This window comes from Camelina sativa, chromosome 5 (assembly GCF_030686135.1).
Source record: "Camelina sativa cultivar CO46 ecotype springtype chromosome 5, ASM3068613v1".
Classification (NCBI taxonomy): Eukaryota; Viridiplantae; Streptophyta; class Magnoliopsida; order Brassicales; family Brassicaceae; genus Camelina; species Camelina sativa.
In genome coordinates this window covers 33,527,963-33,672,141 of record NC_141884.1, presented here as the reverse complement: position 1 = coordinate 33,672,141, position 144,179 = coordinate 33,527,963, and the positions used below count along the sequence as shown (strand labels likewise).

Below are 144,179 nucleotides of genomic sequence, written 5' to 3'. Positions count from 1 at the left end.
TAAGTGAGTTTGTATACAATCACTTTATGTTTATTTCATGATCATAATCATTCTAATTATTAACTATGGAACAATTATAAGTTAGTCTCATATTTTATAACTACAATGATTATGATTATGATCATGAAATAAACATATATAAAATGATTGAATACAAACACTTACCTCCCCTTGAAGACCTTGGGTCAGCCGATAGTGTAGAAATTCGAGAGTGGGTTGGCCACAACAATGGCTTCGTCCACCGACTAAATCCCACACTATTGCAACTCTTTCTTAGTAAAGTTCATCTATGAAATAGAGCTCTTGAATGTTAGTTGAAATGTTGAAACTCTACAGTGTAGGGGTAGGAAATTTTTTGACGTAATCTCGCATATCATATTTTTTATCAGAAATTATGTTAATTTTTTCACGCCTCTTTAACGAAGAAAATGAATGACAAAAGTATCTTGTTTATGAATTTTGACATCTCCTTTTTATGTACACAACTTATTTTGGTAGACTTTATAATTTTAATAAATGGTTACAAATAGGGTATACATAGGTTATAGATTAATCCATATATTAATTGGTTACTAGTTGATAGTTCATATATTAATGGTAACAAATAAAACCTTAATTGTAACCGAAAATTTTAAACGGGGATATTCCAAATTGATTGTTCAGATATTCTAAACTTTATTTTCGGAAGATCATGTTGTTTCCAAAGATCTACAATCACAATATTACCAATTTATTTTCCTGAGATTTTATTGATAGATCACAACATTAACCAAATTATTAAAAGGGATAAAAATATACTCTCAATCATAAAAAGAAAGTACACAACTTTTTTTGTATAATAAAACGGAAGTATACAACTTTTTTGTAGAATATATAATTTTTATAAGTTGGTTACAAAATAGCTAATTTATTAAATATAGGTTGGTTACAAAAGAAAAGTTATAGATGAAGTCCGTGGGCTATATGAAATTACGAATACACTTAAGAATATTTCAAGAATCCTCTTAAAGATAATATTCCAATGATTTATACAGTTTCCAAAAAAAATCTTGATTATTACATATATTGTTACACCATATATAGTGTTCAGCATAAAAATATATTGTTAGGCGTAAAAAGGAATAAAATCTTGGCAATTAGTCACACTTCATCGTGATTTCAGAGATTTTATTGTGGATTTCAAAATAAAATCTGACCTAACACCCTTCCAATCTTTTAATATAAATCAATGTCTTTAAAACCGGATCAGAAAGTGAACCGAAAATCTTTCGGGTCATTGGGTCAACAAATCAGACTGATTGAATTACGAGTCAATTAGTTTATTAGTTTGATTACATTTTTTTATCAACCATTGGGCCCATTGGACTCGATCCCGAGTGTGATGATGCCTTCTACAAATAGACTTACCTCCTACCACTGCACTAAGATCACTTCACAGTTTGATTACATTTTATGAATATAACATCTACTTTTCTATAAATATATGAACAAAACATAGTTAAGTACTAAACAACTAAAATTAAACTTTTAAATGATTAGATAAAATAACTAACTGATTTCTTTTATAAATAACAACATTTATTTTTAATTTGGTTTGAGTTTAAAGTGTGACCAAAATAAAATATTTTAATTTAAGACCGACAACCCGATCCGAACCATCGGTTCAATCACCGGTTCACGAGTTTTAGCGGGTTTTCTGGTTTTTTGCGGGTTATATTTGTTAGATTTTTAGAGATTACCCGGACCGGAATACCTATCGGGTTGTGGTTGGATCGAACCGACCGGCCGGTCCGGTCATGGTTAAAAAACATTGATATAAATCATTCAAATCTCCATTCACCAAAATACATCTCTCATATTCATACAAAAAAAAATAATAATAACAATCGTTTCTCAGTTTACAATGCTAAACCGTCTTATAAATTATATTTTATTTTAAAATTATAATACAGATAAAAGTAATTTCAACCCGTGCTCTACCACGGGTCCAAATCTAGTACTCTAATAAAACCCCATTTCACACATATCTCTTTCTAAGTGGTAGCCCTGGGCAAAAAACACTGTATCCGTTTATCCGAACCGGAACCGACCTGAAATAACCAATTCGGTTCGGGTTCGGTTATTGCCAAAATAACCGATGGATAATTATTTCTTATATCCATGAGTATCGGGTCGGGTCCGGTTATTACCCGAGAACCGAATGGGTACCCGAGAACCCGAGAAAACTGGAATCCCTAAATAATACTCTCAATCTTTAGTTGTTCTTTTCTTCGTTTAATAGTTTCTTCCCAAACCTTCACCTATGTGATGAATCATCACTCATCTGCTTTTGATTTTTGTCTTTCTCGAATCAATTCAGCCTGGTTTCCGTACGAGTCGTACATCTTTGTCATCTCTTATAATCTTATATATCAGTGTCTACCCTAATTCAGAAAACTGGAATCCCTAAATAATCTCTCCTCCTCACTGCCGTCTGCGTTGTCGAGAAACCAATATTCAGAGGTATGTTTTCGATCTGTTTCATTTCTCTCTTAATCGATTATTTGTTTAACTATTGTTATCACTTATCACTTCTTCGGGTGTTTTGTTAATCTTAAATTTAGATTTGTAACCTTTGCCTTTGCTGTTCGAGGTTTTAAAAAAAAAGATTTGTAAGCTCGGGTGTTTTGTTTATGATGTTCGGTCTAGCCTGTAATCTGCATTTAGCACTAGTGGGAGGATATTGAACCCACAAAGAAGCTGCTTAACCCACTACATGATTGAAGTCTTGATGTGCACAGAGCAATGGATGAAATGTGAGATTCATGTCAATGAAAAAGGAGTGATAACAATCCAACAATTGCTTGCGGATGTGGAGTTGCAAGATGAGCTCATGCGAGGTAATTATATCTTCTATTAAACTCTTTTAACTCAAATGTGCTTTTTACTTTCTGTTTCTGAAAATTGATCTTTTGTTTTGTTGTGTTATGTAGAGTTTGATCCTGAGTTCAACTTGCAAGGACTGTAGAGTACTAGAGTAAGTTTGATGTCTCTTACTCTCTTTGATGAAACACTTTCGATCTCTCATCTCTTTGATGAATTTTAAGTTTGAATGTTAAGTTTGATGTCTGTTTTGTTATGTAGAGTATGAAATGAATTCAACTCGCAAGGAGCCAAGCCAAGGAGGCAAGGACGGTTACGGTTTCAAGTAGCATTCAAGTTTCAAGTTTGATCTTTGTCTCTTTGATAGTTTGATGGAACTTTAGTGTGTGATGTCTCAAGTTTTTCTGTTTTTGTTTGTCTTGCTCTTGTTGTCTGAACTTTGATGTCTCTTGTTTGGTGTTTGATGTCTTATTGTCTTTGAACTTTGCTCATCTCTTTAGACTTTGAACTCTTGTTGTTAGGAAACAAGTTTGAACTTTGAACTATGATGTCTCAAGTTTATGTTTTCATTTTTGGGTATTTTTCTACATTCGGATACAAATGGATCCATTTTACCCGAACCAAAAATTGAATTTCAAGTTTCGGTTCTGATTTGGTTCCAAAAATTGTAGAACCGAACCGATCCGGAACCGAGAGGAACCGAACCGAGATCCGAACCGAATCTTAATGGTTCTTAAATGGATAAAAAATTTATGTAACCGAAAGAACCGGACCCGATCGGTTCCTACTCAGATCCGACCCGTGGACCCGAATGCCCAAGGCTACTAAGTGGTTTATAAAATAACTTAAAATATAATGGTATATCTAAATTATATTAAAATTATAATATTATATTAGATGAGATACCTTTGGAAAGTATCTCACCAATGAAGATACCCTCAGTTTCCTTATAAAATATTTAAAATGCTACTTACACAAAGAAAACTGGTCAAGACACGCAATTTCTGAGAATGTTTGTGCAAAACTCCTTTAAAAAGTCAACGATATATGTATGTACAGCTTTTATAATTTGTTTTATAAAATTATATTGCATCTCAATTCTCAAATTTTATTATTCAACGAGTCTAAATTTTGTCAGCCATTAAATTTGCCAAATTGATAATACAAAAAAATTAAACGGACAATATTACTACTAGTACGTTACGTGATTTTAGTATTTTACACATTTTCTGAAATATCTTTTAACAAAACTTGTACATCCTCTTGTAATATGCTTTCCCGTATTTGGTCGCCTTGCGGTGTCATCTCGATCACTCTGTCTCTAGCCTTCGCCGCCTAAAACCCAAATCAAAACAAGATTCAAAACTCTAGAAAAGAAACTAAAGAAAAAAAGATAATCAATAAGACAGGAATAAACCAAAAATATACCTCTTGTTCCCAATTGGTAAAAAAAGTAACAAGAGCAAGAAAAATAGTTTGTAGAGTAGAGCCTATCAATATACCGATCCAAAGTCCTTTCCCTCTCAATTTCACAACGAAACACAAGATTGAACCCACCGGATCCCAACCAGATAATACGACCCGATGTTTGCATAAGCTCCTATATGTTGCCACCCTGTTCCCCTAGCAACACCTGAAGAAGAAAGAATATTTAGGGTTTCTCATAACAGAAACATTTAGCTTTCTTGATGGTCAAGTAACATATGCAAATGTTCTGTTCTGTACATTCTACTGTATACAGACTTTCGATTTGATGTGAGTTGTTTACCTGAGAGTACGGCGAGGAAGCTGTCAACACCAATGGATAGGCAGAGAAAGGGTGTGATCTGAGTTACATTGTCAGCGACTTCACTCTCGTTGCTGAATATATAAGCCCAATTTCTTCTGTAGATGTATAGAGTGATGCTTACTATCGCTGCATCAATAACGCCGAGAAAAATCGCAGAATTAGCTGCCGCTCGAGCTGCCTTTGGATGTCCAGATCCTAGCTTGTTTGAGACATGTGTGCTATTATAAGAAAAAATATTGTTTCTAAGGAATTTTCCAAGAACAAAAAAAAAAAAATTCTTATGATCAATTTGGAAATCGATAAAACCTCGCGGCCGCTCCTATTGCATTCACCAGAGCGTAATGGAGCGACGTCATTGTTAGGCTGTTCAAAGAATAAAGACTGGACGCCCAAAAGGTTGTTTGAATAAGTTAGAATTTTAAAAAAGTGATATATGTGCATTACCATATGGATAGCACCGATGTTTCGAGCTTTGAGTTCGGTAAGAGTCCAGACATCAGTATAAGAAGTTCAAAAGACCACCATTCTAGGCTTTATTTACACCCAACATAAGAGAAAAAAAAAAAATCAGAGTTAGGAGTCCATAGAAGATCAAAGATCATGAATCCCCCAATAAAGAACAAAACCAAGAAGCTTTATAGTGTTAAGAGGGGTTTTATTACCAAGTCATCATAGCAGAAGGTATCGCGAGGGTGATGAACTGCTTCATGCTCAAAAAGATTTCTTGTGCTTGAAGATTCATAGTTTCACGATACAGAGCAGATTGTCTCATGAAAACCCAAAGCAAAATTACGTTGAACCAATACGAAACTCCTATGGACAAGGCGGCACCAATGATTCCAAACCTCAGTTTATAGACAAGAAGCCAACAAAAGGGAATGTGAAAACATAGAGCTCCAAGAGAACTCAAGAAGAGAGGAAGAACCAATCCTTGTGACTGAAAAAACCGAGTCATAGATTGAAGGACAGAGTATCCGAATAAAGCTGGTATGAGCCAGATTGAGTATCTACAAGCTAATTGAGAGATGAGCGGATCTTGATGAAAAAGCTCCAAGAGTTTGTCCATGAAAACCCACAAAAGTGAGATTGGGAAACAGAACAAGAGAAGACATAGCATTGAGCTGTAAGTGTATGCACTGATTTTCCTAAATTGCTCTGCTCCAAAAGCTTGACCACATAGTGTCTCTAACGCACCTGCCAATCCAAACTAACCATCTAAGTCAGCAGGTAGGTCCAATAAAAATAGTAGTCCTAGTTAAGAAATGAAAAAGTTATACACTCCCATAGCTTTAAAATTAATGTGTAAATTTGTCTTAAAATGTACATTCTTCACAACACCTTTTAAAGAAACAAAACGTTTGGTGGTCCTAAAGATATAATCATTATATAAACAAAAAAAAAAGTATAAGTAAAAAACATTTGGTAATCTTTTGTTTAGTCCAAGGACCAGGTCTAGAAGTTAGACAAATGAGAAAGAGAGAGGAGGATTTTACAACGAGGCTGAAGCCGGTGACATTAGTAAGAGAACTTGCGATGGCAACGGCAGAGAGAGAGAGGACGTCGAAGTGACCAGCCATAACAATGGAGATAACTTGAAGGAGGTACTTAGAAACAGCCACAGCCACCATTGGAGCAGCCATGGAGCTAACCTTCTTCATCATCTCTGTTGAGAAATAGTAAGTCGTCTGATCTTCTTCTAGCTCTACTCTAGGCACCATCGAGAAACCCTTTGCCATGATCAAAACTACTTTTGAGAGAATCAATAAACTTTTGATGGATCAAAATGAAAAACTTGGGGAAAGATAGAACTCGTCGTTGACCATGCCCATGTGAAATTAACTAAACGACGACGCAGAGACAGACGTGGTCGCAATAAAAAATAAAGTTATATGTCGGATTGTTCTTTTTTATATAACTTTTTAAGATTAAAATCGTTGACTAGATATGTGATGTAGAGAATTTATAATATTTATGAAGCTGGTGGACCTGACAGAAGCTTTTGGTATTTCCGGACAGAATCTGATTTATAATCTACCAGGTTTTTAAGGATTCACATAATGATAATCTAACAGGTTAAAGCTAATAATAATGGTATTTTCATAGTGATAATGGAAAAAGAACAATTTTTGGGTTCACTCACTCCTAAGGTGAACCCTTTTGTTCACTTCTCATTATTTTAGCCAATGAGAATCTGACATATCATAATGCATTTAAGAATCTATTCATTCATCTTCATATAAAATAAGGAAACAAAATCTGTAAAATTAAAAACTTAAACCGTTTATTTATATATCCAAACCGATATATAATTTCATTCTAATTGAAAAATTTAAACCCTAACCATCTCATTTGTAAACCCAAACCGACATATAATTTCATTTTAATTGTAAAATCTAAACCCTAACCATCTCATTTGTAAATCCAAATCGACATATAATTTCATTCTAATTATAAAATCTAAACTCTAACCATCTCATTTGTAAACCCAAACCGATATATAATTTCATTCTAATTGTAAAATCTAAACCCTAACCACTTTATTTGTAAACACAAACCGACATATCATTTCATTTTAATTGTAAAATCTAAACCCTAACCACTTCACTTGTAAACCCAAACCGACATATAATTTTGTAAGAATTGTAAAATCTAAACCCTAATCATCTTATTTGTAAACCCAAACCGATACATCATTTCATTCTAATTGTAAAATCTAAACCAAGCTAATATTTAACTTTCCTTAAAAAAATTATACAGAATTTGTTTCCTTAATCTGTTTTGCTTTTTAATTTAATTTTGATTTATTCTTTTAAATAAAATAATATATAGAAGATTCTGATTGGTTGAAAAGGAAGAAGTGAACAAGAAAGTTCACCCTAGGAGTGAACCTAAGTATAAAGTCAGTGGAGAAAACTCACCAATCGCATATTTGGTAACATAATTAACTCTTATGTTGCATGGAAACTCTTTTTAAGGTCTGTTTTCCGTTTCTGAAACGTTTTGGAAACGGAAACTCGCGGAAATATTGAAACAAGTCACGAAAACATGGGTTCTAAAAATTTTTGTTTGGAAATACGATGGAAACTCTGTTTCCATTTTGGAAATACGATGGAAACTCTGTTTCCATTTTGGAAACACGACGAAAACTCTTTTTTAGCTTAGAAACTTAATAAATAAAATAATTTAAAAATATATATTCATAATACATATAAATATGTAATATTATTAGTGATTTAATTCAACTATTTAATATTTATATTTTGAATTTGTGTTGTTTCAAAATATTTCTTTTGATATAGGTTTTAATATCTGGTGTTTTATAATGTATATACATATATATCAAATATATATATACATACGTTTCCAAAACATTTCAATTTCTTAATTTTAGAAAAAAACCGTTTCTTGTTTCCGAAATATTTCGCTTCCACGTATCTGTTTCCGTTTCCATGCAACCTAGTTAACTCTTATAAATTGTTTGGTGCACCCTGAAAGAACCTTGCTCGTTTCAATCAGCGGTATAGGGATCGTGATTGAAATCGTTTTTCTTTTCATCTTTTACGTTTTTTTTTCTGTGATTGCTAGCAACGTCAGATCGTAATATCATCTGTTTTAAAAGTTTAAGCCGTGTTTGTGGCTACACTACCAATCAACGGACAATAAGCGTTGGGATCATATGTTTCATTTTCAATGCTATGATATCAATTTTCCGAATAAGATGACCATTTTCGTGGTCCAATTATATTGAGGAAGTCATAGAATATTTTAACAATAATGTCACAATATTTAAGAAAATAAACAAACGACAACTAGTCTAGCACTCACTCTGATTTTTTTTTTTTCTTCTTTCTGTCCAAGAGAACCCATTGGATCCTCACAAAGACAAGGTCCATGTCCAAGCCAAATCACCCTGTTTGATTCAACACAAAGAGACAAATGTTCAATGGTCGAAACAGAGCAAGGTCTATACAGAGAAGACAACATTGGTTCCTCTCCACAACAAATTCAAGCTTCTAGAATCCTCGTATGGTGATGACTCATCAATTACAGCTGTCGATTAAGATATAGGTTTACTTTTCATAGGATTCTAGATTGCTCTGCATTATATATAAAAGAACTTGTAAAAACCTAAAAAGGTAATCAATCAAAGTATCAGTTTTTCACAAAATCTCTCCGCCGTTTCTAAGTTCTTTCATGCTATCAGAACCTTTGTAAACCCTTACAGGTGAAACAATTACCTCCACCTATCCGTTTCACGACAACGTTCATAATACGATCTCCCTAGGATTGAACTCCGTTGAAAGGCTGCTGATAAGTGATTAGTGATGAGACTCGATGGTGAAGTTACGTGAACAAGATTGCAGGTGGATTTGGAGATGATCGAGTGATGGATAATGATACGATGGAGATAGATATTTAGGTGGTTGTATGGGGTGAAATAAAGTGAAAAGTTTCTGAATCACAAAGTGTATAGAAACCCAGAAATCAAGAACGCATTCAAGAATTTCGAATTGAGAGAAAAAGTTTAACAATACTTATTCAACATACTTCTTCGCTAAAGAACAAAGAGGCGTAGCTATTGGGTTTTATAATCAACCCTAGGCTCGACACTCCAAACAACAGGAAGTTCAAAATAAAACAACAAGACATTTTTAAGGAAAAAAAGAAAACAGCAAAACGTCAGGTACTTGTAGTAGTACATAAGTCTGGTGACTTAGTACAAAAGTCTGGTGACTTAATACAGAAGTCTGGTGACTTAGTACATTATTTCCCATTGGCAATAACTTCTAGATAACTCGACGTAGTGATCCATTTGCCTCATTAAAAACCATACTGAGAAAACCCATTGGGACAAAACTCAGCTATGGGAAAAATAGTACAAACTTCACACCTAAGTTACCTAGTTATCATTACCGGGTGGAGTCTTCAAGGTGGATATGTTGAAGACTTTGATCCTCAGTAGGTTGAATGACCCGTCAACTATGAGTGAATGAGCTTCCTTGGCCATCTCCTTAGCTCTTGAACGAGTGATCCTTCCCACCATCTCCGGTTTCTCTGCAGCCTCTGGCTCCTTGCTTGCCACAATCATATCATCCTCCTCCTCTTCAAAAGGATTTGTCCTCAAATCGGGATCAGCATAGTAAGGAAGCAAGTTAGAAACATTGAATGTTGATGATATGGTATACTTACCTTGAAGATCAATCTGGTATGCGTTATCATTGATCCTCTTGATGACTTCAAATGGACCATCAGCTCGTGGTAGAAGCTTGCTCTTCCTCTCTTCTGGGAACCTATCCTTGCGTAAGTGAATCCACACTAAGTCTCCTTCTTCGAAAACGAGCTCCTTTCTCCCCTTGTTCGCATGCTTCTCGTATTGCTTGGTCCTTTTCTCTATGTTCTCCTTAGCTTTAGCATGTATCCTCCTCACTTGTTCAGCCTTTTCTTTGCCATCAAAGCTACACTTCACACTTAAAGGTAAAGGAATCAAGTCTAGAGGTGATTATGGATTGAACCCATAGACAATTTCAAAAGGAGAAAATAGGGTAGCAGAATGCTTAGCGTGATTGTATGCAAACTCAACATGTGGTAGACATTCTTCCCATGATTTGAGATTGCTTCTCACTAAGGTCCTGAGGAGTGTAGATAGCGTCCTGTTCACCACTTCGGTTTGCCCATCTGTTTGCGGGTGACATGTGGTTGAGAATGATAGCTTGGTTCCTAGCTTAGCCCATAACGTCCTCCAGAAGTGTCCTAGAAACTTTGTATCTCGGTCTTAGACAATTACTTGAGGCATTCCATGTAGGCGTACTACTTCCCTGAAAAACAAGTTAGCTACAATAACAGCATCGTCCGTCTTTTGACTTGCAATGAAGTGAGCCATCTTGCTAAACCTGTCAACCACAACAAAAATCGAATCTCTACCATTTCTGGTTCGAGGTAAGCCAAGAACAAAATCCATAGAAATATGAGTCCAAGGTTGAGAAGGGATAGGTAGAGGAGTGTACAAGCCGTGGGGCTGTACCTTACCCTTCGCCATTTTGCAGATATGACACCTAGAACAAACCTTCTCAACGTCTTTCTTCATTTGAGGCCAATAGAAGTGTTCTTGCAGTCCAAGTAGAGTCTTTGACACTCCGAAATGTCCAGCTAATCCACCTCTGTGAGCTTCTCTGATCAGCAGCTCTCTCATTGATCCTCTTGGTATGCACAATCGATCCTTAAAGAACAGATATCCATCCTGCCTATAATAGTTTTCAAAAGCAAACTAATGGCATTTGCCATAGCTCTCAGCAAAATCGATGTCAGTCTCATAAAGTCCTACTATTTTATCAAAACCTTCTAGCTTAGAAGACGAAGTAGAAATGAGAGTGTACCTCCTTGATAATGCATCTGCGACTACATTATCTTTACCTTTCTTGTACTTAACCGTGTAGGGAAAAGTCTCTATGAATTCCATCCATCTGGCATGTCTCTTGTTGAGCTTCTGTTGTCCTTTGAGATGCTTCAGGGACTCATGATCAGTGTGAATAACGAACTCCTTGGGCCACAGGTAATGCTGCCACGTTTGAAGAGCCCAAACCAAGGCGTACAGCTCCTTGTCATATGTAGGATAGTTCAACGTCGATCCTCCTAGCTTCTCACTGAAGTAAGCTACTGGTTTCCTATCCTGCATCAAAACAGCACCTATACCCACTCCGGAGGCATCACATTCAATCTCAAAAGTTTTCATAAATTCAGGAAGTAAAAGAATAGGGGCAGTGATAAGCTTCTCTTTTAAGGTTGAAAACGCCTTCTCTTGTGCTTCTTTCCATCTGAATCCTACATCCTTCTTAACAACTTCTGTAAGTGGCGCTATAATGGTACTGAAGTCTTGGACAAATCGCCTGTAAAATCCTGCTAATCCATGAAAGCTCCTGACTTCTGCTACGTTTTTGGGTGTTGGCCACTCCTTAATAGCCTTGACCTTCTCATCGTCCACTCTAACTCCTTCTGCACTGACACCAAAGCCTAGAAAAACAACCTCAGTAGTACAGAATAAACATTTAGAAAAATTAGCAAAGAGGGTTTGAGAATGAAGAACATTTAGAACTTGGCGGATGTGTTCTAAGTGTTCTTCTAGACCTTTGCTGTAGATGAGAATGTCATCGAAGTACACAACCACGAAGATGCCTATGAAAGGTCTGAGAGCATGATTCATTAAACGCATGAAGGTGCTAGGAGCATTGGTGAGACCAAACGGCATGACTAGCCATTCATAGAGCCCTTGCTTGGTCTTGAAAGCTGTTTTCCATTTATCTCCTTCCTTCATTCTGATCTGATGATAACCACTCTTCAAATCGATCTTTGAGAAGATTGTTGACCCACATAACTCGTCCAGCATGTCATCTAATCTCGGAATCGGATGTCTGTACTTCACTGTGATATTGTTAATAGCTCTGCAGTCAACACACATCCTCCATGAACCATCTTTCTTGGGTACAACCAAAACTGGTACTGCACATGGACTGAGACTCTCTCTGATGTGTCCCTTGCTCATCAGCTCTTCTACTTGCTTCCGAAGCTCTTTAGTTTCTACCGGATTGGTTCTGTAAGCTGGTATGTTCGGTAGAGCTGAACCTGGTACCAAATCGATCTGATGCTCTATCCCACGTATTGGAGGTAAGCCTGGAGGTATCTCTTCTGGAAGCACATCCTTGTACTCCTCTATAATCTCTATCATCTCGTGTGGAAGCTCTTCTGCTGATTTAGTACTGGTGAGTGTCTCCTTATACACAAACATGAATGTGGTCATTTCTGGATCAAATAGCTTGTTGAACTCGCTGTGATTGATGTACAGGCTGTGAGACACTTTCTATGTATCCTTGTGGGTCATGTGAAGCTAGTCCTTGTAGATTTCGCTGGGTGTAAGTGGTAGAAGAGTGACCTTGCGTCCTTTGAACTCAAATGACTGCTTGTTGGTGTAGCCATCATGAAGCACTCTTCTGTCGAACTGCCATGGTCTTCCCAACAGAATATGACTTGACTTCATTGGAATCACATCACATATCAGCTCATCCTCATACTTCCCAATCGTTAGTTTCACTATCACTTGCTGCGAAACTGTTAAAGCTCCTTTGTTGTTCAATCACTGTAGCTGATAAGGTCTTGGATGTGAAGTGGTCTTGAGATTAAGCTTCTGTACCATCTCTTCACTAGCTCCATTAGTACAGCTTCCACCATCAACGATCAAGGTGCAGACCTTGTCTTGAACCATACACCGTGTGTGAAATAGGTTCTCACGCTGTCCTCTATCATCTGGATGAATCTGAACACTTAAAGCTCTGCGTGCTACCAACATCTCTCCCATGACTGCTGGCTCACCTTCTTCACCGAATTCAGACTCTGGTTCACTCTCTGAACTGTCTACTGGCACAATCTCTCCTCCTTCTTGAAGAAGAAACATCTTCTTGTTAGGACAGTCTCTGGAATAATGCCCCATTCCTTGGCATTTGAAACACCTGATATGACTTGTAGAGGTGCTACTCTTAGGCTTGAAATCGATCTTAACTTCCTCTTTGACTATGGCTGTCGCGGGTTTGCTATCCTTGGTGAAGGCGGGTTTACTGAACTCTCTTGGCTTGGACATGTTAGGCGTAAATGTTGCCCTCACTCCCTTTCTCTTGATCTGTGACTCAATTAACTCTGCCTTATGTACCCTTTCTTGAACATCCTCATAGTTCTGCAGCTCTACCTTGTCTTGAATCTCTCTGTTTAAACCTCCAAGAAATCTAGACATAACCATGTCTTCACTTTCTCTTAGATCAGCCCTGATCATAAGCGTTTCCAGCTCTTGATAGTAGTCTCTAACAGACTTAGTACCTTGAATGAGACGCCTAAGCTTGTTAAGAGTCTCTCTCTGGTAGTGTGTAGGCACAAACTTCTTTCTCATCTGCGTGACTAACTGTTCCCATGTAGTGATAGCAGGTTCTCTCTGTCGATGTCGAGTAAGTCCCAGCTGCTCCCACCACAACAAAGCATAGCCATTGAATTCGGATATGGCTATCTTCACCTTGTTCAACTCATAAGTACCTTGAACCTGAAAGTTAGATTCCATCTTCCTTTCCCAATCTAGATAAGTCTCTGGATCATTGGTACCATGAAAAGAAGGATACTGAATTTTGAGGTGCTTCAGCTGCTGCCTCAAAGGATCATAATCCCTGCCAGGATCTCTGTTTCTGTTTCTCATCATTGTCTCTTGACTATGATCTGAAACTTCTTCTTCTTCGGAATACTCTCTATCTGATTCAATGTATATTCATTCGATGCCCAGCTACTTCATCAGCTCATCGTGGACGTATGTGATCTCTGCCAGTTATGTGTTGCTCTCTGTCTGTACCTTGAGTGTTTCTTCTCTGATTGAAACAAGTTTCTCTCCCCCCAGTAGGTGACTTAACTGTTCTGATCCGTGTGTGTTTGGAAGAAGTTCCCACGTGAGCCTTTCCTTTAGCTAAACGAAGGGCTTCATTAGGGCTAGGTGGTTCTGTAGAACTTTGATCTGAAGCGCTAGATGCTTGAGCTATGTCTTTGATCTGCTTCTCAAACTTGTTACTAAGCTGCTCCATCTGTTGTTGAAACTGAGTAGACATTGTCTTATTTGCTTCTGCAATTTGCTTGGACATGGCTTTGTTCAAAGCTTCCATAGCTTCTGGAGAAAGCTCCATTGTACCTGCAAATTAAAGAAGAAACTCGCAGTAAAATGTTCCTTGAATGAGAGGAACGAAAATAAACTCTAAGACTCTAAATTTTAGAAAACAAGTGACACACGACTAAAGACCTAATGTCGAGCAACACTACAAGAAAAATTCGATCAATACCATACCCTATAACAACAAACTTCGAAATAATGAGACCCTACTGCAATCAAATCTCGAAAACAACACTGAAACTAACTCCTAACTCACAGAACTCAATCTAAATACCAAAGATCAACTAAACAAACCCTAAAACGAAACAAACGAAATAAATCAAAATAACAAAAACGAGATTTAGGGTTTAGAATCGCTTAGCCTTTGGCACAGAGTTGGCTCTGATACCACATAATACGATCTCCCTAGGATTGAACTCCGTTGAAAGGCTGCTGATAAGCGATTAGTGATGAGACTCGATGGTGAAGTTGCATGAACGAGATTGCAGGTGGATTTGGAGATGATCGAGTGATGGAACAATGATATGATGGAGATAGATATTTAGGTGGTTGTATGGGGTGAAATAAAGTGAAGAGTTTCTGAATCACAAAGTGTATAGAAACCTAGAAATCAAGAACGCATTCAAGAATTTCGAATTGAGAGAAAAAGTTTAACAATACTTGTTCAACATACTTCTTCGCTAAAGAACAAAGAGGCGTAGCTATTGGGTTTTATAATCAACCCTAGGCTCGACATTCCAAACAACAGGAAGTTCAAAATAAAACAACAAGACGTTTTTAATGAAAAAAGAAAACAGCAAAACGTCAGGTACTTGTAGTAGTACAGAAGTCTGGTGACATAGTACAAAAGTCTGGTGACTTAATATAGAAGTCTGGTGACTTAGTACATTATTTCCCATTGGCAATGAAACAACCCTTCCCGTTTTTTTTTTTTTTAATACCTTAATTTACTAGTGGTCCCATACCCACTAACATCCTAACATCAATCAATAACCAATAACATCAATCAAATAAAGAGATAACCAACAACTAACATCCTACAATGTTCCTTTGACTTAATCTAGCAACCTAACAACAGCTAGACCACAATCAATCAAGTCTCTAGAACACCCCTTCATCATCGCCTTGATTCCACGATCACACTTTGCCTTTACCTGCACATCACAAACAACAATTGAGATGCGTAAGTATTATCATAAATACTTAGTGAGGCCGTCCTCCCATCTACTGGGTTATACACACAAGCATATGAGACTCCCAAGTCAACAAACAACAATAACACAATCAACATATCAAACCAGGAAAATAAGACTCGGCAGGTACTAGTGTCGACCGATGCTACAGGAACTGGTGTCGACCGATGCCGGAATGGTGACGATCGATGCTACTCGAGACGGTGCCGATCGATGCTCCACAAAAGTGGTATCGATCGACGCCTCTTCTGCAGTCACGATCTGCGCGAAACTCAGCGACGAACTCCGATCTCAATCAACACAGATTCGACTCCAAACACGTCTAATCATCTCGGAATTCACTAGAAATCACAAATACAATGTACCCAAGCAAGCAAACACCACAAATAACAAGGAATCACACAAAACAAGGGAGATCTCATGCTTAGATCAACCATGGTCAAGCACTCACCTCAAGAACAAGAAGTTTGGATTGAGAAACGTGGAAAACAACACCTCCAGAAGCTTCCCCTTCGATTCCAGCAACAGCTAACACTCCTACAGCCTCAGATCTCTCCAAAATCACCAAGAACAAGCCCAGAAATCCCAGAAAAGTTTTTCTCTCTTTTCTCTCTTTCTTTTCCTCTCAAAAACGGCGAGAACCACAAATAATACGACCTAGGGTCGTTTTCCCCCTTTTACACACGATTAGGGTTTTAAATCAAACCAAACCGAACCAATTCGGTAATTAAATCAAACCCGACCAAACCGGAAAACATGGTGTCGATCGATGCCACCAAGGGTGTCGATCGACACCCACACCAAAAATACACAAATTGGTTCGCGGGCGTTACAGGCAATGACTCCTAGATAACTCGACGTAGTGATCCATTTGCCTCATTAAAAACCATACTGAGAAAACCCATTTGGACAAAACTCAGCTATGGGAAAAAGAGTACAAACTTCACACCTAAGTTACCTAGTTATCATTACCGGGTGAAGTCTTCAAGGTGGATATGTTGAAGATTTGGATCCTCGGTAGGTTGAATGACCTGTCAACTATGAGTGAATGAGCTTCCTTGGCCATCTCCTTAGCTCTTGAACGAGTGATCCTTCCCACCATCTCCGGTTTCTCTGCAGCCTCTGACTCCTTACTTGCCACAATCATATCAGTTCATGTCACCAGCGCTGTCACACTAAAGCTGAATGACAACAACTCTCTCTTGTGGAAGACTTAGTTCGAACCTCTCTTGTCCAGCCAAAAGCTTATCGGCTTTGTCAATGGTGCCGTCAATGCACCACCTCAGACTCGTCTCGTTGTCAATGGCGAAGTCACCAGTGAAGTCTCTAATCCTCAGTACGAGTCTTGGTTCTATACTGACCAGCTGGTCCGTTCTTGGTTGTTTGGTACGCTGTCTGAAGAATTCCTATGCCATGTCCACAGTCTCACCACATCTCGCGAGATCTGGATGTGTTTCTCAGAAAACTTCAACAAAAACAGTATCACTCGTGAGTTCTCTCTTCGTCGCAGTCTTCAACTCTTGTCCAAGAAAGATAAGTCCCTTTCCACATACTACCGTGAGTTCAAGTGAGTGTGTGATTCCTTAAGTTCCATTGGAAAGCCTGTCGATGAATCAATGAAGATCTTTGGTTTCCTTAACGTGTTAGGCAGAGAATATGATCCCATCGCAATGGTGATACAACGCTCCTTGAGTAAGCTCCCAGCTCCTACCTTCAATGATGTCATTACAGAGGTTCAAGGCTTTGACACTAAGTTGCAGTCGTGTGACGATACTGTCTCTGTCACACCTCACATGGCCTTTGCGTCCGAACAAACAAACTCTGCTCCACACTTTGATCCAAGTCAGAGATGTCGAGGTCGCTTTGGTCAGAATAGAGGAAGAGGAGGCTATTCAAGTCGCGGTCGAGGTTTTCCGCAGCATCAGACCTCATCGCAGCCTCAGGGTCAGAGACCAGTATGTCAGATATGTGGACGTGTTGGTCACACGACTATCAAATGCTACAATAGGTTTAACAACAACTACCAGAGTGAAGTCACTACTCAAGCATTCTCCTCTCTGCGTGTCTCTGATGAAAGTGATAAAGAATGGCATCCAGATTCTGGTGCTACTGCTCACGTTACACCATCAGTCTCTGGTCTCCAAGAAGCAAAAGCTTATGAAGGGAATGATACAGTAATGGTTGGGGATGGAGCCTACCTCCCAATCACTCACATTGGATCCAGCACCATCTCGTCTGCTAAAGGTACCATTCCGTTAAACGAAGTGTTAGTATGCTCTGATATGAAAAAGTCCCTTTTATTTGTGTCATAACTATGCGACGATTATCTTTGTGGTGTGTTCTTTCACTCTAATAATGTGTATATAATCGACTTGACAACTCAGAGAGTGGTGTCAAAGGGTCCTCTTAAAGAAAGTCTCTATGTGTTGCAGAATCAAGAGTTTGTGGTGTTCTATTCAAATAGGCAGTGTGGAGCAGACTTGGATATGTGGCATCATCGCTTAGGACACACAAACTCCAGGATTCTATAGCAGCTTCAAGCAAGCAAGGAAATACAAGTTAATAAGAGCAGAATTACACCCATTTATGAGCCTTGCCAGATGGGGAAGAGTACTAAGTTGCAGTTTTTTTTCTTCTGATTCTAGAGCTTTAAAACCCTTAGATCGGATTCATTGTGATCTTTGGGGACCATCACCAATTGTATCGAACCAAGGATTCAAATATTATGTGATTTTTGTTGATGATCATACCAGATTCTCTTGGTTCTTTCCATTGTGTTTCAAGTCAGAGTTTGTGTCAGTTTTTACTGCTTTTCAAAAATTGGTCGAGAATCAGCTGAATGCAAAGATTAAAATTTTTCAAAGTGATGGAGGAGGAGAGTTTACTAGCAATGTATTTAAGAAACATTTAGAAGAGAATGGCATTCAACATCACATCTCATGCCCCTACACTCCACAACAAAATGGAGTTGCAGAGAGAAAACATAGACAGTTGGTAGAGCTTCGGTTATCTATGATGTTCCATAGTCACATTCCACTGAAATTTTGGATTGAAATATCTTCAGTGCCAACTATCTTGTCAATCTTCTACCATCCTCATTCCTAAACAAAAAAAAAATCCATATAAAACTTTGTTTCAGCAAAAAGTGGACTACTCATCTCTTCGTGTATTTGGTTCTGCTTTCTATCCGTGTTTGCGACCTCTGGCTCACAACAAATTTGATCCATGATCGCTACAATGTGTCTTCTTGGGTTACAACAATCATTAAAAGGGATATCGTTGCATTTATCCACCCACAGGAAAAGTTTATATCTCTCGACATGTTATATTCGATGAGAATCAGTTTCCATTCAAGGAGAAGTACCAATCCTTGTCTACACATTATCAGACACCTTTACTTCAGGCTTGGCAACACTCTGAAGTCATATCTCAGTCAGAGACTGCACCATTCCTACAACTATTGCCTCGAGTTCCTGCAGCTAATATTCTGGTTCAACATCAGACACAACAAATTCAAGACATGGAAGCTAGTATAATAGACAATGGTACTGGTTCTGACACGCAAGAAGAAAGTGATGAAGAAAATGCAGAACCTGCTCCGGTACCTGCAGAACCTGGTCTGGTAACTGATAACCTCCACTCTATGACCACAAGGTCGAAAGCAGGCATTCATAAACCAAACACTCGGTATGTTTTACTTGCTCCTAAACAAACAAATGACGAGCCAAAAAGCATTGTAACAGCAATGAAACATCCGGGTGGAATGGAGCTGTAATGGATGAGATTGGACGAATACACATGTTGAACACATGGTCACTGATACCTCCCACTGAAGATATGAATATATTATCATCCAAATGGGTCTTCAAGACGAAGTACAAGCCTGATGGAACTGTAGATAAACTCAAAGCTAGGGTTGGTGCCAAAGGATTCAATCAAGAGAAAGGTCTTGACTATCTTGAGACGTTTAGTCCAGTTGTTCGGACAACAACAATAAGGCTGGTCTTAGATACTGCAGTCAACAACGATTTGCCTATCAAGCAATTAGACGTCTCCAACGCATTCCTTCATAATGAGCTACAAGAGCCAGTCTACATGTATCAACCATCTGGATTTATTGAACCAGAAAAACCAAATCATGTCTGTCAACTTACAAAAACTCTCTACGGCCTAAAACAGGCACCAAGGACATGGTTTGACACTTTTAGTAACTTTATGATTGATTTTAGCTTTGAGTGCATCACATTTGATCTGTCATTGTTTGTCTGCAATCAAAACAACAAGACATTGGTGTTACTTTTATACGTTGATGACATTCTTCTTACTAGCAATGAAAAAATCAATCTACTGGAGCAGCTTCTCAAAGCCTTGAACAATCGTTTCTTAATGAAAGATCTAGGCCCTCCATGTTATTTTCTTGGGATAAAGTTTGAAGATTACAAAAATGGATTGTTCATGCATCAAAAAGCCTACGCCTCAAACATTCTTCATCAGGCAGGCATAAGAGTCTGTAATCCAATGCCGACTCCTTTACCACAACAACTTGAAAAGCTTGATGTCACTCTGTTTGCTGAACCAACATACTTTCAGAGTTTAGCAGGGAAACTCCAATACTTGACAATAACCAGACTAGATCTTCAGTACATGGTGAATTTCATATGTCAGAGGATGCACGCTCCAACAAATTCAGACTTCACGCTTCTCAAAAGGATACTCAGGTATGTAAAAGGCACTCTCAACTTTGGCATGCCAAATCAAAAGCACAACAATCCCTCTTTGTCAGCCTTTTTTTATAGCGATTATGCTGGCAGCAAAGATACTAGAAGGTCTACAACTGGTTTCTACATTTTATTGGGATACACCTTGGTCTCCTGGTCTGCAAAAAGACAAAAAAAAACAGTCTCTATGATGTGAGCACCGGTCGACTCGCGGTACGGACAGAAAGTCGCGTCTTTGGGTCGCTCAGTGTAGCGGCAACTTTCCTCGGACCAAACGATGGCGAACGGTTGTCGAGGTTAAACGAACGACGCAAACGAGTTTTAGTGAAGAACAAACGAGTGGAACGCGAGATCGAACGTTGGTCTCAACTTCGGGCGTACGGACGGTCCGATGCGGTAGCGGTTCGGAACGGCCGTCGAGAACGGGAAGCGGCTAGCAAACCAAGTGTTGGTTTTGCTAGGAGAAATGGAAGCGAGGGTGGATTGAATGACGACACACGAGTGTTGGCTCTACTCGTGATACGTCCGGACTAGAGGATTACGAACCCGGTTCGTGAATCGACTAGGGTTTCTCGATAGTTAGTCCCGGACTATGGCTAAAGAGAGAAGTGAAACAAGAAACAAAGAATCGCTCTTTGGGAAATTATATTCATTCAAGTCTGTGTTTTACAAAGGAAGAGAGGGTTTAAATAGTGTGAGGGTTTAGAGGGGACTAGGGACACGCAGACTCGCTATGGTCCGCACACGTTTGCCCTTGACGTGTTTCCTTTGATGGAGAACACGTCGCTCTCTAAGTGGTTTAAACAGGACCACACACGTCACACTACTCTAACGTTACAAAAGAAAGTTCTAGACAAAGTTCAAAAACGCATAGCTTAAGTACAAAGATAACACGTCCTTAGGCTTTGACGCGGGAACCACGTCATTGGCTTCAAAACGCGGAGGTTTGCGTTAGGACTCGTTGCCTCATTAAAACCTTCTCCGGTAAACCTCGTGGGACAAACCCGGAGTAAGCAAAAAGAGTACGGGTCATGATCCTAACGACTTGGTCGCCTTCATCCTTGGGTAAAGATGAAGGCCGTGCGAACGGTTTCCACTTGAATAGCTTTGGCCGGGTCATCTTCTTGAACAAAGGCTTGTACGAACCGGTTGATCTTCTGTCCTGCGGCTTTAGACGAGCTCTTTGATTGCGTAGTAGCTCCCGGAGTGATCCTTGGTGCATTGGCCTGATGTTGTCCCGCGGGTGATGCAAGTGTCTTTGGTCGCGTCCTGGGCGTTCTGGTCCGGTAAGAGCGTTTCTGGCCGCGTGTCCGGTCTCTTGCTCACATCACTCTAACTCCTCAACAGAGTTAGAGTATAGAGCCTTATAGGTTGTAGCTCGTGAGCTTACCTGAATCTCCTATCTGTTGCGTGATATTGGTATCTCTCATTACCATTCTACTAGAGTTTTCTGTGACAACCTATCTGCAGTTTACCTATCTGACCATAGCTGCCTCGTGAAGCCTTCCCCGTTCATAGATTTTCCGCTACATGCATCAAATCAACTATTTATAAGTTAGTTTCATATTTTATAACTAGTTTAGACTTTAGAGTTTAAAATCCCAACCTTCAAAACACAAGTGTTTGTATTCAATCATTTTATGTTTATTTCATGATCATAATCATTCTAGTTATAAATTATGGAACATTTAGAAATTAGTCTCATATTTTATAACTACAATGATTATGATCATGATATAAACATAAAATGATCAAATACAAACACTTACCTCCCATTTCACAACAATGACTTCGTCCACCGAGACCGAGGCACCGACTACCACACTATTGCAACTCTTGCTTAGTAAAGTTCATCTATTAAATATAACTTTTGAGTGTTAGTTGAAAGGTTGAGACTTTAAAGTGTAAGGGTAGGAAAATTTTGACATAGTCGCAGATCGTACATCTTTATCATAATTACGTTAACTTTTTCACACCTCTTTAACGATGAGAATAAATGACAAGAGCATCTTATATAAGAATTTTGACGTACTCTAATAAGACCCCATTTCACACATATCTCTTTTAATTGGTTTTAACTTTTTACAATAACTTAAAATGTAATGGCATATCTAAATTATATTAAAATTATAACGTTAACTTTTTTCACACCTCTTTAACGTTTTCTCAACCAATTGGGTTGCTCAACCAATTTCTCTCTTAAAAATAAATGAAAAATAAAAAAATTGGCCCATTTAGCTGAGAATCGTTCCTCTGAGAAAGAGCGGAAGTACCTCTAAAGAAACGATATGTAGCAAATTTTGGTTGGATACTGATTAAATATAAAAGACAATTTTTTTTCGTCATTTTCTTCTTTCTTTTCCTGAGTAACTCTCTTTCCTCTCTCAATAAAACGGTGAAACCAGATTCAATCGATTCATTTTATTCGATTGAATCGATTGTTTTTTCCGGCATAAACACGTGAGATAACTATGGCGACCAATGAACCCGAGCACGAGCACAGAGACGAGGAAGATGCAGGAGCTAACACCGGAGCTCAGATTGCTCAAGTCCAATCGGTAGGCTTGAGGTGGTTCCTGTCACTACCGGCGAGGAAGATGTCACTACCTCTTTTTCACACCTCTTTGGAAAGTGTCCTAATAAAATATTTAAAATGCTATTTACACAAAGAAGACTGGGGAAAAAGTTTCATAACAACAAGAGCCAAAAAGATCAAAACTGGTCAACAAAGGCATTTTCTGAGAATGTTTGTGCAAAACTCCTTTTAGAAGTCAACGATATATGTATACTAGAAAGTAGCCCACGCGATGCGTGGGTTATGTATGCATTATTAATTTGAAATAAAAGATGAAGTTTCTATTCAATTCTATATGAAATGTACATGTAATTGTTACTATATATTGAAAATTAATTTTTATAATATTATCGTTTAACTACAATATTTTTATAGATATTTGTTATATGATGCTTCATAAAAGAATCATTTTGATAGAAAAAAAAGTTAAAGTACACACAGTAATCAGTATTGTTGAAAATATTTAAACAATTTGTTACTATAATAATATGACCATTGTTTTAGTTACCGCAAAATCAATTTAATTTGGTATTTTCGTTAAGTAATTAAGATAAATTATATTTATTTACACTTTTTTTTTTGAAAAAACTGATAAGTAGTCTAAAAATAAAATTGTAAAACCTTACTATATAATTACTTTGATAGATAATCTAATGTTGTTCTATATATTAATTTTACTTTCATAATCTAAAAGTAATATTTAACAACAAATAATTTTAAAAGAAATACGTTCTCTTATAATCCATTTTAAATAATATCCTTATATATATATACAAAGTAACTAAAAAATTTTAAACCCTAAACTCCAAATACTAAACATACTAAACATTATCTCTCAATCATTCTTGAATTAATTTGCCTCAACTTTTTATGTTTTGTGAATGATTTCATAAATAAAACATTTAACTTTTATAGATTTTATACTATGGAGTATTGATGTACTATTTTTTCCATTGCTTGCTTTTTTTACAATTCACTTTACCTCTGTATAATAAACTTTTAAAATTTGGCGGGAAATTTTTTTGGCGGGAAAATATTTTCGATTTTGATGACTGTACATTCTTGCTGTCACTCAAAAAAGGGTAATTTGGTCATTTTGTATGTAAAGAGGGGTAGTTTTAAAAATGGTCAACATGAAGGGGTATTTTTAAAAAGAGATATGGAAAAAGGGGCATTTTTGAGAATGCCCCTATAATATATATATATTTTATTTTTATGATTTGAGGTTTTTGAAAACAAAAAGAACATAATTAAACAATTGCTTTTTTGTGTCTTTAATCAAAATAAAAAATGATCCAAAAAACAAAACATATTCAACTGGACCTTAAATATAAAAATAAAATATAATTTTGAAAATATCATTTCACTAAATTCTCTAAAGATGAAACCATTAGTATGAAATCTAGCACTATAAATTAAATTGATGAGTGAAAACCAAAAAAAAATATAAGTTATCTTTGGGATTTTAAAAATTATTGAGATTGAAGAATTCATATAATTTTATAAGAAAATTAATTTAGTTTGTCACTTAAAAAGTAATATTTTTTATTTTGAAATATTATGTGTAAGTGTTGAGTTTATATCAACAAACAACCAAATCATGTGAATTTTGATTCAGCCACTTGGTATTCCTTTTATTTTAGGTTATAAAAAATTAAAATATTTATTTATAATTAACTCTATTTAACTTAAATGTAACTCCTATCTAATAATTGTACATTAATTCATTCCTCCTACTAACTTATTATCTTTCAAGAGAAATTATTTTTTGTTAAATTTTAATATTTTTTATTTATTTTGGTTGGCTAAACTTATATCCATATTTTGGTTGGCTAAATTAATATATTTCTCATGTAAAATTATTGTTTATAATATATTTCTCATTTCAAAGTTTAAAGCAATATACTCCCTCTGTTTCACAAAGAGTGTCATTTTGACACATTTCACACAAATTAAGAAAAGTTTGAATTATACTTATTTGCCCCTATTTATTAAGTGATTAATGGTCAAAATTCAATGAAAATAGCTTTGGGTTTAGGGGTAAAAAAGAAAATTTAGCATTAAAACACTCATTGGAAATGTAAAATGACATTCTTTGTGAAACAAGAAATTTTCTCCAGAATGACACTCTTTGTGAAACAGAGGGAGTATCATATATATAAAAGTAAGGTTTTGGTCTCTCCTTATTGGTTGATTTTCATTTAATGTTTTCTATTTTTTTTTATTTTTTTATTTGCTTTCTAATTGCTTTAAATAATATTTAAGATCCAATAAACACAATAAATTTAACTCACACATTAAAATAAAATTATAACTGAAAATAAAATAAATTATGCATTAATCATATTCTACCACTCAATTTTATTCAAACACAATAAATTACTATTGCAACTCCATAGTTCTAAATGTAACTTCCATAATTTCTTATCATATAAATAAGCATTCTCTCAATCTATCATTCTCTCATATTGACATTCTTTTACTATCTCATTTTCACATTCTCTCATTCTCTTCTACAATACCTCAAATCATTTTTCATTTTTTTTTGTTATTTTTGATTTTTTATTTTTGTTGTATGGGTTGTAAAAAAAAAATGAAATATCATTGTAAATTGTTAATGCTAAATTTTAATATAGAGACTACATGATATATATTTTACATTGTTCTTATTTTAAAAGATTTATCTCCTTTATCTAATTTGGATTATTATCTTATAAATAGTCATTCTCTCTTCCTCTTCCACCAATATCAAATGTTGTTATATCTCATATGTGTTGTAAGAGTTTGATTCTATATTTTAATTTAGAAAGTATTATATATATATATATATATATATAGATATTACATTGTTCTATTTTTTAAAGATTCATCTCCATTATCTAATTTGGATTACCATCTTATAGTAAACATTCTCTCCTCCTCTCCCACCAATTTCAAATGTTGTTATATCTCATATGTGTTGTAACTTGTAAGAGTTTGATTCTATATTTTAATGTAGAAAGTATTATATATATTTAACATTGTTTTCAATTTTTATTTTATTTATATAAAAAAATATTTCTTTTATATTTCTTGCCTTTCTAATCTATTCATATTTATTTTTAAAATTTGCATAGTTAAATTTAAATTCACATATGTAGTTTTAACAAAACAATCAACTTTATTTGAGAATTAGATGTTCCTATTCATTTTTAAACGATCAATGTGTAACATATAAGCATTTTGTCTTACAATCACAAGTTCCATTTCCATTGCTTAACTCCATGGTTAAACTATAATATATGTTGTCCTATTTGTAGGAATAACAACATACTTATTTATTTAAAAGAGCAGATGATTAAACGAAATAAACATTTCTCCAAATTTTATAATTCAATCAGTGAGTGTACTTATTACTTTGAAAAACTTTTACATTGAAGTTCATAAAATCATATAAGAAAACTAAAATACTATATCACTTCAAATTTGGAAGGAAACACTTGGTATTCCTTTTTAAAAAAGTCAAGACACATATAAAAATTTATTAATATTTAACTCACTTTAAAGACATTAAAGGTCATTTAACTCAAAAATAACTTCTATCCAATAATTTCATACATTCCTCCCACAAAAAAAAATATATATATATGTTCAAGAATGTATTTAAATATTACATAATTTTTTAGTTAGCTAAATTTATAGTCACATATATACAATATATATACATAAGAATTTATATTACTTATTAACATCATAATTCGACCCATTATTTGCTTAACTCAATATTGGTTTCAAAGCCAACTAAAGAAAAACAGAAACGATCTTATTGATAGTAGACCAAAACATGGGCATACAAACATAATCACTTACACGGAAGATATTTTTAAAAAATAACTTATTATTGCAACATCAACGTATGAAGGGTTTACATAAGCAGTTAATTAGAAAATCTATAATACAATAAATGTATTGGAAACAATATCATTCAATGATTATTGATAAGATTGGATCCTCAAAAGCAAGAAACAACATCTTCATAATTCATAAAAAATAAACGCCACAATTATACACATCTGAACGAAATGGTATAAACATATAGTGTATAAATAAAAGTGATGGCAAAGTCCGTATATGTCTAATTAAAACGAAATAATACAAAAAAGAAATCGAAAAAGACAAAAAAAAACAAGAAATGTCAACTACACCACAACCCACGCGTTGCGTGGGGAAGCACCTAGTGGATATTTAAGGTTCAGCTAAAGTCTTGTCAAGATACAAGAAAGTAGATTCTTAAAAAAAATGATTAAGTAAATTTTAATCTAAATTCCTTTATTTACTTTTTAATAAAAATTTACCCTTGGTTTTTATATATGTAGACATTATTTTAACTTTCCTGAGAATTAGTTAAACGTCTTTATTTTAGGTTTATGTGTTTGTTTTAACATCTTATCGAGATTGGAGCCAGACCAGTTCTGGAGGACAAGCAGACTAAACAACCTTAGACCTCAAATTTATATTATGTTTTAAAGCCATCAAATAATATGTATATTATAATAGTCACAATATATTTTCCTCACTAAAATCTACTCCATCCATTTCTTATTAATCTATTTTCTAGAGAAAAACAAATGTTGCACAAAAAAATAATTTTTAGGTTTTCTAGATATTTTTAATAAGTAATTAATGAAAAATTGTAAATTTCAAAAAAAAAAAGAACTGAATGTTATTGGTTGAAATTCATTAATCACAAAAAATAATGTAAGTATGTTTTTTTAATATGTTTGAAAATCCTAAAATATGGATTAACTTGGAACAGAGGGAGTATTGTCTAATATAACCATTTAATACAGTCCCATATAATTTTAAACATTTTAAATGATGGGAAGTGTTTTTAGTCAAGTGCTTACAGTACCACCTCTGCAACCGATCCCACAGGAGGTCGATTCCACTAAGTCGTGTTATCTCTCTTAGTAGGGACTGGGTATGAATCAGGCCTTGTCGATTATATATTGACAAAAAAAAGGTCCAATGGAAAGAAGGCTGGAATATGATTTGTGGCAACATTTTCATTTTGTTGGATGAAAGGGATTTTGTTTCATATTACAATATTGGCCAGATTGTGGAGAATCACTATCCATGAAGATGGAGGCATATCAAATCTCCTTCAAACGTTTGGACCGAGCAAAATAAAAGTTTATTATACAGAGGTAAAGTGAATTGTAAAAAAAGCAAGCAATGGAAAAAATAGTACATCAATACTCCATAGTATAAAATCTATAAAAGTTAAATGTTTTATTTATGAAATCATTCACAAAACATAAAAAGTTGAGGCAAATTAATTCAAGAATGATTGAGAGATAATGTTTAGTATGTTTAGTATTTGGAGTTTAGGGTTTAAAATTTTTTAGTTACTTTGTATATATATATAAGGATATTATTTAAAATGGATTATAAGAGAACGTATTTCTTTTAAAATTATTTGTTGTTAAATATTACTTTTAGATTATGAAAGTAAAATTAATATATAGAACAACATTAGATTATCTATCAAAGTAATTATATAGTAAGGTTTTACAATTTTATTTTTAGACTACTTATCAGTTTTTTCAAAAAAAAAAGTGTAAATAAATATAATTTATCTTAATTACTTAACGAAAATACCAAATTAAATTGATTTTGCGGTAACTAAAACAATGGTCATATTATTATAGTAACAAATTGTTTAAATATTTTCAACAATACTGATTACTGTGTGTACTTTAACTTTTTTTCTATCAAAATGATTCTTTTATGAAGCATCATATAACAAATATCTATAAAAATATTGTAGTTAAACGATAATATTATAAAAATTAATTTTCAATATATAGTAACAATTACATGTACATTTCATATAGAATTGAATAGAAACTTCATCTTTTATTTCAAATTAATAATGCATACATAACCCACGCATCGCGTGGGCTACTTTCTAGTATACATATATCGTTGACTTCTAAAAGGAGTTTTGCACAAACATTCTCAGAAAATGCCTTTGTTGACCAGTTTTGATCTTTTTGGCTCTTGTTGTTATGAAACTTTTTCCCCAGTCTTCTTTGTGTAAATAGCATTTTAAATATTTTATTAGGACACTTTCCAAAGAGGTGTGAAAAAGAGGTAGTGACATCTTCCTCGCCGGTAGTGACAGGAACCACCTCAAGCCTACCGATTGGACTTGAGCAATCTGAGCTCCGGTGTTAGCTCCTGCATCTTCCTCGTCTCTGTGCTCGTGCTCGGGTTCATTGGTCGCCATAGTTATCTCACGTGTTTATGCCGGAAAAAACAATCGATTCAATCGAATAAAATGAATCGATTGAATCTGGTTTCACCGTTTTATTGAGAGAGGAAAGAGAGTTACTCAGGAAAAGAAAGAAGAAAATGACGAAAAAAAATTGTCTTTTATATTTAATCAGTATCCAACCAAAATTTGCTACATATCGTTTCTTTAGAGGTACTTCCGCTCTTTCTCAGAGTAACGATTCTCAGCTAAATGGGCCAATTTTTTTATTTTTCATTTATTTTTAAGAGAGAAATTGGTTGAGCAACCCAATTGGTTGAGAAAACGTTAAAGAGGTGTGAAAAAAGTTAACGTTATAATTTTAATATAATTTAGATATGCCATTACATTTTAAGTTATTGTAAAAAGTTAAAACCAATTAAAAGAGATATGTGTGAAATGGGGTCTTATTAGAGTACGTCAAAATTCTTATATAAGATGCTCTTGTCATTTATTCTCATCGTTAAAGAGGTGTGAAAAAGTTAACGTAATTATGATAAAGATGTACGATCTGCGACTATGTCAAAATTTTCCTACCCTTACACTTTAAAGTCTCAACCTTTCAACTAACACTCAAAAGTTATATTTAATAGATGAACTTTACTAAGCAAGAGTTGCAATAGTGTGGTAGTCGGTGCCTCGGTCTCGGTGGACGAAGTCATTGTTGTGAAATGGGAGGTAAGTGTTTGTATTTGATCATTTTATGTTTATATCATGATCATAATCATTGTAGTTATAAAATATGAGACTAATTTCTAAATGTTCCATAATTTATAACTAGAATGATTATGATCATGAAATAAACATAAAATGATTGAATACAAACACTTGTGTTTTGAAGGTTTTAAATTTTAAAAGCATTTACAAGGTGTTTAAAAACCTTTTAAAGCCCTTTTAAAAATCTTATAAAAACTTTTACAAGGTTTTTAAAAACATTGTAAAAGCGTTTAGAAGGTGTTTAAAAACCTTTTAAAAATCCTTTTAAAAACCAATTGAACACCTTTTAAAAACCTTTTAAAAACCTTTTAAAAACCTTTTAAAAATCTTGTAAAAACGTTTACAAGTTGTTTAAAAAACCTTTTAAAACTCTTTAAAAAATATTGTAAAAGCTTTTACAAGGTGTTTATAAGGCTTTTATAAGGTAAAAACCTTATAAAACCTTTTAAAAACCTTGTAAATTTTTTTTGGCGGGAAAAATTTTGGCGAGAAATTTTTTTTTTCGAAATTTTTTATCAAAATTTTTTTGACAAAAAAAATTTTGGCGGGAAAATTTTTTCGAAAAATTTTTGGCGGGAAAATATGTCGGAAAATTTTTGGCGGGAAAATTTTGTTTTTCTTTTTATTGAATAAAATAATTTTCATATAAGGGTAAAATGGTCATTAAAAATTAAAAGAGGACATAAATAAAAATGGCCAGAAAAGAGGGTATTTTTGAAAAGGGGTATATCAAAAGGGGCATTTTTAACAAATTCTCTATATTATATTGAACTCTGCAGATTTATCAGTTGGATCAGAAAACAAAATATTCTTTATTGATAAATGGATAATTATATTGATCTTTAAATATTATATTGATTTTTATAAATTATTAAAAATGATACATGAATATGTGATAACCAGAGACATAATAGATAATTACATATGGATCATTTCAACTTTATGATCTTATTGTGTGGTGAATATTGTAAGGAAGTATGAAAATAATGATTTATAAGATGTTAATATAAAATAGAAAATGGAGATAAACATTTTAAAAGATTAAAATAAATATATAAGATATACATATCATACAAACTCTAAAACTAAGCTTTTACAATGATATTTGATTTGATTTTTTATAACCCATACAACAACAATAACAAAAAAAATACAAAACAAAACAAAAAAAGAGATTTGAGAGTAGTGGAAGAAGATGAGAGAATGAAAGAGTGATAGATATCATTAAATGTGAAAATTAATTGTTTTTAAATTTGTGTATTAATATAATTTTTTTTTGTTTCTTGTTTTTAAATTTGTGTATTAAATTAGATTGGAATATGGTAAGTTCAATCATATATAGAATGAGCCGATTTTATGATTTTGGATTTTCGATTTTGGTTCTTTATATGGGAATTTATGATTTACCGTTTCTTTAGGTTTAAGGAGTGTAATAAAGAGGAAGACGTGGGGTTTAAAGAGGATCGTGGAGGTAATTTGGATTTTGATATGATGGACCAAAACGTAAGGATAGATCTCATAGCAGTTAATATTATTTCCGTTTGAAACTCATTTAAGGCAGTAAATGTAGAAACAAATTTAATATCAATCTTAAATATATGATTTTGTGTGAATTTCAATTATATGGGATTTGATAATTTCGGCTAACATAGCATTTAAGGGGATGGAGGATGAAAACGTAAGGAGAGAAAACAATGATTCTGTGTTTAAGGAATGAAAGGAGACGAATGAAAGGCAATTTAAAGCAATGATTTTGTGTTAATTTCAGCATTTAAGGAGATGGTCGATGAAACCGTAAGGAGAGAAATCGAAGGTAATCAATTTAAAGGCAATTTAAAGCGCAATTTAAAGCTATGATTTTGTGTTAATTTCAGCATTTAAGGAGATGGTCGATGATAACGTTAGGAGAGAAATCGAAGGTAATTAATTTAAAATCTCATTTAATAACAATCGACCAATAAGGATAGAGTAGAACTGTACTTTTATATATATGATTGATTCCATTCCATGGCTTCTATATAATATAGTTTTAATATTTGAGAGTAAATTTGAGTATAAGTATTTAAGTAAATGTCTGATAGATGTTACTCTTAGGTTCAAAATATTTTATTAACAGTTACAAATTTGGAAATTAGGGTATTTGGTGTCATAACAGTTATATTTTCCTAACTTTACATAACACAGCGATATTTGGCAGCGTATATTTTTGACACATGTCCTCACTTCTCAATTATTAATTTATTTTTCTCAAAACTACATACATTATTTTTCATATTCACTATATTTAAATGATATTTCTGTCCTAAAAATATATTGACATTTATATATGTAATATCCTTTTAGTCATTATATATAGATATCATTTATCAATATCTTACATAATTACCATAGCATTAAAATTTTGCAAATAAAAAAGAATTATTAATATTATAATTTTGGAAAAAATAAATTTCCAATTATTAATGATTTAATATTAGTATCATAATTTCAGAAAAATATAATGTGATGGTTATTAAACTCTTTACTAATTTCAAGCTATAATAATATTATAATATTATAATAATTATTTGTTGACAAAAAAATTAGAATATTTGCTTCACATTTTTGTGTCAAAAGATCAAATCAATTTATCCTAATATAATTTAAAGATATAAAACAACATGATATTTTATCTTTCTTTAATAGTAATCATTAATACAATTTATTGCATATTAATTCTTTAAAATGTAACTCCAATGATATTTGAAAATTATTTAAAACAAATCTTTCATCATATGAATACACTTTAATGTATTAACTGTAATACAATTTGTGTTTTAATATTTGTTAATATTTTATTAACAGTTACTCTCTTTAATGCATGGTAAAAGCAATTTGTAACCCACTACATGATATTAAATATTAAATTTTAATATATTTTCCATATAAGGAATAATCAAACTTAATGATTTAATTAATACTATTTTAAATATGTCACTTACAGTTTTCTAATGAAATAAATAGATAGAAAATCAAGAAAGTCAACATATATGAAAATCTTCTTATATATATGATTTGAACATGAGAACAATTCTGAAATGCTCTTGACAAGATCGATTTTATGTTGATATGTGTATTGATATGAAAGAAGAAGCTATTGTTGTGTAATTTATCATAATTTAATAGGATTTTAGAGGAAGTATGGAACTGACTAACTTTATTGTCTACTCAATGAAAGAAAATATTATATGATTTTAAAACGTGTGAAAATTAAGGTTTATAAAATTACATTAAGGCTTAATCATAATCATGTATTTAAACTATTTCATTTCTCATCCAAGATATGATTTTTATTATGATATTTTCTTTTATTATAAAATAGTGTATTTTTTTACTTTAAGGATGAAGGACAAATTAAATAAAATGTAAGAAAAATGTTTAAAATGGATGTATCAAATATCAGTTATTTATTAGTAAATGTTATTGAATATTACATTTCTTATCATATACATAATATGAGATTTTATTATAAAATAATTTGATTTTGTTTGACAAAAAAATTTAAGATATAAAAGTGGATTTAAAAATATATGTCAATTGTACCAACATTAGGAAGAGAACTATGACTATTTGGAATTGAAAATGATATAAATTTGTTAAATAATAAAATAGAAATAAAGGATGATAGGTGTCGGTAAAAGAGAATGCCAAATGTTGCAGTGTGAGTAAAAGTTAGAAAAAACCTTCTCTTATTATATAAGATATACTAGAAGTCATTCCGTGCTACGCACGGATTTAGCTTATATTGTTTTTGAATTTTAGTAATTTAGATATTATAGTTCTTTTATTTGTTTACTCAGCAATTGTTATTTTAATGATTTTTAAAATATACTGATCATTTCAATATTTTTTGGGTTCTTTTGTTTAGTGTTACTTAAATTTTCCTTTTATATGTAGTATTAGAGTATTTCAACATGTAGAGAAATTTTTGGTTACATAGTAGTGTGTTTATGGTTTTTTCTCTCTTTAGACTTTCAAGACATATTAAGCATTCTCCATCTTTTTATTTTCTTTCTTGCGTTTGCACAAATTATATTACCACTGACATCTACAAAAACATGAAAATTTTGGAAAATAACTTACATGAATACAATCTAAATATGAAATTTAGGTAAACAACAATGAACTTAATAAAAATATATTTTACCAGCTAATTTTTGGTGAGGTAAAAAATGCAATCACATCCCTCAATATAATTTATTCTTTATACATTCTAATACAAATTAAATTTTTTTTTACGAAATTTTAATAATGAAAATGAATCCAAGTAAATAAAGTTATAAAAAATTACTCTAAGTTTTGGTGTAGTATAAAAATGCAATAGTTTTGTAGAAAGTTACCCACGGGATGCGTGGGTTATAAAATCAAATATTTTGTATATAAAATAAAATTTTGTTAAATTATATATGAATCGTTTATGATATTATTTATATATGCCTTGAAAAGAATTTAAATACATACATTTATCAGTTTATAGTTATGAAGTGTGTTAAAAAAGGACAATTTTCACAAATTGCATAAAAATAAGTTTTGGTTTTAAATTTAGCAAATCATTTCTAAATTCTAAAAATACTAAAATAGCATCATGCTTTTAATCTTATATATTTAAATACTAAACCATATCTCTTCAAAATTATACCCTAAATGTAAAATATAAAATATAGATAACCATTGGAAATAGTGTAAGCTTTTTCGGCATAATGACGGATGGAGTAAGGATTACAGGAAAATAGACATGAGGTATGATTGGCAACTCAAACAATACCAATGCGATATAAAAGTAGTTTTGCTTTTGTACATGTTAATCTACTATAATTTATACCACTTCTAATGATTGACATATGTCTATGATGAAAGTATTAAGGTTACAATATGTGTATATATATTAAATATTTTACAATAGGTCTCTGTAATGTTTTTTCGTGTAATGCGAAAGGATGTTGTAAAGTTTGGGAAGTGATTCCAAAGAGGCATAAAGAAATATGTGATCTTTTGACTATTTCTATATGTATTACACGGTAAAATTAGGCTCAATCTTTTTATCAATATGCAAAGTAAAATATTTTTTTTTGTAATGGAGATAAAGAACTTTTAAAAATGAAAAACAAAGCAAATTTACAAAACATAAACTTAGAAATATATTGTAGTTGAATATCAGAGGACTTAAGAGGAGAAATCTAAGGGACTTACAACTATAATATTATGATTGAATGTTCAAAGCCAAAGATATTGTGCTTTAGGAGTCAAGGATTAGGCTCATCTTCATCACTTAAGACTTCCAACTATAGTTAGAAAGTTAAAAATCACATTACAAAACAATGCAAAAACTTTAAATCATGACTATCATAAAACATAATCCTTTGAAAGAGGCTAATAAATATTGACAAGACTATGATATCAACAAGAAAAACATTGACATGGCTTTATAAACGATTTCTTCAAATAGTCCTAGAGAAATTAATATGTTAATCATCATACTGCAAGACATCATGTTTTTAAAAAAAAACTTCATAAGAAATAATATTTTTAAAAAAATACCATGGGAAATGATGGGAAAAGGAATTTCACTGACACATTATTCTGAGTAGTCACATTCATGGCAATAAATACAGTTATAAAGCATATTAATTGTAATTAATTTGGTCATATGCATTATTTCAACATGAACAGTTTGAACAAAAGAAAATGTCCACCCATAATGTCATAAAGGTAATTGATTGAGAGAAGTAAATGTAAATCTAAAGAAACTGAACAAATAAATTGTCCCAAATTAAAAAAATGTGTGTAGACAATTTAGTTTTAGATTAGCAATAATGTGTCTTTTTATTTCATTAAAATTGAAAAAAATGACACATGTTAAAAAAAATACAGGAATGCCAAATGACAATTTCTCACAACTCTACTTTATTATAGTTTAATATATAGTAAATATTGACATGTGAAACCGATAAAAATAGTAAAGTAATAAAGTTCCAGTTGCGATCAAAAAATAAGTAAAAATTTTATGAATCGTAAAAACAAAATAGATTAATAGATTAATTTTTCTTTAACAAAAGTAAACTATAGAGATTTTTGCTATGAAATAATACTAAATTAAAAAAACCAAAATTAATTAAAGATTTGGTAGAGAAAGATAAATCTGAATACTTCTATATAATAAATAATGTGATTTTTAACCAATTAGGTCATCAAAGAGGAATAAAGCAGATGATAGAATTGATGATGATGTAAGAAATGAGGGACAACCAACCATAAGTAAAGCATTAATACATTGTCGGATTATGTAGTTGATGCTTCGAAATGATGCCAAGTTCGTAGAAGCAGAGAGGCATGGAAAAGAAATAAAATATATTTAACTTTTTTAATTAGTCATGTTGGCTAGGGAACAGGCCTATTTTTTTTGTTTCTTTGGTTTCTTTGCTCCATAGTTTTGAATTAAAATTGAAATGAGTTTATATCTTGTTGGCTAGGGAATTGAGATGGATCTATTTAAGTTTCTTATATAATAAGAGAAGGTTTTTCTCAACTTCTCATAATAACATGACATCTGGCTTAATATATAACTGACACATGTCCTTCCATTATTCTTATTCTTAAAAGCTATTATCTTTATGTTTTAATATTGGGCCTAACCAAACAAAACCAAATACAGGCCCACCAAATAAATCGACAGCTCTTACAAACGAACTTGTACTCACCTTCTCCACCATCGTTCCCAGCAACTATCACCTCCAATGTACCTTCTCTATCGAGCCTTTGTTGTTTTTTCTCGGTGTATACGCCACTGGTCTCCATCCTTCGCTGTAAGCTCTTTGGTCAGCTTCCCCGTGAAGATCTCTTAGATTCCATCGTAGTCATATTTATTGGATAATTAAATTTGGTCTATGATGAAAGTATTAAGGTTACAATATGTGTATATATATTAAATATTTTACAATAGGTCTCTGTAATGTTTTTTCGTGTAATGCGAAAGGATGTTGTAAAGTTTGGGAAGTGATTCCAAAGAGGCATAAAGAAATATGTGATCTTTTGACTATTTCTATATGTATTACACGGTAAAATTAGGCTCAATCTTTTTATCAATATGCAAAGTAAAATATTTTTTTTTGTAATGGGGATAAAGAACTTTTAAAAATGAAAAACAAAGCAAATTTACAAAACATAAACTTAGAAATATATTGTAGTTGAATATCAGAGGACTTAAGAGGAGAAATCTAAGGGACTTACAACTATGTTAAGCAATAAAGGAATCTAAATTATGTTAGATTGTAGATGTTTACATGTTCTCAAAATTCTCTTATAAATTCATAAATTTCTCTGGCACGCCAAGCGCGTACCTCTTCGCACCATGTTTTGTTTGTAAACAATTTTCCACCCAATTGGCTCGTTTGAGCTGATCTTTTATTGACAAAAACAAAATTCATAAATTTCTGACTCAAATTTAAATTTCTGGGTTTCTATTATTGGGTTTAGTTTCTGGCCTTTAATCTTATATAATCTAATGGTGGGATATTTTATGTAAGTAATTTGATAATTGCTTACTCATTTATTTCCCATTAGATATTACCAATTAGTTTTCCATAATATTAGAATTCAATCCGTTTTCCATAAAATTAAATTTCAGTCCCTAATTACTTTCATTTTAAGAGAATTTTTTCAGTCATGATTATTTAATTTCAGTCATTAGGTTCCTATGAAGAATTTTATTATTTTTATATATCTTTCCATATTTCAATACGTATTCTTGAATAATTTTAATTGTTTTGTTGCAGATTATCATTTTTGTTGTTTGCATTAAAACTACATCAGAAAAATATAATGTGAGAATGTTTGACAAATTTACTTATTCATTAAAGTGTTTATGTATGTATTTCCTAATCTCCATGGAACATATTACTGTAAAATTATAAATTTTAAAATGCTATATAATATGGTTATATAGTAGATAGGTTATAAAATGACATGTTGAAATTAATAAAATATCATTAAATTTGTGCTAATACGGGTTAAATCCTTATTTTATTATTTATCAATAATATTATGATTGAATGTTCAAAGCCAAAGATATTGTGCTTTAGGAGTCAAGGATTAGGCTCATCTTCATCACTTAAGACTTCCAACTATAGTTAGAAAGTTAAAAATCACATTACAAAACAATGCAAAAACTTTAAATCATGACTATCATAAAACATAATCCTTTGAAAGAGGCTAATAAATATTGACAAGACTATGATATCAACAAGAAAAACATTGACATGGCTTTATAAACGATTTCTTCAAATAGTCCTAGAGAAATTAATATGTTAATCATCATACTGCAAGACATCATGTTTTTAAAAAAAAACTTCATAAGAAATAATATTTTTAAAAAAATACCATGGGAAATGATGGGAAAAGGAATTTCACTGACACATTATTCTGAGTAGTCACATTCATGGCAATAAATACAGTTATAAAGCATATTAATTGTAATTAATTTGGTCATATGCATTATTTCAACATGAACAGTTTGAACAAAAGAAAATGTCCACCCATAATGTCATAAAGGTAATTGATTGAGAGAAGTAAATGTAAATCTAAAGAAACTGAACAAATAAATTGTCCCAAATTAAAAAAATGTGTGTAGACAATTTAGTTTTAGATTAGCAATAATGTGTCTTTTTATTTCATTAAAATTGAAAAAAATGACACATGTTAAAAAAAATACAGGAATGCCAAATGACAATTTCTCACAACTCTACTTTATTATAGTTTAATATATAGTAAATATTGACATGTGAAACCGATAAAAATAGTAAAGTAATAAAGTTCCAGTTGCGATCAAAAAATAAGTAAAAATTTTATGAATCGTAAAAACAAAATAGATTAATAGATTAATTTTTCTTTAACAAAAGTAAACTATAGAGATTTTTGCTATGAAATAATACTAAATTAAAAAAACCAAAATTAATTAAAGATTTGGTAGAGAAAGATAAATCTGAATACTTCTATATAATAAATAATGTGATTTTTAACCAATTAGGTCATCAAAGAGGAATAAAGCAGATGATAGAATTGATGATGATGTAAGAAATGAGGGACAACCAACCATAAGTAAAGCATTAATACATTGTCGGATTATGTAGTTGATGCTTCGAAATGATGCCAAGTTCGTAGAAGCAGAGAGGCATGGAAAAGAAATAAAATATATTTAACTTTTTTAATTAGTCATGTTGGCTAGGGAACAGGCCTATTTTTTTTGTTTCTTTGGTTTCTTTGCTCCATAGTTTTGAATTAAAATTGAAATGAGTTTATATCTTGTTGGCTAGGGAATTGAGATGGATCTATTTAAGTTTCTTTAACCCAATGTTTTGAATTAAATTGAAAATGAGGACATGTGTCAGATATATAAGAAGCCAAGTGTCATGTTATTAGAAGAAGTTGAGAAAAACCTTCTCATATTATATAAGATATAGCTTCTATAATTTGTTTTATAGAATTATACTGCATCTCCATTCTCAAATTTTATTATTCTACGAATCCAAAATTTTTAAGTGCTATCAACAGCCGTTAGATTTGCCAAATTGATAACACACAAAAATTAACCGGACAATATTACTACTAGTACGTTACGTGAAATATCTTATTAACCGGACACATTTTCTGAAATATCTTTTAACAAAACTTGTACATCCTCTTTTAATATGGTTTCCCTCACTTGTGGTGTCATCTCGATCACTCTGTCTCTTGCCTTCGCTGCCTAAAACCCAAATCAAAACAAGGTTTAAAACACTATAGTAAAACAAGAAACGAAAAAAGATAATCAATATATAAGGCAAAAAAGAGAAAAGATATACCTCTTGTTCCCAATTGGTAAACAAAGTGACAAGAGCAAGAACAATAGTTTGTAGAGTAGAGCCAATCAATATACCGATCCAAAGTCCTTTCCCTCTCAATTTCACAACGAAACACAAGATTGAACCCACAGGGATCCCGACCAGATAATACGATCCTATGTTTGCATACGCTCCTATATGTTGCCACCCTGTTCCTCTAGCAACACCTGAAGAAGCAAGAATATTTAGGGTTTCTCATAACAGATAAATTTAGCTTTCTTTCTTGATCGCCAAGTAACATCTGCAAAGGTCGATCTATACATTAATCTACTGTATTCTTCTGTATACAGACTTACGTGTGATGTGAATCGTTTACCTGAGAGTACGGCGAGGAAGCTGTCAACACCAATGGATAGGCAGAGAAAGGGTGTGATCTGAGTTACATAGTCCGCGACTTCACTCTCGTTGCTGAATATATAAGCCCAATTTCTTCTGTAGATGTACAGAGTGATGCTTACTATGGCTGCGTCAATAACACCGAGAAAAATCGCAGAATTAGCTGCGGCTCGAGCTGCTTTTGGATGTCCAGATCCTAACTTGTTTGAGACATGTGTGCTATTATTATATATATAAAAAAAACATTGGTTAAAAGAAGTTTCCAAGAAAAAGAAAAAAATAAAGATTCTTATGAACAATGGGAATATATACAAACCTAGCAGCTGCTCCTATTGCATTCACCAAAACGTAATGCAGCGACGACATTGTTAGACTGTTCAAAGAAAAAAGACTGAACGATCAAAAGGTTAAGAAGGCTAATGTTACAATTTTTAGAAAGTGATATATGTGCATTACCATATGGATAGCACCGATGTTTCTAGCTTTGAGTTTGGTAAGAGTCCAGACATCAGTATAAGAAGCTCAAACGACCACCATTCTAGGCTTTACTTACATACAACATAAGAGAAAAAAATCAGAGTTAGGAGTCCATAGAAGATCAAAGATCATGAATCCCCCAATAAAGAACAAAACCAAGAAGCTTTATAGTGTTAAGAGGGGTTTTATTACCAAGTCATCATAGCAGAAGGTATCGCGAGGGTGATGAACTGCTTCATGCTCAAAAAGATTTCTTGTGCTTGAAGATTCATAGTTTCACGATACAGAGCAGATTGTCTCATGAAAACCCAAAGCAAAATTACGTTGAACCAATACGAAACTCCTATGGACAAGGCGGCACCAATGATTCCAAACCTCAGTTTATAGACAAGAAGCCAACAAAAGGGAATGTGAAAACATAGAGCTCCAAGAGAACTCAAGAAGAGAGGAAGAACCAATCCTTGTGACTGGAAAAACCGAGTCATAGATTGAAGGACAGAGTATCCGAATAAAGCCGGGATGAGCCAGATCGAGTATCTACAAGCTAACTGAGAGATGAGAGGATCTTGATGGAAAAGCTCCAAGAGTTTGTCCATGAAAACCCACAAAAGTGAGACTGGGAAACAGAACAAGAGAAGACATATCATTGAGCTGTAAGTGTATGCACTGATTTTCCTATATTGCTCTGCTCCAAAGGCTTGACCACATAGTGTCTCTAACGCACCTGCCAATCCAAACTAACCATCTAAGTCAGCAGGTAGGTCCAATAAAAATAGTAGTCATAGTTAAGAAAATAAAAATAGTTTATACACTCCCATAGTTTGAAAAGTGTGTAACTTTTTTTTTTGGGTAAACGAAAAAGTGTGTAAATTTGTTTTAAAATTCATTATTCACAACACCTTTTAAAGAAACAAAAACATTTGGTGGTCCTAAAGATAAAACCATTATAAAAATAAGATAAAAAGTTAAGTAAGTAAAAAAAAATTGGTGATCTTAATCTTTTTGTTTTTTGACCAGGGTTGTCCTATGGAGAAGTTATACAAATGAGAAAGAGAGAGGAGTAGGACTTTACGACGAGGCTGAAGCCGGTGACATTAGTAAGAGAACTTGCGATGGCCACGGCTGAGAGAGAGAGAACGTCTAAGTGACCAGCCATAACAATAGAGATAACTTGAAGGAGGTACTGAGAAGCAGCCACAGCCACCATTGGAGCAGCCATGGAGCTAACCTTCTTCATCATCTCTGTTGACATATAATAAGTCGTCTGATCTTCTTCTAGCTCTTCTCTAGGCACCAACGAGAAGCCCTTTTCCATGATCACAAACTATTTTTGAGAGAATCAATAAACTTTGGATGGATCAAAATGAAAAACTTGGGGAAAGATAAAGAACTCGTCGCTGACCATGTCCATGTGAAATTAATTAAACAACGACGCAGAGACAGACGTGGTCGCAATAAAAATAGAGTTATATGACGATGATATTCCCGACGAAGTTAATACAAAAACGTTGACCGATTGTTTTTTTTTTCTTAATAACCTTTTTAGATTAAAAACGTTGACTAGATGTGATGTAGAGAATTTATAATATTTATGAAGCTGGTGGACCTGACAGAAGCTAATGGTATTTTCGGACAGAATCTGATATATAATCTAACAGGTTTTAAGCTAATGGTATTTTCATAGTGACAGTGAAAAAAAAGTCAATGGCGAAAACTCACCAATCCCATATTTGGCAACGTAATTAACTCTCATAAATTGTTTGGTTCACCCTATGGTGCACCCTGACAGAATCCTGCTCGTTACAATCCTGCTCGTTCACCCTATGGTTCGTGATTGAGATCGTTTTCGTTTTCATCTTTTACGTTGTTTTTTTTTGGTGATCGTTAGCAACATCAGATCGCAATATCATCTGTTTTAAAAGTTCAAGCCGTGTTTGTGGCTACACTACCAATCAACGGACAATAAGCGTTGCGATCATATGTTGCATTTTCAATGCTATGATAACAATTTTCCGAATAAGATGACAATTTTCGTGGTCCAAATATATTGAGGAAGTCATAGAATCTTTTAACAATAATGTCACAATATCTAAGAAAATAAACAAACGTTAACCACTCTAGCACTCTCTCTGATTCTTTTTTCTTCCTTCCATCTAGCCTAAGAATTATGGAGTTTATGGCATTTGTTTTGTTAGTTTAGGAGAAAACTTAATTAGAGGAGTAATTAATTCTGACTAAAGCAAATAGCTTTGTACAAAATATAAAATAAATCTGGGTAAGAAAATATTAGGCCCAAGCCCATCTGATGACCCAATCTTACCCATCCGCCCAAGCCTGGCATGACTTGCAGCGGGCGTCTGGTTTTAAGCAACTCTTCTCTCCTACTCTACTTGCACAAATATATCGTCAAAAGGCCACAACTCTCGGATATGAAACCTTACCTTATATATTAGTGGAATACTTTATTCTATTTTCTTTTTTTTTGAATTATTAAAAGGTTCCGGGCCTAGGTCCGTATATCATCTCAGGCCAAGGACCAGAGTTTATATGGTCTCCTCCCAAACACCGTCCCTCGAACCGGCGACCTCTAGACTTTGCCAGAGAGTCTTTACCAATTGAGCTATCGACGCTTGGTGAGTACTTTATTCTATGGGACAAGAACAATTTTGTTTATAATATATGCCCTACTTTATACATTCATTTCTCATTCAGAAAAATGTTAATATTGACATTTGAGTACATTATAATTTATAAGTTAGTGTTTGTAGATATGAGTCCAACACTCTCATCATCTAGTCATTCTATTATCTTTTTCTTGGTAAATGTCCTACGAAACATATCAAATATTGAGTTTTTTTTTAGAAAATAGACTTATTATCCGACTCTAACTGAAATATCCCGGTTTGAAATAAGACCAAAAAACCATCACTTAAACGGGGCGTATTAAAAATCCAATATTAGAAATTTGACTTCACTAAAAAATAATATAAAATAACATAGGTCAATTCATTTACTGTCAATTAAATTTGATTTGAACAAAAAACCATAAATATTGAACTAATAAAAGACATAATTGTAAGTTTGTAACACATTAAATCAGTTGTGTAGTGTCTGATCTTGACACAGCCGGGCCCGTATAGCTCATTTGTTCGAAGCTCTGTGACTCTTACGTCCATGAAATCTGAACCAATACAAACTGGATTTGAACATGGACTGATGCGCGGCTGGATTCATTTCTGATTTCACAGTGAAACCTCCTTGTAATGATTTTGCAAGTCATATTCAATTTTGTTTCTTGGAATGATATTTATTAATGTATATTGGATCATTTCACCGTCCTATGGAATATGCTTCCACGTGTTTGTACCATTACAGACTTACAGTCACCTACTCACCTTGACTCTTATGAGCATCTCACTTACCTAATCTCTCTTGTCGGAGAAACATGAAACTTTTTTTTCTTTTTTCCCGGAGAAAGTAATAAATTTGCTTTTTGATTTCTTTATTTATTTGTGGGAAAATTATAAATAAAGGATCTTTTTCCAAAAATTTGGCCATCTATATAGGATTTTGGATATAAAAATAGCTAATTATACTCTTAGTTATATTTTCAGATAAAATTTGTTGTTTTTTTGTCTCCTGAAATTTTAAAATCAGTAAAAATCGAAATAAGGAAAATTGAGAAAATAAATCTAGTGGACCTAATTTTTTGTAATGGGTCTTAAGAAAATAATGAAATTGTAACTTTGTCTCGACAAATTAAGAAAACAAAAGGGATCGAGAAATTGAGAAAAAACCCTTCAAAATATTCACCCTTTTTTACCATTGAATCTTCCAACTTTAAACAGCAGCATCACCAAGATTAGCATCAGTACGCTTTTCTAATACATCATTAGTCAGCTTAGGTGAATTCCTTGAAATAATACCTACTGATTTTCCCACATCAACTTCCACATTACAACCATCGCTACCATCAGCTGGGAACTTATTCAGATCGAACTGGACTTTACTCCTATCACCATTAACTACTCTTTTGAATGTAACAAACAACCGAATCATGTTTATCTTTTCAGATATGCAAGAAAAAATTTCATACCTCTATCATTTGTCAATACAACAGGAGGACAATCAACTTTAACCTCTGTGGGTAGATAATTGAATTCCACATCAAACATACTTTGCTCTATTTCATAGTCTTCTGAAACCATAAACTTCAACTCTTCATCAACTCTTCAAGAGATGTAGTGGGTTGCAAAGTCAGTAATCTAGCACGTTCTTCATCATCAATAAATCTCCACTCCTTCTTGGCATCCAGTGTCCATACACCACAAGTAACATAGATTTGCATCATAAACAGGTAAGTGAAAGCTTTTGTGGAAGGTGGAAGAGATGGTGACCGATCACGTTAAGGTATAATGTCGATTTTTCTTAATTTGTTTATCTTCTAAATAATTTAGAATACGCATTCTAAAATGTATTAGAACAAATCTAAATAATTACGAAATCTTAACTATAAATTAAGGGGGGTGTATTCAACTTGACATTTTAAGTAATTTGTGTGAAATTTACAAATTCTATGTTATTCAATCATGGATTTTAAAAAGTCTATTAAAATTCACTGTTATTGAACTGATGATTTAAAAATCTACTTTAAAATCCACTGTTATTCAAAACAGTTTTGTGGATTAGGATTTTAATAATTTTTAGGATTCTGGAGGATTTTGGAGGATTTGTTTAGTTAAAAATACAGAAATCCAAATCTCATGGTTTTAGGTGGGATTTGAAAGAATTTTACAGAAAATCATATGAACTTCCCTAAAATCTATCAAAATTCTAAATTTTCTAAATCCCATCAAATTCTCTAAAATCATGGTTTGAATACACCCCCCTAAGAATATTTAAAAAATATTTAAAAATATTCACTTTCCTTATTTAAATTATTTTCTTTCTATTTTTAGGGTATTCTAAGGTTTACAGATTACAAATTCTAAAAATTTCTATGATATATCTTCTACTTGTTTTAGTATATAGGGTAAAACGTAGAAAACGAATTCTGAATTGATGTAGAATGAAGAAAAACGTAGAATATATATTCTTAATTTTGTAGAACATACAAAATTCAGGTTCTGAAATTTTTAGAACAAATATTCCGTCTAAACTTTGTAGAACATTTACAAACTGTAGAATGAACAATCTAAATGTTTCAGAAAGAGAAAAAATCGTAGAAAGTCTATTCTAAACAATTTAGACCATAAATCAGCAATTTACAAACTGATTTTTAACAGCCAAAACATTTTTTTTTCAATTTTTTTTTTTCACAATTGTATACTAACATGGGTTTTCTGTTTGTTTATTGGTTCAAACTCCTAAAAATTTTACTATTTCTATTAGTAGGGGTATTTTCGTCACAATTGACAATCTTCAAAAAAAAGTGTAGATGACCAAATTTTTAGAAAAAAATCCTTTATTTATAATTTTCCCTTTATTTGTTATATACTTTCAAGGCAACTACTATTCTTGGGTTCAGATTTTTTTTGGCCGACTTGAACAAGTGGTATTACTATAGAAGATTGACGCTTGGACCAATAAGCTCTGATTACTACTCTCCTTAATTAATTTATCTATTACAGTATAGACCAAATCTCATTAGCTAGATATCTTATGAATGTGTATAATTTTTCTCTCAAAATAAAAAAAAAACTAAATTACAATCATGCCTCATTAAGTTCCATACATTTTTTTAAACAAATCCAAAACCCGTTGAAGATTATTAAACAAACTCACACAAAAAAAGGCAATCAAAATCACATCGTTTGTATCTCTTTCAATTAAGGAGTGAGTCATGTCTCAAATCTTTCTCGTCACCTATTCTCTCCCTAGCCTTGATTGCCTGCAAAAATTTTCACAAAAATTGTAGGAACAAATATTAGCTCGAGAAATCGGACGAAAGATTAGAAACAAAAACCGAAGCGAGTTACGTGGTTGCAATCACCTCTTTGCTCCAATTGGTGAAACCAATAACAAGAAACAGGATTAGAGTTTGTAATGTTGATCCTGTGACTAAACCAGCCCAAAGTCCTTTCCCATTGAAGTGAAGATGGAAACATAAAAGAAGTCCAACGGGAATACCAATAACATAATAAGAGGTTATGTTCACATAAGCCCCAATTTTTTGCCACCCTGTTCCTCTCACAATCCCTGAACAAAACAATACATTTATATATACGGTTCACGGTCACGAAAATTGAAAAAAGAACTCGGGTTACGAAAGCATAGATGATGGTTAAAGAAATGCTAACCGGAAAGGACGGTCAAGAAGCTGTCCATGAGGATTGAGATACAAAGAATGGGAGTGATATCAGTCACATAACTAATTACTTCATCCACATTGCTATATGCATAAGGCCACACACTGCGAGACATGAAGAGACTAGAGCTCACAACAACTGACTCAACAGCTGCAATTACGATCGCAGCTGCAGCAGAATCACGAGCCCCTCGTGGATTCCCAGCTCCTAGCTCATTCGCCACATTGGTACTAAATCAACAACAACAAAAATGAAAAATAAATTATTTGAAAAAATGAAATAATATGAAAATTTAGATTTAGAAGTATAAAAAGTAAAAACAAACCTTGCTGCATCACCAATTCCATTTACCAAATTGTAGTGCAATGAAGACGTCGTAAGGCTGCTCAATACCAAAAAATCAAAACTTAGAAAATGAAACAAAAACAAAAAGTAATAACAGAGTATATCTTTGTTTGCGGTTCGATACATTACCAAATCGAAATAACCGAAGTCTCGAGCTTTGAGTTGGGTAGAAGACCAGACAGCAAAGTAACTACCTCGAAAGCAAACCACTCAAGGCTAATTGAAGAAAAGGAAGAACAAACAAAAACAGTGTTAATTAAATATAACTAAAGGTAAAAAAAAAATCCATTAAAAGATCTTAATCCATTAAAGTTTAAACCATAAAAGCCAAACTAATCAGAATTTTTAATAAAGATTTACATACTTACCAACACATCATTGCAGAAGGAATCGCAAATTGAAAGAAGATATTTGTATGAACAAACACATCCTTGGACATAAAAATCCGCGTTTCAGCACAACGGCTAGAGCGTTTCATATAAACCCAAAGGAAAACAGCGTTTAGCCAGTAAGAGATACCGATAGACGCAGCCGCTCCTTTGGCTCCAAAGTCGAATACATGAACCATTGACCAACAGAGAGGAACATGGAAAGACAGAGCAGCTAAAGAGCTCAAGACCATTGGATAAATCAAGCTTTGTGACTGGAAATATCTAACCAAAGACTCGAGAATAGAGTAACCGAATAAAGCCGGTATGAGCCAGATGCAATACACTCCGGCCAACTCAGCTATTTGAGGATCTTGGTGAAGTAGAAGCAAGATCTGGTTCATGAACATCCAAAGAATCGAAATCGGAACAGAGATCATCAAGAGCAACACTATTGAAGTGAAAGTGTAAGATCCAAGCTTGTGATACTGTTTTGCTCCATATGCTTGACCACATAGTGTTTCTAATGAACCTGAAAGTCCAAACTATATAGTATACAAAATATGATTAGTAACAAAATTAAATCAACCCAAAAAAAAAAAAAAAGATTCATAAGTTTTGCTTACAAGAACACCAAAGCCAGTGACATTAGCAAAAGAGCTTCCAAGAGCTATTCCGGCTAGAGAGAGTTCACTCCGGTGACCAACGATCATTGTTGAAGTTGCCTGAAGAAGGAACTGAGACATGTTTACAGCGACCATTGGAGCAGCCATTGAAGCAACCTTCTTCATCTTCTCCCATCTTATTTTTTCTTTATCTTCTTCTTGTGATTGTTTGGTGCTCAAGAGTAATGGAGCTTCGATACTCTTCTTCATCTTTTTCTTCTTCTTTTTTTGGTTTCTAGTTAGAGAGATATGGGAAGTTGTGTCGTGTATTTATGTTACTTTAAGAGTGTGAAATTAATAAATGTTTTTATTTTTTCTTTTGGTTGATGAGTAATGCTCGAGTAGTAGATAGATAGATCGAGAGATACGCGGCGTCACGACTCGAGGATAAAAAAATAAACACGTTTCCGCGTCTTAAAAGCTAAATAAATCATTTATCATTAAATCAGTCATTTAAATAAAATATTACAATTCAGCACGTGTAAGATAAAGACAGAACATGGATGATGGAGGTATTATTATTGGTTGTAGTAGTTTGTGGAGTAAGATTATGGCCGAAAAAAGCATATCATGCAGTGCAGATCAAGTGGTTCAAGCAGAATAAAAGTATATCAAATATTTGGCTGTTCAAGTGCAGATTAAGGGTGAATAGCATCAAAAAAGCTGTAGACCAGATCTACATGTATTTTTCCTGTATTTACCACAAAAAAACAAAAAAAATATGAATTGCATACAGTTCATCTGCAATAATTTTTAAAAGTAAAAAAATTCTTGAATGTTAGACTTAACGATAGGAGAACTGTTTTACAGGTTGATCTGCTTTTTTCTGTTTTACCATTCAAAGCCTAAGTTGGAGAAAAAACCAAAAAAAATATCAAAAAAAAATTTTGGTTCGAAGATTTTGGTGGCTTAGAAATTAGACTCCAAAAAGTTTTTTTTTCGTTCTATAGCTTAAAAAACAAAGAACATGAATGGTTCAGTTTTAAGGCTTTTGGGATTGGGAAACTTTTTAAGAACCTTGCCAATCAACAACAAAACTATGGTTTAAAATTGTGTTGTCAAGAATAAGGCAACTTTAAAACAAGAAGAGTTGTAAAGAATGATTTCATTATTGTGTTTCAAAAAAAAAAAAAAATCAATTTTGTTAAATTAGCATATGAGACAATCACTACAAGAAAACATGCAAATAGCGACAGCACTATTAGTCACTATTTAGTCTCTAAACGGTGTGTTACAACTAAATAGCGACTAAAACCAGTAGTCGTAAATCGAGAGTTGCTAAAATAAATAGTCGTAAAATTAGTCGCCAAATAGCAACTACATTACAACTATTTTGCATAGTCGTAAATTTAGTCGTAATGTAGTCACTAAATTTAATGACTACGCTACGACTATTTTACGACTACGCAAAATAGGTATAATATAGCCACCAAATTTAGTGACTAATTAACGACTAATTTATGATTATGTAATTAAACAATATTGTATTATACAGCATTATATATATATATATTATTAAAAATAATATATATATATTTATTTATTTATTAATTATTTTTAGATATATGTAAGTTATTGAATAACAGTTTGTTTTTGGAATAAAATTATATTAAAAATAAAAAATACTATATTTATTATTATGAAACCATGACATAAAAAAACTGTATTACAAAATTAAACTAAAATCATAATTAAAAATAAGAATACATCATACTAGTAAAAAAAGAAAGTAAATATTGGAGGTATCATGGGAGAAATGCAGAAACATCAAGGGTTAATGGCTGAGCTTGAAGCGAGGGAAAAAGAGGTTGCTTTGCTTTCCCCATATGCATGAGAAGTCTTTTGCTTTTGAGATGAATGTTAAAGATTGACCTGAAGCAAACCACATAGACCGAGACAAGGAGAAAGGAAGCTGAGCTGATGGAAGCATCTCTTAAGGAACTTAAGGCGAGGGAGAATGAGCTTAGGTTGCTTAATGACACCAGCAGAGAGAAATCAGCTGAACTGGAGAAGAAAGAAGTTTTCTTACATACCTAAACTGGATTTAACAAACACAAACGAGGGAGAATGAGCTCAGGCTGCTTACATATACCTTGAAGCGAGGGAGAATGAGCTCAGGTCGCTCGCATATACCTCCTAAACTGGATTTAACAAACTCAAACAACTTTGGTTAACAACTTTGATTCTATATGGTCACATGAATTCTCTTATGAACTGGATTCCCTTGGGCTTAGTGAAAACGCAAGCGCATACCTTAGCCTTGGAGTGCCCAACATGAGAAGGTTGGAATAGAAATTGCCTATTCAGGTTACTGACTTCAATAGTGTCCATGTCAAATTGATAGGAAGCGGACTCATAAGAATCGATTAAAAGATAAATAAACTCATAAGCTTATCAACTCTTCATCACTTTAAGTTGCTACATGAGAATAGTATTATTACTACAAAATCACACTGTAAAAAGAGTGAATAAAAGAAGCGAGGACCTTGAGAGTGGAAAAGCTTTCAAAAAGCTTCCTACTTGAAGGTTAAAATTTGCTCAAACACCAACTACAATTTACATTAGCAAACGAATCCAGCATTTTGATTAGAGATTTCACAAGTATACACAAACTCATCATCGAGGTAAAAACAGAGTTGACATCCTAACATCATTCATATTCAGTTACTCACCGTAAACTAATGACTCTTCAACACCCTTTTACTTCAGCTCATGCTTCAGCTGCATCTGAGACAAACAAAAAAAAACCGAGCACAACTTAACTAAAAACCATAAATTTGAATTATAGCTTCTGGGAGAATGAAATTAGACCTGACGATTTGCTTACGTCAATACTGGAATGAGGGATAGAAATAATCTCCGATCTTCTTCACGTCACCACCGCTGCAAATCCTCTTAGATCCATAATATATTACCAAACCAAATTTGAACAAGAGGAAGACAAATTAAAAAAAAAAACAGCTACTAATCCAATTCAAAATCAAACGAAAATGAGAAGCGAAAGAGAAAAGTAACAACCAAATCACAAAAAACCACATCTTTACAATTTCTGAAACTTTGTCACCCAATCTTCTTCTCTGTTCTTAATCGTCTCATCTCACCATGACTAGACCAAGTCGAATCTGGGTTTCTCGCACTCGTTGGTATAGACCCAGATTTGAATCTGACAACATCTTCTCACTGCTAGTAGAGTCCAGGCACGGTCCGTTGGGGCAGCTAGTGGAGGGCTAGTAGGGTACATGGAACAGGTTGTCACAGGTTATTAAATGCATTTCAACACCATACATATTATTTCCTAAAGTATAAACATTCTCTATATATTAAAAGAGAGTTGGTAAACCCACAATAATTGTACTATCTTTTCTTTTTTTTTCTTTTCTTTTTTCTGAAAATTGTTCATTTTTTTTGCCAATTCCAAATACTACATATTTCTATTTCTTGAAAACCAATTGTCAAACACACATAAAAGATTTTTGATATGTAAAGTTTACCAAACTAAGGCATTTTGAATTTTCTTTATAACCAAGTTTAGATACTTCTGAAAAATTTTAGTAGATTACATGTGCTATGTTCAGCACATTTGATATATCTTCTGAATAAATAATCAATTATTCGATTATTCAATTGTGCCAGCACATTTGTGCCAGTATTGTCTCATATGCTAATAAAAAAATTATTCAATTAAGATTATATTACATGTGCGCTATTCATATATTTTATTTTATAACTAGAAAATAAAATAAAATATATCTTATCAAATTATATAACCAAATTTATTCCAACTTTTTACTAGGCGTTGACACATAAATTATTAGAAAATATATAGTTGGCATTAGCAATTAATTATAAAATAGAGAATAAAATAGTTGTGTTATCTAATTAGATAATTTATCTAAATACATGAACTATTTCACAACCATTTTTTAGTGCTCCATCGATTATTTATTTATTCATAAGATATATCAAATGTATGAATCATTTAATCTTAATTGAATAATTTTTAAAAATTCACTTCAAACCAGGTTTAGATCTTCGCTATAGTGCTGAAAAATATTTATCGATATATAATTTAATTTGATTATGTAGAAGTAGTAAAAAAATTAAGAAAAAGATGTTGTAAAGTTGCATTTGTATAAACTCACAATGTAAATTTGGACGAACCAATCCGCAAAATATTAATTTAATGAAAATATTAAACCAACCTGCTCTAATATAAGAATAGATTAAGATCCGTGCTATAGCACGAGTTAAAATTCATTTTATTTATATTATATTTTTATATAAAATATAGTTTATATTATTGTTTTTAAAAGTTTTTTGGATAAAACATTATGCAATAAAATCATATACTAAATATGAAGGTTTGAAAAAAAAACACCTATTTTGTAAGTTTTATATTGTTAATAATTCTAAATAAGTACACGTGCTATAACAATGGTTAAATTTTATTTCGTAATATATCTTGTAATCCACTATTTAACTTGTAACCAGTCAATCTATCAATTTCGTAATCTATCTTTGGCTAACGTTGTTGTCTATCGACAAAATCTATGGAAAATAAATTTGTAATATTGTGTTTAAAGATCTTTGGAACAACGTGATATATGATTAAAATCTTCCAAAAATATAGTTTGGAATATTCATGATTTTATTTGTTATCATTAATATATCAATTATCAATTTGGAATATCTCTAATATTTAGATGTAACCATTAATATTAATATATGAATTAATCTATAACCTATCTATAACCTATTCGTAACCATTTGTAATCATGTATTAAAAATATAAAGTCTAAAAAAATTATGTTTTGTACTTCTCTTTTATTAAAAAGGGGATTTAATTTAACCCGGATGGTTGACTAAATTATTTATATAAATGGGATATGCAATTCAAAGAATAAGGGGGGAAACAAATTTCATTAAAATATTTTATTTCATTACTAAGATACTGTACTTATGGGAATATCTTGGAGATGCTTTGAGATGCCAGACAAGCCTTTTCAATACTGACAGTGACCGATATAAGAAATTAATACCAAAACACATGTACCAAACTATCAATATTCAATACATATCTTGATGCATCAATCCACATCTCGATGTTAAACACACTGAAACCATATGTCAATGATCCTGATACATATTTCAGCGACACTAATCCATATTACAAAATTATTACTACAGTATAAACGGTCTACTACTATTTTTTGTCAATAACGTGAGTATATATATATATATATATATATATATATATATATTTTCAATTTTCAAATTCATGTAAAAAGATAATAATAGTATCAAAATGTTTAATTAGTACTATCAAACTTTATATTACGACCAACAAGTTTTTGTGAAACTTGATATTGCTTACCCTTTACGGATTCCCTACGTTCATATAAGCTAAAGTAGTAAAACGCAATGATTATGATTTGTTTACGCTTTTGTAAATTAACAAAAGCGTAAAAATTTTAACAAAAAAAAAAAAAAAAACAAAAGCGTAAAAAAAAATTAATTAATTAACAAAATTTATTTTTCAACTCAACATAACCTAGTCCATAGACATAACCTGTTAACAATCTGTGATAACAAATTCAGACTATTTTTCTAGCAGAGATGATGATAATAATGATGACGAACCCATTTCCTTAATTATAACTGGACCCAAGTGTTCAACAACCCGTGATAACCAATTGGGAGAATAAAAGAAAAAAGGAACCGGCCATTTGCTTACTTATCCTTGTCGAAGTTTTCAAAAATAAATATAGAAACAGAAAAGTTGTTATTAAAAATGGGCTCTGACATCTTGTGCTGTAAGACATAATATATACAGACTTTTGATAGTTTAAAGTTTCTTTTATTCCCTTAAGTTAACCAAACCTTAACCACATGTACACAACTTCATATTTACGGTCACTTTGGTAAAATACAACACGCCTCATATATGCTTCTTGATAATACAAAACTAACTATTTGTTTTCTTTCCTTTGACACTGGAATAACTTTATGAAGCATCCGATCGATAGGAAGAGTTCTGATGGGCAAAGTTGAGATCTGTTTCGAAAGAGTTGTCCCCGTGAAGCTTGTAAGTCAATGCAAATGCATGTCTCTCGATCGGCCACATTCTATGCAATCTTTCCAACCCTGGTCTCTTGGGATTTGGTGACTGCATGCTTCTAATCAAAGCTATTTGGATCGGTGGAGCCTAGGTTTTGTCAAAACTTTCTAACTACGCCAAGTTTAATTGGTAACGTTGTAGTATGTACTGTTGAGATACCAACGTGTTATCTTATGTGTAAGTGTAAGTAACTGTCAAATGAAGCTTTAAAGAAATTGACAGTAAGAAGATATTGGTACTTCTTTAACATTAAAACCAAAAAAAGGTATTGGTACTTTGGTAGGTCATATGGTACGTAATCGTTATTATTTTTGTGGTGGTAGGTACGGAAAGAGTATCTCTTACTGCCAAATAGTACTCTTTACTAGTAAGAGATGACGAGGCAAAGCAATACAATAAATTAAAAGCAAAAAAAACGATGGTTTAAGCATTGACGAATTAATGGAATAACTAGAGTTTGTGTAAGTTGTTTTATTTTGTTTTATTAAATAAACCAACCGTTTGCATAAATTAAGAAAAGTATACTAATACGTAAATAAATAACTTGTGTGATAAGAATAAGATTACACATCGACAAAAAGAAAAAAAAAAAAGAAAAAAAAAAGGGGCATTCTCAAAAATGCCCCTTTTTCCATATCTCTTTTTAAAAATACCCCTTCATGTTGACCATTTTTAAAACTACCCCTCTTTATATACAAAATGACCAAATTACCCTTTTTGAGTGACAGCAAGAATATACAGTCATCAAAATCGAAAATATTTTCCCGCCAAAAAAATTTCCCGCCAAAATTTTTTTTCCCGCCAAAATCGAAAATTTTTTCCGAAAAAATTATTTTTTCCCGCCAAAAAAAAAATTTTCCTGCCAAAATCGAAAAATTTTCCCGCCAAAAATATTGAAATTTATACCTTTTAAAAACCTTGTAAATGCTTTTAAAAAACTTTTAAAATCGTTTACAAGATTTTTAAAAGGTTTTTAAACACATTGTAAACGCTTTTAAAAACCTTGAAAATGCTTTTAAAAAGCTTGTAAATGCTTTAAAAGGTTTTTAAACACCTTGTAAACGCTTTTAAAAACTTTTTAAAAGCATTTAAAAGGTGTTTAAAAACCTTTAAAAATTTTATAAAAACTTTTACAAGGTTTTTAAAAACATTGTAAAAGGGTTTAGAAGGTGTTTAAAAACTTTTTAAAAATCCTTTTAAAAACCATTTGAAAACCTTTTAAAAACTTTTTAAAAACCTTTTAAAACCTTTTAAAAACCTTTTAAAAATCTTGTAAAAGCGTTTACAAGTTGTTTAAAAAACCTTTTAAAACTCTTTAAAAAATCTTGTAAAAGCCTTTACAAGGTGTTTATAAGGCTTTTATAAGGTAGAAACCTTATAAAACCTTTTAAAAACCATGTAAATTTTTTTTTGCGGGAAAAATTTTGGCGGGAAAATTTTTTTTTTCGAAATTTTTTATCAAAAGTTTTTTGACAAAAAAATTTTTGACGGGAAAATTTGAAAATTTTTTGGCGGGAAAATATGTCGGAAATTTTTTGGGGGGAAAATTTTGTTTTTCTTTTTATTGAATAAAATAATTTTCATCTAAGGGTAAAATGGTCATTAAAAATTAAAAAAGGGCATAAATAAAAATGGCCAGAAAAGAGGGTATTTTTGAAAAGGAGTATATCAAAAGGGGCATTTTTAACAAATTCTCAAAAAAGAATAAGATTACACATGTATCCTTATGTGGCCGAAGGTTCAAGCATTTTTTTTTTTTTTTTTTCACAACGTTCAAGCATATTTTTAAAAATATAATATGTTGGCTTAAACTAGCGACCACTAAAAAAAAAACGAATAAAAGAATGATACGGAATAGAACAAGCATATTTTAAGAATATAAAAGAGAATATTCAGAAAAGGAATAACATTTACATCATGATGAATGGTATCAAACAAAAATTATATCTTTTTAATAAATAACTAATAAATCAAATTTTAATAAATATATTAAAATTAACCTTATATATTTTTAAATTTTATAATTAAATAATTTTACATTTGATATTATATCTAATTATTATTACATTTAACTTTAAACTAAAATTTGTGAATTAAATTTCTACATTTCATATAAAGTTGGTTTATAACGGATTTTATTATCGGTTAGCGAGTAAGACTATTCTTCGAAAAGCATCGCCAATCTCCCTTATATTATATTTTTCTTAGTGTATAGATCATATATTTGTCTATGTAATAATTGTGTTACAATAATTCTGTATAATGTCTTTGTAATTACTTTTTAAAAGTAGGATCTACCACGTGGTACACCATGGAGCAATTGTTTTTTTTGTCTGTTTCTAAATTATTCTTTACATTAGAGAAAATACATTTAAAAATCTCACCAGTCATGGTGGTATACTGGCGCCATGAATGAATGGAGAACTTTCACCTAAATTCTCTCAAAGATTTTGTAAGGACGTACAATCTCTCAAGTAAGCAAATGAAGCAGTCATTTCAGATTATAGTAGCTGTGGGATTTAGCAAGGTAATTAAGTTTTCTTTTGGATGTGGTGGTGATTGTATTGTGTGGTGAATGATTATGACAACCCGTCCCGTTGACCCCACTAGCCCACCGTTAGCTTGCCCCCATAGGCCCGAAGCTGGCTCTGCAGGGCATCGATCCTAACTTCTCACTGGGCAAATGGAACTATTCATCCAAATCCACAGTAGGTTATTGGTGCGCCAGGCGTTCCTCGAACCCTGGTCCCCACCCTTTAACAACCTTCCCACATGACAAGTTGTCACCAATTGACCTGCAAATCAACTGGTGACAACTTGTCATGTGGGAAGGTTGTTAAAGGGTGGGGACCAGGGTTCGAGGAACGCCTGGAGCACCAATAACCTACTGTGGATTTGGATGAATAGTTCCATTTGCCCAGTGAGAGGTTAGGATCGATGCCCTGCAGGGCCAGCCTATGGGGGCAAGCTAGCAGTGAGGTCAATTGGTGACAGCTTGTCCTATGGGAAGGTTGTTAAAGGGTGGGGACCAGGGTTCGAGGAACGCCTGGTACACCAATAACCTACTGTGGATTTGGATGAATAGTTTCATTTGCCCAGTAAGGGGTTAGGATCGATGCCCTGCAGGGCCAGCTCGGGGTCCGTTGGGGCAGCTAGCGGTGGGCTAGTGGGATCCGCGGGACGCGTTGTCACAATGATACATATATATACTTTTCAAGGTTGTAGGTAGGGTTTTTACATTTTGAGTGGTATCTAAACTTGATTCGCAAGTTTAGAGTATATGTTTTATGATTTTGTTTGTTTTGATTTAGGGAATATTGTTAATGCATATCCTTATCTTGATTCTAATTAGGATTTGATTTATGTAATTCCATCATCAACAATATACGTATAAGTCGTGATTGATTAATATTGATAATGAAGTTAATAGTGCATATATTTCGGAAATAATAATTACCAAAATTTGTAGTGATTTATCTATTTTAATTTTATACTAGGTAAAAGTCCGCGCATATGCGCAAATTGTTGTATTAATTATATTAATTAATTTAATAATTATAAAGTTTGCCAATATTTTTAGAAATGTTTCTCTCATCTATCCATTTTCAAAATATCTATTTTTAAATATGCAAAATTATAAATTTTATAAGAATTATAAGATATTTCTAGATAGTACGTACTACTTAGAGATTCAATCCAAATATTTTTAAGGTTTTTTTTTGTTTTTGTCAAATTTATAAGATTTTGAAAGGTTTTTAAATTGTATTTATAAAGTATATATAAAATTTTACACACATATATATATATATATAGATAGTTTATGTATATTTTTCTAAGATTACACAAATTTCAGTTTTTCTTGGTATTTTTAATAAAGTTTTTAAAAGGCGTAGTTTTCAAAAGTAGTATTAGAAAAGAGGTTTGAAATTCTATAGATATATATATATATATATATATAACAAATATATTTCCTAAATTCAATAACAAACTTTTATTTATTCAAATCATTACAATATCAAATTATATAAAGTATTTCAATATAACTATACATACATATTTATTAATTTTTTTTTATTTTTTATTGTTCAGCCTGCATAATAGACCTCTTTATGAGATAATGTTAGAAATACCATTTTGTTGATACCCCTTTTCAAAAATACCAATTTTTTGGTTATTTTCATTTTTGTCCTCTTTCACACAATTATTGTGACAACCCGTCCCGCAGACCCCACTAGCCCACCGCTAGCTGCCCCAACGGACCGTCTGTGGACCCTGCTAGCCCACTGCTAGCCGGCCCAATAGACTCCAAGCTGGCCCTGCAGGGCATCGATCCTAACCCATCACTGTGGAAATCCACATCCACCAGTAGGTTATTGATGCGCCAGACGTTCCTCGAATCCTGGTCCCCACCCTTTAACAACCTTCCCACAGGACAAGCTGTCACCAATTGATGTCAATTGGTGGCAACTTTTCCTGTGGGAAGGTTGTTAAAGGGTGAGGACCAGGGTTCGAGGAACGCCTGGCGCACCAATAACCTACAGGTGGATTTGGATATCCACAGTGATGGGTTAGGATCGATGCCCTGCAAGGCCAGCTTGGAGTCCGTTGGACGGCTAGCGGTGGGCTAGTGGGGTCCACGGACGGTCCATTGGGGCAGCTAACGGTGGGCTAGTGGGGTCCGCGGGACGGGTTGTCACAATTATAATGTGTTAAATTAACTTCTAGAATTTTTTTGTTTTTGATTTGGATTCTCTATTTTAGATGTCGGATATAGTTTTGAGGGGGTAGAGTTTAGTATTTGGAGTTTAGTATTAAAATTTAGTTATGTTGTATATTAAAAAGAGTATTATTGAAAATGAACAACAAAAATTGTATTTTTGCAAAAAGGTATAGTAAAAAGGGTATTTATGCAAATGCCCCTAGTTTTGTTTGATATTTTTGACTATTCAAGGTAAAACAAATACTGTATATTGTACATAATAAAAATGAGTATATACTATGATATTCAAAAATTCAGTTTATGTTCTAATACATAAACTAAAGAGTTGAATAATTAAAATCCAAATCAGTTTAATTTTTTATATAAATTAAATACATTTCCTATTAAATCATATGAATTGCTACATAAACTAAAGAGTTAAATAATTAAAATCCAAATCAGTTTAAGTTGTTTATATAGATTAAGTACATTCCCTATATAAATGATTTCTTTAGCTTGATTATCTTACTGTGCAATGATCAAAATTAATATTTTTCTGAATCTACATGATAAGTTTTTTTGTATAGCCATCAAATTTTTATTATACATATGTAATTTAAAATTAAAATAATAAGAAAACAAAGAAGGAAGGAAGCAATACATAAAACAAACAAAAAAAAATTGAAAAATCAATATAAGATATATCCAACTAAGTATATAAGTAAACACTTACAATGAGTTTTCAACCCATGCAAAAACATAAACAAGAGAAATAAAATATTTAGAATTTGACATTTGGTGGAGGAGGATGTGGGAATCATTATTTATAGGATTTGAAGTGATGGAAGTTATATTTCTAAAATAATTTAATTTGAGGAGTTACAATTATAATTGATAGTGTGTTTAATTGAAAATAAATGTAGGAAAACAATAGTCAATTCACAATTTATGTAATTTCAGTTACAATTAGTAGTAAATAGTAAATTTAAAGTATGAATTTATGTATATGATTAAATGAGTTGAATTTTAAGTTTAATTAAAAAGAAATATTATATTTTAAAACATTAAAGAGCAAATTGACTAATAAAGAGCAAATTGAACAAATGATATATATATATATATATATATATGTGTGTGTGTGTGTGTAAAAATGAATATTTACTATGATATAAACTAATACATAAACTTAATAGTTAAATGCTGAAAAAAACTAAAGAGTAAAATAATTAAAATCCAAGTTATATTGTATGTAACAAATTAAATGTATTCCCTATGAAATCATATGAAGTGCAATCAAGAGCTTCATATAATTATATGTTGGATCACAATAACTAAATATAATGATGAGTATACCAAAAATATGTATTACAATTTTTTAGAGCTTAGAGAGAATTAAAGAAAATTAATTTAATTATTGTATTACAATAGTTTATTTTCTTAAAACATTGCATACTTTTACAAATAAAATAAATATGTAAGAAATAATCAAATATCTAGATAAAGAATAAAGATGATTTCTTTAGTTTGATTATCTTATTGTGCAATGATCAAAATTAATAATTTTTAGAATCTGCATGATAACTTTTTTTGTATAGCCATCAAATTTTTATTATACATATGTAATGTAATTTTTTTATTATCATATATAATTTAAAATTAAAAATAATAAGAAAACAAAGAAGAAAGGAAACAATACATAAAACAAAGAAATAAAATTTAGAACACAATATAAGATATATCCAACAAAATATATAATTAAACACTTACAATGAGTTGTAAAAAAAAAACACTTACAATGAGTTTTTAACCCATGCAAAAACATAAAATAATAAAAAAAAGTATTTAGAATTTGAGATATGGTGGAGGAGGATGTGGGAATGATTGTTTATAGGATTTGTAGTGATAGAAGTTATAATTTAATCAGAAGAGTTACAATTTTAGTTGATAGTGTGTTTAATTGAAAATGAATGGAGGAAAACAATAGTCAATTCACAATTTATTTAATTTCAATTAAAAATTAGTAGTAATTAGTGAAATTAAAGTATGAATTTCCAGTTACAAATTAGTAGTAACTAGTGAAATTAAAGTATGAATTTATATATATAATTAAATGTGTTGAATTTTAAGTTTAATTAAAAATAAATATTATATTTTTATTATACATATGTAATTTAAAATTAAAATAATAAGAAAACAAAGAAGGAAGGAAGCAATACATAAAACAAAAAAAAAAAATTGAAAACTCTATAAGATATATCCAACTAAGTATATAACTAAACACTTACAATGAATTTTCAACCCATGCAAAAATATAAACAAAAGAAATAAAATATTTAGGATTTGACATATGGTGGAGGAGGATGTGGGAATCATTATTTATAGGATTTGAAGCCCTATTTTAAAAATCGCTAGGCGCTAGTCAGGCGGTGACTGAGGGCCTAGCGATTAATCGGAAAATCGGATTTAAATCGGGGATTAATCGGGGATTAGTTTTAGGGTTTTTTATTATTACATATAATAAATAATAAAATATTTAACTTTTAGGGTTATATATATTGTTTGCCGTAATATTTCAAAAGTGTTTGACAGCTCAATCGGTTTAACCCTCTCTAAAACTAGGTCGCAAGTTCGAATCCTCTTAGTGTCTATTTTGTCCATTTTTTGCTCTTTTTATTACAAAGGGCAAAACGGTAATTTCTCCGGTCGTCTTCTCCACCCCGAACCAACGACTGTCAAACCCTAATCTATGGCCGCAACTTATTTTTTAGCTCAGTTTCTACCCATTTCATTTTATATTCAATTAGATATTATATAGAAATAGTAGATCTACAGATTTAACATCATATCTAAGTAGAAAATCAAGTCAAAATCAAAAAAAAAAATTCCGATTTTCTTCCCGATTTGGGTGAAATCGCGGCGGTTCTATACATTAGGCCTTTTAATTAAAGTTTACATTACAGCAGTCAGCCCATTAAGGGCCTCTTTTACCAAAGTATCCGCCTGACGGTTGAGATTTCTGGGAACAAAAGAAAAAAAAACAAAAGAAATATTTGCCGATAATTCAAGGAAGTCGTAGAGAATCCCATGAAGCTCCTTTGAGTGAAGCTTCCCATTGAGAGCATTGACTAGCAGCTGCGAGTCCGATGCAAATTTGATAAGCTTGAGGTCCGATTCAACTGTTAATCTCAGACGCAAATACACAAAAGAAAACTGAATAGTTCGATGATCTTATTATCACAAATGAAAGGGCTATATATAGCCAAAGGTCGAAGACTCAATCTTCTACAAGTACTGGAAGCAAATTAATAGGAAGCACTACTAACCAAAACGAAAATCTAGGACCACCTATTGACTCCTTATACATCGGAGATTATTCAGAAACAAACTAAGACCAATTCAAACTTAAAACCAACATTGCCTCTCCTAAACTGAAAGCGATAGCAATCAGTTTACCTTCTCGCAAACTCCAAGCTTTTCTCTTAGTTGCACAAAGACCTCCAAACTCAAAGGCTTGGTCAGAATGTCTGCAATTTGCTCTCTCGTCCCACAGTGAACCAGCTTCACAACTCCCTCCTTAGTGAGATCCCTTAAGAAATGAAACCTGACATCAATATGTTTGCTTCGACCATGAAGAACAGGATTCTTTGACAACTTAATAGCTGAGCTATTATCACACATGATTGTGGTGCTTCCTGACTGCTCCAACCCAAACTTTTCTAATATCCTTCTCATCCAAACACACTGACAAGCACAATAAGCAGCTGCAACAAATTCAGCTTCTGTTGTTGATAGTGTTACTACCGGCTGTTTCTTCGATGCCCATGCCACAGCTCCGCCACTTAACAGAAAAGCATAACCACTGGTGCTTCTTCTGACATCGATATCACCAGCATAGTCACTGTCTGTATAGACAGTTAACTCACCAACAGCTCTCCTCTTATAAAAAACACCAAAACCAAAAGTACCTTTCACATATTGCATCACTCTTTTTGCTGCCTGCATGTGCTCACCACGAGGATCTGCCATGTATCTACTCAACAAACACACTGCATACATCAAATCTGGTCTTGTTGTGGTGATGTACATTAGACTCCCAATGAGCTGCTTGTACAAAGTCGGATCCACCTTGTTCCCGTCTCCCTCTTTTGACATTCTTGTTCCTGGCACAATTGGATTTTTCCCCTCATTACCATTCAACAGATTGAATCTCTCCAAGATCTCTCCTGCATACTTCTTTTGATCAATGAAGATCCCTTCTGCATTCTGTATCACTTCCACACCTAAGAAATATTTCATCTTCCCCAAATCTGTCATATCAAACTCCTTCTTCATAGATGCCTTGAAACCTTCTAGCAAGCTCTCATCGTTTCCAGTAAATATTAAATCATCGACATAGAAGCTAACAATCAGAATTTTGTTACCTTCCTCTGTTTTGACGAACAGTGTATGCTCGTATGAAACCTTCCTTGGAGAAGTATGCCTCAATCTTGCTGTACCAAGCACGAGGAGCCTACTTCAAGCCATACAACGCCTTTGTGAGTTTGTAAACTTTATGCTCCTCTCCTTCTCTGATGTAACCCAGTGGCTGCTCTACATAGACATTTTCAGACAACTCACCATGTAAGAAAGCACTCTTTACATCCAGCTGATAAACACACCAATCTTCTTAAGCTGCCAAAGCCAGAATCATTCTTATAGTGTCCCATCTTGCAACATGAGCGAAGACTTCATTATAATCTACTCCTTGTTGCTGTGCATAACCCTTAGCAACGAGCCTGGCTTTGTATTTATCCACCTCTCCTCTTTCATTGAGCTTGGTCTTGTATACCCACTTAACACCTATCTTCTTTGCTCCCTTTGGTAATTCAGTGAGAAACCATGTTCCATTCTTCTCTATGGATTCTAGCTCAGTCTCCATAGCTTTTATCCACTTATCATCACCTTTAGCTTCGTCGAAAGTGACTGGATCGGTTTCTGAGGCAAACATAGCAAACTCAGCTACATCTTCTTCCTCTTCTTCATCAGATAAGTTGTCGCCAGTCTCGTATTCTCTCAAGTAAGTTGGTGGCCTCCGAGTTCTTGTTGTTGTTGAGCGTTGAGCACCGTTACTTTGAGACGCCTCTCCAGTCTCTGAAACCACTGTCTCCGTAATCACATGTTCTTCAGCTTGCAACACCGGTGGCTCCTGAAGTAGCTCTTCCCCATTAGCTTCTTCCCACAACAATGACTCTTCAATAACTCTCTCTTCTGTTTCTCCCCAGTTCCAGCCTTTTTCTTCTTCAAACACCACATCTCTACTTGTCACCACTTTTTGTGTAGTTGGATTATATAGCCGATAACCCTTTGACTCATCACTCACTCCAATTAAAACACATCTAGTGCTTTTATCATCTAGTTTTTTCCTTCTCTGCTCTGGAACATGAACATGAGCCAAGCATCCAAACACTCTGAAGTAATCCACCTTTGGCTTGCTTCCACTCCACATCTCTTCTGGTGTTTTTTCTTTCAAAGCAGAGGTGGGACTTCGATTTAGGACATGGACTGCCCATCTTACAGCATCAGGCCAGAACCTCTTGGGAACCTCTTTATCACTTAGAATGCACCGTACCATCTCCATGATTGTGCGATTCTTACGCTCTGCCACTCCATTTTGTTGAGGTGTGAAGGTTGTTGTAAGTTGTCTGCTAATTCCGGTTTCTTCACAAAAGCGCTTGAACTCATTAGACAGATATTCCCCTCCTCTATCTGTTCTCAGACATACAAGAGCCTCTCCAGTTTCTCTCTCTACTTGACTTTTGAATCTTGGGAAAGAAGCAAAAGTCTCAGATTTATTTGACAGAAAATAAACCCAAACCTTTCTGCTGTGATCGTCGATGAAAGTAAGAATGTATCTTCTGTCACTGTTTGAAGCTGGAGAGATTGGTCCGCAGAGATCCGAGTGTACCAGTTGTAGTCTCCTTGATGCACGCCACAAACTTTTCTTCGGAATACTCTCCTTATGTTGTTTACCCACAAAGCAGCTTACACACTTACCAGACTCTTCTGTGTTCTTCAGTTGGGGCATCCCTTCTACCATATTTTGATATTGTAAGGTTCTCAAACCTTTGTAGTTGAGATGTCCAAACCTTCGATGCAAAAGCTGTGACTCGTCTGCTTCTGTGATTTTGTGGCACTCCAACACCTCCTTGACTCCATCTCCATTTCTCGTTGCAGTAATCTTGAATAACTTGTTCCTTGTCATTGCTGACTGCATGACTAGCCCCAACTCAGGATGATAAAGCTTGCATACGCCTTGCTTCATCAAAATTTCACACCCTTTTTGAATAAGCTGACCTGTGCTTACCAAGTTACTTTTTAACTCAGGTACAAAGTACATATCACTGATAGTGTGTGCCTTCCCATCAATCCGCAGATTCACACTCCCTTTGCCAACTACAGTTAATGAGGCATTGTTCCCCAATTTCACCGAATGGCGAAAATCACCATCATATGACGAGAACCAAGAAGTCTCCGCACATATGATTGCTGCAGCCTGAGTCGAGGAACCAGTCGGCCTCCTTTCTTTCACCCTCTGTAAACGCCATCAGCAAGACATCCTCTTCTTCACCATTGGCCTCAACATAGTTGGCTTTTCCCTCCAGTTTGGGACACTCGTATTGAAAATGTCCAAGCTTGTGACATTTAAAGCATTCGATGGATTCTTTGTTAAAGAATCTCGATCTCCCTCTTCCTCTCCCTTGTCCTCTACCTCTGCCTCTACCACCACGTTCTTCATATGTGATCTTCAAATCTTGTTCTTCTCCTCCATAGCTTGGTTTCCTCATTTTCTGCTCATGAACAGATAGTGAACTCTGCAACTCGTCGACTGAAAGATTGTCAATGTCTTTGGATTCCTCAATGGAGCAGACAATGTAGTTGAAGTTTTCAGTCAGAGTTCGCAGGATCTTTTCTACTATCTTCACGTCTGGCATATCATCTCCACAGTTTCTCATATCATTGGCAATCACCATTACTCTTGTGAAGTAATCCGTGATGGACTTTCCACTTCTCATCTCCAACAACTCAAAACTTCTCCTTAGTGTTTGCAACTGAGCACGCTTGACTCTTGAATTACCTTGATACTTCGTCTTCATTGAGTCCCACAATTGCTTGGAGGTCTCTTTCAAGGTAATCGTTTTGAGGATAGACTTGTCAATTGCACTAAACAGGTAGTTCTTGGCTTTGAGATCCTTCAGTCTTGCCTCAGCAAGAATTTTCTGCTGCACATCAGATAGCGTCTCCTCGCTAGCTGGTTCTGTAACTCCATCTCTCACCACGCTGAAATATTCCTTTGATCTCAGCAAGTTCTCCATGAGCAGACTCCAGTGATCGTAATCACCATCAAACCTTGGTATGCTCGGTGCTGCAAAATTGCTTGAATCACCCATTTTCTGTTTTCTCTCTCACCCGTGTTTGCACTCTCTCTCACGTGTTTGCACTCTCTCTCACTATTGTTTCCCTTTCCCAAAGTTATGCTCTGATACCAAATGTTAATCTCAGACGCAAATACACAAAAGAAAACTGAATAGTTCGATGATCTTATTATCACAAATGAAAGGGCTATATATAGCCAAAGGTCGAAGACTCAATCTTCTACAAGTACTGGAAGCAAATTAATAGGAAGCACTACGAACCAAAACGAAAATCTAGGACCACCTATTGACTCCTTATACATCGGAGATTATTCAGAAACAAACTAAGACCAATTCAAACTTAAAACCAACATCGACTGCAACACATAGCGCTGCTAGTGTTGCCATAGCTTCGGCCATCAAGGGGGAGGAGACCGATCGGGTAGCAGACAAGCCTTCGCGGATGGTCTGATCCTGTGGATTCTTAAAGAGCCAACCAAACCCAGCACATCTATCGTCCTTCCAAGACGCGTCAGTGAAACAGGTCAGTGCATTGCTTGGTAGAAGAGGCTTGATTAGGGTTTATCCTTGTTGTGGGTTCCTCTCCAAAGGGGTTTGGGCTGATTGCCATTCTTTTGCTCTTATCAGCGCCAACAATATCGCCTCCTCCGTGGATACACTTGTAAAATAATTTAGAAGTTATATTTCTAAAATAATTTAATTAGAGGAGTTACAATTATAATTGATAGTGTGTTTAATTAAAAATAAATGTAGGAAAACAATAGTCAATTCACAATTTAAGTAATTTCAGTTACAATTTAGTAGTAAATAGTAAATTTAAAGTATGAATTTATTTATATGATTAAATGAGTTGAATTTTAAGTTTAATTAAAAAGAAATATTATATATTAAAACATTAAAGAGCAAATTGACCAATAAAGAGCAAATTGAACAAAATATATATATATATATATATATATATATATATATATATGTGTGTGTAAAAATGAATATTTACTATGATATAAACTAATACATAAACTAAAGAGTTAAATGCTGAAAAAAAAATAAAGAGTAAAATAATTAAAATCCAAATTATTTTGTATGTAACAAATTAAATGTATTCCCTATGAAATCATATGAAGTGCAATCAAGAGCTTCATATAATTATATGTTGGATCACAATAAATAAATATAATGATGAGTATACTAAAAATATGTATTACAATTTTTTAGAGCTTAGAGAGAATTAAAGAAAATTAATTTAATTATTGTATTACAATAGTTTATTTTCTTAAAATATTGCATACTTTTACAAATAAAATAAATATGTAAGAAATAATCAAATATCTAGATAAAGAATAAAGATGATTTCTTTAGTTTGATTATCTTATTGTGCAATGATCAAAATTAATAATTTTTATAATCTGCATGATATTTTTTTTTTGTATAGCCATCAAATTTTTATTATACATATGTAATGTAATTTTTTTATTATCATATGTAATTTTGAAATTAAAAATAATAAGAAAACAAAGAAGAAAGGAAACAATACATAAAACAAAGAAATAAAATTTAAAACACAATATAAGATATATCCAACAAAATATATAATTAAACACTTACAATGAGTTGTAAAAAAAAACACTTACAATGAGTTTTCAACTCATGCAAAAAAAAGAATAGTATTTAGAATTTGAGATATGGTGGAGGAGGATGTGGGAATAGTTATTTATAGGATTTGTAGTGATAGAAGTTATTTCTAAAATAATTTAATTAGAGAAGTTACAATTTTAATTGATAGTGTGTTTAATTGAAAATGAATGGAGGAAAATAATAGTCAATTCATAATTTATTTAATTTCAGTTACAAATTAGTAGTAATTAGTGAAATTAAATTATAAATTTTCAGTTACATATTAATAATAATTAGTGAAATAAAGTATGAATTTATATATATCATTAAATGTGTTGAATTTTAAGTTTAATTAAAAATAAATATTATATTTTAAAACATTAAATATCAAATTGACCAATATGGAGAGATCATAACTCTACTTTTATATATATGATTACCTAACATGTAACTGTTTTTTATTAGTTGCTATATTATATGGATGTTGCAAGTGTAATACGTGCAAGATAGATATGTACGTGCTAATGTAATTAGTTGCTATATATTTGGAAATCTCTAATTAATGTTTTGAAGAAATTAAAGCACATATATTTGGAAGGATCCGATTTATGTTATCGGTCTAGAATTAACAAAAAAACCCGACCCGTTGGGAAAAAAGTGGTACAAATTTATATTTCAAAAATGTTAAGATAGATTAATAAAATGTTTTGCCGAAACATTGATATGTATAATGTTTTTCTATTGATATAGATTTTTTTAAGCAATAAAATAAAATTTCTATATTTTATCTTAAATATTGATAAAAAAAATTTTAAATATTTTTTTGTTTTATTCTTTATCAATTTTGGAGAGGAACATTTTTAAATTTTTGTTCCTCATTAGGTTACTCTGAAATAGAAAAATCTTAAAAAAAAATATTACATTGTTCCTCGTTCATTTCCGAAATTTTATATATTTTTGTTTAATTATATGATATATTGTCCCCATATATATTCATTGATATTTAAGTGTTTTATTTTATTTCAAATGACACTATTTTATAAAACAACATGTTATTCATAAAATAACATAAAATATACACAAATATAATTTGGTCATTAAACCAAAAGTAAAACACAATGGCTTCTCTCTCTGATGGCGATTCTGTGGGCGATCGTCTTTGTTTCCTTTATTTTTCCTTGTCTCCGATCAAAATTCTGATCAGGAGTTCTTGTCCGACCGAACAATCTCCTGTTAATGTCTTGGGGATCGATATCGGCGGTTTATTTCTGTCTGTTAATATCGACAGTTATGTTTCTCCCCCAAACTCGGGAGATAACCGCTGCAAAAAACCGCCATGGACCCTTTATAAATTTCCAAATTCCCAACGTTTTCTCTCAATCTTTCCCACCAATTCTACACATCCACTGTCAATCATGAGTGATTACATTCGAAAATCGGTTCAAGATCTGGATTTGGGTATTGATGATGCCCCAATTTCTCTTCCACCGGAGTTTCTCACCCGCGCGATATCTGTCAACCGACACACTTTGGTTGTCACTCCGGTAAATCCCAGAAAGCAAAATCTTCGAGCACTCATCCGCCAAATGCCTAGAGTCTAGGGCTTTCCCAACGAGTGCGTTGGTCGTATTCTTGAGGGCGGAAGGGCACAATTTCGCTTTCAGTCTGAAGAATCTCTAAACATGGTGTTGCGAAGAGGCCCTTGGTCTTTCAACGATTGGATGATAACAACCCATCGTTGGTATCCAAACATAAGTGAGACTAACATGAAGATCATACCCTTTTGGGTACAAATCCAAGGTATTCCTACTCTATGCTTAACGAATGCTATGGCTAGGTGGGTAGGGAACAAAATAGGATATGTGTCTGATGTAGACTATGATGAGAACGAAATGCAAGTTGGAGCTGTGCGTGTTAGGATTGATTGGAACATAGATGATCCACTACGGTTCCAGAAAAACATTCAGTTTATTGCAGATGAGAATAATGTGGTTAAATTTCGTTATGAGCGTTTGAGGAACTTCTGCACCAAATGCGGATCTCTCAAACACGACGTGAAGGAGTGTGCTCTCGCCTTTGACGATCCTGAAGGGGAAGACTCGGATAATGATGATGATGGGAACAACCCTGATGTGGGTGATGATAATGACAAGAACATGTCAGAGGCCAATACATTACCATCTATGGACCCTGCGAGTCTAATTCCTGGTCTGCAAATGCCACCACCAACTGGTCCCACGCGTGGTTATGTTCCACATTCAGTGAACATGAGTTCTCTTCCAAGTGTTTTTATTGATAAAGACCTCACTGCTGAAAGAATCTGTTTCTTGAATGCAAAGTGTGCAAGGCAGTTTGGTGACCAATATGAGCAAAAGACCTTACTTGATGACGCTTCAGACAATGCAAGTACAGAGTATGTTTTCATGAAAAGGAAGCGGGTACAGTTTGAATCTTCTTTCAACAAAGCTGAGGCGGCTGAAGAGTTGGTGGTCTTGAACCAACTTCGCATGAAGCATCAGCGCACACTCTCGGTGGATTCATGTTCTGTCAACAAAGGATTCAACGGAGGCGCGGGGGGCCCGGTACCCCCAGACTTACCAATATGAAGATCCTCTCATGGAATTGCCAGGGTGTAGGTCCTTCTTTAACTTCTTCTCGCTTGAAAAAACTTTGTCTTATAACTAAGTGTGATATTCTCTTCCTCTATGAAACTCTAAACCAGGATGATGTAATAAATAACTTAAAGTATGATCTAGGATTCTCTAATGCTTTTATTCAACCCCCTCAAGGAAGGAGTGGAGGTTTATGTGTATTTTGGAACGATAATGTTCTCTTATCCTTGCTTTCACAGGATGAGAGACTTATTGATGTAACGGTAAACTATAATAATATCATGTTCTATTTGTCTTGTGTCTATGGACACCCGATTCCAAGTGAAAGAAAAGAGCTATGGGATAGATTTGAACACCTAGCACAATCTCGAGATTTGCCTTGGATTTTAATAGGAGATTTTAACGAGATAACTAATAACCGTGAAAAGATTGGAGGACCAAGACGAGAAGATTGGACTTTCCGTGACTTCCGCCATATGATTTCGATATGTGATTTACAAGACATCCATTCAAAAGGCAATCCTTTTTCATGGGTTGGTGAACGCCATTCTCACACAATCCAGTGCTGTTTGGATAGAGCCATGTTTAATTCTTCTGGAGCAGCAACATTTCCGAATGCAGAGACTCAGTTGTTAGACTTTGCAGGATCAGACCATCGACCAATTCTTCTCGATTTAAATGACAATACCAGACATAATCGCCGCATTTTCCAGTTTGATAAAAGATTGTTGGATGTTCCTAACTTTCATGCTGCTGTCCGAGATGGCTGGTTAACGAACTCTGATGAAGTGGATATTTCAATCAATGAAAGGATCAAAAACTGTAGACGTAAGCTGGCAAATCTTAAGAGAGAACATAATATAAATTCTGAAGAACGCATTGTTAAAATTCAAACACTTTTAAATGCTGAAATGGAGAGCTTGGACCCGAATATGCGAAGAACTATTCCCTCTCTCCAAGACGAGCTAACCAAAGCCTATAATGATGAAGAAAAACATTGGCAGCAAAAGAGTCAAAATATGTGGATGTCTAATGGAGATCAAAACACTAGTTTTTTTCATGCCTGTGCTAAAGCAAGGTTTGCAAAAAATTGGATTACCTCCATATAAAATGATCAAGGCAATGTATATCAGGGAGATAGAGCGATTGGCGACCATGCTCAACAATTTTTTACAAGTATTTTCTCTTCTACGAATCATCATGTCTCCCCTTCAACTTTTGCTGATTTTAGCACTAAGGTAACAGATGAAGCAAATGAACAGCTAACGAAGATGTTCACTAGTGAGGAAATCTATGATGCTGTGTGTTTAATAGGGGATGATCGTGCTCCCGGACCAGATGGTTTAACAGCCAGTTTTATAAATCATGTTGGGACACAGTCGGTCCGAATGTAATACAAGAAGTGCATAGGTTCTTTGAGACAGCGGTAATGAAGCCAAGCATCAATCATACTAATATTTGTATGATACCAAAAATCGACAACCCACAAACACTCTCTGATTACTGGCCAATAGCGTTATGTAATGTCCTATATAAGATAGTTTCTAAATGCCTGGTTCAACGGCTAAAACCCCTTCTCAATGACATTGTCTCCGACTCGCAAGCAGCTTTTATTCCTGGCCGTTTAATTCAAGACAATGTGATGATAGCACATGAAGTTATGCATTCATTAAAAGTCAGGAAACGTGTATCACAAAACTATATGGCTGTTAAAACGGATGTCTCCAAAGCTTATGACCGTGTCGAGTGGAAATTCTTAGAAACAACTCTAAAATTATTTGGTTTCTGCGACAAATGGATAAGTTGGATAATGGGGGTGGTAACTACAGTCAACTATTCGGTATTGATTAATGGAGCTCCATATGGCCACATTAAACCTACAAGAGGTATTAGACAGGGGGATCCTTTATCACCCTATCTTTTTATACTATGTTCAGATATTCTTAGTCACTTAATATCATCAAGTGTAAGAGATGGTGAACTCAGTGGGATTCAGATTGGTAATGGAGCTCCAAGTATAACTCATCTACAATTTGCCGATGATTGTTTGTTTTTTTGTAAAGCAAAGAGAAACACTGCCAAGCTCTAAAAGATGTGTTTGACATCTATGAGTATTATTCAGGCCAAAAAAATAAATACTTCAAAATCTATGATCACCTTCGGCAGTAGAGTTCATGGGCGTTTGCAGACAGCTTTGAAAAATATTTTAAATATCCCTAACCATGGAGGTGGTGGCAAGTATCTAGGCCTTCCTGAACAGTTTGGAAGTAAAAAGAAAGAAATGTTTGAGTACATTGTTGACAGAGTCAAGAAACGAACAAATGGATGGACTGCAAGGAAGTTATCTCCGGCAGGGAAAGCAATAATGCTTAATTCTGTAGCTCTCTCAATGCCTGTTTATGCTATGTCCTGTTTCAAATTGCCTCTAGGAATCACAAGCAAAATTGAATCCCTTTTAATGCAGTATTGGTGGGAAAAAGGTTCAAATCAACGGGGTATTCCATGGATTGCTTGGAAAAAATTAGAAAAACCAAAAAAAGAAGGGGGACTGGGATTTAGAGACCTAGCTAAGTTTAATGATGCCCTCTTAGCCAAGCAGGCGTCTGATACAACATCCAGAGTCTCTCTTTGCCCGGGTTATGAAAAACAGATATTATCGAGATGACACAATTCTTGATGCTAAACAAAGGAAAAATCAATCATATGGCTGGTCTTCTATTTTAATAGGATTAGACCTTCTTAAAAAAGGAAGCCGGTTCATAGTAGGGGATGGTAAAACAATACGCATAGGTTTAGATAATTTTTTAGATGAGCATCCCCCAAGACTAGTGCAAACCGAATTACACCTATGTTCCATACCACTAGAACATGTAATATCTAAGATGGGGAACTCTCGGCAATGGGATGTCAATAAATTTTCCAACATTGTTCCATTACCCGAGCAGGAGGCCATTCAAAGAATTCATTTATCACAAGTAGAAATTCCCGATAAACTTATATGGAACTACACTCGATCAGGTACCTATTCTGTTAAATCAGGTTATTGGTTTGCTTCTCACTTCCCTTTTGACCCGGGAGAGGACCTCAACATACCACATGGCTCCATTGAACTAAAAAATAAGATTTGGAAACTAAAACTTATACCGAAGGTAAAACATTTTATCTGGCGTGTTCTATCGAAGGCTATACCTACCAGGACAAGATTGCGTAGCAGAGGAATGCACATAGATACCATTTGTCCGAGATGTCAACAATCAGAAGAAACTATAAACCATCTTTTATTTACATGTCCTTTTGCTCTTATGACATGGTGTGCTGTCGGTTCATCATCACTCCCCATAACTCAAATCCAATCAGATGTTGAAGAAAACATTGCTAAGTTGTTATCCTTTCATTCACAATCTCCCAACATCTATGAATCGATTTTACCATTTGTTTTGTTTTGGAGAATATGGAAGGCACGTAATAATCTGGTTTTCAATAACTATCGGGAGAGTGTATCTAAAACGGTACTCCAGGCAAAATCTGATACAAAAGAATGGACCAAGAACTTACACCATTTCACAACATCAATGCCGGTTAGAAGGACATCGCCTACCTCATGGTTACCACCGACTTTTCCGTATCTTAAATGCAATTTTGATACAAGTTATGATCATACAACAAGACGAGCAATAGGTGGATGGATTTTCAGAAATTCCCAGGGTGAAGCTATACTGTGGGATGCGACTAGACTTCCTAATACAAGATCACCACTAGAAGCAGAAACAAAAGGATTACTAGCTAGCATTCAACAAGCTTGGATAAGAGGATACCGGTCAATTATTTTTGAAGGAGACTGTGACATTTTAATCAAATTAGTAAATGGTCATCAAATTGATGTCTCCTTAACAAACCTACTCCAAGATATTAAAACTTGGGCTTCTAAAATAGACTGCTCCTTCATTTTTACTAAAAGAGAATGTAATATTGTAGTTCATTCTTTAGCAAAGTTTGGCTGTGCTAATTGTTCTTACTATTCCAACTCTGTATTAAAGCCTCCTTGGCTAATTAACTCTCTTTGTAATGGCTAATCTATATCAATATATTTACTTTGAGGAAAAAAAAATATAATTTGGTCACATGCAAAATAGTCTACTTTTTTTTTTTTTTTGGGTCAAATCAAAATAGTCTACTTTAGGTGATGCTTTCAATACTCTTCTTTGAATTTTTGATTGTTTTTTTTTTCCACGGCGCCCACGTGTGTTTATTAATCTCTAGTTCTCTACCTATATGTTTTATTATTATATTTGATTGGCTCCATATTTTTTTCAGACTTATTTTTATGTTTCTAGTTCCATTGTTATTTTTGACAAAATTAAATCTTATTTTCTATTCTACTGTAAAGTATATTTTACATTTTAAATTATACACAATGAAAGTAATATTTTTTTATGGTTTCTGAATATGATTAGTTGCATATTATTATATTTAAATTATATTTTTAATGGTTTCTGAATATATTTAGTTCCATATTAAATATACTTTATGGTTTCTTATATGCAACTAAATATATTCAGAAATTTTTAAAATACTATAATTTGAATATACTAATGGTGATAATTTATATCTTTTAAATAAATTTATTATGTAAATTTAATATTATTAATGATAAAATGATTTGTGCCATATCTATATATATTTATATATACATTTTTGAAGTACATTTTGTATTCTATCCTTTGTTTTGTAAGATATTGCATAATTAATCCTTTGACAATTTGAATAAGTAAGAAAACATTTGAGGTAATTTTTATAAATAAATCTATATATACATTTTTGAAGTACATTTTGTATTCTATCCTTTGTTTTGTAAGATATTGCATAATTAATCCTTTGACAATTTGAATAAATAAGAAAACATTTGAGGTAAGTTTTATAAATAAATAATACCAAAATCGGAAATAATATATGTTTTCCTAAAATATCTTAACAAAATCAATTTCTGTTTTCCTTTTTAATAAAAGTTTTAAATGTTTTAGTGAAAAAATATTACTATGTTCCTTATGTTGTTAAACGATTTTAATGTTCTAGCAAAGATAAACAAATAATATTACACTCTGCAAATAACCCAAAACTGACTAAACCAAATTTATCTTCTATAGAAACAATAATATTATAAACTTGGAAAACATTAAATCGATGATTCTAATTTAACTATCCATATCTAATATAAATCGATTTTTACCTAACCCCAAAAATACTAATCAAAATATCCGACAATTGTGAAATCTTTGGTGATTAATTCTCATACTTGCTCACCAAGCATATCTATTAGCATTGATCATCTATAAATACAGCCTAAACCACATCTCATAACACCATCAACACCTAAAGCGAACAACACATACCACTCATGGCATGTGATGACTTACTCCTCCACTCATGGCACTGTTACAAAAACAATTATCTAGGCTCTTGAATTGGTATTGACAACGGTTTTTTTGTTTTTATTTTTGTTTTTATGACACCATATCCAGTTTTTATTTTAGTTTGGTTTATTTTGTCATGAACATGCTAATTAACAGGTTTTCTAATGTGTTTTTTTTAGTTTTCAAAATTTATTTTTTAATTATATGGAAACCAAATAACTTCTTAAAATACTTTTAATTTTTGATGTACAGTATCATTATTTCCAAAAGCAAGTTAAAATTAGTTGGTGGCAAGCTAAAAGATGAAGAACATTTTTCATTCGTTGTAATTTTTTTGACGTAGTAGTTATTTTTATTAGTTTATTTATTATTTTCTATATAATCTTTAATTTAATATTTTATTTGTATGTACATATTTTTGGTTTTTGGCTTTGGTCTAATAAATTGTTAATTATTATATAAAAACAATAAAAAAAAATTTTAGCGGGTTTCTCTTTTTTTTTTGGATGAATTCCAGCGTATTAAATCTTACAATTTAATACCAAGATCTTAAAATTATATTAATTAGTAATTAAATATTTTACATCACCTCTCATCTAACAAATAAGATATGGATTTTAAGAAAAAATAATTACTTCTAAATTTTATATTTTACATTCATAAACATAATGCATAAATATTATAAGTTTACAGATTAAAAAAGATATATTTTATTATGATGTAAATAGAAAATTTTAATTTATAAAAGTGTACAATATATATGTAAATATGACATAATGATCTCTCTTAATAAAAAAATATAATAGCTAGCGGAGTGAGAGGGTTAGTATAATATTCATTCGGTGTAAGATAAGTGATTGTTAATCTCCTTTAAAAACTCGAACTATAAATATATAATTATAATACTAAATAATCAAGTTTGTTAAACATGTTAAATCTATAAGATACTAAATTTTAAAGTTATCACACATTTATTATACATGGACGGATAGTATCGCCGCATCACTGCCACAACCACTTAAGCCAAGTGGCATAACTACGGCCTCTCAATCAATTTCGTAGCTCTTATCTGAGAGAGGTCGATCTATATAGAGGGCTAACTACTAAATTGGTTTGATTGATAACACTCATGTTTCTCATGGGATGGTGCAAGTCCACAAGTCTTCCTGGTCACAATATAGTAATACTATAGTAGTAAAATAAAAGAAGAAAAAAAATTAACTAAACCCCTTATACATTTGATAATCTAAAAAATAAGTATGCAAAAAAAAAAAAAAAAACATTCCGATGTAATTCGAAACGGATGAGTATATATGTTATTTGTTCCATTGGATATTAGATTTTAGTATTTATTTCCAACTACTCTCCCAAACAATATGTAGTTGTAGTGGCAACTTTTTGCTTAAATTTTGTAAATAAGTTGGTTATTAAAACCAATGTGGAGTTGGCCAAGTTAGTGAGGGGTTCATGTGTACCATCAAAATATTTGTTAGTAATTAGTGGCCTTATGAAATCTTTTTTTTTTTGCTCTGTATGGATCACATATCTTGGGGAGTACTGTCTGATCATTTCTATAGGAGTGGAGATCGCAGATATTTTGTCAAACCCTACATGAATATTAATGACAATAAGCATATGATCACCACCACCATAGATTAAGATACCTGCTAATGTATACCGCATAAGGAACCGTCTAGAACATTAGGAAAACAGATACATCCTTAGTTTCAGAAAGAATACAAAGCCATGTGTTTTTTTACCGTGGTATATCTCATTGTTCTCGGTTTGAGGTTTGTAGTCAGTGGAACTTGAATCCACAGGTAAAAGATGGCTCATATGTTTCATTTCTTTCTGAAGTATAAGTATGGTTTTGATTGGTAACTAATTCGCATAAAGGCATTAGAAAACATGATTCTAGAACCATTAGATGTTATGTACTTCTCCACAAGTGATAGGGAAAGAACATAGAAATGAAACATTATTTTCTCAAGTGTATCCTTCAGGACCCATCACTCTCCTCATTTTTCCAGGAGGTGACAGTACGGCCGGGCTACTTCCGTGTTGGTTTTGCTCAGAGGCCTTTGGTTCGAGGGCGTCTCCTTTTGAAGCTGGAATCTGAAGCTTCCCTGGCTCAGTTGGTGATGGAGAAGACGAGAAGTACCTGATGAAAAACCAAATGATAATCAGGGCGATGAAACAAGTTTTTTTTCTTTCTCTTGTGAGTTTCTTTTGAAAGGCTTAACCTGTGATCCAAAGCTTGTTGTATGGTGATCCTTTGTCGTGGGTCATAGATGAACATTTTTGCTAGAAGATCCAAAGCATCATCGCTTGCCATAGGGAAAATGGTACGTAATGGTGGAGCAGGTGTATAGGAGAACTCCATGTAGTCTGGGAGATAGATCATATCAGACCATTGGGAAGGTACTGGAGTTCCAAAAGCTTGAAAGATCTTTCCGAGTTGATCAATCTCAGTAGAACCCTGAAGAAAGCAAAGCATTACGTAAAATAAATGTTGACAACTGTGAATATAAAGACAATCCTGAAGTATAGAATCATCTTTTGGGAAACATAAAGTATAAAACAAAGTAAAGAACTTACAGGAAGAAATGGTCTACGAAGTAATAGCTCAGCAAAGATACAGCCTGCAGCCCAAACATCAACCCCAGCTCCATACTGTCGACTCCCAAATAGTAACTCAGGCGCTCTGTACCATGTAGCAAATACCTGGGTCGATAAACATATTCAGCACTAAATCAAACTTTAGGACTCTTCCACAAGCAAATTCTAACCAAAAGAGATACTTTAGATCTGAATCTGAATCAAACTTTAGGAATCTTCCACAAGCATATCTCACCAACAAAAACATCTACACAACCAATCAGTTTTATTATCCTCTAGAGTAAATAATGTCTATAAGTCTGTAAGCCAACAATTTGGTATTCAGTGACTTTGAACAACCAATCGTTTATCTTACCAAAACCAGAAAACATAAGTATGCAAGAATCAGAATTAAAAACATAAGATGTCCTCTCATCAGCAACAAAAATTGGTATCTAGCAACTTGTAACCACAAACCTTTCACAAACCGAAAACCAAGGATGCATTAGAAACAAAAACATATGCTGTCTTCTCAACACCCAGTTTCTACTCTGAGTTTGTTCCCAAGAAACATATCCAACAGAATCATCAAGAACTAGACTAATCTATCTGCCAATTCAAGCCAAAAAAACCCATGAAATTACCTGATGAGTAAACCTCCGATCTGGACTCCCAAACAACCTAGCCAAACCAAAATCAGCCAACTTCAACAAACCATTCTCTCCAATCAGCAAATTATTAGGCTTCATATCCCTAAAAACAAACACAAACAAACCATCACATCATCAAAACCAAACCTTTAACAAAAAAGAAACCAAACATACGAAAAAATAAAAACTCTTCCTTTACTAAACCTATGAAGAACCCATTTCTTATGACAATAAGCTAAGCCCTTCAAAGTCATCAACATATAAGACTTGATATCACCAGGAGATAAGAAGATGTTACGGTCACGAATCACAGCTTCCAAATCCGTTTGCATATACTCAAAAACAAGATGCAAGCTTCCATCGTGAGGGAAAGCATCAATGAGCTCAACGATGTGTGGATGATTCAGCTCTTTTAATAGCTTAACCTCTCTCAAAGCTGTGAAATTTACTCCTTCCTTTTGGTTTCCTAACCTAATCTTCTTCACTGCTACAGTTTTCCCAGTCTATAACACAACAGAACAAATAAAAATCAAAGCTTTAAAGTTTGAATCTATTGATTGAAATTTGAAATCGGGGAGAAGGGTTTAGGGTGTTTTACCTTTGTGTCTGTGGCTTTGTAAACGACACCGTATGTTCCTTCTCCGAGTACTTGACGGCGAAGGTACCGATCTACTGGTTGATTTTCGCCGGATTTTGACATTGGGGTTTAGTGTTTTGAACACTTCGACGACGAAGACGAGGGCTAATGAGTAATGGAAGCACCTTAAAGAATTAGATTCGTTTGGTCTTAATTTTGCCCTTATATTTCAGTATTTTATGAAGTGAACCTCATACTTCTAAAATTATCAGAAACAGCCCTATTGGAGCATGTTAAAGCTTTCAAGTTTCAAGTCTTTGCCTTTTGTTATATAACAGAACTCGATCGGAGCATGTTAGATAGTTCAGTTCATTTAGGGATATAGCGGGAGTGCGTCGAGAACAGGTTATTCGGGTATTGAAGCGTAGTATTCAGTAAACTATGGGATGGTTCAGAAAACTCTATGATCTTTGAAAAAGGTTGGCTTTGCTTCGATTAATGCTTTGCCCCAAAAAAACAAAAAACATTCAAACATGTCAAGAATCTCTTCCCTAGAGCCTCTAGAAACAAAGTACAAACAAAGCAAAATGCAACATCTTTTCGAGACAGAGATTATAGTTCTCATCCAGACTTTTGGGCATAAGGAAGAATCATGATTCTTGAGGTTCTGGAATTGGTGGCTGATCAGACAAAACCTGAGCTTCACCATTGACATCAGGTTGTTGTTGTTCATTAGAAGGCTCAGGAGGAGGAGCGGCAGTGGCAGCAGCAGTCTGTTCATCTTCTGGATGGAAATTAATAGGGAATTTAGTAACTCTAGGCTTGTCGGAGAGTATGTTCCTCTGGACTTTATCAATCAAAACCTTAGTTGGAGGCTCTTCCCTGAGTTGCTCATCCTCGTAGTCATTGTTCACGTAATACCCAACTCTCATGAATTCTTGACCCATGTAAGAACATGTCAACAACAGCACAGTGACACCAATGATGTCTTCTTCACGAATCTTTGATGGATCCGGAGGATCCGCCTGTAAAAAAACACAGTAACAGAGAGAGTTAAAACCAAGACTCTGTTGCTAAGGTCACAACTGTAACAAGGGAGTGTGACAATGTTTACCTGCAAAACGAACCGGTAGTTGCCAACATTAACAGGGCCTACAAGAACACTCTCGAGAAGTTGATCATAAGTCTCATCTTCTGCTGAGCCTACATAGATCAGTTTCCATTCCAAATCTGTACCAAAAGCAACGCTGGGGTCTAAGTACTGAACAAACCTAATGTTATCATAGCTTTACACCATACATTACAAACAATCATACAAAAACACTAATCAAAGGCGAGACCTTTGTGCAAATAGATCAATCCCAACTAATAAGACAACAGGACTTCTACAAGTACACACCCAAAATCTCAAAGTTTCAATCTTTAAATTGACATCACAAATCATAACCAAGCATGAATCTGATATAGCAATAAGGGTACATCACAAACAGTAAGAAGAATACAAAAACCTAATTTTACAAAACCAAGCAAATCATAAAAAAAAATTTCAAATTCTGGGGAGGAAAGGAGAATTTTTTTACCGTCTTTGAGAGAGTTCAAACACTCGTAAGAGATCTCAAACTGAAAAGGGCTAACGAACGGAGCAGGATTATCCAAGACGGCGACGTTGGTGATGTTGATAGCACTCATTATATGTTTATCGAACCCTAAAACTTCATTCAAACTGGGGAGATAGAGAACCCAGATAACAAAATTGAAAAAAAGTTCCGCTTATTGAACAAATTCGAAGCAAGGAAGGAGCTAGGGTTTTGAAATTAACGAGGTTTTTGTTTAATCGGGTGGTGGTGAGTGAGAAAGACAAAGGAAGCGATTCGAATAGAAGAAGAAAAAGATGAAAGGTTTCGATTTTGGGGGAAGGGAAGGGGGCTTTCTTATAACCGGTTGCCGTATGAAAGGTGACCGGCTATCACCGGTTTGTTGATTTGGCGGGAGGAGAGTGCTTAAGTCGCGAAATCGAGGAGGGAAATTTGCTAAAAAGTTGAAATTTTAATTAGTGATGTACAAAACATTATGTTTTTTTTTTTTAAGATGACGGAATTGTTGTGATAATTTTTGTGATTTGTAACCATACTAGTAGTATATTTTACCATGTATATAAATAAAACATTTGATCGTATATATTTGACCATCAATGCTATTGCAAATTCTTTGAATATCCTATTCTTTGAATATCCTATTAAGAATAAGATACATATACTAAGACTAAGATAAATATATTAATCTCATCTGATCAAATCAACCGTTTTCGAAGCTGGAGATTAAAACGGCTCAAAATTGGGAATTAAAACGGAAGTTGGGAATTAAAACAATTTTTTCCAAAATTGGAGATTAAAACAGTTGAAATTTGAAAATTTATGATTTTTTTTTTACATAAATTACTAATTATCAAACAACGTCGTTTAGAGTAAACGAAGATTTCTAACAGGCAGTTAACACCATTTAACAATTTCCATCTGTTTACTTAACATGTCTTAAATGGTCTAGTGAGTTCTATCATTTGTTTATAAAATATTAAAATCAACAAAAAAAACTAAGAGAAATTCCCTAAAATAGCACTAAAACATATTTTATAATAAAATAGCACACATCCCATGAATTTTCAAAATAGCATTATTTAACGGGAGAATTACTAGTTTGACCCAAATTGAGCAGTTAATTGCTAGATTAGCTCCTAAAATTTGAGGGTCAGTTGGGTTAGTTTCATACCAAAAATACCCTTTTTTGCTTTGTTAGGAAAAAACAAAAGTCAATATTACCCTTTGTAAAAAATTCCTGCAATTTTGTTTTTTTTTTTTTTTTTTATAAAAGTCTGCCATACATATAATGGCAGACTAATTTGTAAGTGGCAGATTTATTGTTGATGGCAGTTTTTTTTTGGCAGACTTATTTTAGATGGCAGATTAATTTGCAGAATTTGACGGCAGATTTGTTTTATATGGCAGATTTATTTGAAGTGTGTAACGACAGATTTTTCATGGACAGCAGATTTTCTTAACACGACAGACTTATATATAAAGTTATGACAGATTTTCATTGTTTTAGTCAAATTTCTAGGAATTTTGTGGCAGATTTTTTATGATTGTTGCAACAGTTTTATTTTTTCACTTAAAAAATCTGTCACATTACGACAGATTTATAAACGTAAAAATAATTGCTAGTTTGACATCTAGTGGTGACAGATTTTTTTTTAGTTATGACTGACTTTTGGATTGAAGGGAAAATCTGTTGTTTGATAACAGATTTTCGAAAGTCTTTTTAAAATTGCTATATTGACCCACATGCACAATATATGTTGTGGCAGATTTTCTTATGTTATGACAGTTTTTTTTTTCTTACTAAAAAATCTGCTGCTTAATAACAGATTTATTATATATGAATACAATGATAACAGTTTTGTTTTTTGTTGATATAGTGACAGCAGATTTGTTATCTGTAATGACAAATCTATTATTTCGCATTTGATAACAGATTTTTTATAACAGATTTTTTACAGAGTAATGACAGATTTATTAGTGCCTTTGGTGACAGATTTTTTTTTAAGTTAAGCGACAGACTTTTGTAGCAGTTGCCAAATATGGCGAGAATCTAGGGTTTACCCTTTTTTGCTCTTTTGTATCGTGCCTCCCCTCCCCTATATCGACTGAAATTTTTTTCTTTTTTTGGTTCATCTTATTTTTCCATAAATTCCTTCTTCCTCCTTTCCAATGTGGATTTAATCATGCTTTCTTCCTTTTGGGGTTCATAATCGACTTGTCTATTATTTTCCTTTTAAGGTGGTTTTTTTTTTTCATTTCCTCCTTCACGTTTTAGAGTAATTCACATTCAACCAAGAGAATATGAAGCAGGTGATTCTCGTTTGTGGTAATTGGATCTTTGACAACAATAAATGGTTGTTTGTTGTTGATAATGAAAGGGGTTCACGAATTCTACAATGTAACGATCAAAGCAGATTTGATGATTGCATTGGAATGGTTTATGAGGATTACAGGCTGGATAACAAGGTATTTGATGTTGTCTTGAGTTACAAGATCTCGAAGAGGTTATTGCAGGATTTACCCGGTGATACACCACCAGTTATTATTGATAATTCTCGTCAGTTGCACACTTTTCTGGGACAATTGGAAAGGGATACAGGTCGACTTTGTGTTGAAGTGAAGAAGAAAATACAGACTGATTTGAATCACAAAGGTAAGAAACGAGGAAGAGATGAAAATGATCAGGTTGGAGAAGAGTATCTTGATATGGCCAGCGACACAAATGAAGAAGAGATGGATGAAGATGATAGTAGATTTGATTATTGTGATGATTCTGACGGAACAAATTCTGATGATGAGAATTTTACCCTGTATGGAATTCCACGAGAAGAAGAGGATCATAAATTGCCAATGAAGAAAAGGAGTTCATCTTTTTATATTGAAGAAAATAAAGAACCAGTTGATGTCTCAAAGGTAGACTTGTCTTCTGTCAATTTGGCTGTTGGGCAAATGTATGATACAAAGGAGCACCTAAAAACACGGTTGAAGATACTAACCTTGGTTCAAAGGTTTGATTATTATGTTTACAAATCGAGACCAACATTATTGATTGTAAAGTGTTGGGTTAAAGGATGCAAGTGGAGGGTAACAGCTGCAACATTAAGACACTTTCCAAAGTTTGAGGTGCGTGTGTTTATTTCAGCACATACATGTTCAGTAACAGAGCGCTCTATGCGTGCCCGACAAGCAGATCATCATATTCTAGGAGAGTTGTACAAAGATTTTGTTGGTGGAGTTGGTCCCAAGGTACTGCCAATGCATGTTGCTGAAACGTTGAATAAACGTTTTCATATCAAGGTATAATTTTTCTATTTATTTAGCATTATTTCGATTTTTTTGTTTACCAGTAGTATTTATCCGTTTTTTCTTCACAACAATGAAAAAAAATATTTGTTGATGATAGATGGATTATTGGAAAGCATATCGAACGTTAAGGCATGCTCGCAAGTTGGTCAGGGGTAGTCCAGAGAGTGGTTATGAGCAGCTTCCTACATATTTGTATATGATAAAAAGGGCAAATCCTGGAACTTTTACACAGCTTGATGTTGATGAAGCTCAAAGATTTAAGTACTGTTTTCTAGCATTTGGTGCAAGCATACAGGGATTTCCGTTTTTGAGGAAAGTGGTTGTTGTGGATGGTACTTTTTTACAGGGAAAATACTTAGGGACACTACTGACAGCAACAGCTCAAGATGGCAATTTTCAGATTTTTCCTATTGCTTTCGCCGTGGTTGATACAGAGAATGATGAATCATGGGAATGGTTTTTCAAGCAACTCAGCTGTGTGATACCAGATGATGAAAGCCTTTCCATTATTTCTGATAGGCATCAATCAATTGGGAAAGCTATTAAAAAGGTCTATCCCAAGTCTAGTAGGGGAATATGTACATACCATATGTACAAGAATATTTTGGTCCGGTTTAAAGGTCGAGCAGAATTCGCTTTGGTTAAAAAGGCGGCGAATGCTTTTAGAGTTATCGACTTTCAAACCACATTTGATCAGATAGAAGCCATGAATCCAGCACTACATGAGTACCTCGTGAGGACTGATGTGCGTATGTGGACTCGTGTACATTTCCCAGGTGATAGGTACAACTTGCTTACAAGCAACATTGCAGAATCAATGAATAAGGTCATGTCACATGCTAGGAGCTTTCCTATTGTACAACTGTTGGAAGAAATAAGGTCCATGATGACTAGGTGGTTTTCTGATAGAAGGACTGATGCATTGAAGATGACAACAGACTTGACTCGTGGTGTAGAGAAAATTCTCCAGGTCTGTTCGTTTCTATCCTTTCTTAGCAAGTGTGTATGTTATAAAACTAAGTTTCTAATATAATGTCACAATTATTTTATAGGGTCGTGTGGACTATGCTAAGTTACTTACTGTCCAAGATATCGATGCACACCAAGTACAAGTAACAAGTGGAACATCTCTGCATGTTGTCAATTTGAAAGATAAAAAGTGTACATGTCGCAGGTTTGACTTGGAGAAACTCCCTTGTGCACATGCAATTGCGGCCGGTGAATTCAGAAACATTTCTCGCATTTCAATGAGTCATCCTTATTATCGCAAACACTACGTTTACGCTTCCTACGAGAATGCCATCATGCCAAGGGCGCTTGATAAATCTGTTCCTGGACATGTGATAACGAAGGTATGTAGACCACCGATTCCAAAACAACAACCAGGTAGACCAAAGAATTCAAGAATCAAATCGGCATTGGAAATTGCAATGGAAAAGAAGAAGCCAAGAAAACAATACACATGTGGTAATTGCAACCAAGTAGGGCATAATCGCAAGACATGTACTCTATAATTTCCTAGTTTTTGTTGAAAGTTCTTTTATATTCTCGCAAGACATGTACTCATTGACATAGAACTCGTTTTATTTGAAAGTTCTTTTATATTCTCTCATTCTTTTGTTATTAACAATTTAAAATTTAAAATGAGTAGCATACTCGTGGAAAAAATAAGAGCTTCACAATAAGAAGTAGAATTACATGTCGTAGAAAGAGCTTCATAATAAGAGCTTCACATGTCGTTCAAATTTAAAATTTAAAATGAGTAGAAAGCTTCACGTTAAGCTAAAAATTCACTACATGTCGTTAAGCTAAAAATTACATGTCATTCACATTCAAATTCACATGCAAAAGAACCAGTTGTCAGTGAAACAAAATAGTCTACAAGGACTCATAAAAATAGTCTACAATAAGAAGAAATAGTCTACAATGATAATGTTATAACAAAACATAAGGCAATAACACAAAATAGTCTACAAGGACTCATCAACTAGGGAAGGGATGATAATAGCTTTAGCTTGAGGATATGAATCAGTCATATTAGATGGTATGGCTAATTCTCTGACTTCGTCATATAATTCCGCTGCAAGCTTAATCCGAAGACCCAACATGTTCTAATCGCAAAGCCCATCAAATGATTTCCCAAGAGCTAAACATTCAATGTACTTAAGAGCATACACACCACAATCACCTGGATTTTCATTCCGAGGAACATTTTTCTTCACCCTTCTCAATTCCAACATTGCTCTACTCTTCTTACGGATCGTCTCAGGAATCATGTCACTTAACATCGCTGGAATCATTCGCCTTAAAGGCAAACACTCAATGGCCATTTTATCGTCACTCACCAAGGTTGGTATGCTATCATAGATGTGAATCTTCTTACCCCGCAAGTCAATATCCAAAGCCACCCAATGGTTTTGATTGACAAAAAGACAAGCGTATAAGTTATCCAAATCAATCCACCACTTCTTGTTTGTAGCTGACTCCTCAGGATATTCGCCAAAAACGTGTTTCACATAGGAATCCCGAAACACAAAATTCTTAGGCCCCATATCAAACTGCATGTAGTCTTTCTTCAATGTAGTGATCAGATCTTGGTCTAAGAAAGCTATGCGTTGTTTAGGATACGGACAAGGCTCACGCATATATCTTTTCTGGAACATAGCCATTGCACAACCCATGTGCTACATTCAAAAAAATAAAAACTAGAATAAGCGAAAATATAGTATTGAATAAACCTTATACTAAATTATCAAAAATAAACTTACATGGTCTGTCAACCATCCATAGTCAAAGCTTGGCCAATTTTCCCTTGGAGTCATAATTTTCCAATAGAATCTCACAGCTGCGTTGCTGGTGCTAAGTGGCTCTTCCCTGTGAATATAAGAAAGAGTTAGTACATATATAGATAATGATAGTAACTTTTATAAACAATTCAGAGTTGTTGATATATACTTATCAAGGCTGAGAAAATCCAAAAGTGTATGATGTTTCTCATCACCTACAGGCTTAAGATGGTCGCCTAACACATTATCACCGTCTGTAATGATCCGCTTGACTGTCGAGTTACCAAGGTAAGGATACTTCTGTGATTCTGCCAACTGGGGCACGCGTCTAGAAGTCTTCGAAGGTCCAGGTCCATCCAACCTCGTCAAAGCCTCTCCAAGGCGGTTTAGTGTCACCTCAAGTTTTTTATGTACCAACTGATCCTCCTTGTTGGACCATGTATCTTCAGAACTGGAAGCTATTTTCAATTTAGCTTTCTGAACTTGGGTAGTAATATCCTCAACATCGTCAGAAGCTTTAGCAGTTATCTTCTTTTTCTTGGAAGTTTCCTTCTTCTCAACCTTCACAGATTCCTTCTTTTCAAAGAGAGGAAGTTTCTCTGATATCTCATCTTCTTCTTTCTTCTTATTCTCACCACCCTTTGAACTGGAAATTCATCTTGTGATGTCTGCTTCATCTCAACAATCCATGACTGCAACCAAAAAGAACATGAGAAGAAGGAGGTTAGAAAATCGAGAAATGATATGTATAAGAAAAAAAACAGAACAGGAGAAGTTTGATATTAAGATGAGAACCGTATAAGTTTAAAACAAAAAAAAAGAACATGAGAAGTAAAACATGATACGCTTTAACAAACACAACATGAGAAGTAAAAAAATAAACAGAACATGAGAAGTTTAAAAAAAACAGAACATGTGAAGTAAAAAAATAAACAGAACATAAGAAGTTTTAAAAAACATAACATGTGAAGTTTTAAAAAAAAAACATGAGAAGGTTTAAAATAACAGAACATGAGAAGTTCTAACAAAACGGAAAATGAGAAGTTTGATATTAAGATGAGAACCGTATAAGTTTAAAACAAAAAAACAGAACATGAGAAGCTTTAAAAAAAACAGAACATGAGAAGCTTTAAAAATTCAGAACATGAGAAGCTTTAAAAATAAACAGAACATGAGAAGTTTAAAAAAAACAGAACATGTGAAGTAAAAAAATAAACAGAACATAAGAAGTTTTAAAAAAACATAACATGTGAAGTTTAAAAAAAAAAACATGAGAAGGTTTAAAATAACAGAACATGAGAAGTTCTAACAAAACGGAAAATGAGAAGTTTGATATTAAGATGAGAACCGTATAAGTTTAAAACAAAAAAACAGAAAATGAGAAGCTTTAAAAAAAACAGAACATGAGAAGCTTTAAAAATTCAGAACATGAGAAGCTTTTAAAAAACAGAACATGGTAAGCTTTAAAAAACAGAACATGAGAAGCTTTAAAAAAACAGAACATGAGAAGTTTTAAAAATTCAGAATAAGATAAGCTTTAAAAAAACAGAACATGAGAAGCTTTAAAAAACAGAACATGAGAAGTAAAGGAAAATGTAACTTACAGGTGCTTTACTTGTTCCCTCATCATCGTTAATGGTTAATGGTGTGCGAAGTGGCATCATTCCGTACATCAGCTTCTTTTGGCTCTTTTCTTTCTTTCTCCAATGCTTTAATCCTCTCACCCATCTCCTCTTTGAACACCGTCATTTGTTTTTCAACGCATGTTTCAAATTTACTCTCCAAGACAACTATTCGACTGTTGAGTGTTTTGCCCAAGTCAGAAATAGTCTCATTCATTTTCTCAATCGCCCTCCAAATATCCAAAGAAATTGACGTGTCATCCTTACCATCCTACAATAACATGTTCATTAATATCATAATAGAGAAGACAAAAAATGTTAATCAATTACGGTAAAGGAAAATGAAACCTTACCACCATGTTGGTTACATTTTCTCCTTGTTCACATTTAGGATCACTATCTGTCCATCTTTTTTTCTTAGGATTGCACCCTCTGTTGTCATTCACCTTATCAGCTTCAGCTCTTCTTTTCTTCTTTTTTGAACTTATATCAACTGTCTTGCCACAACTCCAAGCATCTAGAGACAAACGGTTATGAATGAGATCTTTAATTAGCTCGTCTAGGTGTGGATCCGTATGCTCATCTGAGTCAGACCATAGAGGATACATGTCTTCCTCTGAAACATGAATCATATGCCTAACACGAACCTACAAGCAATGAATAAAGTAAGTTTCAATTCAGACAAATTATTTGTTCATGTCAAAAAATAATTAAAAAAAATAAATAATAACAAACTACTAACCTGTCCGTGCAAATCCTTCTCTTTTTTGATGAAGTCTGTGAAGTTGATACGTTTTCGTGATGATCGCCAATCAAGAAGTGGAACACCACTCGCTTCTGTCCTTCTAAACCCATAACTTTCTCCAATTCCAGGAACACTCTCATACAGCCAAATCAACATAGCATGAACGCAGCCGTGTATGGTGTATGAATCTCCGTCATAGTCAACTATCTTAACAGAATTCACTAAACTACTAAAAGCCACCCGACCCCATGGATATTTTTCAAAAGCAACAGGATCTAAAACTCTCTTAGCAGTCACCAATGGGATTCTAGATGTATGATGAATTCCATGTACGCATACTGACAACAGACATAACCTACCAACCATCATCCTCTTATCAAAATCCCATGTTTTGTTAGAATCAATCACGTTTACCAACTCACTCCACATAGGACCATCAAGGGTTGTTGGTATTTTCATTTCTTTCCAGAAATCATTGTGATCAACATCAAAGTTCTCTAAAGGGTCAAATGCATCACAATTTAACCTTGTTATCTCTGCAAACTCATTTAAAGAAAATCTAATTGGCCTATCACCGATCAAAGACCAAACCTCATGGATGTTGTTGATTCTCAGCTGATGTGTGAGTAGATAGTGAACTCTCTGCGCAGCCCATGTGTATTCCAATTCAGCAAACTTTATAAACACTCCAAGAGATGATTCCTTCAGTTTATCCCACACGTCCACACCTAATCCTTCTCTCAAAAATCCAATTTTTGACACAAAACAATTGTGGTTCATGCTTCTATGTTGGAGAGGTGATTTCCCTTCTTCATAAAGTAGAGGAGGATATTTGATGATATTGCTTGATGATTCCATTCCTAAAGATACAGAAAAAAAGCATATCAAATGATAGGAAAAGTAGCAAACAAGATGATAAATCCTAAATTTTGAAACAATCGATGAAACAAATCTGATATTTTGGTAACATAAAATTGTTACATACCAAAAGAAGGATCACGAGAGAGAGACAAGTCAAGCGATCAAGAACAAATGGACACACACAAAACATATAAATTTAAGACCAATGCATGAACTAACTCAAGACCCAAAACAAAACAATGATAATCTAAGTACCAAAGAGGTTCGCTGGTTTGAAATTGTTAAAAAGTATCAAACATATATGAATAAAACAATTTCAAAGCAAACACTAATGTAGTATTGAGAGATTAGTGCTTATATAAAATCATATTGATAATTGGAGAGAATATCTTACCCGATTTATGAAGCTACTGAGGATCAATACCCAAAACAAGAAGCACTAATGTGTTCCCTGAGCAACGATTCTGCTACCTAATGTTATGTAACAAAACATAAAAACATTAAGGCATTAGTAATCGGGACACATCCTTCCCATTAATGCTTTTGAAGTTCCACCAAAAGAAGGATCACGAGAGAGAGACAAGTCAAGGGATCAAAATTGAACAAATAGACACATACAAAACATATAAATTTAAGACCAATGCATGAACTAACTCAAGACCCAAAACAAAACAATGATAATCTAAGTACCAAAGAGGTTCGCTGGTTTGAAATTGTTAAAAAGTATCAAACATATATGAATAAAACAATTTCAAAGCAAACACTAATGTAGTATTGAGAGATTGGTGCTTATATAAAATCATATTGATAATTGGAGAGAATATCTTACCCGATTTATGAAGCTACTAAGGATCAATACCCAAAACAAGAAGCACTAATGTGTTCCCTGAGCAACGATTCTGCTCCCTATTACCAAGAACAAAACATAATAACATTAAATCATTAGTAATCGGGACACATCTATCTTGTTAATGCTTTTGAAGTTCCACCAAAACTAGTAAATAGAAAGACCGACAAAAAAAATTCGGGTTTAGAAAGAATTGAAATCAAATCAGTAATTGTTCCTATTAAGGAAAAAAAAACAATCCTCACCGCCGGACAGAATCGACAGCCACCGAAACAACTCTTGTTCTTAGTTCGCCGGCAGCTAACTCTGAAGTTCGCCGGTTGCGGAATCGACAGCCACCGTTTCTACTCTTGTTCTTACAATCGACCCGCCACCGAAACCACCGAAAACTACTCCCCGAAATCAACCAGCCACCGAAACCGAAAACCAACCACCTCCGATTCCGAGATTAATCACACACAGAGACCGAAAAATTTTACTTCTTCGCCGGCGGTACCAAAGGTTCTCTTTTGTTCTTGGTTGTAACGAAGGAGAAAGTCAAGAAACTGAATGTCGTTTTTTTTTTGGTTATGTTTCAGTATTATTAGTTTTAGGGTATTTAGTATTTAATTCTATATTTTTTATTTCCAATTTCAATTTTTGTTGGCTTTTTGGTAATTTAAACATAACATTGTGTCAATCTAGTTTTTCTCTATAGGAGGATGTCAATCTAGCAATATTTTTCCATTTTTGTGTCAATCTGGTCTATTTTCACTTATTTAACGTAATAAAAATGTTTTAAAATTAGGTTTAAATTTTTTTTTAGGTTTTGGCTCTTAGTTTTATATTTAAGGTATAGTTTTGACTTTTGAGGGGTAGAATTTAGTAATTTGAATTTAGGATTTAATTTTGAAAGAAAAATTTTGAAATATAGTGCTATTTTCAAAATTTTAGAGATATTGTGCTAATTTTTATGCCATTTATGAGAATCTTCCAAAAATTAATGATATAAATTGACATTTTCAATATTGAGTAACACGATGTTGTTTTTGATATTTTTCTAGATTTTAGTTTCGTATTGTTGTTACCAGTAAGACGTGCGTTCCGAAATCAAAAGAGAAAAAGTGATGCAGATACATAATATATACATATTGGCTAAACATTCACATAGTTTAGGAAGAAACATTTACACATGCTTTTTTTTAGTCGTATTTACACATAAGTTTACAAACCGATTAGAATAGAAACCACAAAAAATATCGGCAACTAATTTAAACACCCTTGCCAAGAGCTTGCTAGCCAAAACGCCTAAACGAACCAAAAGCAACTAGGAGCATGTTACTATTGAGAGACGATGTTCATTTTTCTGGTTTGAGCATGAAACATCTCCGCGATATCTGTAGCCGTGCTGCATTCCTCAGGATTTCTATCTGTCACTTTACGAAGAAATCTCGGAAACCTAACAGAAATCCCTCGAGATGGATGGACTAGACCTAAAGCGGCACTGTGAACAGGCGAGACCGTGAAATCTGCACCTCTGATTTCCCAAACAACCTCTGCGGAAAACCACATGTCAGGTGTCTCCCCTGTTCTGTAGTAAGGCGGCTTTTTCGCAAGGATCTTTTCCCCGGAGTAGAATTCTTTCATCTGCAAGATAAGCATATTATTGATGATCCTCGATACTAGAAAGTAGTAGAATCACGCTTGAAATTGTTCTCAAGTCACAATTGGGAGACGAAACATAGACCAAAACCGAACCTGTGAACCAAAATGTATGTACTACACGATCTGTTTCATCATTTTATAACAAAGGTTAAAAAAAAAGAAAACCCGAAAACCAAACCCCAATCACATCAGACCGTACTGAATTACAATTGGGTTCTACTGGTTTCAGCTTCTATAAAACTAACAAAACCGAAACTGAAAACTACCAAACAATAAACTAGATGTCCACCATTAGTCACAATGTTCGAATTCATAAAATTTATCATTGAAGGTTGGATGAATGGAGAAGTGCGAAAGTGTAGCTGAGCTTTTCATTACCTCGATGTAAAAGGCATCAGAAAAACCAGACATGACACGACATACACTTTGGAATTCCTCAGTCTCAGGGTTGAAGCAGGCCATAAGGAATGGACTATACCTACACACAATAACAGAAAAAAATCAGAATTAATCAAGATGCATTTGAAAAATTACCAGTATACTAATGATTACTATTGAGCTTCAACGCTACAAGGCCTATTCAAACATTTTTCTTTTCAGTAAAAAGAGAAAGTTGGGAAATATAATTTTACTACCATCCTGCTTTTCTCCCGTTGCCATGCCAAGCACCTATAGGAACTAAATCCAATGTGTCGCCCAATCCATCCACATAATCTCGCTTAACCTGAACCAGAAAAAAATAACACCATCTAATCCATTCCAAACACATTATGTTTAGTAAGATAATTTACAGCAAAGAGACCTTGAGCCATGAATCAGAGCGCTTTGTAGGGTAGTATCCAGCATCAACATCTAAAGACTTGACCATGATTCCTTCACAAGATGAATGAAATGCTTCTTCGAGAAAAGCATTTATCCTACTCAAAGTGTCTTGATTATTCAAAGACGCTTCTTCTGCTCCCACCTATTAAACAATGATCGAATCAATGAAAACACCAAAACACTTACAGAAGAAGGTTTCACAATGTTCTGGCCTATAACTTTGAGGTGAGAAGCTACCGTAGCACTTACAGTTATTTCCTTAGCATATTCAAGATAACCTGGTCTAGTCTCAGGGAAGACCTCCTTTAGACCTGAAAGTTTGAGCATAACCAAGTAAGACAAGAGTGTGCATATATGAACCTGGTAGAGAAAATAAATGCACCATGTTAAGGAAAAAAAAAAGAGAATGATGGGAATTACGCCTTCGTCTCTCACGGAGGGGAAGAGCCAACATCCTGCATTGATACACGAAGTAAATTACAACTCAACATATAAGTTATTAGGATAAATGCAAATGAAAATAAAAATAGTGAGTAAGAGACTCATACTGTTCTCCATTGACGAACATAATATCAAACACGAAGACGCATACTTCAACCTGCAGAAAGCCATTAGAAGAAAATAAAATATACATCTAGAAGAACATATTGAAAAACTAGAAAAATGACAATGGACTAAGAGCTTTGTATGCAATGGATTCAAGAGGACGAAAAGGAAAATCTTCTTTAGGAAATTACCAAACATACTAAAAAAAACAAACAAACAAAAAAACTCCTATTTGCCTGGCTTTGTTGAGAACTTGAGTCGTAGAGACTAAAATGCACAACGATGTGAACTTCCATACTAACATTCAATTGGAAATGGAGTCTAACATCCTAAACATAAAAAATTTGTCCCCATATCCAAGCAATTATAAAAACATGAAATAAAACAGGTGACAGGTTTGTACCCGTCACAACAACAAAGGACAAGGGGCAATAACGTAATTAATAAAGCCAATGAGAAAACTGCTGAAATTTTTGACATTGATGCTGATAATCATATAGTTGTTATAAGGTTGTATGATATTGTGTTCAATACCTTAATACTTTCTGTAGTTATCAAAGCATCTTTGCTCCCTCTCTCTCTTGTTGATAACTCTTGGAATGACATGAGTTTGTTTCCATTCAATCTATCAGTGGCAACCACCTAAAACCATAAAAATCCACTATACCATGTTTGAACAAGAGAATTGATGATAAACAAGTACTGGTTGATTTTGAAAACCAGCAAAAGGTCCCTTGCCTCGTTTTCCTGTGCCTAGAGGGGTTTAGATAGATAAAGAGGTATATAGTGAATCATATGAAAATTCTCCTACCTCTGCGTCCAACATGAATGTCTCAGCGACATGGCAAGAAAACCGTTTTATGACATCAACCAGATCCGGAAATCTGGATGTTGTTTCGTCCCCATTCCGAGAAAAGATACGCACAGTACCATCAAGTAACTTATGGATCTGGGCGCGCTGGCCATCATATCTGAAAGTCATAATTAGGCATAATAGCAAGGTGATTCAGAAAACACGGAAGATAAGTGGAGATCAATCGAGTGCAAAGACCATGGAAATAATATCAACTCTACCGTAACATTTAATGGTATCTAACAAAATGCAAAGAAGATTCAAGGGTTGCGAGTCGAAAGAAATAAACAGACATTCTGTTTACAATCAGAAATTTATCAGTTTCTAGCAATTTAAGAGAAGTTCTTGAGACAAACTTACTTGTATTCACAAGTAAAAGCCTTGTCTTGGAAGAGGTTATAAAAATCTTGAACCCCCTTAGCAATTCTGAAAAACAGTAATATAGGCATGAGATCAGCAGTTCTAATCATTGTCTTGCAAACAAAGATGTCAGGTGGATCTCCACAATTACTTTGCAAGCATGGGTTTTATAGGTATCCCTGGGACCATTGACAAAGTTGACGTTGAAAACTCAATGTCTTTTTCCATGAGAGAAGGAACAACCACGTCCTGTTTGGAAACAAATAATGAATAATGTATTGATATTGATGTCTCTACTTGAAAGCTTTACTATACTAAGTAGGACAAAGAACAAACAGTTTGAAGTAAACAGCTGGAACTCATTTTTTTTTTAGAAAACAAAATTTTAAGAAAAAACAGATTCATGTATTTTCACAAATTCACCCTAACGTTATTAGCCGTAAAAACAAAAATTAATGCAAACAAATAAAAAAGTAAAATACTAAAATGACGTTTTGCATGAAATGGCAAAGCAAAAAGAAGACGGGAAGGTAAAAGTTGACATTTAAAGCTAACCAGAGAAGGAAGAATGTTGTAAGCCTCAACTACTGCAGCAGAAACACCCTGAAATTTTGAAGTTTCCTCATAAACTTGGATATGAACTTTTGAAAACACACTTGACTTGGTAAGTGACGAGAAAACACTTTGTCTGAACGAAGAAAGGAAATAAAATCAAACCTCAAGTTTCTCTCTGAAACTGCTTTCTGATGGTTCTTTGTTATGGCAATTCCAGAAAGAATTCATAACGATTGCTTGCCCGAGTGCAGGCAAAACAGTTCTCAACATAGCGCCAATCCTTAAATTACGGGCCTGAACAGGGACATCGCTGCTTGTAACACGGAAGTTGTGAACAATATTATGAAAAAATTATCTTCAGGAAACTCTTACCAACGTTCTAACAAGAAATTTGATCTCTTTTTCTCTACAAGAGCGCATTAGCTTCACGATGAGATTTTTCTTTTGCCTAGTACTTCCAGTACCTGTTTGCAAACTGAGGAAAACTGTTAGGATCTTTCTAGAATAACTTGATGTAAAACAATTTCCGGCTAGAGAACAAAGATCATTATAATGATCCACTAACAATGAATCTGTCCTTAGTTGGACGAAAGCTTAAATGAATTACCAGACAGAAATCACATACTGTTCTGCTCACGTAGAGTATCTGTCAATAACATTTAGCATTTAAAGATAGCTTAAGAGTGTCAAAATCAACACACAAGGTCATCTAAATCTGTCCCACTTACTTTCAAGAACCTGAATAGTTATCTGGAGACCACATAAAATCATTTAATTTATTCCAGCAAATCCTCATTGTCTTAGGCATCCATAGTACTTATACCTATATATGCATGAAATAGATGTAAAAAGAAGGGAAGCCACCAACAAGACCAATATAAAATTTAGAATAGAAATGCTGTTATATGTATAAAGGTCTTTAACAAAGATATTCGTTATAGCCATTTTAACAGACAGATGAACAAGCAAGTCCGAATATTTTCATCTTCAAAGAGACAAATTATCATCAGTTTAATAGCTATTTTGTAGTACGAATTACCAGTTAAGCTCTTTACCTTATCTTTAGTAAAGTTGAAAACACATCTCTAACTAGAAGTGGAGGTGGAGGAACCAGTAGCTTTTGCGTTTGTCGACATAGCTGAGCAACATCTCCTGAGAATTTTAATATTTAAAGCCTATTTCAGCAGAAGGAAAGGAAAGAATAACAGCCAAAAATTAACTGGATGGCATAGAATTGTCTTCACCAAGATCCCCCAGCCTATTATACATATCTCTCACAGTAGATCGACTTATTCCACATGCTTCTTCCAATGCAGAAGAGATTAGGCTTCCACCAATGTTAAGCTCCTGCACCCACAATTAATACATGATCAGTAATTCTTTTTCATTTTATTCAAATAAAACGAGAAGAAAAAAAGATAAAACTTAAACTGACAATATTCTCATGGTCAGCGGCAATCTTATTTGTGCAAAGATAAACAGCGGGCAGAACATCTTCTGGAGAGAGAGCCAACAAACTGATAAATGAGATTTATACAGATATATAAGTTCCAGTCATCATTGCTGCAGCTTAATCAACAGAGTGAACCGGAAACAAAGAGAGTTGGCAACCTTCTAAACATGTTGCAAAGCATAGACATAGCTTTGATCTTGCCCTTTTCACCTTCAACGGAAGCAAATGTTCGGACAAGGTGTATATATGGAGCTGGTTGTCCCTCCCTCCAACAAGCTGCAATATACCACCAAACACATAGAAATTTAAGTTGGCTGAAAATTCCTACAACACTGCAAACTCTCTAAACTTAAAAAATCAAAATAGTGAAATTTTTATAAGTCTGCATATAACTACACCAACCGTGCTCTTTAGGTTTATACTTTTCCGAAGGTAGAGATACATAATTTTTGTCCACAATTTCTTCTGCTGATGTCTGCACACATATGTTAACTTCATATCCTGATTTTTCTGGTGCCTTTTTGTTCTCCTGAGAGGAGCATGCTTGTGGAAATTCCGGAAACTGGATCGTTTTGCTAGAGAGTCCTCCCTCACCTGCATGCTCACCAGGTATTTCACTGGGTTTGCTGTAATAGATGTCCAATGCCCGATTTATATCTCCTTTAGCCTCATCAATGATGGACGCAACATAATCTCTTAAACATTCATAACCATTGACAATATCAATAAATTGATCTGTCACTTCTTTGTATATTTGTGTCGCATCATTGTGGACCATCTTTTTATCAGTATTGCATCCTTCAGCCTCTGAACAAACACCAACAGAATTAGATCCACTACCCAAGACCTTATTGAAGAACTTAAAAATGGTTGGCTGCCTCGGACCAACTGGTTTCGATTTTGGATCTTTCTTGGCCTTCTTGTTAGACTTACTACTGCCCGAGCTTTTGCTTCTTTTCCCAGGAGAAATGGTACCCTTTGTTAAATTCATTTTTCTTGGTGAGTCAAAACCTTTTTGAATTGCTCGAACATCTGGACAAGTGCTCTTCACAGGATTTGGTTGCAAGTCGGTTACATCGTCATCAAACGAAACAACCTGATTTTCGAAGGAAGGCGTGGGGAGAGAGGATTGCTTGTAAAGCTCTGCTTCACATTCATAAAAGTTACTTACGATTTCCACAGGATCACCAGCATGCTTCTTAATCAGATCTAACATCTGCTCTTCAGTAACCCAAGCAGGCAAAGAATCACGTACTTCTACCAACAATCTTTCCGTCACAGAACTAGGAGCTGTATCATGCAATAAGGGTCCTGTAGATGATGAAACATTATCTCCACCGTCTTCACATACTTTTTTCTCTTCCCCTTCGTAAACATCTATGTCATTTTTCTCATTCTTCTGGTAAGATTGGCGATAGAAACCCAATAAAAAATCCTTCTTGTTTGCCATTTCATCTACCAATCCTGAAAAATGTTTCTGCATCTTATTAACCTCCTTGCTATCAAGCTTCTCGATATCAACTCCAACAGTAGGAATAACTCTTTTAGGTTTCAAGAACTTAATGTACTCTCTAAGTTCATCATAATTCGAATGCTCACTATACGGTACAAGATGAATCTCCATTGAATCTTTAAACCTAACCGCAAACTTATTCCGCTTCACTTCATAAGTCCACCCTGTAGGCACAAAACCTACAACTTTATCATACCCTTTCTCAACCATAATCTCATTCATTTTCAAAAAATTCGGCCTAAAATACGGCCAAGTCTCACCCAACACATTCCATCCCACAACATGAACATCGCTCTCATTCTCATCCTCTGTAAACATTCCATCCTCTCCACACCCCAAAACCGACAAAATCGAGATCTTCCTCGCATCCACAACGATTTTCCTCTTACATCTCCTAGCTATCTCAACCAAAATCTTCTCTTTACCAACAATATAAGTAGCAACAAGAAACAAAACCTTCTTCTTCGTATCCACACACTCCTCACTAATCTTATCTACCACACTAACCACATAACCAACAGATTCCTCTTGAGTCGGGAAAACAAACTTAGGATTACAATAAGTAGTATCCAGAACACACCATCACATCCAACAAAGCCACTTAGAGACGAATCAAATCTCATCTCATCACAGAATCGAAAATCTCCAGTATGAACATACCTCTCAAATCCACCATCCTCCAATGTGACTTTAAACAAGAACTGTACCGCTCCAGGACAGTGATTCGCGTCAATCAAAACAACTTCAGAGCCATCGATCACAACGATTTGTTGCATAGGCAAAGCGAAGACGAACTGTGACGGAACTTGAAGGACTTGTTCAACGAGACGAGCGGTTTTGTGTGAGCAGAAGATAATTCCTCTGGACCAAGAAGACGAGAGGCCGGAGTAATGATCGGAGTGGAAATGCGAGAGGAAGAAGGCGAAGGAGGAGGATGAGGAGGAGGAGGAGTGTTGTGGGAAGCGGAAGAGGTCCACGATAAAATTAGTTTTGGGGATTCGTTTTGATTGAGGGATTGAAAGAGATGAGAAGGGTGGTTTCGGTGGGGGGAATTGGGGAGAGATAGAGGAGATTGCTGATGAGTAGAGATTTGTAGAGTCGATGTTTAGGGTTTCTGAGTTGCCGGCGATTGTGGTTACGCCGGAATCGGAGACCATGATGAGGAAGATGGAAATTGGCGCCAAAATGCGACGGTTTAGGGATTGGAATTATTAGGGTTTGCCTTCGGAGAAAAGTAGAAAAGGAAAGCAGAGTGTCATTGTGTGATTCTTCAGAACTGTTAACAATTTAAGTCAAAAAATAATAATACACATTTTACTCCAAAAAATAATAATATATACGAACAATTCTCGTAAATACTTCAAATTGAACTATAAAATCTAATCAACCCTCTAAACAAATAATCCTATTCCATATAAAATATTACACAAAATACGATTATATTTTAATACAAAATATAATAACAGAATCTTAATATTAATTTGTTATAACCTGAAAATGATTATCCAAAAAATAGTAATTATTAATTTATTAGATTACAAGAAATCATTAATAAAATAATTTCAAAATTATTTAATAAAATAATAATAAAATTTTATCGAAATTATGTAATAAACTAATTAAACAGATTCTATTTATTGTTTCAGAAATCTTAGGAAACAATAACAAACTATTTAGAAAATTATAAACTTAAATTTATTTATAAAACTAAGATTAAATATTTACATATCTAAATCATTTAATAATAACAAATATATATTAAAATTAGGATACAATATTGTTTATATTTTTAAAATATATCTATATACTTATTTAAGCTACGTTGTTAAAAATTTAACCAGTTCTGATGTGACATATTACGAAAATGCTATTATATTTTAATTATTCTAATAACTAACAAAAGAAAAGTTTATATTTGTTTACAAAATAATAAAACTCTATTTATTGTTTCATAAATCTTAGGAAATAATAACAAACTATTTAATTGCCTAAAACTTAATTGTTTATACACAATATTCACTATATAAACAATACTAAGTGTATAATATTGATAATATACATATCCTAATTGTAATTTTCACCTATAAAATTAATATACAACATGTTATACCAATAACTTCAATTTGTAAATTTGGTATATTAAGATTTCTAAACACGATCACATCAATTTGTAATACCAAATGACGGGTCAATACATGTTTTGTTGGATTTTTTTGGCTTTACCGAATGTATAATTAACGAATTTGATATTGCACCAAACCAAAATAGTAGTACCAACTACGGGTCGAAATCAGAGTATGACCTTAAGTAAATTAAATATATGATTTTATAACATGTATAGAATTAATAAATTTTCTACTATTATTTTGTAACAAACAAATCCAAATTTACATAAGTATTTCCTCATGCTGGTAACATTTTCTACAAAATATTAACGTGTATTTATGAGTCGGGTAATAAAACGGGTAATGAGACGGGTAACGAAACGCTCAAAAATTAAATTAATATCCAATACTCGATCATTATTCATGGATAATATAATTATTATACCCTTCACTCGATCCTAAAGCTGCAGGTACCTTTTTTCGGGACGGATACAAACCGAAAAACGGGTGTACGGAGTATTCCAGCCCATCTCTCTTGATATTTGGTCGCTTAGGGGTGGTTGGTTGTGCGACTAAGTATCAAGATGAGGTGGTGCTCGGGATGCGGGTTGTTGGCTCCGGTTGTTGTATTTTTGGTTTTTCTGATGTAATTTCGTTGAGATTGTAACGAATATGACATTTTGAGATTAATAAGATGAGTATTTTTCTTTATGTTTGACTGTTGTTGTCATGGGAAAAGAGAAATAGCTCGGGTTTCTATTTTTGGAAAGTTTCCATAAATAGAAAGTTTCCACAAAAGGAAGGTTTCCATAAATAGGAAGTTTCTAAAATGGGAATGTTTTGTGGAAAAGTGAGGTAGATCTAGCCGGGAGATACTCGTTGGCATCAGTGTTTGTTTTTGCTCTAGGCCGTGTGGGCCCAACTCACGTGATACCGATAGCTCGATGGACTTTGTGGCCAGAGAGTGGGAGTGGTATGTTGCTTCGGATGACGATCCGAGAGCGCGCTTGAGGGTGACGACCCAAGAGCGGGATATGTGAGGCTCCCTGGATACCGTAGCTGTGAGCCGAGGCTCGGCAGTGAGCCGGTATGTCTCGAGGGTTGCGACCCGAGAGCGGGGGGAGTGTGTGTGTGTGACTTCCTGGATGCCGTAGCTTAAGGCGGTTGGCCTGATAGCGAGCCGGCATGATTCGTTGGTTGCGACCACGGACGGGGGAAGCACTGAGTTGTGAGCAGATAGTGTTATGATGCGAGTATATTGGCTAGAGGGAGACCTCGAGGGTCAGTCGGAGGTGTGCGGGCTGTTGCGACAGTGGCACGGGAAACCTTGACTGATGGTGTTTAGTCCGGTCTGGGGACGTGCGGGCCGTGATGACGGTGGCACGGAGGTCCTTGGCAGATGGATGGTATTGCGGGATTCGGGGACGAATCCGTATTGGTGGGGGAGAATTGTAACATCCGCGAACCAGAATTTGGGATTTTGGAAGGAGTGTCGATCGACACCCTAGTGGCATCGATCGACACCACTAATTTCTGGGTTCGACCGGTTTGATTTAATTGCCGAATTGGTTCGGTTTGGTTCAATTAAAATCACTAAGTCGAGTTATAAGTGTCTTAGGACGAATTTTAGGGTTTCAGAGTCTCATTTTGTCGCCGTTGAGTAAAAAGAAAGAGAGAAAAGAGAGAAAAACGTTTTCTGAGATTTCTGGGCTTGTTCTTGGTGATTTTGGAGAGATCTGAGGCTGTAGGAGGGTTAGCTGTTGCTGGAATCGAAGGGGAAGCTTCTGGAGGTGTTGTTTTCCACGTTTCTCAATCCAAACTTCTTGTTCTTGAGGTGAGTGCTTGACCATGGTTGATCTAAGCATGAGATCTCTCTTGTTTGAGTGTTTTCCTTGTTGTTTTGTGTTGTTTTGTGCTTGGGTTCGTTGTTTGTGTGATTTCTAGTGAATTCCAAGATGGTTAGACTTGATTAGGTCGATTTTGGGTTGATTGGAGTCGGAGTTCGTCGCTGGGATTCGCGCAGATCGTGTCTGCAGAGGAGGCATCGATCGACACTCAGGAGCATCGGTCGACACCAATTTGATGGGCATCGGTCGACACTGTTTGGCATCGGTCGACACCTTGTTGTAGCATCGATCGACACCGTTTGGCATCGGTCGACACTAGTCTTATCCGAGACTTGTTTTTCTGGTTTGATGTATTGTTGTGTGTTGTTTGTTTTGCTTGAACTTGAGGGTCTCATCTGCTTGTGTGTATAACCCAGTAGATGGGAGGATGGCCTCACTAAGTATTTATGATAATACTTACGCATCTCAATTGTTGTTTGTGGTGTGCAGGTAAAGGAAAAGTGTGATCGTGGAATCAAGGGCTATGAGGAGGAGGATGTTCTAGAGGCTTGATTGATTGTGGTCTAGCTGTTGTTAGGTTGCTAGATTAAGTCAATGGAACATTATAGGATGTTAGCTTTTGGTTAATTCTTTATTTGGATTATGCTGTTATTGAGTTTTGGTTTATGGTTGTTGAAATTCTTTTGGTTTAATGGAATTTGTTCTATTTGGTTATTCCGCGGTTATTGATTGTTGCTAGGATGTTAGTGGGTATGGGACCACTAGTAAATTAAGGTATTAAAAAAAAAAAAACGGGAAGGGTTGTTTCACAAAGTACCCACAAAAACCTGAAATGTACCTACAAAACCCAAAAAACCTGAAATATAACTGTACAAACAGTTGTATAATCTAACAAATTCAATAAGAAACAATGAACTAAATGAATCTCAGCATACCATGTCTCGCAAAACAAATGAAACTGAGTATACTATGTCTTGCAAAACAATTCAAACACATACCATGTCTCGTAAAACAAATGAAACTGAGCATACTATGTCTCGCAAAACAATTCAAACACATACCATGTGTAACATCCGCGAACCAATTTTTAAGGTTTTGGTGTGCGTGTCGATCGACACCCTTGGTGTATCGATCGACACCATGTTTTTCTGGTTTGGTCCGGTTTGTTTTAAATTGCTGTTTGGTTCGGGTTGGTTCAATTAAATTCCTAAATCGTTTATAAGTGACTAAATGACGAAACAAGGGTTTTGGGAAAAGGAGTTTTGTGTCGCCGTTTGTGTTTTTGAGAGAAAAAGGAGAAAAGTGTGTTCTTGAGTTTCCTAAGAGAGATTTGGTGAGATTGCTGGCCACTCTTGGGTTTTCTGTTGCTGGGAACGAAGGAGAAGCTTCCTAAGGAGTTGCTCTACCGTTTTTCAATCTTTTCCTTCTGTTTTTTTGAGGTGAGTGCTTGACCATGGTTGATCTAAGCATGAGATCTCCTTTGTTTTGTGTGATTCCTTGATGTTTGTGGTGTTTGCTTGCTTGGGTACTTTGTATTTGTGATTTCTAATGAATTCCGAGATGGTTAGACGTGTTTGGGGTCGAAATCGTGTTGATTGGAGTCGGAGTTCGTCGCTCATTTTTGCGCATATCGTGTCTGCAGAAGAGGCATCGATCGATACCATATTGAGGAGCATCGGTCGGCACCATATCGAGTAGCATCGATCGGCACCATTTCAGCATCGGTCGGCACCAGTTCCTGTAGCATCGGTCGACACCGATTAGCATCGGTCGACACTAGTACCTGTCGAGTCTGATTTTTCCTGGTTTGATGTTTTGATTGTGTTCTTGTTGTTTGTTGACTTGGGAGTTTCATATGCAAGTAAAGGCAAAGTGTGATCTTGGAATCAAGGCGATGATGAAGGGATGTTCTAGAGGCTTAATTGATTGTGGTCTAGTTATTGTTAGGTTGCTAGTATTGAGTTGATAGAGCATTGTAGGATGTTGGAACTTTGCTTTTTCGTTATTGGTTATTGGATTATTGCTGTTGGTATTTTTATTGGATTAATGGAAACTGTTTTATTTGGTTATCCGCGGTTATTGATTGTTGTTAGAATGTTAGTGGGTATGGGACCACTAGTAAATTAAGGTATTATTAAAAAAAAAAAAAAAACGGGAAGGATTGTTTCATTTTGGTATCAGAGCCCTTACGGTTCTAGGTTTGGGTTCGCTAGGTTTCTGTTGTAGATGTTTGGGATTTGCATGCTTGATTGATTATGTGAGTTAGTCAATTGTGTGTGGCATGGAGTCCTAGAACATCCTCTTCGAGCCTTCAATGAGATTCCACGGTGAGTTATTGTTATGTTTCTTTGTGTGGTATTGATTTGTTTTATGCTTGTTAGCCTCTGTTCTTGGAAGATCAGTGGTTAAGGTGTTTGAGTTGTTGGTCGTGGACGGGGACGTGGTCGTGGTCATTGTCGGGCGGGTCCCAAGGCTAGTGAGTGTGTGGTCCAGAGTTCCACGAGAAGGTACGTCAGAGGGTCGCAAGCGTATCAAGAGGGACCAGAGAGGGTTAGCCGGTGAGCGTGCCGGAGGTGCTGGGAACCCAGGTGTGGGGTTGCAGCAGGTGGAGCCCAGGGTCGAGATGATCGCTTGGCAGATCTGTTGGCGTGCTGTTGGAGCGGTTACCGAGAGGGGTACCAGTGTAGGCTCCAGTTGTGCCGCATGTGGCGGGGTGCAGCCGAGGGCTGCGGATGTTGAGGACTTTCCACCTTATGTTAAGAGGATGGAGCTGTTGTAGATGACCGGTATGAGATTATTCTCAAGGGGTATCGGGCCTAGAGAGGCAGATAGGTAGACATATGCAGTTGGAGCAGATATTTCTCCTTTTGGGGTTAATCCAGTTGGATATTAGAAGTTTAGTGGGCAGGTGTAACATTGCAATGTTATACTCGGACCAAAGGAGGTACTTGTGTCGAGAGATGTTTATATTCGTTAAGGATTGTTGCTCCCGTGGGGATGGTGATTCCCCTGAATACCGATAGCTCGAGGGGTTGAGGGCTCCGAGAGTGGCAGAGGGGATGTTGTTCTCCTGAGGGGATGAGTAGTTCCCCTGATATCGAGATCTTGAGGATTGTGGTCCAAGAGTGAGACGGTATAACTTGAAGACGCTGGTCTGAGAGTGAGATCGGTATAACTCGAAGGTTGCGACCTAAGAGTGGAAGAGTTGGGAGCAAGCAATGTATAGAACGTGAGTGTAAACATAACGACGGAATGTAGGCCTCAAGAGTGATGGTGGTTTAATCTTGGATTTTAGGATTATGTTGGCCGGTGGGCCAGGGTTTTATGACCGGTGCGGTCAAGAATGTGTGGCTGATGTGCCAGGATTGTGTGGCCGGTGGTGCCGGAGTCCCGGAAAGGGGAGTTGCAGCAGGTATGAGCCGGGAAAGGCATGTTTGCCAGGTACATAAGATTCACGAGAAGCTTTCATGGCAGGATAAACTAATCATTGCGACGACGGTGGATGAAGTTCATTGGAAATGGACAAGGTTACTAGATTTAAGGTTTTGGTAAGCTTGCTGGGGGAAAACAAGTCAAGTAGGTTAAGTTGGCGGTCTGCAAAGCATTTGATACAGTGAACCGGAATATGCGAACGTATGGTACTTGTTTGTTTTATTACGCTCGTATTGATGATTTGCTGTGGAGAATAGCTAAGCGGAAAGCTAATTTTAGATTAATCTATCTTGTGGAAGTTTTCCTTAAGAGACAAGTTACTAGAGGTTCTTGGACGAACAAGAGGGTTGACATTTAGGTGGCTTCGAGTTGATGTCGGCATACTTGAGTGTTTGTTTGGCAGAGCTGAAGAAGCAGCTAGAGGATTTGATGAGTAAGGGATTCAACCGTCCTAGTGTATCATCGTGGGGAACGCCAGTGTTATTTGTCAAGAAGAAGGATGGAAGTTTCCGGTTGTGCATTGATTATCGGGGTTTGAACCAGGTCACTGTGAAGAACAAGTACCCTCTTCCTAGGATCGATGAGTTGTTGGATCAGTTGAGGGGTGCTACTTGGTTCTCTAAGGTAGATCTGGCGTCGGGTTATCATCAGATACCGATAGATGAGGCAGATGTGAGAAACACAGCTTTCAGGATGAGGTATGGGCATTATGAGTTCGTGGAGATGCCTTTTTGGGTTGACTAACGTACCAACAACGTTTATGAGATTGATGAACAGTGTGTTTCAGGAGTTTCTAGACGTGTCTGTCATCATTTTCGTCGACGATATCCTGGTATTTTCTAAGAGTCCTAAGGATTATGCAGTGAATTTGAGGGCAGTTCTGGAGAAGCTGCGGGAGCAGAAGTTGTTTGCTAAGTTGAGTAAGTGTAGTTTTTGGCAGCGTGTTATGGGTTCTCTGGGTCACATTGTTTCTGCAGAGTGAGTTTCTGTAGATCTGGAGAAGATTCAGGCTATCAGGGATTGGCCTAGACTACAGAATGTCACTGAGATCAGGAGTTCCTTGGTTTGACAGGTTACTACAGGACCAGGAGATGAAGTCTCTGGTAGGAGAGATCAGTGCGCTGAGCTTGTGTGCGGTTTCTCGACAACCATTGGGTTAGGGGGCGGCTTATGGAGCGGATCTTCTGAGCAGGGTGTGGTTGGCTCAGGAGAAGGATTTGGGGCTGGTGAATGTCTCTAAGGATGTTGATTCAGAGTATCAGGTCTCAGCTAATGGTACTATCTTGGTGCGCGGTCGGATTTGTGTGCCCAAGGATGAGGATTTGAGATAGGAGAGCTTGAGGGAGGCTCATGCGAGCATGTTTTCTATTCATCCAGGAGCGACTAAGATGTACAGTGATCTCAAGAGGTACTATCATTAGGTCAGGATGAAGAAGGTTGTAGCTAGTTGGGTCGCGAGGTGCGACGTGTGTCAGCTGGTGAAGGCGGAGCATCAAGTTCCTGGTGGTTTATTGCAGAGTTTGCCCATTCCATAGTGGAAGTGGGATTTGTATTGATCTAGGAAACAAGATCAAGGTTGTCCGTACGAGTGTCCGTACAAGTGTCCGTACGGTCTTGGCTCTTAGGCCACGGTTCGGTCCAAGTAATAAGGAGAGGCCTTAATGATATCTCATGAGAAGCCCAAAGAAGAGAAGGATCTAGAAGAGAAGGAAGCAAAATATCTTATGAGAAGAAGTCACATGTTACCTTAGGGAAGAGCACAATCGAGTCAACTAAGGAAAGAAGGGTCGCTATCATCATTAATGCCGATCAAGACTAATCACATGAGAATATCTCTTTCCTTTTGTATCCCAACGGCTAGTCTCTTTTGTATCTATATATATGACTATGTAAACAACCTAAGATGTATTCTAATTAAGTCTTTTGATTTCACATTCTCTTATTCTCTCGATTCTCTTCCCTTATTCTCTAGATAATTCCGCAATTCTAACATGGTATCAGAGCTAGGTTTCTGTTCTTGACAAAACCAGCTCCATTCTCTTTTATTCTCGCTTTGATTCTCCATTCTTGTGTTTGCTTTCTACTCTCGTTCGTTTTCTCACGTTTACCCACCGGTCAAAAGCTTTGTCCGGCGGTCAATAGCATTCTACCATGGATAACACTAAGCCGCTTGTTCTACCAACTGTCCTCAAAGGAGGAAACTATCTACTGTGGTCAAGAACCACCAAAACAGCGTTGTGTGGCCGCGGGCTTTGGAACCACATCGAAGGTGGGAGAGTTCCAAGGAAAGTCACCAAAGAAGGTGGAAAAGAAACCATCAAAGAAGATGAAGAAGAGGCTAAGCGTCAAGAAGATGCTAAGTGGTTTCAAGAAGACCAGACTGTCCTCTCCATACTTCAAAACTCCCTTGAGGCTCCCATACTAGAAGCCTATTCTTATTGTGAAACGGCCAGCGAACTATGGGAGACCCTCAAGAATGTCTTCGACAATGTCTCCAACCTCACCCGAGTCTTTGAAGTCAAGAAGTCTATCAACGATCTGAGTCAAGAGGATATGGAGTTCAACAAACATTTTGGGACGTTCAGGTCACTTTGGGCTGAATTTAAAATGCTCCGACCGAACACCATGGATCCGGCCGTACTTAACGAGCGGAGGGAACAAGACAAGGTCTTTGCTTTGCTACTCACTCTCAACCCGACTTTCAACGACCTCATCAAGCATATCCTAAGGTCAGGCAAGCTCCCAAGCCTCGATGATGTGTGTGCACAGATACAAAAAGAACAAGGCTCTCTCGGCTTGTTTAGTGGTAAAGGGGAGCTTGTCACAGCCAACAAAGGAGTCTTCGAACCAGTGGATAGGAAGCCAAAGGGAGGATGTGAGCATTGTAAGAGGAAGAACCATACTAAGGAGAAATGTTGGTTTCTTCACCCTCACTTGCGCCCAAGTCACCATCACAAAGATCCGCGAGCCAACGTGACTCACACCAAGGATGAAAAAGCCCTGACTGGCGGTTCCTCAAAGAACGGTGAAGAGGCAGCCTCCGGAGACTATGTGAGGAAATCCGACTTGGAGGCTTTCTTCAAGTCCTTGGCTCTTAAGGAGTCAAGTGGTAAAACTTTTTCTGCCCTTAAGCTTAATAACTCCTTAGTAGTAGATTCGGGTGCTTCTCACCATATGATTAGTAACTCGAACTTGCTAAATAATATAGAACCAGCTAAGGGAAATGTAGTTATTGCTAATGGGGAGAAAATACCGATTCAAGGCATAGGTGACCTAAGATTGTTTAACAAAGAGTCTAAAGCGTTTTATATGCCTAAGTTTACTTCAAATCTTTTGTCGGTTAAAAGAGCTACTAATGATCTAAATTGCTATGCTATATTTGGGCCTAATGATGTTTACTTTCAGGATATTGAGACTGGAAAACTGATTGGTGAAGGTGGAACCAAAGATGATCTTTATATTCTTGAAGATAGTTCACCAAGTTTACCAAAATCTATTTCTTTTAGTTCTTGTCTTGGAATCTCTTTGAATGCAATGTGGCATGCTAGGCTAGGTCACCCTCACTCTAGAGCTCTTGAATTAATGCTTCCTAATGTCTCTTTTGATCACTCTAGTTGTGAGGCTTGTATACTTGGCAAACATTGTAAAACTGTTTTCTCTAAGTCTACTACTTTTTATGAAAAATGCTTTGACTTAGTTCATTCAGATGTTTGGACTTCTCCATGTGTCTCTAGGGATAGTAACAAGTATTTTGTGACATTAATAGATGAAAAATCAAAATATACTTGGGTAACTTTACTTCCCTCCAAAGATCGTGTGATTGATGCATTTATAAATTTCCAAAACTATGTCACTAATCAGTTTAATGCTAAGATTAAAGTGTTTAGAACAGACAATGGAGGCGAGTATACAAGCAATCGATTCAAAGAACACCTAGCAAAGCATGGCATCGTTCATCAAACAAGTTGCCCCTACACTCCTCAACAAAATGGTGTAGCCGAAATAAAGAACCGACACTTGATGAAAGTAGCCAGATCCATGATGTTTCACACCAACGTTCCAAGAAGATATTGGGGAGATGCGGTGATGACGGCCTGCTACCTAATCAACCGGACTCCTACTAAGATCCTAGAGGATCGATCACCATTTGAGGTACTAAACCAATTTAAACCATCACTTAATCACCTAAAAGTGTTTGGTTGTGTTTGTTTTGTCTTAGTACCAGGTGAACTACGGAATAAGCTTGAAGCCAAGAGCACCAAGTGCATGTTTCTAGGCTATTCCATCACTCAAAAGGGCTACAAATGCTTTGATCCAATCAATAACCGCACTTTCATCTCTCGTGATGTTAAGTTCCTTGAAAACCAAGGTTACTTTGACAAGAAAGATTGGGCGGGCTTGAAGGATTTGGCAACGCCTACTGATCAGTCTGCCGGTCTCAAGTTCTTACTAGATCATCTCGGTGTCTCGACCACTCCACCCTCGCAATTGTCCCAGGATACTTCACCTGACTCGCTTCCCGGCATCTCGGAGCCTCTGCCCGAACCATCGTCTATCCCGGTTGATGTTGTGCCTCCGGAGCCGGAGGGGGAGAACAATGATAGGCAACAACAGGTCTCTGACGAACCAACTTCTGTAGACCAAGCACCAGCTCCTGAACCACAACCAGCTCCACAACAACCAGCTCCACAACCGCGTCGAAGTACTCGTGTCCGGTCACATCCATCCACATGGAGAGATAAGCGTGTCTACTACAACAACAATGCTATAGCGCATCCTATACAAGCTGTATGCTCTCTTGCGCATTTACCAGCTGATCATCAAGTGTTTCTTGGGAAGCTAGATGAACAACCGATACCAAACACCTATGAGGAAGCCCAAGAAAGCAAAGAATGGCTTGGAGCCGTAGATGATGAGGTGGAGGCTATGATACGAAATCACACATGGGATGAAGCTGATCTTCCACCAGGGAAAAAGGCAGTAAGCTCAAAGTGGGTTTTCACAATCAAGCATCTAAGCAATGGAGACATCGAAAGATACAAAGCTCGCCTAGTGGCGCGTGGGTTCACTCAAACATATGGTCAGGACTACAAAGATACGTTCGCACCAGTGGCTAAGCTTCATACGGTGAGAGTAGTCTTATCCTTAGCAACGAATCTATCTTGGGAGCTATGGCAGATGGATGTCAAAAATGCCTTCCTACAAGGAGAATTAAAGGAAGAGGTTTACATGACACCACCACCCGGTCTTGAAGACATGGTCACTCCGGGAAAGGTATTGAGACTAAGGAAAGCTATATATGGCCTAAAGCAATCACCACGAGCCTGGTACCACAAGTTGAGCACCACACTTGTTGGTTATGGCTTTAAGAGAACCCACTCGGACAACTCTCTCTTCACTCATCAAAGCGATAAAGGTATAGTGGTTGTTCTTGTTTATGTAGATGATCTTATCATCTCCGGGGACAACCACGAAGGTATAAGGGATATCAAAGCTCATTTAAATTCTGTGTTTGATATAAAAGACCTTGGTGAGCTTAAGTACTTTCTTGGAATCGAAGTGTGCCGTTCTCCGGAAGGCCTATTTCTTTCCCAACGAAAGTACACCCTTGATTTACTTTGTGAAACAGGAATGTTAGGAGCTAAACCGGTTGACACTCCGCTTCCTGATGGCTACCAAGTTGAACGAAAGGGGGAGAGGAATGATCCTCCATACGAAGATCCCTCTCGCTATCGCCGTCTAGTGGGTAAGCTTATCTACTTAACACTTACTCGACCTGACATTTGCTATGCTGTGAATCAGGTTAGCCAGTACATGAAAGCTCCAACAACATATCACTGGAGTCTCTTGCAAAGGATTCTTCACTATCTCAAGAAGAGCCCTGGCCAAGGCATATGGATGGGCAAGAATGACAATACCGAGCTCGTAGGATATTGTGATGCGGATTGGGGTGGCGACAGGACGGATCGAAGATCAGTAACAGGCTACTGCACCTTCATAGGAGGCAACCTAGTCACGTGGAAGACCAAGAAGCAAAAGGTAGTCTCGATGTCAAGTGCCGAATCCGAGTATAGAGCAATGCGGAAGCTGACCACCGAGCTCACATGGCTCAAGGCATTGTTAGAAGAGCTAGGCATCAAACCATCAACACCAATCCCTATGCATTGTGACAATGAAGCCGCAATCCACATAGCCACAAACTCGGTGTTCCATGAAAGAACCAAACACATCGAGTTGGACTGCCACAAAGTTAGAGAGAAGATTGAAGAAGGAGTCACACTCCCATATCATACACCAAGCATGGACCAACTCGCTGATATCCTCACCAAGGCCGCCTGTCGGAAGGTTTGTGATCACATTCATCCCAAGCTCGGACTGGTGGACTTGACACAACCTTGATCAAGTCTCCTACCCGTGACCATCACACTCTTTTTCCCTCAAGGTAGTTTTGTCCCATGTGGTTTTCTACTTTGAGGTTTTTAATGAGGTGATGGCTTACGGGGTTCCAAGCTTAACCGTGTCACCTGGCTAAGCTTGAGGGGGAGTATTGATCTAGGAAACAAGATCAAGGTTGTCCGTACGAGTGTCCGTACAAGTGTCCGTACGGTCTTGGCTCTTAGGCCACGGTTCGGTCCAAGTAATAAGGAGAGGCCTTAATGATATCTCATGAGAAGCCCAAAGAAGAGAAGGATCTAGAAGAGAAGGAAGCAAAATATCTTATGAGAAGAAGTCACATGTTACCTTAGGGAAGAGCACAATCGAGTCAACTAAGGAAAGAAGGGTCGCTTTCATCATTAATGCCGATCAAGACTAATCACATGAGAATATCTCTTTCCTTTTGTATGCCAACGGCTAGTCTCTTTTGTATATATATATATGACTATGTAAACAACCTAAGATGTATTCTAATTAAGTCTTTTGATTTCACATTCTCTTATTCTCTCGATTCTCTTCCCTTATTCTCTAGATAATTCCGCAATTCTAACAATTTGATCACGATGGACTTCGTGGTGGGTTTGCCTGTGTCGAGGACGTTTGATGCGATATGGGTCATTGTGGACTGTTTGACTAAGTCTGCGCATTTTCTGGCCATCAAGAAAACTGATGGAGCAGCGGTTTTGGCCAAGAAGTACGTGAGGGAGATAGTCAGATTGCACGGTGTGCCTGCTAGTATTGTGTCTGATAGAGGTTTCAAGTTCACTTCGGTGTTCTGGAGAGCGTTTCAGGCAGAGATGGGCACGAAGGTGCATATGAGTACAGCCTATCATCCTCAGACGGACGGTCAGTCAGAGAGGACGATCCAGATTTTGGAGGATTTACTGAGGATGTGCGTGTTGGACTGGGGTGGTCATTGGGCAGATCATCTGAGCTTGGTGGAGTTTGCTTACAACAACAGCTACCAGGCTAGTATTGGGATGGCTCCATATGAGGCTTTGTATGGGAGGCCGTGTTGTACACCGTATGTTGGACTCAGGTGAGGGAGAGGAGCATATATGATGCGGATTTTGTTCAGGAGACCTCTGAGAAGATTCGGGTTCTGAGGCTGAACATGAGGGAGGCTCAGGATCGGTAGAAGGGCTATGCTGATAAGAGGAGAAAGGATCTTGAGTTTCAGGTTGGTGATAGAGTGTATCTCAAGATGGCCATGTTGCGGGGTCCGAACAGGTCATTGACAGAGACTAAGTTGAGTCCGAGGTACATGGGTCCGTTCAGAGTGGTTGAGCGGGTGGGACCAGTGGCATATCGGCTGGAGTTGCCTTAGGTTATGCGTGCGTTCCACAAAGTATTTCATGTGTCGATGCTGAGTAAGTGTCTTCACGAGGGTGACGGGTTGTTGCCTAAGATTCCTGAGGATCTTCAGCCCAACATGACGTTGGAGGCGAGACCGTTGAGGGTACTCGGAAGGAGAGTCAAGGAACTTCGGAAGAAGAAGATTCCTTTGATGAGAGTCCTGTGGGACTCTGATGGAGTAGAGGAGCAGACTTGGGAGCCTGAGGCGAGGATGAAGGCAAGGTTTAAGAAGTGGTTTGAGAAGCAGGCCGCGACTTGAGCTTGTCTAGTCGGGTCCGAGTTGTAGTCCGTGGCTGGAGCGGGTACGGAGTATTCCAGCCCATCTCTCTTGATACTTGGTCGCTTAGGGGTGGTTGGTTGTGCGACTAGGTACCAAGATGAGGTGGTGCTCGGGATGCGGGTTGATGAATTGGATTGTTGTATCTTATTTTTCTATTGTATTTTCGTTGAGGTTGTAACGATTATGACATTTTTGAGATTAATAAGATGAGTATTTTTCTTTATGTTGACTGTTGTTGTCATGGGAAGAAGAGAAATAGCTCGGGTTTCTATTTTTGGAAGTTTCCATAAATAGAAAGTTTCCACAAAAGGAAGGTTTCTAGAAATAGAAAGTTTCTAAAGAGGGAATTTTTGTGGGAAGTGTTGAGGTAGATCTAGCCGGGAGATACTTGTTGGCATTAGATTGTTTTGCTCAAGGCCATGTGGGCCCAACTCATGTGATACCGATAGCTCGATGGACTTTGTGGCCAGAGAGTGGGAGTGGTATGGGGCTTCGGATGACGATCCGAGAGTGCGCTCGAGGGTGACGACCCAAGAGCGGGATATTTGAGACTCCCTGGATACCGTAGCTGTGAGCCGCGGCTTGGCAGTGAGCCGGTATGTCTCGAGGGTTGCGACCCAAGAGCGGGGGGAGTGTGTGTGAATGACTTCCTGGATGCTGTAGCTTAAGGCAGATGGCCTGATAGCGAGCCGGCAAGATTTGTTGGTTTCAACCACGGACGGGGGAAGCACTGAGTTGTGAGCAAATAGTGTTTTTGATGCGAGTATATTGGCTAGAGGGAGACCTCAGGGTTCAGTCGGAGGTGTGCGGGCTGTTGCGACAGTGCACGGGAAACCTTGGCTGACGGTATTTAGTCCGGTCGGGGACATGCGAGCCGTGTTGACGGTGGCACGGAGGTCCTTGACGGATGAACGGTGTGGCGGGATTCAAGGACGAATCTTGTTGGTGGGGGAGAATTGTAACATCCGCGAACCAATTTTTAAGGTTTTGGTGTGGGTGTCGATCGACACCCTTGGTGTATCGATCGACACCCTTGGTGTATCGATCGACACCATGTTTTTCTGGTTTGGTCCGGTTTGTTTTAAATTGCTGTTTGGTTTGGGTTGGTTTAATTAAATCCCTAAATCGTTTATAAGTGACTAAACGACGAAACAAGGGTTTTGGGAAAAGGAGTTTTGTGTCGCCGTTTGTGTTTTTGAGAGAAAAAGGAGAAAAGTGTGTTCTTGAGTTTCCTAAGAGAGATTTGGTGAGATTGCTGGCTATTCTTGGGTTTTCTGTTGCTGGGAACGAAGGAGAAGCTTCCTAAGGAGTTGCTCTACCGTTTTTCAATCTTTTCCTTCTGTTTTTTTAAGGTGAGTGCTTGACCATGGTTGATCTAAGCATGAGATCTCCTTTGTTTTGTGTGATTCCTTGTTGTTTGTGGTGTTTGCTTGCTTGGGTACTTTGTATTTGTGATTTCTAGTGAATTCCGAGATGGTTAGACGTGTTTGGGGTCGAAATCGTGTTGATTGGAGTCGGAGTTCGTCGCTCGTTTTCGCGCATATCGTGTCTGCAGAAGAGGCATCGATCGATACCATATTGAGGAGCATCGGTCGGCACCATATCGAGTAGCATCGATCGGCACCATTTCCGCATCGGTCGGCACCAGTTCCTGCAGCATCGGTCGACACCGATTAGCATCGGTCGACACTAGTACCTGCCGAGTCTGATTTTTCCTGGTTTGATGTTTTGATTGTGTTCTTGTTGTTTGTTGACTTGGGAGTCTCATATGCTTGTGTGTATAACCCAGTAGATGGGAGGACGGCCTCACTAAGTATTTATGATAATACTTACGCATCTCAATTGTTGTTTGTGGTGTGCAGGTAAAGGCAAAGTGTGATCGTGGAATCAAGGCGATGATGAAGGGATGTTCTAGAGGCTTGATTGATTGTGGTCTAGCTATTGTTAGGTTGCTAGTATTGAGTTGATAGAGCATTGTAGGATGTTGGAACTTTGCTTTTTCGTTATTGGTTATTGGATTATTGCTGTTGGTATTTTTATTTGATTAATGGAAACTGTTTTATTTGGTTATCCGCGGTTATTGATTGTTGTTAGGATGTTAGTGGGTATGGGACCACTAGTAAATTAAGGTATTAAAAAAAAAAAAAAAAAACGGGAAGGGTTGTTTCACCATGTCTCGAAAAATAAGCATCCCAACAAAGAAAAGCTTAACTTAAAATCTTAAACAAATGAAACTGATAATAATAAACTGATAATACTTGTCTACATATGTGATACATTGATATCTTGTATAAATGTGTTCGGGTATAAAAAAATACTCACGCATTCTCGGGGTCGGTTCGGGTAATACCCGATACCCGTGGATATTTGAAAACGAAAACCGATTGGTTATTTATACAGAATCGGTTCGGGTCGGATTTGGGTATTTTCGGGTCGGATTCGGATATTTTCGGGTCGAATTCGGGTCAGTTCTTTGGGTTCGGTTTATTTGCCCAGACCTAGACATGAGTGTAATCGTTAAGCGTGACATTATTTAGACTGACTGTGGCCTAGAAAATCTAAACTTATATTTTCAGACCTTATTCAAGCATTTCCTTTAGGCAGGAATAGTGAGGTTTAGGAAAATGGGGTTTTAACCAAAATTCCATTCTTTAATCTATTGTTCAATTTGCAAACTTTATTTATGATTTAAAATTTTAGCGGTCCAACAACTATTTTACAATGTCAAAATGTAAGTGATTTTTAACATATGTCACAATACTAGTGAGTTACAAATTTGTCAAGTTCCACGTAAAGTTTACGTTGAATATAATAATATTATACTCACAAGAAATATTACTATAAATAGGCATAAAGACGTCCATGAATTATCACTACTCTCATCACAAACCAAAGCAGCAAACAAGAGAAGAAGAGTGAGAAGAAAAAAGAAGAGAGACACTATGACTACCACACCAGATTGGATCATGATTGGAGGATATGGTCCTGAGAGTTACAACCAACAGTCTTCGTATCAGGTTTAATACATATATTTTGCATTCCTTTGTTAGCTAGGTTCTGTATTCCTAACTCATAAGATGTATGTATTTAACCGTCTCCTCCATATACAGAGAGCGTTGTTGGAAGCGGCAAAGGACAAGATGACCGAGGCGATCTCAGCCAACCTCAGCCTCGATTTGATATCGAATCGATTCAATGTAGCAGACTTTGGTTGTGCGAGTGGACCTAACACTTTTGTGGCAGTCCAGAATATAATAGATGCGGTAGAAGAAAAGTACCAAAGAGAAACCGGACAAAGCCCGGTGGATAACATCGAGTTCCAAGTCTTGTACAATGACTTTACCCTCAACGATTTCAACACTCTCTTCAAGACACTTCCTCCAGGGAGAAGATACTATAGCGCCGGAGTTCCTGGTTCCTTCTTCGACCGTGTTCTCCCTAAGGAGAGTTTCCACATCGGAGTCATGAGTTACGCCTTCCATTTCACCTCCAAGATTCCCAAAGGGATCATGGACCGTGACTCTCCCTTATGGAACAAAGACATGCAGTGCACCGGGTTTAACCAAGCTGTCAAGAAAGCGTATCTTGACCAATACTCTATCGACACCAAGAAACTATTGGATGTTAGAGCTGAAGAGCTCGTTCCTGGGGGTTTGATGTTGCTTTTAGGTTCGTGTCTAAGAGACGGAGTTAAGATGTCCGAGACACCTAAAGGAACAGTAATGGATTTTATCGGAGAATCTCTTAGTGATCTTGCTAAACAGGTAGATAACATAGTTTTATCTTCAAAGTATTACCTACAATTACAAAAGTACTTAACTACTTTATCTTCTTCTTTTTTTTTTTGGTTTAAAAAAGGGTGTGACCGACCAAGAAAAGGTGGACACTTTCAGAACCTCAATTTACTTTGCGAATAAGGCGAGATAAGGCAAATAATTGAGGAGAATGGGAAGTTCACAATCGAGGCTTTTGAGGATATCATTCACTCTGAAAATGAGTTTCCGTTAGACCCCAAGATATTGGCCATCTCCTTCAAAGCCTTTTATGGAGCGTTCATTACCACACATTTTGGGACCGAGATCATGAGGAAAGCTTTTGAGCTTGTCGAGGTCAAGGCGCGCGAACAGATGTCTCGTCTCCAGAATTGCAAACCTGGAATGCAGTACCTCATCGTGCTTCGCAAGAACTGATCTATGATCCAAGTATATTAATGTACTAATGCATTTTACTCCATTGTTACTTCATCTTGTTTCCTCGATATCATGGTGCTTTGTCATCTTTTTCTTCTTGATGTTTTCTCTTTGCGTCTTTGTATTATCCCCTATCTTATAAATCAATAAAACTTCACTTTTCGCTTATTATTATAAGATACTCCTATAGCGTTGTTCCATATGTTCATTTTAGTTTGGCCAATACAAAGTTTGAATTCAAGATTTCACATTTTAATCGATAGTTTCCTATCCTCTGCGTAGAATAAAAGATTTCCAACTTTGACTAGACATTTCAGCACATTTTTCGTGTGAAAAATTGAGGGCACACTTCATTACAAAAAAGATGGTTGATTGCATCACTTAAGTAGTATCACAAAACTAAATGATATCAATTTGAATGTTTTATTAATAAATGATGCATAATTATGTATTTTAGCATTTGTTGTTATAATTGATGTAATTTGACATCGGTTCAGTAAAAGTAACATAATTTTATTTTAATTTGCATCAATTTAAAAATACTTAATAGAAAAAAAAATTACATCACTTAATATAATGATACAAATTAAATATCAATTAAATAAATGATACAAAACTGATATCAATAATAAAATGATGCTAATTCATACATATTCGATTTCAGTTAAATAAATACATGTCTTTCAAAATTTTATTGATATCGGTTGCATATAATTTCAGAACCTCAATTTACTTTGCGGAACAAGGTGAGATAAGGCAAATCATTGAGGAGAATGGGTGTAACACCCGCAAACCAAATTTTGGTATTTTAGTAAGGGTGTCGATCGACACCTCCTAGTGAGGCATCGATCGACACCAATTGTGGTCGGTTTGGGTCGGTTCAATTTTAATTGTCCGGTTTGCGTGGTTGGTTTAGGGAATCCCTAAATCGAGTTTTAAAGGAAGAAAACGACCTAGGGTCGTGTTGTTTTGTCTTATTCGCCGTTTTTGAGAGAAAACACAAAGAGAGAGTGTTCTTGAGCTATTGGGAAGAGATTGAGAGATTCCTTGCTGTTGGGGTGTCGGTCGACACCAGTTGGGGTGTCGGTCGACACCAACGCGAGGACGGCTCGGGACTTTAGCGAGTGTCGAACGATGCCATGTGGAGGTGTCGGTCCACGCAAACTAGGGTTTTCGGGAGTGTCGGGCAGGGTGTCGGTCGACACCAGATAGTCAGTGTCGATCGACACCATCTGGTGTCGGTCGACACCCCTTGTTCAGTTACGATGGACATTGCATGCTATGTATATTGCCTGGTTTGTTTTATTGATTGTTGTTTGTGGCATGTAGAGATCTTATTGCTTGTGTGTATAGCCCAGTAGATGGGAGGATTGCCTCACTGAGTGTTTATCAAATACTCATGCATCTCAATTTGTGTTTGTGGTGCAGGTAAAGGCAAAGTGTGATCGTGGAATCAAAGGCAATGAAGAGGAGGATGTTCTAGGGACTTGATTGTATGGTTATCTGGCATTGTTAGGTTGCTAGAATTGAGTCTTAGAGCATTGTTAGGATTGCTGGTTGTTTGATTTATGCTGTTTGGGATTAATGCTGGATATTATTTATTTGGTTATTGGATATTGTTTTACTGGATATTTACTGGTATGTGTTTCCGCTGTTGGATTGTGAATGTGGTTAGGTGGCTAGTGGATATGGGACCACTAGTTGTAGTTATTTAATTATATTATTATTTATTATTTATTTATTAAAAAAAAAAGGTCGGTTGTTTCATTTTGGTATCATAGCCCTTACGGTTCTAGGACTAGGGTTCATTGTGCTTTTGCTGTTGATGTTTAGGATTCCATGCTATGATTGATTGTGTGAGTCGGTCAATTGAGTGTGGCATGAAGTCCTAGAACATCCTCTTCGAGCCTGTGTTGTGATTCCACGGTAAGTTGTGTTTCTTGTGTATTAGAATTATTGTTTGCTTAGCCTTCTGTTCTTGGATGATACAGATGGTTAGGGGTGAGGATGCTGTTGGTCGCGGTCGTGGTCGTGGGCGTGGTCGTGGTCGGGGTCGGGGACGAGGTCAGGTTCCTGAGGCCAGTGTGAGTGTGACCCAGAGCATGGCCAGTGAGGAGGTGGCGGAGTCACAGGTTCATCCGAGTGTGTCTGGAGACCAGGCTGGTTTGGGTGACGGCAGGGCGGATGGGCCCGGTGTCGGTCACGGTGTTGCCCCGGGTGTGGGGGTTGCAGCGGGAGGTGCTCTAGGCAGGGAGGATGTCTTGATGGACTTGCTAGCTCAGGTTCTGCAGCGACTTCCAGCAGTTGTGCCGCCAGTGGTTGGTGGGCAGGATCCAGTAGTGCCGCCAGTGGTTGGTGGGCAGGATCCGGTAGTGCCGCCCGTGGGTGGTGGGCAGGGTCCAGCGGTGCAGCCTGTGGCGGGTTTGCAGGCAAGTGTGCAGCCGGGGGCCGAGGTTGTGGGTGCTTAGTATGTGCGGATGATGGAGCAGCTGCGGCATGTGGGAGCAGGGTATTTCTCAGGAGGTACCGATCCGAGTGTAGCGGATGAGTGGAGAGAGCGGATGGAGGATATTTTCCTTTCGCTTAGGTGTCCCGACCGGTACAGGGTGGATCTGGCAGTGTTTTACTTGTCAGGAGATGCTCGTGTGTGGTGGAGGTCGGTGACAGCACGGAGGGTGCAGAGGGGTATGTCTTGGGGAGATTTTGTGGGGGAGTTTAACTCCAAGTATTTTCCTCAGGAGGCTCTTGATCGTATGGAGGCACGGTTCTTGGGTCTGACTCAGGGGAACCGTACAGTGCGGGAGCTGGATGCAGAGTTCAGTCGGCTTGTGGGGTATGCAGGCAGGGCATGGGAGCCAGAGGCGGCTCAGGTGCGGAGGTTTTTGTTGGCTCTGCGGGATGATTTGAGGACTCGGTGCAGAGTGAGGAGCTATGCTACGAGAGCAGAGCTGGTTGAGGTTGCAGCTGGGATAGAGGATGACTTGAGGTCACAGGTGGTTGTGGTCAGTTCTTCGGTGCAGCCACAGCAGTCTCAGCCGCTTTCTGTTCCTAGCAAGGGCGGCAAGCCTGCGCAGGGGCAGAAGAGGAAGTTCGATGTTATGCAGAGATCGAGGCACGGGGGTGCGAAGTGCTTTGGGTGTGGTAGTAGGGACCACAAGGTGTCTAGCTGTCCACAGAGAGGTGAGCAGCGGGCAGTGACAGAGCAGCGGGCGGTGACGGAGCCGCGGACAGATACTCGGGTGTGTTACTACTGCAGAGAGACGGGGCATATCAAGCCTCGTTGTCCCAAGTTGCAGCAGAGGGCGGTAGCAGTGTTGCAGGCTGGAGCTCAGCCAGGGGGGCAGCAGGGTGTGCAGCACGGTGTGCAGCCGGTGGGTTGGATTGAGCCGACGACTCAGGTGTATTCGACTCAGGAGCCCGGTGGCACTAGTGCAGGAGCGATCACAGGTATAACCTCTGAGATTCGAACTTAGTCAATTCAATAGTTCAGATTATATTTGTTTTTGTTTGTGGTCAAGTGTTAGGTTCTCAACACATGAGGTTTGTGTAGGGACCTTGTTGGTGGGCGGGTTTAAGTCCCATGTTATGTTTGATTCTGGAGCTTCTCATAGCTTCATTACTCCGGAGTGTGCCGTGAGTGCGGGGATCAGAGGGGATTCTGGAGAGCGATCAGGAGTGGTCAGAGTTGCTGGAGGCAAGTTCCTGAGGGTTATTGGACGAGCTGGAGGAGTTGATATTCAGATCGCAGGAGAGTCGTGGCCAGCGGATTTGCTTATCAGTCCAGTGGAGTTGTATGACGTCATTCTTGGTATGGATTGGTTGCATCGGTATAAGGTGCATTTGGATTGCTATCGGGGTAGAGTGGAGTTTGAGCGTCCAGGAGGGAAGTTGGTTTTTCAGGGTATTAGACCGACTTCGGGGAGTCTCGTGATCTCAGCCGTTCAGGCAGGGAAGATGATCGAGAAGGGCCGTGAGGCCTATCTGGTTACTATATCTATGCTAGAGTCAGTGGGGAAGTCTACGGTTAGCGGTATTCCGGTTGTGGAGGACTTTGAGGATGTGTTCCAGTCATTGCAGGGATTACCACCATCTCGGTCGGATCCTTTTACCATTGAGCTGGAACCGGGGACGATGCCGTTATCCAAGGCTCCTTACAGGATGGCTCCAGCAGAGATGGCAGAGCTGAAGAAGCAGCTGGAGGATTTGTTGGGCAAGGGTTTTATCCGTCCTAGTTGTTCACCGTGGGGAGCTCCGGTGTTGTTTGTTAAGAAGAAGGATGGGAGTTTTCGGTTGTGTATTGACTACCAGGGTTTGAACCGAGTTACTGTGAAGAACAAGTACCCTCTCCCGAGGATTGATGAGTTGTTGGATCAGTTGAGGGGTGCTACTTGGTTCTCAAAGATCGACTTGGCTTCAGGTTACCATCAGATTCCTATTCATGAGGCAGATGTGAGGAAGACAGCCTTCAGGACGAGATATGGGCACTACGAGTTTGTGGTGATGCCGTTTGGGTTGACAAACGCGCCAGCTGCGTTTATGAGATTGATGAACAGCGTGTTCCAGGAGTTTCTGGACGTGTCAGTCATCATTTTCATCGACGACATCCTGGTATATTCTAAGAGTCCTGAGGAGCATGCAGTACATCTGAGAGCAGTGTTGGAGAAGCTGCGGGAGCAGAAGTTGTTTGCTAAGCTGAGTAAGTGCAGTTTCTGGCAGCGTGAGATGGGGTTCTTGGGTCATATTGTTTCAGCTGAGGGAGTTTCAGTGGATCCAGAGAAGATTCAGTCCATCAGGGAGTGGCCGAGGCCGCAGAGTGCCACTGAGATTCGGAGTTTCCTGGGGTTAGCAGGTTACTACAGGAGGTTTGTTCGGGGTTTTGCGAGTATGGCTCAGCCGATGACTAAGCTTACAGGGAAGGATGTCCCGTTTGTGTGGTCACCAGAGTGTGAGGCAAGTTTTGCAAGTCTCAAGCAGATGTTGATTACCACGCCGGTGTTAGCATTGCCTGAGCAGGACAAGCCTTATGTTGTGTATACAGATGCTTCTGGAGTGGGGTTGGGTTGTGTACTTATGCAGCAGGGGAAGGTTATAGCTTATGCTTCGCGGCAGTTGCGGAAGCATGAAGCTAATTATCCTACTCATGATTTGGAGATGGCAGCAGTGATCTTTGCTCTTAAGATTTGGAGATCCTATCTGTATGGTGGGAAGGTACAGGTATTTACAGATCACAAGAGTCTGAAGTACATTTTTACTCAGCCTGAGCTGAATTTGAGGCAGAGGTGTTGGATGGAGTTAGTAGCGGATTATGATTTGGACATAGCTTACCATCCTGGTAAAGCTAATCTGGTTGCAGATGCCTTGAGTCGGAAGCGGGTGGCTTCGGCTCAGGAGCAGGATATGGAGGTGTTGGTAGGTGAGATTAGTGCATTGAGTTTGTGTGCTATCTCACAGGAACCTTTGGGTTAGAGGCAGTTGATAGAGCAGATTTGTTGAGCAGAGTGAGGTTAGCTCAGGAGAGTGATGAGGGGCTGGTGAATGCCTCTAAGGCTGCGGGTGCAGAGTATCAGGTTTCTGCCAATGGTACTATCCTTGTGCATGGTCGGATCTGTGTGCCCAAGGGTGAGGATTTGAGGCAGGAGATACTGAGAGAGGCTCATTCGAGCAAGTTCTCTATTCATCCAGGAGCGACCAAGATGTACCGTGACCTCAAGCGGTACTATCACTGGGTCGGGATGAAGAAGGACATAGCTGATTGGGTGGCGAAGTTTGATACTTGCCAGCTGGTGAAGGCGGAGCATCAGGTTCCTGGTGGTTTGTTACAGAGTTTACCCATTCCAGAGTGGAAGTGGGATTTGATCACGATGGACTTCGTGGTAGGTTTACCTGTGTCGAGGACGTTTGATGCTATTTGGGTCATTGTGGACCGTTTGACTAAGTCCGCGCATTTTCTGGCCATCAAGAAAACTGATGGAGCAGCGGTTTTGGCCAAGAAGTACGTGAGGGAGATAGTCAGATTGCACGGGGTGCCTGCTAGTATTGTGTCTGATAGAGATTCCAAGTTCACTTCAGTGTTCTGGAAGGCATTTCAGGCGAGATGGGCACGAAGGTGCATATGAGTACAGCCTATCATCCTCAGACGGACGGTCAGTCAGAGAGGACAATCCAGATTTTGGAGGATTTATTGAGGATGTGTGTGCTGGATTGGGGTGGTCATTGGGCAGATCACTTGAGTTTGGTGGAGTTTGCTTATAACAACAGCTACCAGGCTAGTATTGGGATGGCTCCTTATGAGGCCTTGTATGGGAGGCCGTGTCGTACACCATTATGTTGGACTCAGGTGGGGGAGAGGAGCATATTTGGTGCAGATTTTGTTCAGGAGACCTCGGAGAAGATTCAGGTTTTGAGGCTGAACATGAAGGAGGCTCAGGATCGGCAGAAGAGTTATGCTGATAAGAAGAGAAAGGATCTTGAGTTTCCGGTTGGTGATAGAGTGTACCTCAAGATGGCCATGTTGCGGGGTCCGAACAGGTCATTGACAGAGACTAAGTTGAGTCCAAGATACATGGGACCGTTCAGAGTGGTTGAGCGGGTGGGACCAGTGGCATACCGGCTGGAGTTGCCTGAGGTTATGCGTGCGTTCCACAAGGTATTTCATGTGTCGATGCTGAGGAAGTGTCTTCACGAGGGTGATCAGTTGTTGGCTAAGATTCCTGAGGATCTTCAGCCTAACATGACTTTAGAGGCGAGACCAGTGAGAGTGCTCGAGAGGAGAGTCAAGGAACTTCGGAAGAAGAAGATTCCTTTGATGAGAGTCCTGTGGGACTGTGACGGAGTAGAGGAGCAGACTTGGGAGCCCGAGGCGAGGATGAAGGCAAGGTTTAAGAAGTGGTTTGAGAAGCAGACCGCGACTTGAGCTTGTCTAGCCGGGTCCAAGTTGTAGTCCGTGGCTGGAGCGGGTACGGAGTATTCCAGCCCATCTCTCTTGATATTTGGTCGCTTAGGGGTGGTTGGTTGTGCGACTAAGTATCAAGATGAGGTGGTGCTCGGGATGCGGGTTGTTTGCTCCGGTTGTTGTATTTTTGGTTTTTCTGATGTAATTTCGTTGAGATTGTAACGATTATGACATTTTTTTGAGATTAATAAGATGAGTATTTTTCTTTATGTTTGACTGTTGTTGTCATGGGAAAAGAGAAATAGCTCGGGTTTCTATTTTTGGAAAGTTTCCATAAATAGAAAGTTTCCACAAAAGGAAGGTTTCCATAAATAGAAAGTTTCTAAAATGGGAATGTTTTGTGGAAATGTGAGGTAGATCTAGCCGGGAGTGGGCGCGTGAGACTCCCTGGATACCGTAGCTGTAGGCTGTGGCCTCGCAGTGAGCCGGTATGACTCGAAGGTTGCGACCTGAGAGCGGGGGGAGTGTGTGTGTGTGAGTGACTTCCTAAAACTCTTTGTCTTCCAAACTTCTTCTCTCTCCCTAGAAATTGAGTTTTTCAATCTTTGTGGACTAACCCTACTAATCTCGGCTTAGTCTCTGTTTTTATCTTCAAGGATTTACCAATGGCACCAAGGATGAAGACCTACCAAAAAAGGGGAGCAGATCAACCTCCGCCGCTGCTAAAACCGGAGGTGAAACCATCGAACCTCGCGATTCCCAAGGAAAAGGAGATGTTTCGCATTCCCAACCGTTGAGTGGACATTTCCAATCCCCAACCTGATGCTCAACCCGATCCGTCACCCGAGCAGGTGCTCGAGCAACCGATCGTGCATACCCCCGAGTTCTCTCACCGAGCCCAGTAGCGAGTGCCGTCCGCCAATCTCCTCGACGTAGGGACCTATCTACGTCTGAGAGAACCGTCACCGACCCAATGGAGGTTGATTCAGATGCAGATGGAGGAAAACCGGAGGAGATCCAAACCTCCAGGTTGAGAAGCAGAGCCGCAATTGCAAGGGGGAAGAGACCAGCCTCTTAAAAGGCTGAGAAGGTAGCTGAGAGAGCGGCAGAAGAAGAAGATCGAGACACGGAGGAGGAGAGTCATGACCATGAGGAGGAGCAGAGAGAACTCACCTGGCTGGTTTCGCACAAAAAAAAGGTGGAGACTCCGACTAAGCTCTTTAAAGTCCTCCGCAAGATGAGCTTTGTAGGAACCCGCTACCCTCACCGTGAAACAATGAAGCAGTTGAGCATCGCTAGAGATGTTGAATTCCTTTTTGACATGTGCCACCTGGGCTAGATGATGCGAGCCAACCTCGAAGCCTATGAGGAGGAGACGGTCCACTTCCTTTTCACGCTGCGGTTACACTACTTTGAAGACCACCCGACCCTACTACCCGATGGGGGGATCGGGTTCATCACTTCCTCCATGCGCAACAAGGAGTACCGACTTACCTTCAAGGAGATGGAGAAGTTGTATGGTTTCAAGGTTGGGAGTGGAGAAAACATGGAAGTGAGCAAGGAGGAGATGAAGTCTCTATGGCTGACAATAGGAGACAAGCTTCCCTAAAAGTCTACAAGCTCCAAATCTGCTCAAATAAGGAGCCCTGTTTTGAGGTATTTTCACAAGTCCCTAGCCTGCACTCTATTTTCAAGGAAGGAGACTGGGAATGTGAAGATCATGAGCTCCAACTGTTAGACATTGCCTTGTGTGGAGTATTAGACAATGCTAGGGATGGTAGACCGCTGGTAGGGGATGCTGTGGACACTAGCATGATCTTTGTACGGCTCGATCAGTTCCTCTACCTGAAATCCTTGGCAATGAAAATTGAGTGCCTTTGAAGGGAGTGGTACATGAGCCGAGATGGCTAGATATCGAGTACCTAACACTGGCGAGATTCTTGGCCTATGAGAGGTCAAATGATATGCTGCTCTTCAAGTTTGTTCATCCAGCTGCCGGAGCCACCCAAATGATCCTGCCCAACGTCGTGTGCACAAAAATCCGGCTAGGGGACAACATAGACTTCACGCCACCATTGGAGGAGCTGTACAACCCTGAGGAAGAATCCGAAGCTGAAAGAGGGAGCCGACTGGGCAAGGACAGGGAGACAATTCGGAAGACTATGACTTTGAGGAGTATGTTTGCTCCCAAAAGTAACTTGTTGGGGTGAGGGAAGCTCACAAGAGGATCGGATGGTTGAAGAGGATGAACAAGTTCCTGGCTAGGAAAGTGAAGGACCTTACCGGCTCAGTGAAGGTGATGGGAGGACAGACCAGGGAGTTGCAATACAAGGCAAGCTGTGCCTCAGCTCCCACTTTGGCATATGCACCCACATGGATGGGGAGGAGCGGACCACTAGGAGGAGTTCGGGGATTAGCACCTCCAGAGCCTCACAGAGTGTCATCTTACGAGCCCCAAGCAGAGGAGGATGTCACCAGACCCAACAGATCACAGAGAAGCCACTCAGATGCCTATATGACCCCTAACCCGATGGAGTACACGATGCCACCATCGAGCACACATTCGGGTGAACACTCGGGTCCATTCCCTCCGACCTATCAGATGCCATATCCGATGCCGTACTCGATGCACCCTGCGAGAGGCTACACAGGTGACCATTCCGGACCTCTCCCACCGCACCCATCGTACTACCCGATGTCCTACCTGATGAGTTACGCGACGCCTTACCCGATTAACCCCTTGGATGCTGGTCCGAGCAAATCGTCTGTGCACATAACCGAGCTCTCTGATGAGTGAATCCCGGCGCCTGCTGAAGCTGGTGACAACCCTGGCTACACGTTGGTGAGCATGGAGGCTACCACAACCTCCTTCTTCACCAACCCATGAGGTACCGCTTTCATCCAAACCATTGTCTATACCATTGCATTTTCTTTTGTTTCATTTTGTGTGATTCTCAGACTTCTTTTCAGACTTTTATCTACACAGTGGACTGTGTAATTTAAGTTTGGGGGAGGGTCTGAGAATGTATATAACATTGTGTTTTATTTTCTTATTTTCTTATTTCAAATTTTTGCATACTAGTTTTATTCATTTGAGTTTGTATCTATTTGCATAAAAACCCCCAAAACCAAATTTAAAAAAAAAAAAATTTAAAAAGAGTATTTTTTTTTTGCAACTACATGAATACTCTTTAAAAAAAAAAAAAGAGCATTCATGTAGTTGCATTTACATTATTAGGATTGAGACTAGATTGCTTCATATAGAAATTGTTGCATATGCATCTTAGGAAAGAATGATTAAAACCACCTTGTTTAAAGACAAACCTTAGGATTGAAGTTATAGCCCTTAATCACAGTTCATTGTTGCTAGATCAATCTCTGGAAAAAAATGAAAAATCTTTGTTTAAAACCTTGTGTCTTTTGAAAGCTTCCTCCACTTGCTTGAACATTGCATCATCTCTCTATTACTGGACTTAACCTGAAATTAAATTGTCGTGCTTATGGAATTTGAATACTTGCTCATGGTAACTCTAAATTCGGGTTAGCACTCCATTTTTACCAATCTTTTCGTTTAACCCTATTCGTTTTTCCCTACCCCTGAACCCAAACCTTTCTTTCAAACCTTGTTGTGAATTGTTGAGTTAGGCCTTTTTATTGTGCTATAGGTTGTGAAATCTTGAGAGTATTGAGAACGACAACGAACTAGTTCTTGATTTAGCTAAGTTAGAATCATTTGGACTAGCTAATAGAATCGGTTATGAAAGATAGGTGGTTAGCATGTTTATTTGGGGTTGGGTTGAGAAATTAAAAAGAAATTAAAAAAAAAAAAAGAAGTCCCTAAGGTTCAATTCAATTAGCTCTAAGTCTTCTAGAAAAAAAAAAGAGAAATAGACCATGCTAGAGTCTCCTAGAAAAAGAAAAAAATAGGAATATTATTAGGAATTTAGCAAAGAAAGAGAAAAAAAAAAGAGCTAGATGTTTAAAGTTTAGCCCTTAGGGATTATAAAAAAAAAAGTTAAAATCAAGGTTATCGTAGTTTTAGGGGGTTTGATAAAAAAAAGAACATGAATGAGAAAAGGGTAGATTATCAAGAGTTAAGCTTTGTATGCCCTAATTGTTCACAATCTTAGATAGTTTTCACAACTGTCTAGCATTCCATCTTTTGAGAGAAAACCACCCAAAGATATTGTTTGAAACCACCCTACCAAAAAGCCTTACCCGTGAAACCGATTGAGCTCGATTCAGCTTCGATTTGCAAGAATTCGCCAAACACTTAAATGAATGTGAAAGAGATGTTTTTTGGGATTGCAAGTCTTTATTTTTAGTTGGAGGTTGAACTAGATCGATGCATGCTGATAAGCATAGAAAAATATTTGTAAGTATGTTGATTGATCTTAGCACCATTAAACTATCTTTAAGGACTATATCTTGAATCCTTCGCTTAGCATAAAAAGATTATGAGTCCCCAATTTTAAAACTCATCCTCCTACTTCCTTGCTAGAGGACTAGCAAGATTTAAGTTTGGGGGTGTGATAACTCTCTAATTTACATGTTTTAAGCATCCTTTTTGTCCATATTTTGCATTATTTTTACCATAACCTTAGCATTTTTAGGTCATTAATTGTAGAAATTCGCATTTAGGCTATTTAGGGTGCTGCATTCTTGCATTTGCACATTTTAGATGAAAACAGGTGCTTTAGAGCCTAAAATGGGGAGAAACAAGGTCAAATCCGAGCATGTACCTGAAGGAGCTATTGAGCAGGAAGAACAGTCCGAACCCCAACCCGATCGAGGAGGATCCAAGAGAAGAAAGAACAACCCGAAGACCTACCCGAGGAACAACCCGACCATATCCTCGTGCACCCCATCGAGCAGACCCTCGGGCAGGACTGGGAAGCTAGGTTAAAAGGGTTTCCATATATAAACCCCCCTCTTCTTCCTCTCACCCTAGCACGCCGCAGACACTCAAGATAGAGAGAGGGAGAGCTTCTGAGAGAGATCTTGAGCGACTCAAACACTTTTTCCAGTTTGTTAGGATTTATTTTACATTTTTTTGCTATCCTTTTAGATTTTTACTCTGTACTCTTTTACTTCTATCTTATTTTTCAATACAATGCAATTTTCGTTTATCTATGTTTTTATGTTTTCTGCAATGAGATCTGAGTAGTAAAACAAAGTTTCTAGGGATGGGATAGACAATTATGTGTTCTTGATCGGTTAGGATGTCTTAGCTTGGTTGTTTATGTTATATAAGTTCCTTTCTAGATTGGTGTTCTTAATGCTATCAATAGACCGAGAGGTTGAGATTAGATCTAGGGTTTTTTGCCATCGAGAGATGTAGTTGAAATGCTTGAATCAATCAATGCTAGAGATTTACTCACTTAGCCTAAGAGATTAGATGTGTAAGGAGTTTATTGATAATAATGAATCGGTTTGTATTGCCTCCTTGGTCATGTTTCTCCAACGAGAGTTGGGTAGGGGAGTGATCAAGGTTGATTGTTTCTATCACGAGAGTGTTTTAACAAGATTTTGGAGATTCATTGTCTAGGGAATATTTGCTTGACGCATGTATGACATCCATACTGGTCAGGAACACTTAGGAGTCGATTACCCCATCCTTAGGAGCTTTCGCAGCTTGATTGTTTACGTTTTTATTCATAACTCGACCCTATACCCGAATTGGTACTCTATCACCAGATTCGTGTACACCTTCTAGCTTTTCATACTCTTCTTGTTTACCCGATAACTCCACCATATCCTGTACTCGAATGCCTGCATCGAGTGCTTAGGTCGTGTGGTTCTTGTTTATTTATTCTCTTTTAATTATTTTAGGATTGTTAGATCAACCCCATTTTTGCTTGGCTTGACTTGCATAGTTCTGATCATATCTCATCTGCTAGCATAACAACCATTTAGATTGATAACCCTTTGTACTACAACTGCATAGAAAATTGATACCATGAGTGAAAATCCTGTTATCAGATATTTTCCTGCACAAACTCATTTTCCAATGAACTTGAACAAGGGGGAGAAAATGGGACAGTTACCATTGGAGAAAATGACAATACAACTTCAGTGTTGATGGGAATAGGGTTGCCTAAGGCAGTGGTGATGGTAGTAGCTTCAACTGTAATCTCAACAAGAGCAGCTTCAACTGAGAGAGTAGGGGAGACATAGGTGCAGGCAGAACATAGAACCTGCACCTAGCACTGCAGCAGCTGGTGATGCACAATCAACCAAATTTTCTTGTGCAACAATGGGAGTAGTAATACATGAGGTTTTGGCAGCCTCAACAAGGGGTGTTTGGGGAATTTTATTTCCTTCAACAACAACTGGAATTACATCAACCTGAGAGGCCAAATTAGAGACATAACCTGCTTGAGAGAGGAGAAGACATCTAGTTTCGTTGTGGCCTACAAACCCACATTTACTACATTTTGCTGGAAGCCAAGAATACTCCACATCCACATCCACCTCGACAGCAATTCTATATGGAAATCCTTTTTCTAGCTCAACTTCAACCATGAGGTTAATCAGCCACTCCCATTAGAGACGGATCCAGCCTTGGTTTATCAGTAGCCATAGGTTCACCTAAAACCGAAGCTATCCAACTGATTCCCTAGTGCGAGTAAAGACGACTAGGGATGTTTTTTAGCGTAACCCAGAACGGAACAGATGTGATCTCTGCCAGAGCTGATGTATCAGCAGAAGTCCAAGGGACAACGAACATGATGCAATCATCAATGTTCCATAAACCGTGCTGTAAAACCCAAGTTCTAGTTGGTGCATCCAGAATATAAAACAAATAAGAGGATTCTCCAAGTTTTCGTGAGAAAATTTTACACTTTTTCCCCCAAATTCTGTTAGCCACTGCATTGATAAGACCTCCCACATGGTGTAAGGCAACGATTAAACTGACCTATCATATATTCTTGTTGATTCTCAAGTCCTCTCCACAAGACATGGTTTGGAATGTGTACCTTGGGAGTGCCATCTTCCATGTAAGTTAGTGTTATTGTTCGATGGAGATTTTGGATCGAAGGATCCATCTTTGCTGCCATGGAAAGCGTAGTTGTCCATCCTCTTTAATCGTTGGAGGAAGGATGTCTAAATCTGGATCAGATTTGCCTCTTTCCATTGGAATTAGAGTTTCGTGACGAGAAGACTCAGCTTCCGGGATGATTTTTGGCGGTTTTGCCCATGCTCCAATAGTGGGAACAAATGGAGTAGAGACAGGAGCTGCTGGAGGCGGAGACGAGTGATGCAAGTTTTGAGTCATATCTTTCATCGCGAGAGGAGAGTTTAGAGCGCCGGAGTTCTGACGAGAATCGGTGGCAACAAAATCTATCAAGTCAAGGAGGAGAGACTAGATGGCTCACCGGAGAAGAGATTACCGGAATCAGTCAGTGACGACTACACGACGGCAGCATAGTCATCGAGGTGAACCGAGATTTGCTTTAGATATACGGTATATCTTTAAGATTTTATTTTATTTGTCTTTAAGATTTTCTTTTGTCCATATCTATGTGTAGAACTTTTTTTTTACGTATATCAATCGGTAACTTTGATCTAGTTGGGTTCAAAAATTGAAAAATTATGTTTGTTCGGTTTAAGGAAAAACTAGCTGAAATTAACATAACTAAAAGTTTTTTGTTTAGTTCGAAAATGATGAACTTTCATTCGGTTCATGGGTTTTGAAATGAAACCAAAACAACATTAAATTCGCTTTGTTCTGCTTAAGTTATGATATTTTGATGATTTCGATATGTTTCTATATTTCATCATATTTATAGCACTGAAAATTATGGAAAATTACAAAAAAATCAGTATACCGATTGGTTCTCCTTACCTAACTGACCTTATCTTTTTACCTTTTTTTTTTTAATATGATGGATAATATTCAGTTCACTGTTTGGTTGGATAACTTTGGTTTAGTATATATTACTTTTATTTCTTAAATATATTCAAAAGTGAAAAGTGATAGTATACTTTGTAAAGAAAGATTCAAGTCTGTTGATATGTTTGTTGATATGATGGAAAAAAGGAAGCATATTTTTTATTAGTTTTTGAAGTTAGATGTGATTTTAGATGTTGAATTTGAAAGCATGAAGACTTTGGATGCTACAAGCTTGGTCTGTAGGACTCTGGAAGATTTGTTCGCGGTTTAAACATCAACGGACATTGGGTGACGTGGCTATACTATTGGAGATTCTTTGATTGGAGCACAAGATATATGTATATCTACCAAGAGGATTTGGACTTATCTTTTATTAGGAAAGTAGGCCATAGGGTGTGTCCTATATATAGTTTTATCAAGATCAACATGTTGTTTGGCCGTTTTGGGAAAATCTTTTAAGACTTAAGCAAAATAAGCTTTTAGGGTTCTTGGGGTTTTAGAGAGATTAAGAATTGGTCAGTGACAAGTCTTTGAGGCTGTGTGTAAAACTGATTAAACACAACTTGTAAGGATGTTTAAGTGATTCTTAATAAGAAAAGAAGTTATTTTTATTACTGTCTACATCTTGTTTTTACAGAATTAAAAGATTTTCTGCGATAAATCTTGTAAAAATACTCTCTTGTAATTATATTGGTGATTTTTATAGTGATGGTCTAATTAATTTGTTTTCTAAAAAATATTAGTGAACATAGAATATACATGTGACACTCTGGTTTTAGAGACATGTGGAAAGGTTTAAAAGTATTGATTTGGTCACCTATGTCACCAAAGTGTACTTATTTTTTGGATTAAGGGTCATAAGAGAACTCCAGAGTTAAGCTTGCTTGAGCTGGAATAGTTTCAGGATGGATAAACTTTCGAAAAGTGATTTTCGAATCTGTGCGAGTGAGGACAAAACACAGGGAATATTATGTGGTGATTTGTAAGGACGGTAAACAAGTCTTTAAAGTCTCCCGGATGTAGCAAACCGACCGTCAGGTATGAATGAGCTAACGGACCTAGTGAGAGGACATGAGGGCCATTAAAGAAGGTGGACCCATGGACTGGGAGTGGACATGGGGAGCACTGAGAGGTGGCGGTTGTGGTAGATGAACCAAACTCAGATGAGTGTGAGTGGGCTCACACTGTTGGGGGTGCCCAACGAGGACACTGCGATCTGTTAGTGGGAATGAATTGTGACATCCCGGTTTCAGGGACATGCGAAGAGGTTTAAAAGAATTTATTTGACCACCTATACCACCAAAATATACTTATCTTTTTGGTCAATAGTCCTAAGAAAACTCTAGAGTTAAGCGTGCTTATGCTGGAGTTATTTCAGGATGGGTGACCTTCCGAGAAGTGATTGTCGGAACTGTATGAGTAAGGACAAAACACAGGGAAATCATGTGGTGGTTTGTAGGGACAGTAAACAAGTTTTTAAAGCCTCTCGAACGTAGCTAACTGAAACAACCCTTCCCGTTTTTTTTTTTTTAATACCTTAATTTACTAGTGGTCCCATACCCACTAACATCCTAACATCAATCAATAACCGCGGATAATCAAATAAAACAAATTCCATTAAACCAAAAGAATTCCATCATTCAAATCCAATAACCAATAACATCAATCAAATTAAGAGATAACCAACAACTAACATCCTACAATGTTCCTTTGACTTAATCTAGCAACCTAACAACAGCTAGACCACAATCAATCAAGTCTCTAGAACACCCCTTCATCATCGCCTTGATTCCACGATCACACTTTGCCTTTACCTGCACATCACAAACAACAATTGAGATGCGTAAGTATTATCATAAATACTTAGTGAGGCCGTCCTCCCATCTACTGGGTTATACACACAAGCATATGAGACTCCCAAGTCAACAAACAACAATAACACAATCAACATATCAAACCAGGAAAATAAGACTCGGCAGGTACTAGTGTCGACCGATGCTCAATCGGTGTCGACCGATGCTACAGGAACTGGTGTCGACCGATGCCGGAATGGTGCCGATCGATGCTACTCGAGACGGTACCGATCGATGCTCCACAAAAGTGGTATCGATCGATGCCTCTTCTGCAGTCACGATCTGCGCGAAACTCAGCGACGAACTCCGATCCCAATCAACACAGAATCGACTCCAAACACGTCTAATCATCTCGGAATTCACTAGAAATCACAAATACAATGTACCCAAGCAAGCAAACACCACAAATAACAAGGAATCACACAAAACAAGGGAGATCTCATGCTTAGATCAACCATGGTCAAGCACTCACCTCTTTCCAGGAAGATTCTGAACAGTAGGAACGAAATCCTCACTCCTAGCAAGCTTCTAACTCTTTCCCAGCTCCAAAACTCTCAAGAACAGCAAGTAATCTCCCAAACTTCTCCCAAAAGCTTAAGAACTCTCTCTCCTTTCTTTTTCTCTCAACAGCGGCGAGTACAAACAAATAATACGACCTAGGGTCGTTTTTCCCCTTTTACACACGATTTTTAGGGATTTTAATTGAACCAAACCGAACCAATTCGGCAATTAAATCAAACCGGTCGAACCCAGAAATTAGTGGTGTCGATCGATGCCACTAGGGTGTCGATCGACACTCCTTCCAAAATCCCAAATTCTGGTTCGCGGATGTTACAATTCTCCCCCACCAATACGGATTCGTCCCCGAATCCCGCAATACCGTCCATCTGCCAAGGACTTCCGTGCCACCGTCATCACGGCCCGCACGTCCCCAGACCGGACTAAACACCATCAGTCAAGGTTTCCCGTGCCACTGTCGCAACAGCCCGCACACCTCCGACTGACCCTCGAGGTCTCCCTCTAGCCAATATACTCGCATCATAACACTATCTGCTCACAACTCAGTGCTTCCCCCGTTCGTGGTCGCAACCAACGAATCATGCCGGCTCGCTATCAGGCCAACCGCCTTAAGCTACGGCATCCAGGAAGTCACACACACACACTCCCCCCGCTCTCGGGTCGCAACCCTCGAGACATACCGGCTCACTGCCGAGCCTCGGCTCACAGCTACGGTATCCAGGGAGCCTCACATATCCCGCTCTTGGGTCGTCACCCTCAAGCGCGCTCTCGGATCGTCATCCGAAGCAACATACCACTCCCACTCTCTGGCCACAAAGTCCATCGAGCTATTGGTATCACGTGAGTTGGGCCCACACGGCCTAGAGCAAAACAAATACTGATGCTAACGAGTATCTCCCGGCTAGATCTACCTCACATTTCCACAAAACATTCCCATTTTAGAAACTTCCTATTTATGGAAACCTTCCTTTTGTGGAAACTTTCTATTTATGGAAACTTTCCAAAAATAGAAACCCGAGCTATTTCTCTTTTTCCCATGACAACAACAGTCAAACATAAAGAAAAATACTCATCTTATTAATCTCAAAATGTCATAATCGTTACAATCTCAACGAAATTACATCAGAAAAAAAAAAACCAAAAATACAACAACCGGAGCCAACATCCCGCATCCCGAGCACCACCTCATCTTGATACTTAGTCGCACAACCAACCACCCCTAAGCGACCAAAAATCAAGAGAGATGGGCTGGAATACTCCGTACCCGCTCCAGCCACGGACTACAGCTCGGACCCGGCTAGACAAGCTCAAGCGGTCTGCTTCTCAAACCACTTCTTAAACCTTGCCTTCATCCTCGCCTCGGGCTCCCAAGTCTGCTCCTCTACTCCGTCACAGTCCCACAGGACTCTCATCAAAGGAATCTTCTTCTTCCGAAGTTCCTTGACTCTCCTCTCGAGCACCCTCACTGGTCTCGCCTCTAAAGTCATGTTAGGCTGAAGATCCTCAGGAATCTTAGCCAACAACTGATCACCCTCGTGAAGACACTTCCTCAGCATCGACACATGAAATACCTTGTGGAACGCACGCATAACCTCAGGCAACTCCAGCCTATATGCCACTGGTCCCACCCGCTCAACCACTCTGAACGGACCCATGTACCTCGGACTCAACTTAGTCTCTGTCAAAGACCTGTTCGGACCCCGCAACATGGCCATCTTGAGGTACACTCTATCACCAACCTGAAACTCAAGATCCTTTCTCCTCTTATCAGCATAGCTCTTCTGCCGATCCTGAGCCTCCTTCATGTTCAGCCTCAGAACCCGAATCTTCTCCGAGGTTTCCTGAACAAAATCTGCACCAAATATGCTCCTCTCCCCCACCTGAGTCCAACATAATGGTGTACGACACGACCTCCCATACAAGGCCTCATAAGGAGCCATCCCAATACTAGCCTGGTAGCTGTTGTTATAAGCAAACTCCACCAAACTCAAGTGATCTGCCCAATGACCACCCCAATCCAGCACACACATCCTCAATAAATCTCTGACTGACCGTCCGTCTGAGGATGGTAGGCTGTACTCATATGCACTTTCGTGCCCATCTCTGCCTGAAACGCCCTCCAGAACACCGAAGTGAACTTGGAATCTCTATCAGACACAATACTAGCAGGTACACCATGCAATCTGACTATCTCCCTCACATACTTCTTGGCCAAAACCGCTGCTCCATCAGTTTTCTTGATGGCCAAAAAATGTGCAGACTTAGTCAAACGGTCCACAATGACCCAAATAGCATCAAACGTCCTCGACACAGGTAAACCTACCACGAAGTCCATCGTGATCAAATCCCACTTCCACTCTGGAATGGGTAAACTCTGTAACAAACCACCAGGAACCTGATGCTCCGCCTTCACCAGCTGGCAAGTATCACACTTCGCCACCCAGTCTGCTACGTCCTTCTTCATCCCGACCCAGTGATAATACCGCTTGAGATCACGGTACATCTTGGTCGCCCCTGGATGAATAGAGAACTTGCTCGAATGAGCCTCTCTCAGTATCTCCTGCCTCAAATCCTCACCCTTGGGCACACAGATCCGACCATGCACAAGGATAGTACCATTTGCAGAAACCTGATACTCTGCACCCGCAGCCTTAGAGGCATTCACCAGCCCCTCATCACTCTCCTGAGCTAACCTCACTCTGCTCAACAAATCTGCTCTATCAACTGCCTCCAAACCCAAAGGTTCTTGTGAGATAGCACACAAACTCAATGCACTAATCTCACCTACCAACACCTCCATATCCTGCTCCTGAGCCGAAGCCACCCGCTTCCGACTCAAGGCATCTGCAACCAGATTAGCTTTACCAGGATGGTAAGCTATGTCCAAATCATAATCTGCTACTAACTCCATCCAACGCCTCTGCCTCAAATTCAGCTCAGGCTGAGTAAAGATATACTTCAGACTCTTGTGATCTGTAAATACCTGTACCTTCCCACCATACAGATAGGATCTCCAAATCTTAAGAGCAAAGATCACTGCTGCCATCTCCAAATCATGAGTAGGGTAATTAGCTTCATGCTTCCGCAACTGCCGCGAAGCATAAGCTATAACCTTCCCCTGCTGCATAAGTACACAACCCAACCCCACTCTAGAAGCATCTGTATACACAACATAAGGCTCGTCCTGCTCAGGCAATGCTAACACCGGCGTGGTAGTTAACATCTGCTTGAGACTTGCAAAACTTGCCTCACACTCTGGTGACCACACAAACGGGACATCCTTCCCTGTAAGCTTAGTCATCGGCTGAGCCATACTCGCAAAACCCCGAACAAACCTCCTGTAGTAACCTGCTAACCCCAGGAAACTCCGAATCTCAGTGGCACTCTGCGGCCTCGGCCACTCCCTGATGGACTGAATCTTCTCTGGATCCACTGAAACTCCCTCAGCTGAAACAATATGACCCAAGAACCCCATCTCACGCTGCCAGAAACTGCACTTACTCAGCTTAGCAAACAACTTCTGCTCCCGCAGCTTCTCCAACACTGCTCTCAGATGTACTGCATGCTCCTCAGGACTCTTAGAATATACCAGGATGTCGTCGATGAAAATGATGACTGACACGTCCAGAAACTCCTGGAACACGCTGTTCATCAATCTCATAAACGCAGCTGGCGCGTTTGTCAACCCAAACGGCATCACCACAAACTCATAGTGCCCATATCTCGTCCTGAAGGCTGTCTTCCTCACATCTGTCTCATGAATAGGGATCTGATGATAACCTGAAGCCAAGTCGATCTTGGAGAACCAAGTAGCACCCCTCAACTGATCCAACAACTCATCAATCCTCGGGAGAGGGTACTTGTTCTTCACAGTAACTCGGTTCAAACCCCGGTAGTCAATACACAACCGAAAACTCCCATCCTTCTTCTTAACAAACAACACCGGAGCTCCCCACGGTGAACAACTAGGACGGATAAAACCCTTGCCCAACAAATCCTCCAGCTGCTTCTTCAGCTCTGCCATCTCTGCTGGAGCCATCCTGTAAGGAGCCTTGGATAACGGCATCGTCCCCGGTTCCAGCTCAATGGTAAAAGGATCCGACCGAGATGGTGGTAATCCCTGCAATGACTGGAACACATCCTCAAAGTCCTCCACAACCGGAATACCGCTAACCGTAGACTTCCCCACTGACTCTGGCATAGATATAGTAACCAGATAAGCCTCACGGCCCTTCTCGATCATCTTCCCTGCCTGAACGGCTGAGATCACGAGACTCCCCGAAGTCGGTCTAATACCCTGAAAAACCAACTTCCCTCCTGGACGCTCAAACTCCACTCTACCCCGATAGCAATCCAAATGCACCTTATACCGATGCAACCAATCCATACCAAGAATGACGTCATACAACTCCACTGGACTGATAAGTAAATCCGCTGGCCACGACTCTCCTGCGATCTGAATATCAACTCCTCCAGCTCGTCCAATAACCCTCAGAAACTTGCCTCCAGCAACTCTGACGACTCCTGAACGCTCTCCAGAATCCCCTCTGATCCCCGCACTCACGGCACACTCCGGAGTAATGAAGCTATGAGAAGCTCCAGAATCAAACATAACATGGGACTTAAACCCGCCCACCAACAAGGTCCCTACACAAATCTCATGTGTTGAGAACCTAACACTTGACCACAAGCAAAAACAAATATAATCTGAACTATTGAATTGACTAAGTTCGAATCTCAGAAGTTATACCTGTGATCGCTCCTGCACTAGTGCCACCGGGCTCCTGGGTCGAGTACACCTGAGTCGTCGGCTCAATCCAACCCACCGGCTGCACACCGTGCTGCACACCCTGCTGCACCCCTGGCTGAGCTCCAGCCTGCAACACTGCTACTGCCCTCTGCTGCAACTTGGGACAACGAGGCTTGATATGCCCCGTCTCTCTGCAGTAGTAACACACTCGAGTATCGGTCCGCGGCTCCGTCACCGCCCGCTGCTCTGTCACTGCCCGCTGCTCACCTCTCTGTGGACAGCTAGTCACCTTGTGGTCCCTACTACCACACCCAAAGCATCTCGCACCCCCGTGCCTCGACCTCTGCATAGCATCAAACTTCCGCTTCTGCCCTTGCGCAGGCTTGCCGCCCTTGCTAGGAACAGAAGACGGCTGAGACTGCTGAGACTGCTGTGGCTGCACTGAAGAACCGACCACAACCACCTGTGACCTCAAATCATCCTCTATCCCAGCTGCAACCTCAACCAACTCCGCTCTCGTAGCATAACTCCTCACTCTACACCGAGTCCTCAAATCATCCCGCAGAGCCAACAAAAACCTCCGCACCTGAGCCGCCTCTGGCTCCCATGCCCTGCCTGCATACCCTACAAGCCGACTGAACTCTGCATCCAGCTCCCGCACTGTACGGTTCCCCTGAGTCAGACCCAAGAACCGTGCCTCCATACGATCAAGTGCCTCCTGAGGAAAATACTTGGAGTTAAACTCCCCCACAAAATCTCCCCAAGACATACCCCTCTGCACCCTCCGTGCTGTCACTGACCTCCACCACACACGAGCATCTCCTGACAAGTAAAACACTGCCAGATCCACCCTGTACCGGTCGGGACACCTAAGCGAAAGGAAAATATCCTCCATCCGCTCTCTCCACTCATCCGCTACACTCGGATCGGTACTTCCTGAGAAATACCCTGCTCCCACATGTCGCAGCTGCTCCATCATCCGAACGTACTGAGCATCCACTACCTCGGCCCCCGGCTGCACACCTGCCTGCAAACCCGCTGCAGGCTGCACCACTGGAACCTGTCCACCACCCACGGGCGGCACTACCGGATTCTGCCCACCAACCACTGGCGGCACAACTGCTGGAAGTCGCTGCAAAGCCTGAGCCACCTGAGCTAGCAAGTCCATCAAGACATCCTCCCTGCCTGGAGCACCTCCCGCTGCAACCCCCACACCCGGGGCAACACCGTTACCGACACCGGGCCCATCCGCCCTGCCGTCACCCAAACCAGCCTGGTCTCCAGACACACTAGGATGAACCTGTGACTCCGCCACCTCCTCACTGGCCATGCTCTGGGTCACACTCACACTGGCCTCAGGAACCTGACCTCGTCCCCGACCACGACCACGACCACGCCCACGACCACGACCGCGACCAACAGCATCCTCACCCCTAACCATCTGTATCATCCAAGAACAGAAGGCTAAGCAAACAATAATTCTAATACACAAGAAACACAACTCACCGTGGAATCACAATCAGGCTCGAAGAGGATGTTCTAGGACTTCATGCCACACACAATTGCCAACCACACAATCAATTATAGCATGTAATCCTAAACATCAACAGCAAAAGCACAATGAACCCTAGACCTAGAACCGTAAGGGCTCTGATACCAAATTGAAACAACCCTTCCCGTTTTTTTTTTTTTAATACCTTAATTTACTAGTGGTCCCATACCCACTAACATCCTAACATCAATCAATAACCGCGGATAATCAAATAAAACAAATTCCATTAAACCAAAAGAATTCCATCATTCAAATCCAATAACCAATAACATCAATCAAATTAAGAGATAACCAACAACTAACATCCTACAATGTTCCTTTGACTTAATCTAGCAACCTAACAACAGCTAGACCACAATCAATCAAGTCTCTAGAACACCCCTTCATCATCGCCTTGATTCCACGATCACACTTTGCCTTTACCTGCACATCACAAACAACAATTGAGATGCGTAAGTATTATCATAAATACTTAGTGAGGCCGTCCTCCCATCTACTGGGTTATACACACAAGCATATGAGACTCCCAAGTCAACAAACAACAATAACACAATCAACATATCAAACCAGGAAAATAAGACTCGGCAGGTACTAGTGTCGACCGATGCTCAATCGGTGTCGACCGATGCTACAGGAACTGGTGTCGACCGATGCCGGAATGGTGCCGATCGATGCTACTCGAGACGGTACCGATCGATGCTCCACAAAAGTGGTATCGATCGATGCCTCTTCTGCAGTCACGATCTGCGCGAAACTCAGCGACGAACTCCGATCCCAATCAACACAGAATCGACTCCAAACACGTCTAATCATCTCGGAATTCACTAGAAATCACAAATACAATGTACCCAAGCAAGCAAACACCACAAATAACAAGGAATCACACAAAACAAGGGAGATCTCATGCTTAGATCAACCATGGTCAAGCACTCACCTCTTTCCAGGAAGATTCTGAACAGTAGGAACGAAATCCTCACTCCTAGCAAGCTTCTAACTCTTTCCCAGCTCCAAAACTCTCAAGAACAGCAAGTAATCTCCCAAACTTCTCCCAAAAGCTTAAGAACTCTCTCTCCTTTCTTTTTCTCTCAACAGCGGCGAGTACAAACAAATAATACGACCTAGGGTCGTTTTTCCCCTTTTACACACGATTTTTAGGGATTTTAATTGAACCAAACCGAACCAATTCGGCAATTAAATCAAACCGGTCGAACCCAGAAATTAGTGGTGTCGATCGATGCCACTAGGGTGTCGATCGACACTCCTTCCAAAATCCCAAATTCTGGTTCGCGGATGTTACACTAACCGATCGTTGGATATGGCTGGGTCCATGGGTCGGCAGTGGGCGTAAGGCTCACTTACGGAGGTGAGCCACTAAGAGGTGGCGGTCAGGGCATTACAAGTGGTATTATAGCCGAACCCAAACGAGTGTGGAGTCGAGTGGGATCATACCTTTGGGTGTGACAGTCTTGGTGCGCAACGAGAACATTGCAATTTGTTAGTAGGGGTAAATTATGACACCCTGTTTCTGGGGCATGCGCAGAGATTTAAAAGTATTGATTTGGCAACCTATGTCATAAAAGTGCACTTATATTTTCGGTTAAGAGTCCTGAGAGAACTCCAAAATT

The 144,179-nt window shown here is 36.9% G+C and overlaps 9 protein-coding genes, 3 long non-coding RNA genes and 3 pseudogenes across 33 annotated transcripts in view; 6 read left to right on the top strand and 9 right to left on the bottom strand.

Annotated features, from left to right (window-relative positions):
• LOC147944694 (uncharacterized) overlaps nt 1-3,421 on the top strand; it is a 5,131-nt gene extending 1,710 nt beyond the window's left edge. Inside the window, exons 2-4 of the long non-coding RNA XR_015557677.1 lie at nt 2,433-2,879; nt 2,973-3,016; nt 3,124-3,421. This is a non-coding gene — a long non-coding RNA (uncharacterized LOC147944694). The remainder of the gene's footprint in view (nt 1-2,432; nt 2,880-2,972; nt 3,017-3,123) is intronic.
• A 603-nt stretch (nt 3,422-4,024) lies between these two features.
• Nucleotides 4,025-6,506, bottom strand: LOC104787675 (protein DETOXIFICATION 8-like; annotated as a pseudogene). Its single transcript, XR_015558534.1, has 7 exons — nt 6,145-6,506; nt 5,314-5,858; nt 5,096-5,182; nt 4,958-5,014; nt 4,631-4,869; nt 4,291-4,495; nt 4,025-4,197 (listed from the first exon to the last, which is right to left on the bottom strand). The product of XR_015558534.1 is annotated as a protein DETOXIFICATION 8-like (transcript).
• A 32,831-nt stretch (nt 6,507-39,337) lies between these two features.
• On the bottom strand, nt 39,338-41,935 carry LOC104773434 (protein DETOXIFICATION 8). The gene is made up of 7 exons (XM_010498043.3): nt 41,634-41,935; nt 40,754-41,298; nt 40,541-40,627; nt 40,401-40,457; nt 40,065-40,303; nt 39,710-39,915; nt 39,338-39,612 (listed from the first exon to the last, which is right to left on the bottom strand). The coding sequence occupies exons 1-7, from the start codon at nt 41,874-41,876 to the stop codon at nt 39,499-39,501; spliced, it is 1,491 nt and encodes a 496-aa protein (XP_010496345.1). The 5' UTR covers nt 41,877-41,935; the 3' UTR covers nt 39,338-39,498.
• Nucleotides 41,936-46,223: 4,288 nt separating this feature from the next.
• LOC104773435 (protein DETOXIFICATION 9) lies at nt 46,224-48,636 on the bottom strand. Its single transcript, XM_087451022.1, has 7 exons — nt 48,209-48,636; nt 47,583-48,127; nt 47,344-47,430; nt 47,195-47,251; nt 46,861-47,099; nt 46,554-46,759; nt 46,224-46,451 (listed from the first exon to the last, which is right to left on the bottom strand). Exons 1-7 carry the CDS (start codon nt 48,455-48,457, stop codon nt 46,386-46,388), a joined length of 1,449 nt encoding a protein of 482 aa, XP_087307148.1. The 5' UTR covers nt 48,458-48,636; the 3' UTR covers nt 46,224-46,385.
• Nucleotides 48,637-49,856: 1,220 nt separating this feature from the next.
• On the bottom strand, nt 49,857-51,534 carry LOC104773436 (uncharacterized). Of its 20 annotated transcripts, none has more exons than XR_015557666.1 (7): nt 51,266-51,534; nt 51,059-51,141; nt 50,920-50,974; nt 50,733-50,796; nt 50,501-50,558; nt 50,334-50,388; nt 49,857-50,251 (listed from the first exon to the last, which is right to left on the bottom strand). It is a non-coding gene; the product is annotated as an uncharacterized LOC104773436 (long non-coding RNA). The 20 variants fall into 20 exon arrangements; XR_015557662.1 differs by having other exon boundaries at nt 50,501-50,562; nt 51,075-51,141; XR_015557659.1 differs by having other exon boundaries at nt 51,075-51,141.
• Nucleotides 51,535-62,270: 10,736 nt separating this feature from the next.
• On the bottom strand, nt 62,271-66,993 carry LOC147944693 (uncharacterized). The gene has a single exon (XM_087451021.1). It carries the CDS (start codon nt 66,489-66,491, stop codon nt 65,550-65,552), a length of 942 nt encoding a protein of 313 aa, XP_087307147.1. The 5' UTR covers nt 66,492-66,993; the 3' UTR covers nt 62,271-65,549.
• A 2,863-nt stretch (nt 66,994-69,856) lies between these two features.
• On the top strand, nt 69,857-72,096 carry LOC147944692 (uncharacterized). The gene is made up of 3 exons (XM_087512691.1): nt 69,857-70,672; nt 70,942-71,780; nt 71,934-72,096. Exons 1-3 carry the CDS (start codon nt 69,857-69,859, stop codon nt 72,094-72,096), a joined length of 1,818 nt encoding a protein of 605 aa, XP_087368817.1.
• A 3,795-nt stretch (nt 72,097-75,891) lies between these two features.
• LOC147944691 (uncharacterized) lies at nt 75,892-76,603 on the top strand. The gene is made up of 2 exons (XR_015557039.1): nt 75,892-76,167; nt 76,366-76,603. It is a non-coding gene; the product is annotated as an uncharacterized LOC147944691 (long non-coding RNA).
• A 1,354-nt stretch (nt 76,604-77,957) lies between these two features.
• Nucleotides 77,958-80,129, bottom strand: LOC104773437 (cyclin-dependent kinase D-2). Its single transcript, XM_010498046.3, has 6 exons — nt 79,960-80,129; nt 79,566-79,864; nt 79,356-79,464; nt 78,712-78,837; nt 78,357-78,592; nt 77,958-78,274 (listed from the first exon to the last, which is right to left on the bottom strand). The coding sequence occupies exons 1-6, from the start codon at nt 80,059-80,061 to the stop codon at nt 78,100-78,102; spliced, it is 1,047 nt and encodes a 348-aa protein (XP_010496348.1). The 5' UTR covers nt 80,062-80,129; the 3' UTR covers nt 77,958-78,099.
• Nucleotides 80,130-80,407: 278 nt separating this feature from the next.
• On the bottom strand, nt 80,408-81,953 carry LOC104773438 (putative histone chaperone ASF1A). The gene is made up of 3 exons (XM_010498047.3): nt 81,519-81,953; nt 81,053-81,168; nt 80,408-80,963 (listed from the first exon to the last, which is right to left on the bottom strand). Exons 1-3 carry the CDS (start codon nt 81,625-81,627, stop codon nt 80,589-80,591), a joined length of 600 nt encoding a protein of 199 aa, XP_010496349.1. The 5' UTR covers nt 81,628-81,953; the 3' UTR covers nt 80,408-80,588.
• A 1,658-nt stretch (nt 81,954-83,611) lies between these two features.
• On the top strand, nt 83,612-86,384 carry LOC147944690 (uncharacterized). The gene is made up of 3 exons (XM_087451020.1): nt 83,612-84,830; nt 84,937-85,809; nt 85,892-86,384. The coding sequence occupies exons 1-3, from the start codon at nt 83,835-83,837 to the stop codon at nt 86,351-86,353; spliced, it is 2,331 nt and encodes a 776-aa protein (XP_087307146.1). The 5' UTR covers nt 83,612-83,834; the 3' UTR covers nt 86,354-86,384.
• A 367-nt stretch (nt 86,385-86,751) lies between these two features.
• On the bottom strand, nt 86,752-90,847 carry LOC147944689 (uncharacterized; annotated as a pseudogene).
• Nucleotides 90,848-93,020: 2,173 nt separating this feature from the next.
• Nucleotides 93,021-108,789, bottom strand: LOC104773439 (DNA ligase 6-like). Its single transcript, XM_019242662.2, is given in 21 exon segments — nt 93,021-93,326; nt 93,723-93,822; nt 93,980-94,068; nt 94,147-94,308; nt 94,416-94,477; nt 94,587-94,621; nt 94,715-94,764; nt 95,247-95,354; nt 95,524-95,683; nt 95,926-95,991; nt 96,077-96,174; nt 96,481-96,528; nt 96,643-96,774; nt 96,853-96,955; nt 97,536-97,632; nt 97,725-97,827; nt 97,916-97,997; nt 98,092-98,209; nt 98,336-100,018; nt 100,021-100,650; nt 108,776-108,789. Coding segments are annotated over 20 exon segments (4,185 nt in total). The 5' UTR covers nt 100,604-100,650; nt 108,776-108,789.
• A 192-nt stretch (nt 108,790-108,981) lies between these two features.
• Nucleotides 108,982-113,487, top strand: LOC147944688 (uncharacterized). The gene is made up of 4 exons (XM_087512690.1): nt 108,982-110,098; nt 110,267-110,455; nt 111,050-112,632; nt 113,341-113,487. The coding sequence occupies exons 1-4, from the start codon at nt 108,982-108,984 to the stop codon at nt 113,485-113,487; spliced, it is 3,036 nt and encodes a 1,011-aa protein (XP_087368816.1).
• Nucleotides 113,488-117,779: 4,292 nt separating this feature from the next.
• LOC147944687 (paraxanthine methyltransferase 1-like) lies at nt 117,780-119,259 on the top strand (annotated as a pseudogene). The gene is made up of 3 exons (XR_015557656.1): nt 117,780-117,918; nt 118,012-118,665; nt 118,760-119,259. The product of XR_015557656.1 is annotated as a paraxanthine methyltransferase 1-like (transcript).
• Nucleotides 119,260-144,179: the final 24,920 nt, after the last annotated feature.

Coding starts and splice junctions, on each gene's coding strand:
- LOC104773434 (XM_010498043.3), bottom strand. CDS start 41,876: ATGGAAAAGGGCTTCTCGTTGGTGCCTAGAGAAGAGCTAGAAGAAGAT. Junction 40,628..40,753: donor CCTTCTGCTATGATGACTTG/GTAATAAAACCC, acceptor ATGTAAGTAAAG/CCTAGAATGGTGGTCGTTTG. Junction 39,613..39,709: donor TTACCAATTGGGAACAAGAG/GTATATCTTTTC, acceptor TTTGGGTTTTAG/GCAGCGAAGGCAAGAGACAG.
- LOC104773435 (XM_087451022.1), bottom strand. CDS start 48,457: ATGAAGAAGAGTATCGAAGCTCCATTACTCTTGAGCACCAAACAATCA. Junction 48,128..48,208: donor TCACTGGCTTTGGTGTTCTT/GTAAGCAAAACT, acceptor TATACTATATAG/TTTGGACTTTCAGGTTCATT. Junction 46,452..46,553: donor TCACCAATTGGAGCAAAGAG/GTGATTGCAACC, acceptor AAATTTTTGCAG/GCAATCAAGGCTAGGGAGAG.
- LOC147944693 (XM_087451021.1), bottom strand. CDS start 66,491: ATGGGTGATTCAAGCAATTTTGCAGCACCGAGCATACCAAGGTTTGAT.
- LOC147944692 (XM_087512691.1), top strand. CDS start 69,857: ATGAAGATCATACCCTTTTGGGTACAAATCCAAGGTATTCCTACTCTA. Junction 70,673..70,941: donor ACGGAGGCGCGGGGGGCCCG/GTACCCCCAGAC, acceptor TTGCTTTCACAG/GATGAGAGACTTATTGATGT. Junction 71,781..71,933: donor CATGCCTGTGCTAAAGCAAG/GTTTGCAAAAAA, acceptor TGCTGATTTTAG/CACTAAGGTAACAGATGAAG.
- LOC104773437 (XM_010498046.3), bottom strand. CDS start 80,061: ATGTCAAAATCCGGCGAAAATCAACCAGTAGATCGGTACCTTCGCCGT. Junction 79,865..79,959: donor ACAAAGCCACAGACACAAAG/GTAAAACACCCT, acceptor GTTGTGTTATAG/ACTGGGAAAACTGTAGCAGT. Junction 78,275..78,356: donor CAACAAGCTTTGGATCACAG/GTTAAGCCTTTC, acceptor GTTTTTCATCAG/GTACTTCTCGTCTTCTCCAT.
- LOC104773438 (XM_010498047.3), bottom strand. CDS start 81,627: ATGAGTGCTATCAACATCACCAACGTCGCCGTCTTGGATAATCCTGCT. Junction 81,169..81,518: donor TTTGAACTCTCTCAAAGACG/GTAAAAAAATTC, acceptor CTTTTGGTACAG/ATTTGGAATGGAAACTGATC. Junction 80,964..81,052: donor ACTACCGGTTCGTTTTGCAG/GTAAACATTGTC, acceptor GTTTTTTTACAG/GCGGATCCTCCGGATCCATC.
- LOC147944690 (XM_087451020.1), top strand. CDS start 83,835: ATGAAGCAGGTGATTCTCGTTTGTGGTAATTGGATCTTTGACAACAAT. Junction 84,831..84,936: donor ATAAACGTTTTCATATCAAG/GTATAATTTTTC, acceptor TGTTGATGATAG/ATGGATTATTGGAAAGCATA. Junction 85,810..85,891: donor GTGTAGAGAAAATTCTCCAG/GTCTGTTCGTTT, acceptor ATTATTTTATAG/GGTCGTGTGGACTATGCTAA.
- LOC147944688 (XM_087512690.1), top strand. CDS start 108,982: ATGGATAACACTAAGCCGCTTGTTCTACCAACTGTCCTCAAAGGAGGA. Junction 110,099..110,266: donor AATACCGATTCAAGGCATAG/GTGACCTAAGAT, acceptor TGATTGGTGAAG/GTGGAACCAAAGATGATCTT. Junction 112,633..113,340: donor TTTGCTATGCTGTGAATCAG/GTTAGCCAGTAC, acceptor CGGGGTTCCAAG/CTTAACCGTGTCACCTGGCT.